The sequence below is a fragment of the Rhinoderma darwinii genome, chromosome 5 (assembly GCF_050947455.1).
Source record: "Rhinoderma darwinii isolate aRhiDar2 chromosome 5, aRhiDar2.hap1, whole genome shotgun sequence".
In the NCBI taxonomy this organism is placed as follows: domain Eukaryota; kingdom Metazoa; phylum Chordata; class Amphibia; order Anura; family Rhinodermatidae; genus Rhinoderma; species Rhinoderma darwinii.
The window spans coordinates 62,376,052-62,520,230 of record NC_134691.1 but is presented as its reverse complement, the minus strand read 5'-3'; the positions used below and the strand labels follow the sequence as shown (position 1 = coordinate 62,520,230).

Here is a 144,179-nt window from a genome sequence, read left to right as displayed (position 1 = left end):
CGGCATGTCAGCGGAAGAGAAAAGTTCCGATGGTGTCGGAGCCACGTGACACTACTAAGTATTAGAAGACATCTACAGCTTTGCATCGGTAAGTATATTATAAAGATAGTTTAATACAGATTTAAACTATTTTGCCAAATAGTTTAACCCCTTAAGGTCCGAGTTATTTTTTGATTTTCATTTTTCACCTCCCGCATTCCAAGAGCCATAACGTCTTTATTTTTCCGTCAATAGAGCGGTGTGAGGGCTTATATTTTGCGGGAGGAATTGTAGTTTCTCTTGGTTGCATTTAAAGTACCATATAATGTACTCGGAAACTGAAAAAAAATTATTTGCGGGCTGAAATTGGGAAAAACTACTCCATTATTTTTTGGGTTCCGTTTTTAAATTTTTCACCGTGTTGTAAAAACAACAACTTAACTTTATTCTGTGGCTCAATACGATTACGGTGATATCAAATTTATATAGATTTTTTTATATTTTACTACTTTAAAAAAACTTTTTGTTAAAAAAATAATAGTTTTGTTTTACCACATTCTTAGAGCTGTAACTTTTTTATTTTTCCCTGCATTGAGCAGTGTGAGGGCTTATTTTTTGCGGGACGAGATGTAGTTAATATTGGCACCATTTGTTGTTACATATGACTTTTTGATCACTTTTTATTACATTTTTTGGGGAGCTAAGGTGACCAAAAAACGGCGATTTTGGCTGCACAGGCAGGGCTTAACAGAGGCAGAGTGAAGGCAGCCCTGGGGGCCTTCATTAGGCCCCTAGGCTGCCATAGCAGCTATCGTCACCCCGCATCTCATTGCGGATGGGGCGATGAGCTGTTGGAGGGGGCTGCCCCTCTCTTTTCAATGCCTCAGATGCTGCGGTCGCGATTGACGGCAGCATTTGAGGGGTTAAACATTCAGGAACAGCGCGATCGCTGCTCCTGGCAGTTAGGCCGGATTTACACGAGCGTGTGCATTTTGCGCGTGCAAAAGGTACTTAACAGCTCCGTCTGTTAAAAGCGTATGATGTGTGGCTGCGTGATTTTCGCGCAGCCGCCATCATTATGACACTCTGTTTGGAAACAGAAAAGCACGTGGTGCTTTTCTGTTTACATTCACACTTTTACTGCTGTTGCACGAATCACGGGCGTCACACGGAAGTACTTCCGTGTGCTTCGCGTGATTTTCACGCACCCATTGACTATAATGGGTGCGTGATGTGCGTACAACGCACAAATATCGGAAATGTCGTGAGCTTTACGCAGTGGACATACGCTGCGTGAAAATCACGGACTGTCTGAACGGCCCCATAGTCTAACATAGGTCCGTGGAAGGCGCATGAAAATCACGCCCGTTGCATGGACGTATATCACGTTAGTCTAAATAAGCCCTTAGTCCTGAGTGTTGGCTGCAAAACATAGCTGACGCCCGCAGCATATGGAGCGCGCTCAGCGGGTGAGCGCGCTCCAAACATTACCCCCGCAGCAGGACGTACCGGTGCGTCCTAGTGCGCTAAGGGGTTAATAAAGGTGGAAAACCAAAAACCCCTTTAATGATGGGCAGATATATAGGGAGATAATTGAATGACATAAGACAGCCCCTTTGAAAAACAAATGCAATACAGGTGACATACGGTCCAAATAAGGATCCATCCTTATTTTATAATTCTCAATAGACTTTTAAGGCCGTTTTCCATCTAAAAACACAGATGAAAGTAGTGCATGCTGCGTTTTTAAAATATGTGCGCATAACCAATGGAGAGACAGGGCATAACAAATTTCCAGGGTTTCAACGAACACTTTTTTAATAGAAGCCAGTTATGCTTAGATGGTAAAGGGTCCCCTAAAAACTATTTGAATTCTGTCCCCGGATATTTTAGACAATGTGGAGGCATAGGTACTGGATTGCATACTTGGTGGGACTGTCCTATAGAGACTCAATTCTGGTTGGAGGTGTTTGACTTTATCAGTAGACTTAGCCACTGTGTTACATAATAAACCATTGACCTCATTATCCAAACATACTAAAAGGCTTATCCAGTATATTCTGTTAGCGGCTAAACTCCTGGCGTATGCTTACGATCCTAATGGACCTGGTTAAAAACAAACTGTTATGGGTTATGGTCAATGACCAACTCACCAGCTTTTTTGTTATGATGTGCTGGGAATAGTAAAAGAAGGACATTCTTTTGCATACACCTGCCTTGATGCCGCTATTTTTTCTGAATGGATTGTGAGTACTGAGGCCCCACAGGGATTGGGGGTGAAGTGGCGTGCACATTTGTTTGGTATAACCATTATATTTTTCCCTCTTGCAGTCTGGTGACTTTTGTAATTGAGGATTTGGCGTGTGCTGTTGATCTTTTTTCACTTTACAACTCATCAGTATATTGACAGACACACAGGGTAGATATATATGGACAGTGATGTCAGGGTCTTTAAACTATGAACTCCTCGGCCAGAGCATCAGAAGCGTTCTGGCCAGGGACTCCAGGAATGGAGGTGCCCCTGATGCTTTTATTAGGATTCAGGCAAAGAATCCTCAGCGTGTGAACATGGCATTAAATGTACCCATTTGTCACCGTTTTGTGGAATAGAAAATGCTTTGTGAAAAAGTTTTGTGCCAAATGTACACACACTGTGCAGCATATATTGATAGTGAGGTGTTATCCAGCCCTGACGGAAACCAGGCGGAACCCAATAAAGTCAATGGGTTCCATTGGGCGCCGCTTGTCTCCATCGTATTTTCGTTGTTCTGCTTCTCTGACAGAGCAAAACAACGGAAACTCGAACGCAGATGTGAACAGGCCCTAAGGCTCTTTTAGGCTGGGTTCACACGTGGCGGAATTTCACTTAAATTCCGCTGCGGACACTCCGCAGCGTTAATCCGCAGCTGAGCCGTTTCTCCATTGCCTTCCACTTCTATTTAGAAGTGTTCGTTTAGACGAGGCGTAAAATTCCGCTGCGGAGCATAGGCTGCGGAGCGGAATTTGGTGTCCGCAGCATGCTCTGTCTGTTGCGGAGCAGTGGCGGACTCATGGCGGAATTTCTCCATTGACTTCAATGGAGATTCTAAATTCCGCAATGAAGTCCGCAGCTGTCATGCACATGTTATGTGTGCTGCGGATGCGTCTTGCTTTTTTGCCATGACATTTCTTCATTCTGGCTGGACCCATGTATTTCTAGGTCTACAGCCAGACTGAGGAAGTCAATGGGGCTCCCGTAATTACAGGAGCGTTGCTAGGAGACGTCAGTAAATAGTCACTGTCCAGGGTGCTGAAAGAGTTAAGCGATCGGCAGTAACTGTTTCTGCACCCTGGACAGTGACTACGATCTCAATATACAGCTACCTGTAAAAAAAATTGAAGTTCATACTTACCGAGAACTCCCTGCTTCTGTCTCCAGTCCGGCCTCCCAGGATGACGTTTCAGTCTAAGTGACGGCTGCAGCCAATCACAGGCCAATAACAGGCTGCAGCGGTCACATGGACTGCCGCGTCATCCAGGGAGGTCGGGCTGGATGCCGAAGGAGGGACGCGTCACCAAGACAACGGCCGGTAAGTATGAATTTCTTTGACTTTCACAAGGGAAAGTGCTGTCCCTTCTCTCTATCCTGCACTGATAGGGAGAAGGGAAGTACTTTTACCGCAGTCCGCAGCAGCTAGTCCGCATCAATTTACTGCACATTTTGTGCAGATCCGCAGCAGAATCTGCAACGCAGATTCTGTGCGGCATTGATGCGGACAGTTGCGGAGGAAATCCGCCACGTGTGGTCATGCCCTTACAGGTTTTTTTGTATTTTATTTCTTTGACAGTTAGGAATGGATTCCCGACAGGGAAGAATAATAAAGCTCCCAAAGGAAATCTTTTTCTTTCTTCACCGCTTTGAAAAACACAGAAAAACACAGTAAAACCGCATGCGTTTTTTTAATGCCGTTTCAACCACACCTGAACCGAAATGTCTGAATATACCCTACAATTTGAGGTGTGAATGTGGTTCTTACTCCCTCATGTCATACTCACAGGACACTGAGGGTATGTTCACACACAGTGTTTTCAGGCGTATTTCGGGGTGTTTACGCCTCGAAAAACTCCTGAAAAAACAGAAGCTGAATACCTACACACATCTGCCTATTGAAATCAATGGGAAAAACAGCATTTAGTTCATACGGGGCATCTTTTTACGCCTTCGTTTAAAAAAACGGAGCGACTTCCGGTTCCGGCGCTGGCGATGCAGGACGCGAGTGACTGAGCTCCCGCTCCCATCCAGCCTGTTTGATCGCAATAGTCGCTTTGGCGACGACAATCAGCGGTGAAGCCACCAGCCCTGCACACGGAAACATACCCGGTGGTGCCTGTATGGACAGGTACCTCCTCAGAAGCGCGCAGAAGCCAGCCATGGAAGATTCAGCCGCGGCCGTGGTAAAGGGAGGTAAGATGGCGGCGCTTCCCGCCACTGCGACCCTGTTATACACACAGGAAGATGAGCTGCAACACCATCAGTCCCAGCTTTTAAGCCCGGCAGAACACATAATGTCCTCTCATCCTGCAGCCATTGATTATGTAGCCCTGGCCCGTGAAGTAGCCAAACAGATAGCGCCAGAACTGCAAAAGGCGCTGGAAAAAACGGTGCAAGATTCCCTAAACCGCGTGCAGGCGGAGCTGGCACAAGTCACTACCAGAGCTGATGAGCTAGAACAGCGTATGACGCTGCTGGAGGATGAAAATGAGCGTCTGCAATCCAAACTGAAAGGGGTGCTGTCTGTTACTACGCAGTTGGGGGACAAGGTGGAGGATCTGGAGAACTGCTCCAGGAGGAGCAACCTGCGACTGGTGGGGCTGAAGGAAGCGGTGATATCTTCTGATTTACAGCGACTATGTGAGAGGACATTGCCAGCAGCTTTAGGTCTTCCCCGTCCCTGCCGGGTGGAGAGGGCGCACAGAGTGGGGCCTGACCCCAGAAACCTCCCAGCAACAGATGACCACAGTTCGCTTCGTCCCAGACAAGTAATCTTTAGGGTATGTGCACACACACTAATTACGTCCGTAATTGACGGACGTATTTCGGCCGCAAGTCCCGGACCGAACACAGTGCAGGGAGCCGGGCTACTAGCATCATAGTTATGTACGATGCTAGGAGTCCCTGCCTCTCTGCAGGACAACTGTCCCGTATTGTAATCATGTTTTCAGTACGGGACAGCAGTTCCACGGAGTAGTAGGGACTCCTAGCATTGTACATAAGTATGATGCTAGGAGCCCGGCTCCCTGCACTGTGGTCGGTCCGGTACTTGCGGCCGAAATACGTCCGTCAATTACGGACGTAATTAGTGTGTGTGCACATACCCTTAAGCTGTTGGATTACAATGACAAGGTGGCACTCATGAAAGCTTTCCGCAGCAGATCGCGTCCTTTAGAAATAATGGGCATGAAAGTGCTACTTTTTGATCATTTCTCTGCGGAGGTTGCAAAACGAAGGCGGGCCTTCAGCAAGATCTGCACCACGCTGTTCCAAGCGAAAATACGCTTTAACCTGCAGTACCCAGCCATCTTACGGGTGTTCCAAGAGAACGGGCGGAACAAGCTTTTCACCACGCCACAGGAAGCGGAGGACGCACTTACAGAGCTTTGCAGGCACAGACCCCAGCAAGAAGAGGAGCGTCACAGTCCAGCATACAGTCCAAATCGCAAGTCAAGAGAAGCCAAACGGAACCGACAAAATATGGAGCGAACCTGGGCAGAAGCTTTAATGCCCACACTAGGAGATCCCGGGGGGGTCGAGCCGGAAATGGAGGGGACTCTCCGAAGCCGCAGAGGCGAACGCGGGACCGCACCCGATCTACGTCTCCTGATTGACGGACGAAGTTCTTTTCAAGTTCTTTTCAGCACCATTTTATTTAAGCTGATGTGTTGATGATTCTGTGGACGCTGTTGACCAATTGCAGATTCCGACCGGCTACAGATAAGTTTGCAGATAATTTGAACGTTTTGAGGGCGATATTTGGCGGTCTTATACGGCACTCTGTACCGGTCAACAGCTGACCTAATGTTATAATGTTACAATGTTGAAATGTATGCATTTTTGATATTTTCCTGCATTCTCGCTACAGGAGATTAGTGAGGGAGTTAGATCAGGTTCTGAGATTTTTCCCTGTGGGCGGGATCGACCGGGAATGATACAATGCCTCCCCTACGCAAGGGATTAGTTATATCTGCCACAGATGGCATACTGGGGGAAGTTGCGGTAGGAGATCTGGGAAAAGGAGGCAGGGAAACCTAGAGGCGAAACAAGATTAATGTGGTTATGTGAGGATATAATCCAAACAGACTCTAGGTTGTTAAACCGACGGTATGAGAATGTATAAATGTGTGCACAGGCGACAAAGGGGTAATGAGGTGGTAAGGGCAGGTGCTGCTTCCTCATTGAAGGAGACATATATGCAGGTCTGGGGGGGAGGGGGAGGGAGGGGCGTGTTTTGACACAACAGAAAAAAGTGAAGTCACTTACACCAGTGGGTATTAAGGGGCTGATAACCCTTGTCGTAGGTGATTTTATGGTGTTGTTAGATAAGGGGCGGATGGCCTTGACATGGAGTTTGGTTCTGGTTTATAAGCCGGGTTTTGGTTATGTTATTAATGTTTATACATGGCTCTTGGAAAAAGGCGGATCTAACTCCCCGACCCTATCACGACTTTTAGGCATTTTAGCTCATCTTATGCATGGCCCAATAACATGAAAATAGTCTCTTGGAACGTTAAAGGGCTGAGATCCCCACAGAAACGGACCAAACTTTTGCGACACATGAAACGATTGCACCCAGATGTGGCTCTATTACAGGAAACTCACCTTACCGAGCCAGAGTTTAAGTATTTGCAAAAATTCTGGGTGGGTCAGGTTTTTGGCTCGTCGGCAAAGGAGGGTAAGGCGGGAGTTACAATTTTGATACATAAAAATTTTGCGTTTACGCTGGTGTCCCAGGAACGGGATGACGAGGGCCGTTGGATCCATCTAGTGATGGAGCATGCAGGGGAAACTATCAGTATTCATAATGTGTATGGCCCAAATACGATTAACACAGGGTTTTTTGGTCATTTGGAAACCCAACTCCAGCAGGATCGCACTAGGTTTTTGATTCTGGGGGGAGACCTTAACACTGTGAGGTCTTCAAGGGAAGATAGGAGCGCAGGGACTAGTTCGCAGAGAAATAGAGATAGGATCTTGCCCGAATTTTTAAGACACACGGCCCTAATAAATGCGTGGAGGAGTCTACACCCAGATGCGCGGGAATATACACATTTCTCCCATGTTCATCAGTCATGGTCGCGTATTGATTACTTGCTAGTTAATGACGCATTATCGCGACGATTACGTGAAGCGGCGATTGAAGATCTAGTTATTTCGGACCATGCCCCGGTTACCATTACCTTGGCCGACACAGTAGCTAGAGGAACGGATTTTATCTGGAGGTTTCCCGCCTTTCTGGCAAAGGATGAGGGCTTTATACAGAAGCTTAAGGGGTGGTGGATGGAATTTGATGGGGATAATGTATCGCATCGTTCGGAACCGTCATTGTATTGGCGTACAGCCAAAGTGGTAATAAGGGGGAAAGTTATGCAATTTATGTCTAATCTTAAACGCAAAACGATCGAAGGATACAAGGCAGCGAGCGACAGATTACGGTGTGCATACACAGCATTTCTACATTCTCCATCACCGCCATTGGGGGAGAAATGGAGGGAAGCCAAGCGACAGTTTGATCAGTGGTTAGACAAAAGAGAGAGTATTTACCGGTCCCAATTTGATGCCGATCTAATGCGTTTCGGCAATAAAGCGGGCAAATTATTAGCGCGATTAGCGAAGGGGAGGTATGCACCGTCACACATTTCAACACTTAACGAATCTAATGGAACTTCTACCTCAGACCCAAAAAAAATCAACACCATATTAAGTAAATACTACCAAGCCCTTTACTCAGAAACACCCATAGATCTTCAAAAAGGGAGGGAATTTTTGGAGCAGGTGAAGCTGCCAGGGCTCACTCAGGAGCAGAACGGTCACTTGAGCGCAGAGATTACATTAGAGGAAGTTCGGAGCGCCATTAAGACTTTATCTAACGGAAAGGCCCCGGGTCCAGATGGATTCACAGGAGAGTTTTTTAAATCTCTGAGAGAAGAAATCAGCCCTACCTTGGTGGCATACTATAATATTTTACTAAGGACGGGTGCTTTACCAGCAGAGGCCAAAGTAGCGCATATAAAGGTGTTACCCAAGAAGGGGAAGAATCCTCTTGACCCGGGGTCGTACCGTCCCATTTCACTGATAGACCAAGATCAGAAATTGCTCACAAAAATGTTGGCCAATCGGCTGGCTATGTATCTACCCACACTGGTGGGAAAATCCCAAGTAGGGTTTGTAAAGGGCAGGGCAGCAGTGACGAATCTACGCAAAGTGTTGACGGTGCTAGAAACAGTCAGGCACGATCCCCAGCCAGGTACCAGGCCGGCACTATTAGCGTTAGACGCAGAGAAAGCCTTTGATAACATACAATGGGAATGGCTGGGGATGGTGCTGGACAAAATGAACGTTCAGGGAGACTTCCGGGTCTTCCTGAAGGGTGTCTACAATAACCCGCAGGCACGTGTTCACTCCTCAGGGTTCCTGTCGGATCCCTTCCAATTACATAAAGGAACACGACAGGGTTGTCCCCTGTCGCCCCTGTTATTCAATCTCGCATTGGAACCTATGGCTAGATTTCTGGAGGAATCGGATATGTTCAGAGGCATTCAAGTAGGGTCTCGGGCAGTGAAGTTAGCCCTGTTTGCTGATGACGTTATACTTTTTATGTCAAATCCTCAAGAACATTTATGGACGGTTTTTCAATTTTTGCAGGAATTTGGGCAATGCTCGGGATATAAAGTCAACCTAGCTAAAAGAGAACTGCTGGAGTTGGGCAGGCCATTGCCTAAGACCTTTTGGCAATCCTTGGGGTCTGGGATATCCCCAGTTGAACATTGCATTACTTATCTGGGTATCAGAATAGGGAGGGTACCGGACACCCTGTATGGCCTAAATTATCCCCCGTTAATTAAAAAAATACAAGCGGAACTCACTAGATGGGGCCAATTGCCGTTGTCCCTCCTGGGAAGGTGCCACCTGATTAAGATGGTTAGCTTCCCCAGATTGCTATATCCCTTTCAAACAATCCCTCTCTTATTGAAGCATGTGGATGTCTCTAAACTGACGGCCTCATTCACTAAATTTATATGGTTAGGAAAAAGGCCTCGCATCGCACTTACCAAGCTCATGATGGGCAAACAAGAAGGGGGTGTGAACTTTCCGAATGTCAGGGGTTATAACGTGGCCTGTCTTTTTCGTCATGTAGTAGATTGGCTTCACGAAACGAGCAATTATTCCAACAGAGATCTGGAGGGGGAGTATGCCTCACCCTGGAACCTGAAAGCTTTGTTACATTGTAGAGTTGCTTCTCTTCCGTGCCGTCTCAAAACCTCCATTGTATTGAGAGATACAGTCCTAGCTTGGAAAGTGGTACGTAAACAGTTTGGGTTACCTCACCTGGTATCGAAATATATGCCGTTGAGAGGACACCCGGAATTTTTACCGGGAGTAGGCAAGGGGGACGGATTTGCCTCATGGGGGATGGTAGGCATTGACAACGCAGGGGATCTTATGCACATAGAGGAAAGGAGGTGGTTAACTGGGGAGGAAATTACCACTAAACTCAGACCCATAGAAGGTAGGGTCAATTTTTTACAAATACTTCAGGTATGAGCATTTTGCACCTCCAGGCTCAGGGATTTGAGTAAGGAAGCTACCTCGCACACTCTAGATGAGGTCATAGGTCCAACAACTGGGCGGGCGACCATTTCAGGGTTGTATAGAGCACTGAGAGATGGTTTTGTTCGTCCGCAATCAAGGGTTAGTTTCAAAATCTGGGAATGGTGGACCCAAGATCCAGGTATAGGAGAGATCATACTGGGGGGTTGGGAGACGGTACGGAAGAGTGTTATAAATGAGAGCTGGAGGGAAACCTTTTTAAGTTGATGCATTCAGCTATATATGGCTTTAATATTCTGCCTTCACAATCCTTTCCTTCCCTGACCGCATTACGTGTTGCCCCAAATGCAATACACCTCTGACGAATTTATGGCATGGAGTGTGGGGGTGCGTACATACGAAACGATTTTGGGGGATGGTACAAAAATATATTGAGGATCATTGGAAAGCGAACTTCCCACTGACGCCTCAAGCGCTACTATTCCATCAGGCTCGGCCGCCAGAGGAAGAGGGTGCTCGAGGAGTGAGATCACCTCCAGCGCTGGTGCACACGATTTTACTGGTAGCCTTGAGATGCCTGCTGAGTAAATGGTTGGAGGCAGACACGCCGGGATTAGAACTGATTGTGTCACGGCTGAAACAGTTAGGGTATGTGCACACACACTAATTACGTCCGTAATTGACGGACGTATTTCGGCTGCAAGTACCGGACCGAACACAGTGCAGGGAGCCGGGCTCCTAGCATCATACTTATGTACAATGCTAGGAGTCCCTGCAGGACAACTGTCCCATACTGTAATCATGTTTTCAGTACGGGACAGTTGTCCTGCAGCGAGGCAGGGACTCCTAGCATCGTACATAAGTATGATGCTAGGAGCCCGGCTCCCTGCACTGTGTTCGGTCCGGTACTTGCGGCCGAAATACGTCCGTCAATTACGGACATAATTAGTGTGTGTGCACATACCCTTATTAGTTCTTGAGAGGGTGGAGGTGGAAAGGCGGAAGGAAACGGGAACCAAGAAGCTATTTGATAAGTGGCAAATATTCATAGAATCGCAATGTACAGCAGCCGAAATAGCGGAAATTGTTAAGCCTTTCCAGCACACAAAGTGGTACTGCACACAGCTCTTGGCAGGCACTTTAGGGGGGTTGCAACTTTGAACTAGTTGGGGGATAAATGATAAGTAGATACTCATTGATGACCTAGGTCGTGTCGGGGTTGGGGGAAGTCATGTTTTCGGTCCATATGAAGATGGACAATGATGCCATGTTCATATGTTTTTGTGTTATGTTGAATTTAATTCAAAGTTAATTCCATGACAGTAGAGTGCTGCGCACTCATGATGTAACTTTTACGTGAAATGTTTGTAAGAAAATGTGAAAATTGACAATAAAAAGGATATTTAAAAAAAAAAAAAAAACGGAGCGTAAAAAGACGATCCGTAAAAATAATTAGGGTATGTGCACACGATGAGAGGTTTTACGTCTGAAAAGACAGACTGTTTTCAGGAGAAAACAGCTGCGTCGTTTCAGACGTAAAAGCTCCTCCTCGTATTATGCGAGGCGTCTGTGACGCTCGTAAATCTTGAGCTGCTCTTCATTGACTTCAATGAAGTACGGCTCAAGTTGCAAAGAAGTGTCCTGCACTTCTTTGCCGAGGCAGTCAATTTATGCGTCGTCGTTTGACAACTGTCAAACGACGACGCGTAAATGACAGGTCGTCTGCACAGTACGTCGGCAAACCCATTCAAATGAATGGGCAGATGTTTGCCGACGTATTGTAGCCCTATTGTAGCCCTATTAGCATGTCACTTCTTGAGGCGTTTTTTGGAGCTGATTTTCCATTGAACACTATGAAAAACGCCTCAAAAAACGCCTCAAAAAACGCCTCAAAAGAAGCTCCAAATTTCATTTTCAGCTTCAAAAATGCCTGAAAATCAGAGGCTCTTTTCTCTGAAATCAGTTCCGTATTTTCAGACGTTTTTTGTTAAGCGTGTGAACATACTCTTTGGGTATGTTCACACGTCTGAGGGTATGTTCACACGAGGGCGTCCGTAACGGCTGAAATTACGGGGATGTTTCAGCCTGAAAACATCCCTGTAATTTCAGCCGTAACGGCATGTGCAGGCGCTTGAACGCCGCGTCAATTACGGACGTAATTGGCGCTGCTATTCATTGGAGTCAATGAATAACGGCTCCATTTACGGCCAAAGAAGTGACAAGTCACTTCTTTGACGCGGGCGTCTATTTACGCGCCGTCATTTGACAGCGGCGCGTAAATTACGCCTCGTGTGAACAGACAAACGTCTGCCCATTGCTTTCAATGGGTAGATGTTTGTCAGCGCTATTGAGGCGCTATTTTCGGACGTAATTCGGGGCAAAAACGCCCGATTTACGTCCGTAAATAGGCCGTGTGAACATACCCTTAGCAAATTACGTCTGAAATTCCGCAGCTATTTTCAGGCGAAAAAAGCTCCTGAATTTCAGACGTTTTTGCAAGTACTCGCGTTTTTCGCGGCATCCATTATGGACGTAATTGGAGCTGTTTTTCAATGGAGTCAATAAAAACGGCTCCAAAAACGGCCAAAGAAGTGACATGCACTTCTTTGACGCGGGCGTCTTTTTATGCGCCGTCTTTTTTAAAATGACTCCACGTCTGAACAGAACATCGTAAACCCATTGCAAGCATTGGGCAGATGTTTGCAGGCGTAATGAAGCCGTCTTTTCAGGCGTAATTCGAGGCGTAAAACGCCCGAATTACGTCTGAAAATAGGCCGTGTGAACATACCCTTATAGGAAGCAGTTTGACAGGGCTGTCTTATGATGTAAAGAGCTTTTGGCAGGTGACTCTAGCTGAACCATCTATAAAAATAATGCACAATATCTTGTCCCATATTCTGATTTCCCAAAATGCTTTCAAGGCTGCCCAGAACAGCGTCCCACCCTCCATTCTTGGTGGTCGTGTAGAATAGTGGCCAGATTAACATCGCATCGCATATCATGGGGCTCCCTTTTTCTATATCTCCTCTCGTCTATTAGGTGATTGACCCCACGCTAAGGCTATGTTTGCACGCTTAACAAAAAACGGCTGTAAAATACAGAGCTGTTTTCAAGGGAAAACAGCCTTTGATTTTCAGCCATTTTTTATGCATCAGACTTTTTTGATGCATTTTTTACGGCCGTTATTGGAGCTGTTTTTCTATTGAGACAATAAAAATGGCTCAAGAAGCGACATGCACTTCTTTTTTACGGGGCTTTTTTTCACGCTGTTTTAACAAACGGCGCGTAATATAATGCCCCGTGGGAACAAAACGCAGTTTTTCCCATTGAAATCAATGAGAAGCTGTTTGGAGGCGTTCAGCCAACGTATTTTTAGCCATTTTTTTTGCCGTTTACGACCCGAAAAACGGCAGAAAATAGGCAGTGTGAACATACCCATACTTGTAACCTGCATGTTTACTTTTCTTTCTTATGATGGTGTCTAGAATCCACACGGTCCAAAATTGGAGACAGTGCGTTATTTCTCTGACGTAGCATTTTAGCATTTAAAAAGACTGAAGCTCTTAGGTCTGATTTTATGGAGTGGTTTGATCTGCCAAAACGCTCCGTCGGAACAGAACACCGTTTTCCCATTGAAATCAATGGGCAGATGTTTGGAGGTGTTCTGCTTCCGATTTTTCGTCTGTTTTTGGGGAGTTTACGGCCCGAAAAACGGTTGAATATAGGCTGTGTGAACATACCCTCAAAGGGCCAGTGCGCGCACATGAAGACAATCATCATCATCAACCACATGATTTCCTGGACTATAAGAAAGCCCCTGCCCTTCTGATCCTTCCATGAGCGTTGTTAGTATATCCCAAGTCTGTCTTGCAAATGGTCCCTTAGTGTTTCCCGTTCCAGTTGTTACCCGTGCCCTGTTACCTGTTCCTGTATCCCGTGCTGTGTTCTTGTTCCTACTAGTTGGAGTCGTGTCTACTGCACCTGCTGTTGTTTGCCATGTCCTGTGTCATCTGCCACGTCCTGTGTCATCTGCCCCATCCAGTGTGATTCGCCATGTCTGGCGCAACCTGCGGCACCTGCTGTCATCCGCCACGTCTGGCGTTACCTGCTGCTTCCACCTCCATCTGTGCCAGAGCTGCGGACACTGTCTGGACTATCCTGGTACCCTTGTGCGGGACTTCATATTGCTGGGGTTCCCTGTTGTTTGGCCAGCTGCGTCCCAGCTACAGCGGTGCGGCCTAGTGGGTCCACATACCCACAAACAGTGACACAGGCGGTTTTTCATGTGTCTTTTACTGAGAAGAGGCTTCTTTCTGGCCACTCTGTCATAGAGCTCATATTGGTGGAGTGCTGCAGTGATGGTTGACCTTCTGGAAGTTTCTCCCATCTGCACACAGGATCTTTGGAGCTCAGCCAGAGTCCTGATTGTTCCAAACTTCTTCCATTTAAGAATTATGGAGGCCATTGTGCTTTTGGGAACTTTCAGTGCAGCAGAAATTATTGTGTACCCTACTCTAGATCTGTGACTCCAGACAATCCTGTCTCTGAGCTCTGCAGGCAGTTCTCTCCACCTCATTGCTTGGTTTTTTGCTCTGATATGCATTGTTAGCTGTCAGACCTTGTATAACTGTGCAATTGCATTGATAAGAATAAGGGTCTTGTATATGTAGAAGAAGAGCACTAGCACTTCTGCACTTTGTGGAGATAACTGTGGGCCTGTTATTTTCTCCATGCGCATTCTCATATTATCGTATAGATACAGTGAGGCACAATTCCAAGTTATTGCCCCTTTTTCCAACATCCAGGACATTTTCATATTTGTTGAAAAAAATGGAGTTTGACTTTCAAGCTGCACTCTGTGTGCCTGATTGAGGCGTCTGCAGAGTACGTTCGGCGTGGACGCCAGGAAATCCCACCGTGAATACGTCTAATGTACAGTATATATGTGGTATGCACAGACATACTTTTCAAGTTATCAGAGTCAAGATAAAGATGGCTACATTCGTATGTACACCTTTGGAATCAACATTATTTATTTTTTAATAAAAATGTGTATCAGTGTGTTTGGTACAACGTTCTAATTAGTTTTTATTCAAAATTATTTGTACTTTTTGAGATACAGCTGCTTTGTATTCTGTATGCAGAGCAACTGTATCTTGCGCTGAGACCTGGATCCGTCAGGTCAGCTGGACTGACGGGTTCAGTGTCAGCGGGTACTAAGTGTCTCTGACAAGCAGTATCCACCTGTTTTTGTTAACATCTAAGTTATAAACTCAGATGTGATCGGTAACAGCTGACACGCAGGACCCTGTCGTGGAAGTCAATGGCTCAAAATATATTAGACTGAAATTTGGATGAGTGTTCCAACAGACACTCACGCCAGGCACTTCATCCAGCATCCTAATCAGAGTTATTTTATACCGATATATATCGAGAGCGGAGAAATAACACACAGACGCTGCTGGTATGCTCAAAAATACTCCTCTGGGGCTATATTTACAAACTCAATTATAATAATATCATTCAAATGGGGTGTAGACTTAAGGTTAACCAATTAGAGGCAATGTGACAATAACTCTTATTCAGCCAATAGCAGACCATAAGAATATTTATTCTCATGGGGGAGTTTGTTGCAATTTTTTGTCTGGGAGTTCAGCCAACCCGCTACAATTGGGCTATGAAGGCCACACGTTTAACACATGGAGATAAGATGTTTCTTTGAATTATATAGAAGGAAAGTTCATTACAAAATGGAGAATACTTATTTTAGTAATTTGGAATCATGCTTGATAATTCATAATGTAATTTCATACAGAGAATATAAGCAAATAAACCATCCTTCACAACCCGATGACACTGAACCCGTCAGTCATGTGGACCTGACAGTACAGTGGTTCCAGTGGTTCTGGTGGCATATGAAAGATGGGATTGTAATCTTTCATATGCAACCAGGATCGCAGTTCTAGTTGTGAAACAACCGGAGATACATAGGACGTGAATTTTAAAATCTACAACAAATCTAGAATACACTTTAAGGCCCCCTGCACATGTAACATATTTGCTGCAGATTTATCGTGCATATTTGCGGAAAGAAAATCTACAAGGTATAGGAGCAAAGTGGATGAGATTTTAAGAATCTCTCCCACACGCTGCTGAAAATTTCCATGCAGAAATTGACCTGCGGTGTGGATTTTTAAAACTCCAGCATGTCAATTTATACTATGGAATGATTGCATATTTGTTGCGGACCTTTCCCATTGTGTTCAATGGGGAAGAGAAATTCTCAAAAAAAATAGCAAGACTTGGGATTTTTTCTGCGGAAAAGCTGCGAATTCGCAGCAAAAATCACAAGCAAGACGTTTCTACTTTAAAAACCAAAAAAAAACTATACTCATTGCTCCTGCCATTCATATAGCGATGCCTCTTCCCTTTTCCGGCTGGTCTCAGTGCTGCTGGCCTCCTGGGTTGACGTTTCATCCCATGTGACTGCTCCAGCCAATCACATACTGCATGGGGACATCAGAGAAAACATCATCCCACAAACGCTGGACCTAGAAGGAGTGCCATTAGTAACCAAGGGGAGGGGCTGCGAATTAAAAAAAATACTGCACCACATGTCAATTTATGCATGGAAATATTCTGCAGCATGTGGATGAGATTTGTTAAATCTTATCCACTTTACTGCTACTGTAATACCCTGCAGATTTTCTTTCTTAACTTTAAACTCCGGCTCAATACGATTACGGCAATACAAAATTTATGCCGGTTTTTGTATATTTTACTACTTTTACAAAGAACAAACTATTCGTTAAAAAAAAAAATGTTTTGTGCCACCACATTCTGAAAGCCATTACTTTTTTATTTTTCCGTTGATTGAACAGTATGGCACTTATTTTTTGAGGGACGAGCTGTCGTTTTTATTGGTACCATTTTTTCACCGTCTTCTTTACGGCGCTCAAAAGTCTTAAATGCAGCGGTCGCTATTGACCGCGGCATTTAAGTGGTTAAATGGCAGGGAACAGTGTGATCGCTGTTCCTAGCCGTTAGAGCATCGTGTCAGCTGTAATACACAGCTGACGTCCACAGCGTATGGAGCGCGGTCAGTGCGTGAGCCCACTTTATACTTGACCCCCTGCAGTAGTTGTGCAGTTACATCCAGATGTGGGAAGAGGTTAACAAATCTTTGCTATTCATAACAGAGCCATGACAGCTATGCTGAATGCGTTTGCATACTGATACGGACGAATTGGGACAGGGTTTCTTTGGGCTTTCTGTATGACTGTGCTATTCCTGTATTAAACAGAGCCTACGGGTCACTTCACACAGTTTGTTGGCGCTGATTTTTATGTGGAAAATGCGGCAGAATCAGCGCCAAAAAATGGCCCATATCTTCTCCCAGTGATTTCAATGGGAGACAGAGGCATTTTATTTCCTGAGCAGTTTTTGGCCATTCTCGAAAAAAAAAAAAAAAAATGGCGGCCTTTGCAGCGTTTTTTCCGTGGTCCTTGCATTAGCTTCAATCACGTAGATGGATTAGTGGAGTTTTATTGTGACTACCACAAACCCTCCACATATGTCCTCTTCCTCCGGTAAGTTGCTTGTCTGTGCGGCTGCGTAGAATTGTGACAATGCCGTCAGTTCAGGAGAAACGCGTTGTATGGGCTCCGGCTGCGCCTGCCACATCTCAGTGATGGAGTTCATCATGTTAAAGTCTTTTTGTTCATATTTACTGGCACTTGCTGGGGAACCCCAACCCTTGTCAATTGTTAAAATAAATACTAATCTGGTGATATCATCTACGTAATATAAAAGTTGTTCTAAGTACATACAATAACAATGTCAGGCCCTTAAACTAAATCAAACACCTTTATATAAGAAAAACTTCTCTGTCCCACTGGACAGGGCACCTAGAAGATGTGTAGTTACAGGGTACATTGTATTTGCACTTGGTGTTACACTTTTCAGCAGGATTTGTACCTTGTTTTGAGCTGATTACCTGGAACATCTCCAACCCACAGAAATATACACAGATTCCACATGTTTATCTGACAAATGTCGCAAACCAATTCTTCTTACTCTAATTTGTATTGCCTGGGAAGGCCTCTCAAGGTCTATTCTCTTCGTGGGAGGCGGGTATGATAAGGTTGGCACCGGTCTGCCAGGACTGTTCTGTAGGCAAATCAAACAGCTCTAACAGAATTTAGCAGCATCAGCTGTAAAAACCTGGGACATACCAATTAGATCTTACCACATCGATCCTTGCAGTCTTGGGGCATATGTGAGGTCACACCATCGATGCAAGTGCCATCAAGAGTGCCTTAGATGCTACCGGTTTACCTTCATTTATCCATCCACATTCTGTTAGAATCTGGTTTTCACACCTTCCGCTCCCAGTTGGACGCTTCCCGTGGAGAACAATCTTTTCATCGAATAATCATTAATTGATCTTAATCAGATAATTCAATTGAAGAAAAACATTAACAAATAACATCTTTACATTAAACGTTCACATTGAAAACAATAACAAAAAAATAAAAAAATAAAAATGTTTTCAAATGGGAATATCCCACTGCCGTACCTTTTATCTCACGCATGCCTCCAATAGTCCAATGCTAAGGCTGGTCTAGAACTTTACATAAAACTTATCCTCAGTATTTAATATTCCCACAACACTTCTTGAATACAGTTATTAAACAAACTAACTTTGGGATAACATCTAGAGAACTACTGATATCTTATTGTACATACACCAGTTCAATACTTGGGATAAAAACGATTCCCCTGTCACTACACACAACTTCTGCAGTGGGGAAGGTACTGGCTGGGCTTCAGGCCACCCTGAGAACAGGTCTACACATACGAGAACCGTTTCATACACTTCTACCTCGGGTAGTTGCATGTTCTGCAGTCGCTGTAACGGGTAATATGGCCGGGCTGCACTTTTCACAGGTACCTTTTCTGTTTAACCTATGTCATGCCGTGCGCACATCATGCAGGCTGCTACAAACCTAGCGGTGTCATTATTGTATCCAGGGACAAGTCAATTTTCTGTTACCTTGCTGCACATACTCTTGTTGTCAGGTCTGTCATGTCTTGCTCTCTCAATTGGCTTACCCGATGATCCAATAAAATTCCTACTACCAATGGGCCCATAATTGTGGGCGATGCCAAAAGCGTACCTAGAGTCAGTGTAAATGTGGCTGTCTTACCTTTTGCCAGGTTACAAGCCTCAGCGAGCACCTCCAGCTCCGCTTTTTGAGATGAACAAGAAGGTGAGAGTGGTTTCTGGATGATTTACCTCGTGCCTCGTATCCTGTCTTGTACATACTGAATATGATCAAGTATCTCTGCATTACAAATTGGCATTGGAAACCCATGTCACTCATAGATAGAACATTTCAAAAGGGTGGAGTTTTATTTTTCCACATTCATCTGATGATCCAGGACACTTGTAAATCCCACCCCACCAAGTCCTGTAAATACCTGATTAATACAAAAACAAACAAATTATGTTACTGAAATCTGGCATAAAATAAACAATGTTCAGCCAATTTTTTTGTTTTTGTTTTGCCTTCTCCCCATCTAAATCTGTAAAGACTCATCTGTGGGTGACGTCACTTCGCCTCCTGTGTAAATTTGCTGGACAGGGATGGTCTCTTACACAATACCTCATATTGGGTGGAGAATACAGCACAGCATACCCAGTGCCATATTTACCTTTCTGGAAAGATCTGGAACCATCTATACAGAAATACCTCAAAATTTAGGTTACTGTCATACACATTTAATTTGGATTACTCATTGGGGTCTCATACACATTTTGTAGACCTCCTAGAACCAAATTCATTCATTCAAAACAAAATAAAACACAAAACAAAACTACCTGATCAGTCCCTTCACCATTCCCTCCTATTTGAACTCTGCTAAAGTAATGTAGCAGGGTTCAAAACTACATATCTCAACATAAAAAGGTCGGGCACTCTATCTGGGGGGCACTAGTTTGGCCCCCTGTAATACGCAATAGCCTGTAACAAAAATTACTTTCTCCTGACAAAAATACATTTTATCTTTAAAATAACTTGCAACCATTTACCTGTAAAACATCTCACATTTTCAAAAATAACATTTAGGCAGCACTATAGCACGTGCCTCATGTGTGAAAACAAAAACAAAACAAATGTAATTAGTTATTCAATAAAAGAGAAAATAATATATCTGGTAATATTAATTACTGCAAACCAATAAACTATATATAAGAATAGGGAACAGTGGGGGTACATATATTTTCAAGACCCCATGTCTCACAATATCTGTATTTTAATTCATTTGAATTAACATCAAAACATTCCAACATTAAATCTTATCACATCATAACACATAAATATGCAACGTAACTTTTATCTTTTTGCAGACAAATCCAGCCGGCTGTAATATTTTTCTCGCTTGGTGTAGTTACGGACAACAGCGCATGCGCAAAGATAAGAAACATTCCTTTACACAGAAAAGAGGAACTGATTTTAACCCTATATACAAAACACTAAGAATTTTATTTTTTTTAGACATTACTGCTGTTAAAAATAAGAACATACAATATAGATCTGCTTTATTGTGGCCACTAGTTTCAAACTTCACACATGTTACATTACACACATGTCTCACACATCACACAGATGTCACATTACACCCGTTCACATTACACTCCCCCGTTCTGTCCCACATTAGTCACTGCAATGTACCTGGGTGCTCCGTTTTCCTCACTCTTCCTATCAAAATTTACACCTGTATTCAAATTGTTCTTTCTCACATCAACTTACTTGTAACCACCTGTAATCACTTACTTTGTCCTTTTAACTTATGCCTTGTCCTGGCCATCCACTCCCTTTCTCAACTTTCCACAAACCATTCTATTTATCACATGCAAACAACCATCTTACTGCTGCCAGCCCCTTCAACAATTTTTTCTTACAGTGTGTTATTTTGCCTTCACATACTTTACAATTAAAGCCCCAGCTCCTTTTGCTCATTCTACTATAATAATGGCCGGGACCTGTGCCCCAAGGCTGTCCCGCATTTTTGTCTCACTTCCTCCTGACCCCATGGTCGGAGAGCAGTAGGGTGATCTCCGGTAAATCCCCCACCTCCAGGCAAACTAGCCACGTTTGCCGACAGATATCTCAGACCAGTCTATCTCCTAGACTGTCTTACCAATACGATATCAAAAGTCGTTCCTCCAGACATTTTAGCAGTAGGATCTCCTTTCCTCTCATCCCTCACTGTATTGAACATCAACAACAGACAAAATGCTGCCAATCAACAATTGCAAGAGCAAATTCTTCAACACAATCGACATTCATGAACCTCCATTGAATCAAACAGGAGTTGGTCACATTCATTTCAAACATCTACAAACCCCTCACTGCCGGGGTATAGCTTTTGGTTCATACAGAAGGGTCCTTACACACAGTATTACAAGATAGCAGTGAGTGCTAAAAGTGTATCAATAATTATTCAAAACTACATTCAAAGTTTTCCCTGTTGCACTGGATTCTCCATTATCAGGACTTAACCATTGAAGCCCTTGTGGTATTACAGGATATTACTTACAAATATCCAACTTTTCTCTCACCTACAAACAGTCAGTACCTCCCAACTATAATCCCAGAGCAAATGGATAACAGAACAACTATTAATCCTCAACGATTTTACACAACTAAATAACAAATAACACACTACAACAGAGCAGCAAGCACAAGTTTTTTTCCTCACTGTCCAGACTACAATCTTTTCATTTTAAAAACTTCACATGTGAGTTACAACTTCTCTCCGCCATGCGCTACGTCACTGTATTGCAAAGGGGGAAGTCTTACAATTTTTTCTGGCTAACAATATAATTGCTGGCAAAAATTCTCTCATGTCTTTCATATCAACAGTTCAAGATCACGTACACACCTGCAATCTTTCATCACACAAAAAGTTTCAACACACCTTTTTGGATCCATCTTTCATACCACTGCTGGACAAAGTGCCACGTCCAGAAGATGTGACGTCATGACAGCTAAATTCCGAGGCTTACGCAATACATGTGTGAATGGTGTAAGAATAAGCTCCTTACCTACCGCAGTATTTTTGTAATTTACAGATGCAAAGCCACACCTCTCTATAGACAGCTATCAGACGAGCAATCTCCCGGGTTTCGGCACCATTACTGTCGTGGAAGTCAATGGCTCAAAATATATTAGACTGAAATTTAGATGAGTGTTCCAATAGAGACTCACGCCAGGAACTTTATCCAGCATCCTAATCAGGATATTTCATACCGATATATATAGAGGAGAAAAAACACACAGACGCTGCTGATATGCTCAAAATACTGCTCTGGAGGTTTATTACCAAACTCAACTATAATAATATCATTCAAATGGGGTGTAAACTTGAGGTTAAACAATCAAAGGCAATGTGACAATAATTCTTATTCAGCCAATTACAGACATACGATACATTCCAGATACATCATTATAATTCTTCACACATCAGGTTTGCAGGTGGCCTTATCTCTCTTGGCAATAATGTTCCTGTAAGATGGGGGAGGCATTCCCACAAGCATATTTGCCACCCTTCCATCTCACTCCCTGTGCCTTCTCTGCAAGCTTCGTATGGAAACCAGGGTCAAAGATAAAACATACGAAATCAACATTATTTGTGTTAAAGGAACAATGACTTTCTTATTCACTACAAAAGAACCAAGATGGTAACTCCAGACAAGATGGCTGCTGCACGAAATTAAATCATTTAAACATTATTATAATCACTTTCACATAATACATATCTTAGTAATTCGGCATCCTGCTTGATAATTCATAATGTAATTTCATACAGAGAATATAAGCAAATAAAGCATCCTTCACAACAGTATATGTTCAAGTGTCCGATGCTCTTTCTTCATACATACAAATAGCCCTAAGTGTAACTGTGGTCAATTCATATGAGGATCAGCCAGAAGAATCATCCATGGAAGAGCTTATTTCCCATGACCCCGCAATGAGATGTTTTCTTGACACTGGAGACTTTTTAAAAACAGGACCTTTTATATACATGATAGCTTCTGTTTTAAACACTTTTAAGACCGACAGCTTTGTACAAGCTTTGATGGACAAGAGAACTGAATTGTGAGAAAGTCTTGTAAACATGTCATCTAGTGTAATGATCACAAACATCATGGCTGTCATTCAAATATTACCAAGTATTAGCCAACTTACAGAAGAGGCCAAAGAAGTGAATACAAAATCTCAAAAGATTGCATTGACAAAGTTAACAGAAGTTAGAGTCACCTTAACCAAATATAGGAAAGGAATCATTGGTTCCATAGAGAGTGAGACGTTAAGCTCTGGTATCTTAGAATCTCTGTCCAATGTTCTGAAAGCCTCATTAATAAACGTGGACAGATTCACAGCTGAAATACCTCTTCCATCTGTGGACGTGCTCAAGAACACTTTATCTGTACTGGAGACGGTGACAGATGCTGTATCATTTGGGAAAGTTCCAGGAGAAACGGAAACTTCCATGGTAACCAATAATTTTAAGATCACAAAAAGAGAAGAAAAATGGGATCTACCTGGCTCACATAGCAAAACAGAGAACACGTTCCCATCTTTTTTTTCAAAAATTACATGATAATGAATCGACTGTACCTGTTGATACTATTGTAACATATGCATTTTATGAATTCAAGGAGGACCCTCTGCCATGGTTAAAAAATGGAAGAGATATTGATACGGTGATAACTGGGTTTTATATGGTAGCTCCAGATGATAAAGGAATGTTAATGAATTTACATCCTACTCAAGTTGATGTTATTATGGAAAGAAAAATTATACCTCCAGTTTTTGATATTTGGGTTTCACAAGATGTTGAGAAAACAACAAGTGGGATATTTTGTTTTGAAGTTGACCAAACATCAGAGGCAGAGTGGTTTGTGCAGTTTTTTTTATATGGAAAATATATTTTTTGATATTCGAATTCAAATTGGGGATAATATCACAAATAACCCTGCTGCATTTTTCCGTAATCCTAAATTAGAAGAGCAAGCAAAAACAAGCGAAGACAAAAACATAAAGACTTGGAATTCCAAAATTATTCGCATTCCATTGGAATCTTTCTCGGATATCTTGCTCATACATAATATTACAATTAAACTGACCACTAGATTTGTTGTTTGGCGCAAAACAAATTGTTGCGTGCATCTATCTTTAATATTGCTTGCTTAGACTATGAAGACATGGGAAATAATTGGAATGAAGGCAACTGTAAAGTAGGTAATTTTTCAAACAATACAGTGATACATTGCATTTGTGAATGTTTGACAAATGCACAAAGACGAAATATTCAATTTCTCAAAAAACACACACATTTCTATCAGCCAGAGTATTCGTTCTGCCTAATCCAATAGATTAAACGAAAGCCACTGTCCGATCTTTGCAGTCAAACTTAGTGACATTGCTTTCTGTTCTTGTAATGTGCGTTACATATCTGGGATTGTCTATGTGGGCAAGGAAAAACAGATATAAGTGACCAGACAATCCTAGATGCAATAATATTACCAGCCAATGATCCAGACCAAGAACATTGTTATATTGTTACTATTTATACTGGCAGTCGCTTAGGATCTGGTACCACATGTAATGTCTATGGCCGCGGACCGTCGTCCTGACTTACCCTCTGACGGCCACAGCCATGGACGAGCGAGTTCCCGGCACCATGACAAAGCGGTCAGCCACTATTACTACAACAAGCACTCGTCTATGCAGTACTCCCAGCAAGGCTCAGTGCCTGAAGAAGGTCGTATTGACCGAAACGTTGCACTCTGCCACTGACATTAAAAACAAAATAAAAAATTACCTTTTTTTCCAATTGGTGTGCTGGATACTTTCTTTCATACTCATCATTTGGGTTGGGCCCCTATCCGTGCAAAACCACTTCCACCCAGTATCTGGTGCTATCTGAACCCACACACATTATGGGTAGAGAGAGAGACCACCATGTAGTCTGTTTAAAATGCCCTGGTCGTCAGTTATTCAGACGAGGAGGGATAGATACATTTGTCTTTACTACTAGATACCCCTTAGGAGACATATCTAAAATCAGAATATGGCATAATAATATTGGGAATTCTCCTGGCTGGTTCCTAAGCAGAGTAAAAATAGAAAAAAATGTATAGTGACCAGGCATGTTTTTTTGTGTGCCAAAGCCGGCTTGACACGGAAAGATATTATGGATTAATACATCGATCATTTTCCACTATAAATACTCAACAGCCACTAGAAAAATCTGAATATTTCTTTATTATATTATCTTGCCGGCTCATAGAAGAACATTTGTGTTTTTCCGTTTTTTTTCACTAATTAGCCAGGAGCTTTCAGCAGATTTTAGAGACTTTTGTGTTATTTTGTGATTCTTATGTGCAGTCTGATAATCAACATCATTTTTTTCAACGCAGCCAAAAGTGAAATCGATGAAGACGAGATCCAGATTATTAGATCTTTTATGGCTGGACTGCAAAGCTCTGTAGTTATGGTTTTCAAAGAGTGGCTGGTGCATAAATTTATAAAAATTTTCATCGCAGACAAATACATCTTTAACCCCTTAAGGACGCAGCCTAGTTTGGGCCTTAAGGCTCAGAGCCCATTTTTCAAATCTGACATATTTCACTTTATGTGGTAATAACGTCGGAATGCTTAAACCTATCCAAGCGATTCTGAGATTGTTTTCTCGTGACACTTTGGGCTTCATGTTCGTGGTAAAATTTGGTCGATATATTCAGTGTTTATTGGTGAAAAATTGCAAAATTTAGAGAAAATTTTGAAAAAATTGCATTTTTCAGAATTTAAATGCATCTGCTTGTAAAACAGACGGTTATACCACCCAAAATAGTTACTAGTTCACATTTCCCATATGTCTACTTTAGATTGGCATCGTTTTTTTAACATTCTTTTATTTTTCTTGGACGTTACAAGGCTTAGAACATAAACAGCAATTTCTCATATTTTTAAGAAAATTTCAAAAGCCTTTTTTTTAAGGTACCTCTTGAGTTCTGAAGTGGCTTTGAGGGGCCTATGTATTAGAAACCCCCATAAAACACCCCATTTTAAAAACTAGACCCCTCAAAGTATTCAAAACAGCATTTAGAAAGTTTTTTAACCCTTCAGGCATTTCACAGGAATTAAAGCAATGTGGAGGTGAAATTTGCAAATTTCATTTTTCTTGCTGAATTTCAATATTATTCCATTTTTTTCTGTAACACAGAAGATTTTACCAGAGAAATACTACTAAATATGTATTGTCCAGATTCTGCAGTTTTTAGAAATGTCCCACATGTGGCTCTAGTGCGCTCGTGGAATAAAACACAAGCCTCAGAAACAAAGGAGCACCTAGTGCATTTTGAGGCCTCTTTTTTATTAGAATATATTTTAGGCAGCATGCCAGGTTTGAAGAGGTGTTGAGGTATGAAAGCAATGGAAACCCACCAGAAGTGACCCCATTTTGGAAACTAGACCCCTCAAGGAATTCATTTATGGTTGTTGTTATCATTTTGACCACACCGTTTTTTCACAGCACCTATTTGAATTGGGCTGTGAAATTAAAAAAATGATATTTTTTCCATTAAGATGTAATTTTTGTTCAAAATTTCTTATTTTCACAAGGAATAAAACACCCCATTTTGTTGCCCAATTTGTCCTTAGTGCGGCAATACCCCATTTGTGGTGATAAACTGCCGTTTGGGCCCATGGGAGGACTCAGAAGGAAAGGAGCGCTATGTGTTTGTTGGAGTCCAGATTTTGCTGGATTGGTTTTCGGGTTCCATGTCGCATTTGCAGAGCCCCAGAGGTATGAAAGCAATGGAAACCCACCAGAAGTGACCCCATTTTGGAAACTAGACCCCTCAAGGAATTCATTTATGGTTGTTGTTATCATTTTGACCACACCGTTTTTTCACAGCACCTATTTGAATTGGGCTGTGAATTAAAAAAATGATATTTTTTTCCATTAAGATGTAATTTTTGTTCAAAATTTCTTATTTTCACAAGGAATAAAACACCCCATTTTGTTGCCCAATTTGTCCTGAGTGCGGCAATACCCCATTTGTGGTGATAAACTGATGTTTGGGCCCATGGCAGGACTCAGAAGGAAAGGACCACCATTTGGCCTACTGGAGCTTTTCTTGTGCTAAGTCATGTAGGCAGAAGCCCCTGAGGTACCAGTACAGTTAAAACCCCCGAGAAGTGACCCCATTTTAAAAACTACACCCCTTAAGACATTCATCTAGTGGTGTAGTGAGCATTTTGACCCCACAGTTATTGTGTAAAAGGTAATGCGCAGCAGATGGTGCAAAGTGAGATTTGCAATTTCCTATGCATATATGCCATTTCAGTGTCTGATATATTGTGCCCAGCATGTGCCACTGGAGACATACACCCCATAAATTGTAATGTGGGTTCTCCCGGGTACGGCAATACCCTACATGTGGCTGTTATTAGCTGACTGGGCACACGACAGGGCTCAGAAGGGAAGGACCACCATTTAGCCTACTGGAGCTTTTCTGGTGCTAAGTCATGTAGGCAGAACCCCTGAGGTACCAGTACAGTTGAAACCCCCGAGAAGTGACCCCATTTTAAAAACTACACCCCTTAAGACATTCATCTAGTGGTGTAGTGAGCATTTTGACCCCACAGTTATTGTGTAAAAGGTAATGCGCAGCAGATGGTGCAAAGTGAGATTTGCAATTTCCTATGCATATATGCCATTTCAGTGTCTGATATATTGTGCCCAGCATGTGCCACTGGAGACATACACCCCATAAATTGTAATGTGGGTTCTCCCGGGTACGGCAATACCCTACATGTGGCTGTTATTAGCTGCCTGGGCACACGACAGGGCTCAGAAGGGAAGGACCACCATTTAGCCTACTGGAGCTTTTCTGGTGCTAAGTCATGTAGGCAGAACCCCTGAGGTACCAGTACAGTTGAAACCCCCGAGAAGTGACCCCATTTTAAAAACTACACCCCTTAAGACATTCATCTAGTGGTGTAGTGAGCATTTTGACCCCACAGTTATTGTGTAAAAGGTAATGCGCAGCAGATGGTGCAAAGTGAGATTTGCAATTTCCTATGCATATATGCCATTTCAGTGTCTGATATATTGTGCCCAGCATGTGCCACTGGAGACATACACCCCATAAATTGTAATGTGGGTTCTCCCGGGTACGGCAATACCCTACATGTGGCTGTTATTAGCTGCCTGGGCACACGACAGGGCTCAGAAGGGAAGGACCACCATTTAGCCTACTGGAGCTTTTCTGGTGCTAAGTCATGTAGGCAGAACCCCTGAGGTACCAGTACAGTTGAAACCCCCGAGAAGTGACCCCATTTTAAAAACTACACCCCTTAAGACATTCATCTAGTGGTGTAGTGAGCATTTTGACCCCACAGTTATTGTGTAAAAGGTAATGCGCAGCAGATGGTGCAAAGTGAGATTTGCAATTTCCTATGCATATATGCCATTTCAGTGTCTGATATATTGTGCCCAGCATGTGCCACTGGAGACATACACCCCATAAATTGTAATGTGGGTTCTCCCGGGTACGGCAATACCCTACATGTGGCTGTTATTAGCTGCCTGGGCACACGACAGGGCTCAGAAGGGAAGGACCACCATTTAGCCTACTGGAGCTTTTCTGGTGCTAAGTCATGTAGGCAGAACCCCTGAGGTACCAGTACAGTTGAAACCCCCGAGAAGTGACCCCATTTTAAAAACTACACCCCTTAAGACATTCATCTAGTGGTGTAGTGAGCATTTTGACCCCACAGTTATTGTGTAAAAGGTAATGCGCAGCAGATGGTGCAAAGTGAGATTTGCAATTTCCTATGCATATATGCCATTTCAGTGTCTGATATATTGTGCCCAGCATGTGCCACTGGAGACATACACCCCATAAATTGTAATGTGGGTTCTCCCGGGTACGGCAATACCCTACATGTGGCTGTTATTAGCTGCCTGGGCACACGACAGGGCTCAGAAGGGAAGGACCACCATTTAGCCTACTGGAGCTTTTCTGGTGCTAAGTCATGTAGGCAGAACCCCTGAGGTACCAGTACAGTTGAAACCCCCGAGAAGTGAACCCATTTTAAAAACTACACCCCTTAAGACATTCATCTAGAGTGTAGTGAGCATTTTGACCCAACAGTTATTGTGTAAAAGGTAATGCGCAGTAGATGGTGCAAAGTGAGATTTGCAATTTCCTATACATATATGCCATTTCAGTGTCCGATATATTGTGCCCAGCATGTGCCACCGGAGACATACACCCCATAAATTGTAATGTGGGTTCTCCCGGGTACGGCAATACCCTACATGTGGCTGTTATTTGCTGCTTGGGCACATGGCAGGGCTCAAAAGGGAAAGATGAGGGGGATAAGCTGTGCGGAGTGCATCAGGGTAAATTAAAAATCAAGGGATGTATGGTAAATTTTAAAACAATCTTTCATACAGAGCCCTGGTTTTTCGGGACACGTGTCGCATTGGTATGTTGTGTCCTTCCTTATCCCCCTCTTATAGCACACTTTGCACCTCTTTTGACTTTTTCCCTTCTTGCCAGTTTGGGGAACTTCTCCTGGAAAGTGTTGCCCTGGTACGATGCGTGTGGCCTCGCTTCCAGAAGTACTGGGTGCCCCTCCTTCCTGGTCGCCAAAAATTAGGTTCTTTATAACCACCTCTTGAAATTCCAGGAAAGTTCCCCTCTGGCCTGCACATCGACGTAGCACGTACGCATTGTACAATGCCATCTGTATGATGTGCACGGCCAGCTTCTTATACCACACCCTCGATTTCCGCGTAGCGCTGTAGGGCTTCAGGACTTGATCTGACAAGTCCACCCCTCCCATGTACCTATTGTAGTCCAGGATGCAATCTGGTTTGGGGGTCTCTGTACTGGTACCTCGTACAGGTACATGGGTACTGGTGTGGCCATGTATTGTTGTCAATACAAGGACATCTCTCTTGTCCTTGTACTTGACACACAATATGTTGCTACTAGAATGTGCCCTGCTCTCACCCCTTCTGAGTGTTTGCCCAAGCAGTGTTTTAGGGAGGCCTCTAAGATTTTTTCTAGCAGTGCCGCATGCCGCAGTCCTTCTGGAAGCGAGGCACTTGAAGAGCGGGACGCTGGTATAAAAATTATCCAGGTAGAGGTGGTAACCCTGGTCCAGCAGTGGGTGCACCAAATCCCACACAATTTTTGCGTTAATTCCCAGTAAGGGGGGGCATTCTGGGGGCTGAATACTGCTGTCCTTCCCTTCATATATCCTGAATTTATATGTATACCCTGATGCACTCTCGCACAGCTTATACAACTTCACGCCATACCTTGCCCTCTTACTTGGCAGGTATTGGCGGAATTGAAGCCTCCCTTTAAAATGTACCAGGGACTCATCAATGGAAATACACTTCTCGGGGGTGTATGCTTGGGCAAACCGGGCACTGAAATGGTCTAATAGGGGTCTCAGTTTATATAAACGGTCAAAACTGGGGTCATCTCGGGGTGGGCACTGCTCATTATCGGCATAATGTAGGAAGCGAAGTATTGCCTCATAACGCATCCTGGACATGGCCATACGGTACATCGGGGTGTGGTATAGGATGTCCGTGCTCCAGTAGGTCCTAATGGATGGCTTTTTTAGAAGCCCCATGTTCAAGAGCAGTCCCCAGAACTTGCCCAACTCTGCTGCGTTTACAGGAGTCCACCTCTGGGATTGGGCATAAAATGAGTTGGGGTTCTTGGTGATATACTGTTGGGCATATAAATTAGTCTGGGTGACCATTAGCTCTATAAAGTTATCAGTGAAGAAGAACTTGAAAAAGTCCATCTCACTGAACCCTGCCGTGTTAAATTTGATGCCTGGGCTGCCCGTGTACTCAGGGATTTGGGGTTCATAATGGTCTGGTGTGGGCGTCCAAATGGGGTCACTTCGCTCAGGGGTATCACTTGTTGTGGGGTCACTTCTCTCAGGGATTTCTACTATGGTGGTGGTCCTGGGGCGTCTCCTAGGGGGTCCCTCCTCTTCATCGCTGGATGAGGAGGTAGACAAATAAAATAGTGTATCGCCATCCGACGAGTCTGTGTCGGAGGCCAGAAATGCATACGCCTCTTCAGCAGTAAATGTCCGTTGGGACATGCTTGTTGTGCGAAGACAAAATTTATATACTGCAAAAAAATAAATCCCTAACTGGGAGCAATAGGATAGCACAACTAGCACAAATGTGTGTTTTGTTTTTAGAGAGCAAGTGGACTTCCCTGACACTAAAGCTAACTAGGGCGAGGGTTCCTAACACTAAACCTAACTAAATTTTATGTGGACTTCCCTAACGCTAAACCTAACTACGGCGACGATTCCCTGACACTAAACCTATCTAGATTATTTCAAGCTTCCCTGACACTAAACCTAACTACGGTGACGGGTGCCTGACACTAAACCTATCTAATTATTCCGAGCTTCCCTGACGCTAAACCTAACTACGGTGATGGATCCCTAACGCTAAGCCTATCTACGGTGACCGATTCCTGACGCTAAATTCCCTGACACTATACCTAACTACGCTTTTTGACGGTTCCCTGACACTAACTAACCCTAATACTAAACTAACCAGTTAAATTTTCAAAATTGGCTAAACTAACTATTTTTTTTGTTTCTTTTTTTTCTTTTTATATTTTTTTTTTTGTTTTATGTTTTATATAGAAAAAAATGAAAAAAAAATCCCCAGGGACCAAGAAATGTGGTCCTGAAGACTGAAAAGTGGTCAGTGATAGGAGATCACTGACCAAAAAACGTGGGTAGAACTCAAAGAGGAAGGGAACAGGAGTGGGTAGTGGATGGGGTGGTGGGAAGCAAAAAAAACGTTGTTTTAGAAACTTTTTTTCACTTTTTTTCACTTCTTTTCTCTCTGACTCTCTGCTCACAACCGATCTCAACGCCTCGCTAACTCCAACAGGGCGTTCAGGGCGGTTGCAGCAGGATGTGAGGTCAGAGAGAGGAAGTGACGAGAATGATCGCTGCTATTGGCTAGTTACTCACTGACTAGCCAATAGCGGCGATCGGCGAGGCGGGACCATAGTAAATGGTCCCGGCCCATTATGCTGTGATAGCATGCTGTCAGAAACAGCAGCTATCACAGCTCAGGAACGCCGGGCTCGAGCACTGCTGTGCTGAATGAGACCGATCGCTGCTATTGGCTAGTTACTCACTGACTAGCCAATAGCGGCGATCGGCGAGGCGGGACCATAGTAAATGGTCCCGTCCCATTATGCCGTGATAGCCTGCTGTCAGAAACAGCAGCTATCACAGCGCATGAACGCGCCGGGCGCGCGCACCGCTGTTCTAACTGCAAGACGTACTATTACGGCATGGAGCGCGAACGATAGAGCTGCCATGACGTAATAGTACGTCAAGGAGCGGGAAGGGGCTAATACTAAACTAACCAGTTAAATTTTCAAAATTGGCTAAACTAACTATTTTTTTTTGTTTCTTTTTTTTCTTTTTATATTTTTTTTTTTGTTTTATGTTTTATATAGAAAAAAATGAAAAAAAAATCCCCAGGGACCAAGAAATGTGGTCCTGAAGACTGAAAAGTGGTCAGTGATAGGAGATCACTGACCAAAAAACGTGGGTAGAACTCAAAGAGGAAGGGAACAGGAGTGGGTAGTGGATGGGGTGGTGGGAAGCAAAAAAAACGTTGTTTTAGAAACTTTTTTTCACTTTTTTTCACTTCTTTTCTCTCTGACTCTCTGCTCACAACCGATCTCAACGCCTCGCTAACTCCAACAGGGCGTTCAGGGCGGTTGCAGCAGGATGTGAGGTCAGAGAGAGGAAGTGACGAGAATGATCGCTGCTATTGGCTAGTTACTCACTGACTAGCCAATAGCGGCGATCGGCGAGGCGGGACCATAGTAAATGGTCCCGGCCCATTATGCTGTGATAGCATGCTGTCAGAAACAGCAGCTATCACAGCTCAGGAACGCCGGGCTCGAGCACTGCTGTGCTGAATGAGACCGATCGCTGCTATTGGCTAGTTACTCACTGACTAGCCAATAGCGGCGATCGGCGAGGCGGGACCATAGTAAATGGTCCCGTCCCATTATGCCGTGATAGCCTGCTGTCAGAAACAGCAGCTATCACAGCGCATGAACGCGCCGGGCGCGCGCACCGCTGTTCTAACTGCAAGACGTACTATTACGGCATGGAGCGCGAACGATAGAGCTGCCATGACGTAATAGTACGTCAAGGAGCGGGAAGGGGCTAATACTAAACTAACCAGTTAAATTTTCAAAATTGGCTAAACTAACTATTTTTTTTTGTTTCTTTTTTTTCTTTTTATATTTTTTTTTTTGTTTTATGTTTTATATAGAAAAAAATGAAAAAAAAATCCCCAGGGACCAAGAAATGTGGTCCTGAAGACTGAAAAGTGGTCAGTGATAGGAGATCACTGACCAAAAAACGTGGGTAGAACTCAAAGAGGAAGGGAACAGGAGTGGGTAGTGGATGGGGTGGTGGGAAGCAAAAAAAACGTTGTTTTAGAAACTTTTTTTCACTTTTTTTCACTTCTTTTCTCTCTGACTCTCTGCTCACAACCGATCTCAACGCCTCGCTAACTCCAACAGGGCGTTCAGGGCGGTTGCAGCAGGATGTGAGGTCAGAGAGAGGAAGTGACGAGAATGATCGCTGCTATTGGCTAGTTACTCACTGACTAGCCAATAGCGGCGATCGGCGAGGCGGGACCATAGTAAATGGTCCCGGCCCATTATGCTGTGATAGCATGCTGTCAGAAACAGCAGCTATCACAGCTCAGGAACGCCGGGCTCGAGCACTGCTGTGCTGAATGAGACCGATCGCTGCTATTGGCTAGTTACTCACTGACTAGCCAATAGCGGCGATCGGCGAGGCGGGACCATAGTAAATGGTCCCGTCCCATTATGCCGTGATAGCCTGCTGTCAGAAACAGCAGCTATCACAGCGCATGAACGCGCCGGGCGCGCGCACCGCTGTTCTAACTGCAAGACGTACTATTACGGCATGGAGCGCGAACGATAGAGCTGCCATGACGTAATAGTACGTCAAGGAGCGGGAAGGGGTTAATAAGTGCATTACCTGACAGAGCAAATCAGGATTTTTCTGGAGATAGAACAAAGGAAAACAGTTCAGTCAACATAGGAATGGAATGTCTCGTCTCCTCCATGGAATGTTTTCCCACTTGGCAACGCATGTCACATAACAACTCTGTGCTTCCTGAAGACATCGCAAATCAAATAGATGTATTAGGGGATAGTGATGCATGTACTGAAACACTCCCTGAGACAGATCAAGAAAACAGTTAAGAAGACAGTTACGTCAGCAGTATTCATCATATTGCATGGTTTATCACATGGGTGTCATTTGTCAATGATGTGGCTGACAGCGTCTGTAACATGTTTCTTCCAAAATGTTTTTGCTCTCCAAACTTCCAAAACTGTATTTTGTAGTTTCATTTCCTGCATTATTCCAAAATATTGCAAAATACAGCCACATAGACGTCTGTCAGAGAATAGTTTACTAGAAATTCTGAGGTATTACAGTTAATAAAAATGTTGCATTTCACATGTTTAGCACTTTGAAACGATTATCAGATAAAAAACAAAACAGAGTAATTCTGAAAAATATTATGAATAAAAGAAATTAGTTTGTCACATTGTGGCCAAAGGTGACCATACACTTTAAAAGGGTATTCCCAGAATCGACAATTATCACCGATCCACCGCATAGGTGATAAATGTTTGATCGCTGGGTGCCTCAGCCCTGGGACCCCCAACAGTTGCACGAACGGGAGAACCAATCCCCCAGATCTTCCTCAATGCTTGACCGAATTGTGGAGGACATTGAATGGAAAGGCGGTCCAACGTGCGCTCTGCGGCTCTATTCAAAGCCAATGTGAATGACGGAGACAGCCGAGTAAAGCCCTTGGCTGCTTTCGTCAGTCCCATAGACAGTGAATGGAGCGAATGATGTACGTAGCGCGACACAGCGATCTTTGGATGTGCGACCTGTATCATGTGTATCCCCAGCCTAATTGACAAAACTGACAGCATGTAAGGATTAAATGATGGGCATAAAAGACCGCTCATGGAGATACAAGCTTTCGGCTGCGTTCACAAGTAGCAGCCACAGCGCAGCTGAATGGAGAATGGCGAGATTTTCGGCAAGTTATTTTTTGGGTTTTAGGATTTTGTATGCGCAATTCAGTGTTCACTCAAAAGTTAAAGATATTTTACTCATGTAAGCTTATTAGGCTGCGGATTGTTGATGGTGGCGTGTGGTTTGGCAGCAAAACAGCAAATTTGTGGTATAACCACATGTGGGCGCTGTTTATTGGTCACATCACCTTGCTGTGGCTGCTATGTGTATACTCAGCCTAAGGAGCTTATCTGAGTGAAATAACTTTAACCATTTAACCATTGAGTGAACACTGAATTGCATAAAATAAATCCTAAAGCCGAAAAAAAACCTTGCTGAAAAACTTGCCAACCCCACTTTCTCAATGGAAGTGATTGTTTGATTTAATTAATCTGCAAAGATATCTCTGTTATCGTTTTAATGGCTATCTTAGCAGACATATAGAATACTTTGCTGTAACTAAATACAAAGTTATCATGAAATTGTGTATCAGTGGCACCCATATACCCGTTTACATCTCCATCAATTGTAATCAAGGCTGCCAAAAATTGAAGTTTTTCCCTCCATTGTCTTAGTCAACTTCAGCACCACTTCCCAAGAGCAAGCCCCAGCATGATCAAAACTGTAGTGCCAGGACCACCTAAACTGGTTTATGTTTTCTCTCTTACTTACGCTTCTAATTAGTATAATTTTATATCCAGATAGCAGGGATTATCTCAGGAACACACACCCTTCTTATATGGAAGCTGGGCCAGCGATTAGCAGATAGATTGGAGTCCAGCTTTAGATAATATCAGCTGTTATCACAGTAGCCATATTTTGCCTCTGCAGTGGCGGCTGATAGGGAAATGTAGTATTACATGCAAGACAATAAAATTAATGAATGACCTTGTAATACATTGACTGGCCAAAGTCTGTTTACTAGAGTGGGATCCGCTCTTTGTAGGCGGCTCTCTGCTGTGACCCATAGAGTGGTTCACATGGGGGACACCCCTCTATGATGTCCATATTTCCTAATGAGAAAACACCTTGTATAATTTACTTATATTTACATTGTGCAAGTACTTTATTATATTCAAAACATTTTTACATGTAACCTTCTGCTAAAAGATCCAATAACATGCTCGGCTAAGCAATTATCTTCCATATTTACTGAAATCCAGATTTTGTCCTGATTTACAAACTTAGAAAGTTTGACTTACATATTCCCCAGACATGCCACAGGGTCTTGTTGCCTACTAGTGAGTTCAGGTCCCAAACAGTTTCATAGCCTGCCTAGGACCCATTAACACCTTAACGACTGGCATACAGTGTTTCTACGTCGGCCATTAGGGGTGGTTCTTTTGAAGCGCCGCTTTTTCACGTCGGCGCTTCAGAAGTTTTCCTGCATCGGGCGGGGTGCTCCTCAAGCCCGGGCTGTTGCTAACAGCCTCGGGCTTCAGGGCATCGATCGCAGACCACTAGCAGTGGTCTTCGATCATGCTTAACCCCTCAGATGCGGCACTCAATAGCGAGTGCCGCATCGGTATGGCTTTAGTGAGAGGGGGCTCCCTCTCTCACCCCACCGGCATCCCAGGTCTGCCTTTAGTAAATACCTGTTAGGCCATGCCAGAGGCATCTTCTAACAGATGCCTGTCAGTTTTACACTGACAGGCATAATACACTGCAATACAGAAGTATTGAAGTGTATTATAAAAGTGATCAAAAGACCGAGTAAAGTCCCCTAGTGAGACTAAAAAAAGTTTAAAAAAAGTTTGAAATAGATAAATAAAAGTCCCAAGTAAAAAAAAAAGTAAAACCCACTTTTTCCCCTTACAAAATAATTTATTATGAAAAAAGTGAAAAGTTACCCATATTTGGTATCTCCGCATCCATAACAACCCCTACTATAATATGATTGCATTATTTAAGCCGCACGGTAAACGCTGTAAAAAATTAAAAAACAATGGCAGAATTGCTGTTTTCTGTTCATCCTGCCTTAAAAAAAAGTGATAAAAAGTGATCACAAAGTCGCATGTACTCCAAATTGTACCAATAAAAACTACAAGCTGACAAAGCCATCATACAACTATGTCAGCAGAAAAATAAAAAAAGTTATGGCTCTTAAAATATGACAACACAAAAACAAATAATTTCGAAAAAAAGTGTTTTTACTATATAAAAGTAGTAAAACATAAAAAAACTATATAAATTTCGTAACGCCGTTATCGTAACGAACCGCTGAATAAAGTTATTATGTTAATCATACCACATGGTAAACGGCGTAAATTTAAGACACAAAAAAAGTGTTGAAATTTCAGGGTTTTTTCCTATTACCCCACCAAAAATGTTAATAAAAGTTAATCAATAAATTATAAGTACCCCAAAATGGTGCTATTGAAAAATAAAAACTTGTCCCACAAAAAACAAGTCCTTATACAGCTATGTCGACGGAAAACGAAAAAAGTTATAGCTCTTTGAATGCGACGATGGAAAAACTTAAAAAATTGTCATTAAGGTTTAAAATATCTTCAGTATTAACCGCCTAATGACCGCCGATACGCCTTTTCACGGCAGTCATTAAAGGGGTTGGCCAGTTTACTATAAAATGCTTTTAAATTGTGTCTTGTGTGAAAATAACATACTTACTAATATAATGTCTTCAACTCTTTGGCCTTCTTCGCATGTCACGCCCCCCTGGTGAAAAAAACGATTTTCCCTGCCGTCACGCCGCCCTCGTCCATGGTAGCGCGCGACATGGAGAGCTAGAAGACTGAGCTTGTCCATGCCCGAACGTCCGGCCTCTCTTCTACTCTTGCCCTGGCTTCCGACTTGTCCAGGAACCGCGCAAGCGCGCTAGACAATCCTCAGACATCATCTGCGCATATCCTCAATTTGAGTTTGTTATGCGCATCAGCTCAGCCTGACAGCTCTCTGAGCCTGCACCATGTAGTCGGGATCTGAAGAGAGTGGGTGATGCGGGACAGAGTTTGGAGCTAGCAAAGGATGTCTGTGAACACAATGCCCATAGCAGGAAAAGCCACTTGTGCACCGGAGTCTGACTCCAGGGCCAGGCGCAGGGTAAGGATGCAGTGGAGTCTGACATAGCAGCTTGGTTGAGAGAAGCTAAATAACAGCAGTTTCCAGATGCCATATTACTATGGACAGTGATGTCAGAGGTAGAGAAGGAGTCCCAGGCAGAGCGCTAGCGGCTCTGCTCCGGGACTCTGTCTCTGTGAAAGAACCTGACATCACTGTCCATACATGGACAGTAATGTCAAAGGGAGAGTAGGAGTCCCAGGCAGAGCGCTACAAGCATCTCTGCTCTGGTACTCCGTCTCTGGGGATGCACCTGACAACACTGTCCATATATGCATAGTGATGTCAGAGGGAGAGAAGGAGTTCCAGGTAGAGTGTTAGCGGCTCTGCTCTGGGACTCCGTTTCTGGAGAAGCCCCTGACATCGCTGGCCATATATGGACAGTGATGTTAGAGGGAGAGAAGGAGTCCCAGCTGAGCGCTACAAGCGGCTCTGCTCCTGGACTCCGTCTCTGGGAAAGCCCCTGACATCACAGGGAGAGAAGGAGTCCCAGGCAGAGCACTATAAGCGGCTCTGCTCCGGGACTCCGTCTCTGGGAAAGCACCTGACATCACTCTCCATATATGGACAGTGATATCAGAGGGAGACAAGGAGTCCAAGGCAGAGCCACAAGTGGCTCTGCTCTGGGACTCCGTCTCTGGGGGCTGTGTGGCACTACCAGGGAGGGGGCTGTGTGGCACTACCTGGGAAGGGGGCTGTGTGGCACTATCTATAGAGGGCACTACATTTATGGGGGTACAAACTGGGGACCTAACTTCTATATGGGGGCATAAACAGGGCCTAACGTCTATATGGGGGCACAAAGTGATGTTTTCTGCCATTTTGCTGCCACCGTGAGTTCCCCCGCAAAGGGGCCTACTAAGTCTGTGTCGCCCAAGGGCCCACATAAACCTGGAGCCGGCTCTGGTGTGAACCCTTTTGGTGTCAGAGTGACCACACAGAAGAGGGATAGGGGGGTGTCAGATATGCTCCCATCTACTACGTTAGCCAAGATTATTAGAAAGGGCCATAGCCATTTGGATTCTTTCAGATTTCAGTGTAGGAATGTAGGAAACTAATGTGGAATTACAGTCCTAATAATCTCAGTGGGAGAATTGGCAAAGATATTTAAATGGCATAGAGTAAAGGTCCTCTTACACAGGCCAATTTTCACCAATGCAATGAGCGCCGATCAAAGAGACAACTGTAACGTATATGGCCACGGACCGTCGTCCTGACTTACCCTCTGACGGCCGCAGCCATTGACGTGTGAGTTCTCGGCGGCATCTCCCTCCTGAGAGACGCCGGCACTCACTTCCTGGTACGGACACTGTCTCCCACAGGGCGCGTACGCCCGCGCGTGCAGGGCCTTGAAGGGCCAGTGCGCGCACAGTTGCAGAAAATCTGCAATTAGCCCAGAATGCTGCTGGACTATAAAAAGGGCTCTGCCCTCTTGATCATTGCCTGAGCGTTGTTGTGTTACCTAAAGTTTGTCATTGCAAATGGTCTCCTAGTGTTTTCCAGTTCCCAGTGTTACCCGTTCCTGTTGCCTGTACCCTGTATCCTGTGCTACTGTGCCGTCAAGAATTGGAGTCGTGTTGTGTCTTTATCGACGCTCGTTTGTTCCAGTCACAAGGAGCTATGTATGGGGATGAGCGCTCGTTTCTCCGATCACTCGTCCCCATACATTATTATCATGTCGGCAGCACAGGTAGATGTGGGGCCGACAATGATAATATTTCAGTTTTTTTAAACGATAAGATCAGCAGATGATTGAGTGTGTGCTCGTTCATCTGTTGATCGTTTCCCTGTTTAGACAGGGCAATTATCGGCAACAAGCATTCTCTGAACGCTTGTTTACCCGATAATTGCCCTGTGTAAAAGGGACCGAGGCAAAAAAATATTTTTAAGCATGTATATTGAAGTGCTGCAAGATCTTCTTTTGAACACTAATACATATATATAAATATATATATATATATATAAGATATAAAAACTACATATATAAATATATATGAGAAATCTAAAAACATATACGTATATATATGTACATATATGAACATACACTACCGTTCAAAAGTTTGGGGTCACCCAGACAATTTTGTGTTTCCATGAAAACTCACACTTATATTTATCAAATGAGTTAGTTGCAAAATGACTAGAAAATATAGTCAAGTCATTGACAAGGTTATAAATAATGATTTTTATTTGAAATAATAATTTTCTCAGACCTTTGGCATTCTAGCTGTTAATTTGCTGAGGTAATCGGGAGAAATTTCACCCCATGCTTCCAGAAGGCCCTCCCACAAGTTGGATTGGCTTGATGGGCACTTCTTGCGTACCATACGGTCAAGCTGCTCCCACAACAGCTCTATGGGGTTGAGATCTGGTGACTGCGCTGGCCACTCCATTACAGATAGAATACCAGCTGCCTGCTTCTTCCCTAAATAGTTCTTGCATAATTTGGAGGTGTGCTTTGGGTCATTGTCCTGTTGTAGGATGAAATTGGCTCCAATCAAGCGCTGTCCACAGGGTATGGCATGGCGTTGCAAAATGGAGTGATAGCCTTCCTTATTCAAAATCCCTTTTACCTTGTACAAATCTCCCACTTTACCAGCACCAAAGCAACCCCAGACCATCACATTACCTCCACCATGCTTGACAGATGGCGTCAGACACTCTTCCAGCATCTTTTCAGTTGTTCTGCGTCTCACAGATGTTCTTCTGTGTGATCCAAACACCTCAAACTTCGATTCATCTGTCCATAACACTTTTTTCCAATCTTCCTCTGTCCAATTTCGGTGTGCTTTTGCCCATATTAATCTTTTCCTTTTATTATCCAGTCTCAGATATGGCTTTTTCTTTGCCACTCTGCCCTGAAGGCCAGCATCCCAGAGTCGCCTCTTCACTGTAGACGTTGACACTGGCGTTTTGCGGGTACTATTTAATGAAGCTGCCAGTTGAGGACCTGTGAGGCGTCTATTTCTCAAACTATAGACTCTAATGTACTTGTCTTGTTGCTCAGTTGTGCAGCGGGGCCTCCCACTTCTCTTTCTACTCTGGTTAGAGCCTGTGTGTGCTGTCCTCTGAAGGAAGTAGTTCACACCGTTATAGGAAATCTTCAGTGTCTTGTAAATTTCTCGCATGGAATAGCCTTAATTTCTAAGAACAAGAATAGACTGTCGAGTTTCACATGAAAGTTCTCTTTTTCTAGCCATTTTGAGAGTTTAATCGAACCCACAAATGTAATGCTCCAGATTCTCAACTAGCTCAAAGGAAGTTCAGTTTTATAGCTCCTCTAAAACAGCAAAACTGTTTACAGCGATGCTAATATAATTGCACAAGGGTTTTCAAGTGTTTTTTAATCATCCATTAGCCTTCTAACACAGTTAGCAAACACAATGTACCATTAGAACACTGGAGTGATGGTTGCTGGAAATGGGCCTCTATACACCTATGTAGATATTGCATTAAAAACCAGACGTTTGCAGCTAGAATAGTCATTTAGCACATTAACAATGTATAGAGTGTATTTCTATATTAATTTAATGTTATCTTCATTGAAAAAAACTGTGCTTTTCTTTCAAAAATAAGGAAATTTCTAAGTGACCCTAAACTTTTGAACGGTAGTGTATATATGAGATACATATACATACATATGAGATATACATACTGTACAGATATATGTCTCTTATATATATTTATATATGATAGTGATAATTTATAATGATTTTTATATTACATATATATGTGTACAGTATGTATATATCTCACATATATATCTATATATGTGAGATATATTTCATGTACATATATACATGAGATATATACATACTGTACAAATAAATCCACTTTGCTTGCATCTGCCTTGAAGTCCTGGTGCCGTCACTGCTTTCTACGCTGTCCTCTATTTATAAAAAAAAGGGGAACTGATTCATCCCCTGGTGACGAGCACATCGCCTGATTTTCTGCTATTGTGGAGTGCTGTGTTTATCTATTGCTGGATTGTATATATATGATCTGAATATATTTATATCTCACATATAGATATATAAGTGATATGTATATACTGTACATATATATCATATATAAAAACTGTACATATAAATATTTGAGAGATATGCATACTGTACATATATATATCTCATATCTGTACATATACAGTATGTATATCTCTCATATATGTACACTTTATACATATATTTATATATGTACAGTTTTTATATATCATATATAGATATGTACAGTATATATATATATATATATATATATATATATATATAAATATCTCACACTATATATCTCACACTATATATCTATATATATATATATCTGTACAGTGTGTATATATCTCATATATATGTACACTATATATCTCACATATATATATATAGATAAATATGTGAGATACATACTGTACATATGTGCATATGCTTCTATGTGTAACTAAGTCTAGGGCTACATGGCAACTTTGGCAGCGTCATCTGTTGCATAGCCAAAGGTTGCATTGTCGAGTTGCTTGCACTGCTATTAATGAAAGCTGATTTGAGACCCGTACATTGCCGCAACTGAAACACGACTGTCGCAAGATATCCAAATCTGCTGGATTTTTTGCGTCTGTGTTATGGCAGTTGCTGCGACTTGTGGCCCCATTAGCTTTTATTATTTGTGATGCTGGTAGTCATGCGATAGGTGTCGTGGGCAATGTCACCATTGTTGTTTAAGTCAATGGCTCAAAATAAATTAGACTGAAATTTAGACGAGTGTTCCAACAGACACTCACGTCAGGAACTTTATCCAGCATCCTAATCAGGAGATTTCATACAGATATATATAGAGAGAGGAGAAATAACACACAGACGTCAAAATACTCCTCTGGGGGTTTATTGCCAAACTCAATTACAATAATATCATTCAAAAGCGGTGTAGGGTTGAGGTTAACCAATCAGAGGCAATGTGACAATAATTCTTATTCAGACAATAAGAATATAAGAATATTTTAAATACATAAATATAATTCTTCATTAAAATGCTGACATCAGGTAACACCTGGAAACAAGCGTACAATGGAGTAGTGTTAACTGTTCTGTCCCATGAGGGAGTTTGTTGCGAATAGTTGCACTTTGTCTGGGCGTTCAGCCAACCCGCTAGCCATGGATGCATGAAGACCCCACGATGAACACATAGAGATAACACATTTCTTTGAGACTTGAGCAGAACTATGTAGAGGAAAGGTCATTAAAATAATGGAGAATAAATATCTTCGTAATTCGGCATCCTGCTTGACACTTGCACACACGAGCGTGATGCAGTGAGTCTTCCCTGCACCTCATAGGCTGCAGGCCTAATGTGGCCTGCAGCTTATAGTATTCATTAGTATCTGCGTACGGAGCGCCCCCTCCGGTGCTAGCAACGCCACCCGACATTAGGGGGCCCATGCCGCCCGGCCCATAAATGTTACGTGCCCCTTGCCCAGTTTGCCCTCACCTAACGCAGGCCCAAGTGCCGTCTGCATTACAAGAAAAGCGCCGAATGGCGGGAAGGGGAACCGATGATTCCCCATGCCTAGCCAGCGCTGTCAATACTATTGAGTTCCATAGTATGTAAGGGCTTTCTGGCCCTGGTCACAGGGGGGTTTCTGGTGTGTGTGTGTGTGTGTGTGTGTGTGTGTGTGTGTGTGTGTATATATATCCAGGGCTGGCCCTAGGATAGATGGCACGCCGTGCGAAATGATCATTCGGCGCCCCATCAAATCATAAAAAAAATGCCCCATAAAAAAGTATAATGCCCCCCACAGTATAATGCCCAATATGGTGCCCCCATAGAGTATAATGCCCCTTTAGTGCCCCCATACAGTATAATAATAATATTTAATAATATTATATATTATTAGCCCTTCAAGGACACAGTATTTTGTCCTCTAATTGTGCCCACACAGTATTATGCCCCCTAAGTGCCACACACCATATATTGCCCCCTGTAGTACCCCTACACAGTAAAATGTCCGCTTAGTGGGCCCCACAAAATATAATGCCCCCCTCCCCTGCTGCCACACCCCCCTTGTTGATAGTGTCCCCCTGTAGATTGTGCCATACAGCGTCCCTGTAGACAGTGCCATAATCCCCCACCTCCCCCTTGTAGATCATGCCACACAGCCCCCCACCTCCCCCTTGTAGACAGTGCCCCCAAACAAAAAGTAAATTGTACTCACCTAGGCCCCGTTCCCACGACGAACTGAGCTGCTCCACGATGGGATCCTTGCATAGGCCGGCGTGATCCAGTAGCCTAGCACAGAGTTTCCCAACCTTTTCTGACTCGAGGCACCCACTGGAAAAATAAAATTTTCTCAGGGCACCCCTACCAAAAATTTTCAGAAAAAGACAGAAAACGGCTAAAAACAAGTAAGACACTTGTAGGGTATGTTCACACAGCGTTTTTTTGTAAGGCAAAAGAACATCTGCCACAAAATTCCTTCAGGAATTTTGAAGCAGATTTTCAATTGACAGCATTGTTTGACCATTTTTTTTTTTTTCATTTTTTTAAGCCGTTGAAGCTAATGCAAAAGACGAAGGCAAAAAAGCTCCAAACGAACGCCGCAGGTATTTTCTGCCTCCTACCTTCAATTGGAGCTCAGGGGTGGAAACCACTTGAAAACTATCAGCTCCCCACTCACAGTAAAATGACCATCAGCCCCCACTCACAGTAAAATGATCATCAGCCCGCCACTCACAGTAAAATGACCATCAGCCCCCCACTCACAGTAAAATGACCATCAGCCCGCCACTTACAGATTCCCCCTATAGATAGTGCCACACAGACCCCTGTAGGTACTGCCACACAGCCCCTTGTAGGTAGTGCCAGCCACACAGCCCCTTGTAGGTAGTGCCACACAGCCCCTTGTAGGTAGTGCCACACAGCCCCCTGTAGATAGTGCCGCACAGCCCCCTGTAGGTAGTGCCACACAGCCCCTTGTAGGTAGTGCCAGACAGCCACTGTAGGTAGTGCCACACAGCCCCTTGTAGGTAGTGCCACACAGCCCCGTTAGGTAGTGCTACACAGCCCCCTTGTAGGTAATGCCACAAAGCCCATAGCCCCCTTGTAGATAGCACCCCCCCTTACTGTAAATAGCGCCACTGTAGCTCCCAGAAGGAGCTTAATCCCCTGTGGCCAGGGATTCTGCTCCTGGAGCGCTCCGCTTGATGTCTCTGTCCATATATGTCTCTGTCCAACTCCTGAAGCGGAATCCCCTGTGACTGAGGATTCCACTCCAGGAGAAGCCCCTATCGTCTGTGTCCATTTATGGACAGGTATGTCACTGGCTTCTCCTGGAGTGGAATCCCCGGTCACAGAGTCAGCAACGCTGTGGACAGGGATTCGCTTCAGGAGATGCCCCTGATGTCTCTGTCCATATATGGACAGAGACATCAAGCGCTCCGTCCAGGAGCGGAATCCCCGGCCACACTGGGATTCCACTCCTTCAGGGAGCTACAGTGGTACTAGTAGATAGCAGAGCAGGAAGATACCTCCCTGCTATAGTGGTGTCGCTACCACTGTAGCAGCCGCAGCGGCTTCTAGCGGCGCCGCCAGCCTGTCCTGATGGGCGGCACAGGCGCACTCATGCCCGGTGTCTCCACTAGCAGCTGCTATGTCTGCTACAGCGGTAGCGATGCCGCTGAGTGAAGAAGCACCCAGGCGGAAAGCCGGCTGCTGAGTCGCCGGCCAGAGCGCCTCTGAAAAAAGCAGGTGAAGGGAGCCAGCGTAGCACCACCTTCCACCTGCTAGAGTGATGCACCCTGTGCAATGGCACAGGTCGCACACCCCTAAGGCCAGCCCTGTATATATCGCAAATGTCACACGAGACGTTACCTGAGAGATACATAAGTCTATTTATGTCTAGCTATGTACATATAAATCTATCTATCCTTCTATCTATATCTATCTAATTATATATATTGTTATCTATTTTTGTGTGCATGTATATATACTAGTCCTCTTGACAATACCCCATAGATTCTCTATGGGGTTTAGGCATGGCGAGATTGCTGGCCAATCAAGCACAGTGTTACTGTGGTTATTAAACTAGGTATTGGTACTTTTGGCAGTGTGGGCTGGTGGCAAGTCCTGCTGGAAAATGAAATCAGCATCTCCATAAAGCTTGTCAGCAGAGAGAAGCATGAAGTGCTCTAAAATTTCCCGGTAGACGGCTGTGTTGACTCTGGATTTGCTATAACACATTATCCCAGGGGATGATAGAAGTGACATGTGAGTGGATGCTGGACCAAGGAGGGTACTTTTTTTATTGGAATATATTTGTCACGTAGGGTTCGTGGACCCTCTGGACTGTACCGCCTTGGCGTTATGGCAGCTGGCCAACAGGGCTCAGGTAACAGTCTATAGTTCGTATAGGGTACCTGTGGCAGATCGGACAGTAGCAAGGCAGGCTCGGATGGGACTAGGCAGCAGGCAGACGTCAGGCATGGTGTAGCAGGACAGGCGTGGTATGCAGCACAGCACAATTACAGCTAAGCACGGCACTTGACCATGATAGAACGGGATACAGGATACAGGAACAGGTACAGGAAACACTGGGATCTAGAAACTAGGAGACCATTTGCATAGACAAACTTTGGGTATGACAACGACACTCAGGCATGGGAGGAAGGGGCTGGGCCCTTCTTATAGTCCAGGGTGCTCTGAGAGCAATCAGATCAATCTCCCACCTGCGTGTGCTTTGTGAAGAAATCTCTGGAGAGAAGGGCGTCGACTGAATGGAAGGAGTTCGTGGACAGCGACCACGGACGTTACAGTATCCCCCTCTTTTTCCCCCTCCTCTTGGGACCAGAACGAGAGAGAAACCTCTTAATGTGGGTAGGAGCATTGAGATTCTCTTCTGGCTCCCAGGACCTCTCTTCTGGACCAAACCCCTTCCAATCTATTAAATAAAAGGTTCTTCCTCTTATTTATTTAATGTCCAGGATCTTCCTAACATTGAAGGTGTCTGAAGGACCGCTGGAGGCAACCGGAGGGCTAGGAGTCTTGGTAAAGTGGTTCAGAACCACCGGCTTCAGGAGGGAGACATGGAAGGAGTTGGGGATCTGCAGAGTAGGAGGCAGCCGAAGCTTGTAGGCGACAGGTTTCATCTCCTTTAGGATCTCGAAGGGTCCGAGGAACCTGGGAGCAAATTTGTATGATGGCACCCTCAGTCGAATATTCCTGGAGGACAGCCAGACCTTCGTGCCTGGGAGAAACTGAAGAGGTTCTCTTCTCCTTGGTACCTGGAAGTAACTGGGGAGGTTCACGTCTTCCAGTGTCTGCCTGTTTCTTCATGCGGTCGACCGCCAGCAGGATGGAGGTTCGAGTCTGCTGCCAGATCTGCAGAAAGTCCCTAAAAGCAGTGTCAGCTGCTGGTACCTCAGACGTATCAGGCACCGGGAGAGGAATTTGTTGGTGTTGGCCATAGACAATAAAGAACGGTGTATTCCTTGTGGACCGCTGGTGTGATTATTGTATGAGAATTCAGCCCATGGGAGCAACTGCACCCAGTCATGATGCTGCTTGGAGATGAAGTGGCGTAGGTAGTTCTCCAAGATCTGATTGATCCTCTCGACCTGACCATTGGACTGAGGATGGTAGGCAGAGTAAAAGTCCAACTTTACACCTAGGATTCCGCAGAGGGCTCTCCAGAACTTCGAGGTGAACTGAACCCCCCGATCAGACATAATATGCTGCGGCAAGCCGTGCAGGCGGAAGATGTGTTGGATGAAAAGCTTGGCCAGTTGAGGAGCAGAAAGAAGACCGGTCAGAGGAACGAAGTGGGCCATCTTCGAAAATCGATCCACCGCCACCCAGACAGTACTGCATCCAGCAGAGAGAGGCAGCTATATGCTGCCAGGCAGCATCGGGCACAGGCAATGCCTGGAGCAGGCCAGCAGGTCTGGAGTGAGCGACCTTGTTAGTTGCACACACTGAGCAGGAAGAAACAAAGTCCATAATGTCCTTGGTCAGTGTGGGCCACCAGAAATGACGGGCAATCAGATCTCGAGTCTTACGGATCCCCGTCTGACTTGCCAGTCTAGAGGAGTGTCCCCAGTGGAGCATTCTCCCTCTGTCAGCCAGGCGCACAAAAGTCCTCCCTGGAGGAATGTCCCCAACTTGCACTGGGTTGACAGAGACAATGCAAGATGGATCAATAATGTTCTATGGAATCTCCATGGTGTCTTCTGTCTCGAAAGACCTGGACAAGGCATCGGCCGTCACATTTTTGCCAGCCGGGCGATAATGAAGCTCAAACTGGAACCTGGTAACGGCACTTGACCAGGATAGCACGGGATACAGGAACAGGTACGGGAAACACTGGGAACTGGAATACACTAGGAGACCATTTGCATAGACAAACTTTGGGTACGACAACAACGCTCAGGCATGGGAGGAAGGGGCTAGGCTCTTCTTATAGCCCAGGATGCTCTGGGAGCAATCAGCTAAATCTCCCACCTGCGTGCGCTTTGTCTTCTTAAGTCTGGACTGAGCTCGCGAGGGCACCCTGGTGGTCACTGTAGAACAGGACGGCCATATGTGCAGACATCTCTGGAGAGAAGGGCATCGACTGGATGGAAGGATTTCGTGGTCAGCAACCACGGACGTTACAATATTGACTGCCACTTGTACAGGAACACCTATATCTGCCCCCTCCCTGTACGTTTGGTAACCCTAGCAGAGCAACAGTCTTGTCCATCCCTCAACATCACATGCAGACCTGTGTAGTTAAATACATTGGGGTAAATTAATTAAAGAGTAACTGCACTTTCATCAAACTTTTGATATGTCATATAGACATAAAAGTTTGGATTGGTGACGTAGCTGACGTAGACGGTCAATGTGAGCCGACTTCAACCTAACAGTGAGCGTCGATATCAGCTGAAGATGCTGAGCGCTTTGTTTCAGCGACGGTCGGGGTCTCAGCATATCCGGACCCCGACCAATCTAAACTTTTATGTCTCTGTGACACATCAACATTTTCATGAAAATGCAGTTAGTCTTTAAGGTATATGCGCCAGAATAATGGGTGGAACTTATCCAAAGCGGTGGGGTATTCTGCGGCCCGACATATTTTTCTATAATTTACATAATTATAGTGCACATCAATGCTAGCTCACAGCTGGCATAGATTTGACATTCTGGCGCATGGATATGGACCGAATTTAACGAAAGGGATGCATTGATTCTAAATAAATTAGGTGCGCATAGTTGCCAACAGTCCCGAATTTGCCGGTACTCTCCCAAATTTACAGAGACAGTCCCGGCAAATTCCTGTCCCAGACTTGTCCCGGCAAATAATATATTCAATTGTATCTGCGTCCTCAGGACACAGATACAATTGAATACTATGGCAGAGCAGGAAACTATCTGCTCCTGGCTCTGCCATTCACTTCTCCTGGAGCAGAATCCCCGGCCAGAGTGTTGCTCTGGTTGGGGATTCGGCTCATTGAGGGAGCCCCTGACGTCACTGTCCATATATGGACAGTAGTCAGCGGCTCCTCCAGGAGTGTAATCCCCGGCCAGAGCATTGCCAACACACTGGCTGTGGATTCGGCTCCTAGGGGGAGCCCCTGATGTCACTGTCCATATATGGACAGTGACGTAAGGGGCTATTCTAAGAGCGAAATCCCCGACCAGAGCGTCGGCAACGCTCTGTCTGGGGATTCTGCTCCCAGGGGGAGCCCCAATGGCGCTATCTACAGGAGGGGGTGTGTGTGGCGCTAACTACAGGGGATGTCTGTGGTGCTATCTACAGGAGATGTGGGTAGCATTATCTATAGGGGGTATGTGGTACTATCTACAGAGGGCACTGTGGTACTAACTACAGAGGGCACTATGGTATTATCTATAGAGAGCACTGTGGTATTATCTATAGAGAGCACTGTGGCATTATATATGGGGGGGTGAAGCACTATCTGCAGAGGGCACTGTGACATTATCTACAGAGGGCACTGTGACAATATCTTCAGAGGGCACTGTTGCATTATCTACAGAAGGGACTGTGCCATATCTACAGTGGTTGTGTGTGTCACTATCTACAGAGGGCACTGCGGCATTATCACGCCTGAACGGACATTGGGTGTGGGGAGATGCTCTTGTACCCTTGGCGGTACTGTTGCCTTGGCAACCGTATGACGCACAGAGGGTATCGTACACGGGTCCAATTAATTTGAGATGCTCAAATTGTGGCTTTTCTACATCAGAAAACTGGCGTAGAACATTTCCCCACAGTGCTGGAATAGATGCATATCTTTCAAACTGCTACCCCCAACCCATGCAACCATGATGACCATTTTAAAAACATAAAAAAATATTTATATAGTGTTATATAGTGTATTCCTACAATGAACAATGGATGACATCACATATATATATATATATATATATATATATATATTGCATTCATTTTATTAATCCTATGTTCCATTGTATACAATGTGAAGTCTACATTTATAACCTAAAGCAAATTCTAAACAGCTGCTCCATTTGCCTGAAACAGAGCCACATGGAAATGCGTGTATGAGTGTACAATAAATTTACTGGTGGCTCCAGGTCCTCGAGAGTGGATAGCTGCACTTGATAACTCTTTTGGCTATTCAAGTCAACAGCTGCTATATACAGCTCAATACAGAGAAGCTATCCTACAAACATCCCGTCACAGCTGCCCACACACAGTGATAGAATATAAATATACTTTATCTTACAATGTTTAAGCCCTTTTTGTTTCCGAGATCCACTGTCCCGTATGTTGTTTTTTTTATCAAAAGAAGAATCAGATCTCAGCACAAGGTAGAGGGTAAATATATCCTAACATATTCTTATTGAATGTTTCCCCTTTACGTTGTGCTAAGATCCGATTCTCCTTGTGATTAAGAATCGCTTAATGGGTAACTAAACTTTTTTTTAAAACTTTTGATATGTCATAGTGACATGTCAGAAGTTTTGATCGGTGGGGTTCTGAGCACTGAGACCCGGTGGGATCGCTGCATGAAGCGGCAGAAGCGCTCGGGTGAGCGACGGGCCGATTAGTTCCTGATCGGCTTTCCTCAGAGCGGTGTACAAGCTCAATAGAAAGTCTATGAGTCTGTACAACGCTCGCTCGGTTATGCGAGGAATGTCGTAGTGCGTGTTCAACATGTGTCCTTGGTGTGGGTCGACAATGTGCGGCATATGTCTAAGGTGTGAGTGGCGAGGGTGGAGGATATATCCTAGGTGTAAGTGGTGTGCGTGCACATGTGCCCTAGTTGTGAGTGGTGCATGTGCGGCATATGTCCTAGGTGTGAGTGAGGGATGTGTTCTAGTTGTAAGTTGTATGCGTGCGCATGTGTCCTAGGTGTGAGTGGTGTGCGTGTGTCCTAGGAGTGTTGTGCATGCGCATGTGTGCTAGGTGTGAGCGGTGTGTGTGCGCATGTGTCCAAGGTGTGAGTGTCACGAATGCAGCATGTGTCCAGCTTGTGGGTTGCATCTGTGCGTCATGTGTAAAGCATGTGAGTGTGTGTGTATATGCTTGAATATAAAATATAAATCATACTATTTAGTTACAGTATGGTGATATTTTAGCATTGTATACTGGTATAATTTGCAATCTTTATACGTCAATTAGGCCATGATCACGCAATCAGGATTTGATTAGGTCTAAGTCCCTGATTCCACACCTAAATCCCTTTCAAACAAATCCACTAATATTCTGCATCCATTACAAGTGAATGGGCTTTTTTATACCCCATTCACATGCAGCGAAAAGAAGTCTGCTTGAATTTGCAAAAAAATCCTCTAGAATAACGAACATGTACATTATTCTCGTGGAAAAGCAGTGGATTCATTGGAGTTGGAGCTATCAGGAACTATTCCTCTTTCATTTACACCTGTTTTAATAAATCTCCCCATGTCTTGTATAGCTGAAAGGTGGTCCCATGTACTCCAGCCAAACACTGGCAGCTGCGTATGGCCTGCGGTGGGCTTGTGTGCTTAAAAATGCCAGGGCTGATTTTAATTCCCAATACGGCCCTGGTCCCTGTTAGGAATATGGAGCATGTTAAAAAGTTCACAAAGACAACACCATGGCTCCATCAATGAGCCTTTTTCAAGTGTCAAATACATATTAAGGCCGGGTTCATACGTAGAATAAAACACTGCGGTTTTTCTGCAATGGATTTATTTGCGGAAAATGTGCAGCATATTACAGTAGCAGCAAAGCGTGAGAACAAATCTCATCCACACGCTGCATAAAAAAACGGCCAAAAAACTTTCATTTATTGACTTGCAGTGCGGTTTTTTAATCCGAGGTATGATCACTTATGTTGCGGAATCACTGCATTTCTTTTGCTGGCTTTCCACATTGAAATCAATGGGGAGGCAAAACCCGAAACACATAGCAGATGTTGCGATTTTTGTGGTGAAAAAGCTGCAATTTTACAGCAAAAATCACAAGCAGGAAATAAAAAAATTCTCCTACTTACCCAGAACTCTCTGCTCCTGCATCCAGCCCGACCGACTTTTCATCCCATGTGACTATTGCAGTTGATCACAGGCTGCAGCAGTCACATGGGATGAAACGTCATCCCACGAGGTCGGGCTGCAGGACATCAGAGGGACGCGTCACCATGAACACAGGTATGAACTTTTTTGCTTTTAGTGCTGTTTTTCGCAGTGGACATTCTGCCCCGAAAAACGATACCACATTTTAGTGCGGCTTTTCGTCTGAATTCTATGCGGCATTCAGGGTGGATACGCTGTGTGCTTTTACGCAGCGTATCCGGCCTGTGTGATAATACCCTGAGGGTTCATTCAGACGTGCGTGTCCGATTTGCGTGCGTAAAAAACGCAGCGTTTTTCCTACATTTCCTGCCCGTGTGCCGTATTGGCATCAGTGTGCTTTACATGAGGCATGCGCTTTCACGTCCGAGCTGGCACTTCATGTTAAAAAATCTGTATTTCTCTGCTTTTCAATGTATTTAATACGTGGAATACGTACAACACGCGGACGTGCGACCGTGTGCTGTCCGTGGTTTTCACACACTCAAAGACTTCAATGTGCGACTAGGTGCATGAAAACGAACCAATACAGGACATGCAGTGAATTTCACGCAACGGACACACGCTGCGTGAAAAACAACGCATATGTGAATGACCCCATTGAATTGCATGGGTCCGTGTGCTGTGAGTGATTTCAATATGCTCGTCTGAATGAGCCCTTAAGGTGTTTTTCTGAGACTCTAAGGGCTCATTCAGATGTGCGTTGAAACACACATCACAAGGACCCATTGATTTCAATAATGCTATTTACATATGCGTTGTTTTTCACACAGTGCGTGTTCGTTGCGTTAAACTTACTGCATGTCCTATATTGGTGCGTTTTCACGCACATAGTTGCCCATTGAAGTCAATGGGTGCGTGAAAACCAAGCACAGCACACGGTCGCACATCCGTGTGCTCTCCGTGTTTCACGCATCAATTACATTGAAGTGCGTGAAAAACATATGCCACACGCACAGCACACTGATGCAAAATCGCAATGCACACGGACAGATTTATGCAAGTTTTTTACGAGCGTAAATCTGTCACGCTCGTGTGAATGTAGCCTGATATTGATGGACTATTCTTAGTATAGGCCATCAGTATTTGATCGGTTAGTTTCCGACTCCCGATACCCTCACCAATTGGCGCGCACATCCTTTTTATTGTTTACCCAGACATAACGCTGTACATATACTTTTGATTGTGCCTGGTATTGTAGCTTAGTCTCAGTCAAAATCTGAAAAGTTCCATTTGGAGGGGTATTTCCTGCGTTACAGATCTATTTTGTATGGATCCCCTCGGTAAGAATATTTTCAAAATACAGCACCCGATTATCACCAAACGACGGTCCATCACTCTGTCACACCCCTTCAGCTAACATTGATCACTAAAGAATGACCGCCAGTTCGTGCAATCAGTGATTAAATCACAGCCATCAACACTACCACACCTGTTCTTATTTTACTACTCTCAACCAGAAATGTTTTGGGTTGTATCACCCCACCAGAGGATTCTCTTGTGGGCCCATTTTCGGCCACAACATCTGGGGTTTTGATTCCTTTATTAGTGATATGACGTGTATGATAGTAGAGTTTACTATGCAAGTCAAATCTACAGAGCAAGCCCTTTAGGGTGCGCTCACACGTTGCATACTTGCATTGTATTTACACGTACACATACCCTGCGGAAAATTTTACAATGTAGTTCTATGAAAAAAATATTCTGCTATTCAAGAACTAGAGAAATCCGTAGAGTTCCGGAGTATTTCTTCCATAGGCATACATTGTAATTTTCCGTAGCGTATTTTCACACTGCGAAAATACAATGCAAGTATGCCTAGCTTACCTTTGGTATAATTTCATCTGATGAGCCAAGTTACACCAATCCGGTATTGCACCTGATATTCAATATGTTTTCTGAAACTTTACAACAGTATGATTTTTTTTTTTACTTGTATCACAAAATCAATGTACAGTTTTATAATTTTACATTCAAAACAATGCACTAAAATTCATCTCAATTTGTATTTTTCTTTTAAAAAAAATAAAAAAAAAAAAAAAAAGCAGTTAAACGATTGGCAATTACATTTGAGGCACGAAGGTCGATTCAATAACACTGGAATAGGTCAGCCTTTTAATTAAAACTCAATTTATATTCTAATCAACATGATAGTGACCTACAGATCATAAAATGTGCTCTGCAATCTCCATGAACTAGAAGAACACAAACAGAATTTTAGCAATAAAATGTGACCATGTGCCTACTCGCTTTTCCAGAAGACAGCTTGCGAGTTAAGTTTTTACAAATACGGGTCATTATATCTCTATTCAGAGTTGAGGCCTGGAGGTCATTTCCTGTGCATCCCGACTGACTACACTCGTGTGTATGATGTCCCGCCAGTGCGATGCTTGGTCTATTATTCAGCACGCAGTCTCAGCTACTGTGCCGTATGACCTACAAATATAATTGATCATAAGCCCCATCTAATTGAAAACAAAAGATGATGGATATAACATGTGACGTGAAAGACGCCTCGTCCATTATTGCGGTTTACACAAAGAATCTTCTAATCTCCCATGTGTGCCCAGCTCTACAGGACATGTCCTTTATACTCTGATAATGTTGCCCACCACACTTTTCTATCTGGAAACCTTGATGACCAATTTGCGCATTAAAAAGCGTTCACAGAGGAAGCTGCTGAATCTCTTGGTCTCCTTACCTATTACGGCGGTAATATTACAGATGCATATATGCTTGAGGAGTACAGTTTATGTATTTTTAATAGGCTGTTAGATAATCTGATGGTTTTGTAGAATGAAGAGGAAAAGAATTAGCGTTATTCATCTAATAAAATACAGTGTGCTGCAACACCTTCTCACAATCTGCACCAGGTTATAGAATGCAGTATCTTCGCATGATGAATATACTAGATAGACAGAGTGAAAAAGACAGCAACGACATACTTGAACCACGGTTGACTAAACATGATAAACACTATTTCATAATAAAATCACTGTAGCGCACATATTCATCATTACAATTACTGTAGTCCATTAGAGCCGTGGTTAACAAGTCCCGTGTTCTTGTCCCATTTACATTTTTTGACCCTGTAATGGATGGAGAGAGAATATATTAGTGGTATGGCCTATATCATCAATAAGCCCTAATAAGTTATTGGTGAATCAACTGTGATTGGTTTTAATGTCAGCTACAAATGGGGTTTTCTTCTGCTGAACCTTTGAGGCTCTGTTGTATTAGGGGTCCATTATAGACAGAACCTTGTTCGGACCTCAGGATCCTTTGGTGCACTTGGTGGCCAGTCCAACCCTGTGCTTAAGGCCTAATGCACCCCACTGTGGTTTTTTGTCCATGTGCTTTCCGCAGTTTTGCAGATAGCACACAGACCTATTCATTTATATGGCCCCATGCACACGACCGTGATGTACACGGATCCGTTGTGGGGGGCGATTCTGGGCCGCAAAAACTCAGGACATGTCATTTTACTGACCGTATTTGCAGATCATGTGACCTACTCAGCCTTCCTTTTTTTGCAGATATGTGAATACTGATGACACATGGATGCATGACCGAAGGTTTTTTGCAGACAAATGGACCACAAATACAGGCAACGGATCCGTAGCCATGTGCACGGCTGTGATTTTCGGGTTGGCCGGCCACGGAGTGTCAACCGCGACCCACCCGCAAATCGCAGGCTGTGCATATGGCCGCGGCCATTATTTTCAATTAGTCCGGACCACAGAACACGGCCGTAATAAGGCTTGCCTGTTCTTTCTGTGGTCCGGGCTCCGGGGCCATGCACGGACTGTGGAAACCACGGTCGTGTGCATGGCCCCATAGGAATGAATGAGGCCACAATTCTCCTGTGTATTTTCGGGGGAATTGCGGCCGCAAAAGCACGTTCGTGTGCATGGGGCCTGACTCTAATATTTCTGTATCTCCAAGCTCAGCTAATGGTGGTCTCATTGAAATTGCAAGTGTATATGTATTATAGTAAATAGTCTAATGTAAATAGAAGGAAGTTCCATCAACAAAACTCGTGGATCTGAAAAAATCCAAACTAAACTAAAGCGGCTTAATAAATACCACAACCCTTTTATGCTAGCGGTTAGTGGAGGTCTAGGCTCAAACCCCGCCAATACTTACATTTAGATATATCTCCAATAATTTATCAAAAGATAAAAGAGAACATCTTAGCCCGACCCACAGCATCCATAAATTGTAACATTTTTCTGGGGGGCTTGCAATTACATTTGTATTTCTCAGAGTTCATCACTAGGTCATTCAATACATTTTAATCCAACAAAAAGTCTTCTTGACAAGATGGGTCAGGGTGGTGTTTGTACACTGACTGGTCTCACCTCTATCAATAATGGATTGTATTGAATTGTAATTCGTGTGACACATTTATTGCTATACAGAAATATATCTACTTGAGTTAAGATACAATGTACTTATAGCTATACACTCCTTTTGCCGCTATGCTACAATTCTGTATTTGTTGCGGTGAGAATACTTTCTAAAATCTTGATCTCATACAAAAAGTTTTTCTCTTGCCCTGAGCAAAATTAGTCCCTGGTGTAACGGAGCATAAAAGAGATTTTCTAAGCTACAGAGTTGAAAGACAATACACAAATGAGAGATGCGCGAGAATAAAAACAAAGAGTAAGGTTAGTAGGGTCACACTGAAGCGGTTACCTATAGATTGTTATATAATCAGAGCTGTGGGAAGATTTCAAGCTGTAACACAGGTCAGTCAATGTTAGTTATTATGAGGGTAGCCTTACATTAAAGTAGAACTAACAAAATCTTTGGATCAAAGACACTTTATTGCAGGGGGGGGCATGGCTTGGACGTGGGGCTGGCTGGAGGTGTTTTACTGGGGCTCCCGTCCCTAGCATGCTATCCTGAGTAATCCTGCTCTATACGTGGTCCCAGCGCTCCTCCAGGTGATTTGCTACCAGGTGTGGTGATTTGCTACCAGCGGAGGTCAGTGCTCCTTTTCAGACGCATATTTGGGCCCTTGCTCCTCTTTTGCAATTGCGGCCTACTGGCCGGTCTAAAGCTGCGGACTGGAGTAACAGATGGTGGCTGGAAGTTGGAGAGGCCGCGCGCCCGGCTGTGTACTCTCCTGTGTACTCCTGGGTCTACGGGGAGGGCTCCCCTCTGCTCCTACTGAGGAGTGACGACCTCCTGAGGGGATAACCTGTATTCTGCGGCTTGGAGTTTTGGACCTTGTCTGGAATGGATCCCCAGCCTGGATTTGTTGTGGTGGACGGACGCAGGCTACTTACGTCCGCACCGGAACCACAATGGACCCCCTGTCCCACAGTTTGGGCCTTGTGTGTAGCCCCTTGTGATTTGCCCTAACGCCTGCCTGGGGCTTGTAGCTGCGACACAGGGGATGCTCTGAAGGGGAATTCCTGTGGACGCGACCACCATTGTAGTGTGGTGAGTGACTTTAGCAAACTTGTTGCCACTGATACTTGGATGTTTTATGGCCTCCATGCTATCTCCTCTTATACTGCTAAGATGCAATCTGGATATAAGAAGATGCATGGAGGATCTTCTCCCTTCCCTATTCCTATAATTCTATAAAGTGTGTCTGGTTGTGCACCGATCTGAGGTGATTCTCCGTCCTTACATTGTCCTGCAACTCGGTGTACTCCTAAAATGGCCCCCTCCAAACAGTCCAAAATTATGGACAAGATGGATAAATCCACTGGTCCTATATCTGGACCCCATGCCGCGTGGCCTTCTGAGGCCTCCACCTCTCCTTCCACTTCTGTCGACTCTCCTCCTAAACCGTACATGTTGGATTTGCGGAAGGCAGAATCACAGAATCTCGTACGGTTCTAACCGAGAAAATGTATGCCCTTCAGACAGATTTTGGTCTTCTCAGAGCTGACATACACACACTACGCGAAAAACCTACTTAGTCTGAGAGGCGTATTTCCGATCTGGAAGATGTCGTGACTCCTTTGAGATCAAGGGTCGACACTCTAGAAATGCAACAGTCCACATGGTGGGCGAAATTAGATGATATGGAGAACCGTTTGCGAAGATGCAACATCTGCTTCATCGGCCTCCCTGAAGGTGTGGAAAGGCCTGATCCTGCTGCATTTTTGGAAAATTGGCTCAAGTCATTGTTTGGGGATACTGCCTTTTCTGCTATGTTCTGTGTAGAACATGCGCATCGTATCCCGACTAGAGCTCCTCCACCTGGAGAACCGCCTCGCACGTTCATTGGAAAGTTTCTAAATTTCAAGGACAGAGATAAGGAACTAGCAAGGAAACAAGAGCCTTTGAAACATACTAATCAGGATGTGAGAGTCTTTCCAGATTACTCATTGGAGGAACAAAAACAGAGGTAGCGATTTATGGAGGCGAAGAAATGCCTTAGGGAGAAACAAACTCAGATTGGTGCACAACGGTCCTGCAATATTCCTGGACAAGCCGAAAGAGGTCTTTGCCTGGTTGGTAAGTTATGGACTCTAGCTTCTATACTCCTTGATGGAGCACTCGATTTCCCTCGCCAATGATCTCTGGTGTGATGTGTGCTGAGAGATATGCCGAAATATCGATATGCATCAGATACTGTTTGGCTCCTATCGCTCCATATCTTCCTATGCTGTGAGGACCTATAATGACAGACTGTTTTCTGCCATGGTTCATGCTCTACACTTTACGCTTCGGGTGAAGATTTGGCGTTTTCTCGCTGATATCTTCAATGATGACGGATGTCAGGTTGCCTACCAGAACTTAGATATGTTGCCGTAATACTCCTGTCTTCCAAGCTGTAGCTCTGCCGAGTCTATTGATCTTATGTGAAAATTCTTGCTACATTCTAGGGAAAGGGGGCTGCCCCCCTTTACTAACCATTTCAACATACTTTGTAGTTTAGTTTCTGTTTTTTTGCTACTTGCTGCAATTGGGAATGAAACCTGTCTCAAGTTCTGGGGGATGGGTAGCATGGGTTTGGGTTGGGTTTAATTGTTTTTGCCTTTCATACTTGTCTGCTTGTATATATGTCCTTTCATTCCATATGTGGACTGGTGATCTGATAAATGGGAGTGTTGGTGTTGGAGATTTCCACAGGAGATGCAATTAAAATATTCAACCCCAGTGTCTTGCGACTCTCCGGATTTATATAGCCCTTACTATTTCTCATGGAGACGCTATGCCATCTTAAAATTATCTCCTGGAATGTGAGAGGTTTGAATGACAAATTCAGACAGCCTCTAGTAATTTATTTCCTTTCTATGTACAATCCGCAAATTGTTATGTTACAAGAGATTAATTTACTCGGTTCCAGGTTGCGAGCCCTTATACGGCCCTGGGACAGGAATGGTTATCACGCCTCCTACTCCAGTTACTCCTCTGGGGTCTCGTTACTGGTCCGCAAATCTCTACAATGTGATGTTGCAAATGTAAGAACAGATCCAAGGGGGAGATTCATTATGCTACTCTGTCAAATCCATTTCACATCCTTTATTATAGTGAATGTATATAATCCTCCTTCGGCCACTGTGCAACTACTCACTGATATAATAATGTTGGTAACGGAGTTTGGTCCTGCTCCCCTTCTGATTCTGGGGGTTTTATTCTCTTGCTGTTCTCTGCCTTAGGCAAATTTGGGTGAGTACCGGGTTCTGGTTCCCATTTAGCTAATTGTGCTGTCATTTACGGGAAATTTGGCGGGCTCGTTACCCTGACTCTGTAGCTTATTCATGCTACTCACCAGCCTGTAGATCATTCTCCCAAATTGACTTGGCGTTTGGTAATGCTGTATCCTTGACATATGTAGCAGATATGCAGTGCCTCCCTCAAGAAATCTCAGACCACTCTCCCCTCATGGTTACTCTGGGGTTCCCTGAAATTTCAAAGCGCAAGATCTGCAATCCAGAGTCTTCCCTGGCTCTCTTGCGCCGAGATTGCAACTACATTGGAAAAATAAATTTTAGGGTGCTGGAGAACTAATTTGGGTTCAGCAGATAGCAATCTGGTATGGGATGCCTTCCAGGCGTATATTAGAGGGGTAGTTATATGGGCTAAATCCTCATATAGGAGGTGGCTAGCTCAGCAGCGTACGGTTTTAGAAGCTGAGTTGGTTGTGGCAGAGGAAGAGTTTATCAGGACTAGGGAAACTTCAGCCTTTACTACCTTCTCAGCAAAACAACGAGAATATAATCTTTTAGTAACTTAACTTACTAAGAAAAAAAATGTTGTATTGTTAGCACAGAGTTTTTGAACATGGAGACAAGAATGATCTTTTGATGGCTTACCTGGCTAGAGAGGACACTACCCCAAATTCTATTTTGGAAATAACTTCCTGCACTGGGATGTCTGTTGGTGACCCCTTGGCCATTAATGAAGTCTTTGCTAAATTTGACTCTGACTTATACTCATCTAAAGTTTCCACTACCCCTTCTGATCTAGAGATATATCTAGATAATATTGTGTTCCCTACCCTGGATAGAGAGGATGTTAGTATTCTCGAAGCCAATCTAACTATAAAGGAAATTACAAAGGCTATTAGCTCCTTTCCGAACCGAAAAACCCCTGGTCTGGATGGCATGCCCATAGAGTGGTAAAAAGCACAAGTTGACTTAATTGCCCATCATTTGCTTAACCTTTTCAATCCTTTGATAGGGGCCATACCCTCTCCCCCTCTATGAGAGAGGCTCTTGTAGTATTCATCCCAAGCCCAGTAAAGATCCTAAAGAATGTGACTCCTGCCAGCCTATTTTGCTCTTTAACTGTGACATTAAAATAATAGCTAAGATTTTGGTGGTGTCTGCAAAAAACTAATTTCTCATATTATACATCCGGACCAATCTGACTTTATGCCCAGGAAAGCCACTGATGTGAACCTTCGAAGGCTCTTTACTAACATGTCCCCTGCTGTGGGTTCGGGAGGGTCCAGAATTGTTGCCGCTTTATATCTCGAAAAGGCATTTGACTCCATAGAGTGGTCTTACTTGTGGTCTGTACTTGGTAAATTTGGGTTTGGGCCCAGATTAATCTGATGGATACAGCTATTATACTCCCAACCTCTAGCCAGTATTAAAACCGATTGTCACATCTTCCCCTCATTCACACTAGCCCGAAGGACTAGACAGGGTTGCCCACTCTCGCCTTCCCTCTTTGCATTGGCCAATGAGCCTCATGCGTTAGCTATAAGGGCTTCTCCTGACATTAAAGGCTTTGAGATGTGTGGAAGGGAGGAGCGTTTCTCGCTCTATGCTGACGATACGCTTGTATTCCTTAAGGCTATGTTCACACGGAGTATTTTGGGGGAGGAATATCTGCCTCAAAATTCCATTTGGAACTTTGAGGCAGATTTTCCTCTCCCTGCACGTCGATTTTCGCTGCGTTTTTCGCCCGCGGCCATTGAGCGCCGCGGGCATAAAACAGCGCGAAATACGCTTTCTCTGCCTCGCATTGAAGTCAATGGGAGGTCAGAGGCGGAAGCGCCCGAAGATAGGGCATGTCGCTTCTTTTTCCCGCGAGGCAGTCTTACTGCTCGCGGGAAAAAGACGCCGACGCCTCCCATTGAAATCAATGGGAGGCGTTCTCGGGCCGTTTTTGCCGAGTTTTGCGACGCGGTTTCATCCCCGGAGAATTTTTAGATATCTGCAGAAGAAATTATGGGAAAATAATAACAGCCAGCCAAACTATTACCCCTACATCAAATGATTGCGGTTTCTATATTTACTACGGGGTGAAAGAAAAAGAAATATAACAACTTCTGACAAGGTATCCATGTGTGTTATGCAACAAAATTGATAAAATTATACTTTAACCCCTTAGTGACCAGCCTATTTTAGGCTGTAATGACCAATTTTTGACGTTTTTCCATAGTCTCAATGAAAGAGCTATAACTTTTTTTATTTTTTCGTCTACATAGCTGTATAAGGTCTTGTTTTTTGCGGGGCAAGTTGTATTTTTTTAATAGCACCATTTTGGGGTACATATAAGTTATTGATTAACTTTTTTAGGGGGGTAATGGAAAAGAACCTGACATTTTGCCACGCTTTTTAGAACCTGACATTTTGCCACGCTTTTTTGTGTCTTAGATTTACGCCGTTTACTGTGTGGTATAAATAACATAATAGCTTTATTCAGGGGGTCGTTACGATGATACCATATTTATATAGTTTTTTTTGTTTTACTACTTTTACACAGTAAAAACACTTTTTTTTCAAAATTATTTGTTCTTGTGGGACGAATTCTAGTTTTTATTGGTGCCATTTTGGAGTTCATGCGACTTTTTTTTTTTTTTTTTTCTTTATCAAGATTTTTATTTTGAAATTTTTTTTAACAGCATATAAAACATTGTACACCATTGCCCAAAAATTTGCACGCAGTACAAAATACAAATTTTCACAGTATATGAACAGTATATGAAATGCATGAACATCAATGGGAGGTAACCTCCCAGCCATCTAAAGAAAGTATGAATCAAAATACGGTGGTACTAACTGTACCATGTTCACATAAAGATAGTGCAATAAACATGGTTCATGCGACTTTTTGATCACTTTTTATCAAATTTTTTTGAAGGGAGGATGAACAGAAAACAGCAAATCTAGCAGTGTTTTTTTTTTTTTTTTTTTACGGCGTTCACTATGCGGGTTAAATAACATAATAGCTTTATAGGTGTGGTCGTTACTGAGGTGGCGGTACCAAATATGTGTAATGTTCTAAATTATTTATTTTTTTCATAATAAAGCATTTTGTAAGAGAAAAACATTTTTTTTTACTTGGGATTTTTATTTATTTATAATTAACTTTATTAAACGTTTCGATAACTTTATTTTTAGTCCCCCTAGGGGACTTTACTATGCGATCATTATAATATACTGTATTGCAGTGTATTATTGTCTGTCAGTGTAAAACTGACAGGCACCTGTTAGGCCATGCCACTGGCATGGCCTAGCAGGCATCCACTACAGGCAGACCTGGGGGCATTTGTTAGGCCCCCGGCTGCCATAGAAGCCATTAACACCCTGTCTTTAGACCGCCCGACACCCGCTTTAGCCACCACAGGACACCCATGACGGACTTTTGTCACAGCGTAGTGAAAAGTCAGCGCTCTGTCATAAGTACCCTTAACTGCCGCCGTGAAAATACGTTTTGGAGGTCGTTAAGGGGTTAATGCTAATATATTAACTTACGATTATTATTAGGACACTCCACCAGTTGTGACATCATTAACATTTATCAATTCTGAAATTTAATGAAGTGGTGTATAGTGATGTCATCATGAAATCACTATTTGTAATTTCACCTTCATAGGTAGTAAATGTTGCCAGTGTCACCCATTTAGTAATTTGGAGTATTGAATCTATTCTGCAGTTGATAAGAAAATCTGAATGGCACTGATTATGATAGCATTTATTCTGATTAAATCATTTAAGTCACTAGTTGTATGTTCACTCAGGGCAGATATGCTGCGTAAAAGCACACAGCCTATCCGCCCTGGTCGCCGCAGGGAATTCCGGCTAAAAAACCATACCAAGTTGTGTTGCAGTTTTCCGTCTGGAATGTCCGCTGTGGAAATCCTACACTGAAAAGAAAAAAAAGGATACTTACCATGGCGTTTTTGCGGTGGAATCGCTGCTTTTCTGCCAGAAAAACAACGCAACATCTGCTATTTGTTGCAAGTTGTACCTCCCTATTGAATTCAATGGGGAAAATCTGCAACAAAAAAGCGGCAATTACGTAAATACAATTGGTATGCTGCGGATTAATAAATCGCACCGCAGGTCAATTTCTGAGCGTTTTTGTTCCGCTCAGCATTTACACAACTTGTGGATGAGATTTGTTCAAATTTCATCCACTTTGCTGCTACCTTATTATGCTGCAGATTTTCCGCAACTGCATCCGTTGCGAAAAAAAACTGCAGTATTTACGCTACGTGTGAACTTGGCCTTTAAATAAGAGTATATTAAAGTAAATGTCCTAGAATCAAAAATGATCCGCTATCCACAGAATTGGTGATAATTTTCTGATCGCTGGGGGCCCTATTACAGGAATCCCCAGCGATCACAAGAATGGGGTCCCGACCCAACGGATCCTCCTTACTGCACCCCCTGAAGTGAGGAGGAGCTTAAATGGAGTAGCATTCAAGTATGCGCTCGCCGCTTCACTCAACGTCTATGAGAAAGATGAAAACAGCCCACCACTCTATTCGGCTGTTTCCATCATTCCATAAACTTTGAATGGTGCGGCAGCACGCTTGCCCGACCACCACGCCATTCAATGTCCTCCTGCAAATGATCTGTGGGGGTCCCAATGGTGGATAGGTGATGATTTTTATTTTGGTACAACCCCTTTAAGAAGTTACTGCATAAGCAATCCACTAATATACACAGACATAATAAACATGAACTTGACATTATGTATCATTGTAATAAGTCCCCATGTGTGGTAAAAGGGTATGTCTCATCTCAACAACCTCTTTCTATTACGGCATATGGAGGACAGAGGGGAGGTCCCCCACTCCATAAGTCAGAGTGGGGAGCTGCTCACAAGCAGCAGCTCTCTCGTGGACCTGGTCCATCCACATATTACATGCACAGCACTCAACCCCCACCAGAAAAATCAGCTGTTTACTGGGGTCTTGCAAATTGGACCTGCAACAGCGGCTGTCATATTAAAGGGGTTCTGTGATGAGACAACCCCTTTAAACTTCTGTCTGCTTGTGATTCTGAAATGTTTGACCCATAAGGTGATAATGCAGACATGTTAGATAAAATATATGACAATACAACAACCTAGTACAAAATGAATATTAACACCTAAACACTGAACTATCAAAAACGTTTGCATTGTTTCTTTTCTATAGTTATATTCCATCAAGTATATATGGCAGCCATATAAAAGACTCACTGTCCTTAGGACTGGCTGTAGCCACTTATACATGATCAACATTGAGAACAATCAGCGACACATTTCCTGATGAAGTTCACATCAGTACAACGTAATTATTCTCAGAGAAACATTCCTACTAATGAGGACTTTATTGGATGAATGTCTCAAGGGAATTCTAAGCCAATTCTCAAGAAATATGCAAAACCTCCAATTACAGTGCATATATTAACATACTTTACTAGTTACAGCATTCAAAATGTATTGCAACCAGTGGCGGATTAAGTAGACCATGGGCCCTGGGCTGTTCCACAAGCTTGGGCCCCCTTGTCCACCACCGCTCTGCCACGTCATGTCTATATTAAACACCACCTTTCTGTGTGAGCATTGACAAATGAGTGCTACGATTCCCCTTGTCAAAGGGCTGTGTCCCTACACACTGACAGTCTCCAACCATCGCTGACAGTATCACACTGTGTAGGGACACATCCTCCTGACAAGGGGAATGGTAACACGCATTTGTCTATTAGTCCTGGGTACACAAAGACTTTATGTGGAATACAAGGATTTCCGATAACAGACATGTCAGGAGAGGTGACAGATCTATAAATGCAATGACTCACAGGTGATGTCTTCACTAATGGGTCGTTCTCTTTTCTTCTCCATCTGACACAGGCCGTTATGGCGACTTCTCCTGATGACTGCAGAGTTTCCTGATGAGAAATCTTTTCCCCTTGATTCTGTAGCCATTTACAGCGTCTATAGCAACATAAAAATTCAGAAATAAACACCATAAATTGTCTTATACCCCAGACCCCTAAGCAAATTAAGACCCAGGCCCATACATTAACTCAAACCAATAAATTCAGTCCCCAAGAGGTAACTAAACTTTTAAAAAACATTTGGCGTGTCATAGTGAGAGTGATGTGTCAGAAGTAGGGATGCACGGTGCATCGAAACTTCGATACTGTTTCGATACTGTGCATCCCTAAACGGTTCGATACCGCTATTTCCTGTATTTCGATACTGAGCTGCGCAGCCGCACAGCTCAGTATAGTAATACATGAATGTATGGGAGCGCGGCTGCGGCTGTGTAATTCAGCCACAGCCCCGCTCCTGAGTCATGATAAGTTTGCGGGGTCAGGATGATGCGATGCGGCCGGCGCTGCACTAATGAGAGGCGGCACTGGAGACAGAACATGGCGGGCGCACTACAAAACACCCCCATGTTCTGGCCTCAGTGCCTGAACTGCCGCTCATTAGTGCAGCGCCGGCCGCACCTCCTCATGCTGACCGCGCGCGCACTTCCTGTCAGGAGCGGGGCAATGGTTGTATTACACAGCCGCAGCCCTGCTCTATAACGGCGGAGATCAGAGAAACCGCTCATCTCCGCCGCTATTCTCCTGAATGCTGCGATCAAAGCTGACTGCAGCATTCAGGGGAAAATGAGCAGGGGGGATGCCCCTGGATCGCGTCACAGGAAATTCCTGTGACGCGATCGAGGGCCATACCATATATGGGCAGACAGCTCAGGGTCTATTGACGGACCCCAGGGCTGTCTTACCATATTTCTTGTTGTTAGGACATACCCAAGTATGTCCTAACAACTGCCTGTGTGCTATCCGTACACAGGCTAATGTACTGGCATATATCTGATATATGTCTGTGCTATCCGTCCACAGGCTAATGTACTGGGATATATCTGATATATGTCAGTACATTAAAGTTTAAAAATAAAGTAAAAACAAAGTATTGCTAAATTAAAAAAAAAAATACACATTCACCTTTTTTACAATAAACATTAAAATAAGTCTCAATACATAAAATATTCATACATTCAGTAATGGCGCGCACAACAATTTTTTTGCATCATTTATGATGTGTGCGCTGTAAAAAAATGAAATAAACACGGCTTTCTATCACTTATTAATGTGAGGTGCGAGGTGCGATGAATTTAACCTCCATGTTCCTCACATTAATAGTAATTAACCCCATCATGTACCTCGCACATTAACCCATTATGACTGAGAAACATGATGGGATTAATTACTATTAATGTGAGGCGCGTTCAAAATTCATCACACGTCGCGCCTCACATCAGAAAACGGAAGATTTTTTTTTTTATTACTGTTGGCAAAAGTATCGAAATTGGTATCGAAATCGCAATACTAAACGAAGTATCGGTATCGAAGTCCAAATTCTGGTATCGTGACATCCCTAGTCAGAAGTTTTGATTGATGGGGGTCCCAGCATTGAGACCACCACCGATCACTAAAACAAAGCAGCAGGAGTGCCCGGGTGAGCGCTGTTCCACTTAATTTCTGACTGTCTTTTCTCGGCGCGGTGTACGGACTCATAGACTTTCTGTTGTGCCCATAGACCGCATGCTCGGCTATCACAGGAAAGACGATCAGAAACAAAGTGGCTCCTCACTCACCTGAGCGCTTCTGCCACTTTGTTTCAGCGATTGGTGGGGTCTCAGTGCCCGGACCCCCACCGATTAGAACATTTGACATGTCACTATGACATGTAATTTTTTTTAAAAAGTTTCGTTAGTTACCCTTTAAAGGAACAGTGTCACCCCAAAAATTTTTTTAATATGTTAAAGATGTTAGTGCTTTATTAAAAACGTTTGGATTTATTTGTGTGTTTGTGTGTTACTTTTTCTTATTTTTACACTTTTTCTTCCCTATGGGGGCTGCCATTTTTTTTTCCATTTCTGTATGTGTCGATTAACGACACATACAGACATGGAATACGGCAGCTCCAGTCCCATAGGGACTGCGAACGGGGCCTGTTCCATCCACTATCGTGTACGCCGCTGTGTGGGAACGGCGCATGCGCCGCTCCCACACAGTTCAATTTGAAATGCGCGCCGTCCGGCGCCATTTTCCTGTGGACCGGAAGTCGCGGCCGGGCAGTAAGATTACTACTTCCGGTCGCGGCTTCCGGACTTGTGCACTTGGAGCGGCGGTAGCAGACTGACCGGAGGGAGCGGCGGTGACTGGAGCAGGTAAGTGATTTCTATGTATGTGCGTGTTTACTACTGTATGTAAACCTACTACACTGTGTGTTAGCTCAAAAAATGGCGACACACAGTGTAGGAGGTTAGACCGTTCAAACCCCTCGTTTCTCCCGGCACTAGCCAGGATAAAGGAGGGGGGGATTCTGAGAGCTCACTAGAGCAAGGGATTTTTACCCAATTTTGCAGCATAAAGCAATGTGGTTGCTTTACCACATGCAATGCTGCAATTTTGGGAATTGCTCCATCTAGTGACCAGCAATGGGAAATATTATAAATTGAATCCAATTTATAATATTTAGTGACTCGTGGAAAAAAAATAAAAAATTAGAACAATGTTTAATCACCTACGCACTAATTGTTTAACTAAAAAAAAAAAAACATGTTTTGCTGGCAACACATTCCCTTTAAGCAGTCAGACACCCCTCCCCAGTGCATCTGACTGACTGCTGAGTGCCCTATGGGAGGGTCTAAGTGTCTGACACTTAGGGCGGATTTACACGAGCGTGTGCGTTTTGCGCACGCAAAAAATGCGGCGTTTTGCGCGCGCAAAAGGCACTTAACAGCTCCGCGTGTCATCACCATATGATGCGCGGCTGCGTGCCTTTCGCGCAGCCGCCATCATTATGACACTCTGTATGTTTGTAGCACCTGGTGCTTTTCTGTTTGCAATCATAGTTATACTGCTGTTGAGCAAATCACGCACGGGTGCCTCCGTGTGCTGCGCGTGATTTTCACGCACCCATTGACTTCAATGGGTGTGTGATGCGCAAAAAACGCAGAAATATAGGACATGTCGTCAGTTTTACGCAGCGGACTCACGCTGCGCAAAAATCACTGACAGTCTGCACTGCCCCATATACTTGCATAGGTCCGTGCGACGCACGTGAAAAGCACGCGCGTTGCACGGACGTATTACACGTTCGTGTAAATCTGCCCTTATGGCTCTTGGGGGGGGAAGGAGTTATTCCCCTATAGAACCCTGAACAGTCAATCAAACGCTCTGCCCCCCCCCTGCAGTATAATAACTACTGAGGGCTCCATGGGGGAGATTATACTGCAGGGGGCGGGTTCTGAGCATCTGACTTACTGCAGAGGGCTCTATGGGTGGGAAATTATTTTGCACACAAAAAATGTGAGATTAAACACCCTATATACAATTCACACTAACACCACACACTATATATTCAAACCACACACACTATATAGACTTACATTATAGACACTATAAACACAGCACACTATATACACAGCACACACTATATACACAGCACACACTATATACACAGCACACACTATATACACAGCACACACTATATACACAGCACACACTATATACACAGCACACACTATATACACAGCACACACTATATACACAGCACACACTATATACACAGCACACACTATATAGACTTACATTATGACACACACACACACACATAAACACACACTACATAGACTTACATTATAGACACTATATACACAGCACACACTATATAGACTTACATTAACTAACACACACACACACGCACACGCACGCACGCGCACGCACACACACTTACTTACTTACCAGTCTCTTCCTCTGCGGTGCTGGTCTCTGGCAGCCTCCAGGACCTTAATCATGTGACTGTGACGTCACCACAGGTCCTTCACCCTCTAGTTTCAGAGTTGCCGTTATCAGGCAGCTGCTGGAGGTTTAGACAGGAGGGACAGTGTACAGCTACACAGAGGAGCAGACTGTCAGGGAGACTCCAGCACCTGCCCATCACAATCTCTGACAGTCTGCTCTCTACAGCTGATGTGCTGTGCCCCTGTTCCCTGGACTCCCCCTGCACATTCCCCCGCCTCTTCATCAACACGTGGGACCGATGATCACTAGAATGCGGCCGGCAGCAGCAGCCCTGGAGAGTTTTGTTTCACTTGTGTGCGGTGTGGTGTGGGAAGCTATGGGCCCCCTGCAAGCCTTGGGCCCCGGGCGACCGCCCGAAACGCCCATATGGGGATCCGCCACTGATTGCAACAATCATAGCACATATTACTAATGCTAAGGAAAAATCCATTAATAAAAACAGTGAAAACTTAAAGCCCTTCTGCTTCAGTCCACGAAAATAGGTGTAATTTTTATTGTAACAGTAGATGTGGCCGCTCCAACAAATAATCACCTTGTAACGTCTATGGCCACGGCCCGTCGTTCTAACTTACCCCTCGACGGCCGTGGCCATGGACATCTGACTTGTGTGCAGCGTCGTCCTCCTGTGAGAGGCCGGCACTCACTTGCGGATACTGAGACTGTCTCCGGAGAGCGCGCGCTCCCGAACGTGCACGGTCTTAAAGGGCCAGTGCGCGCATATTGCAGGAAGTGAGCAATCTAGCCCAGGATGCTCTGGGCTATAAAAGGGGCTCTGCCCTCTTGTTCCTTGCCAGAGCGTTGTTTGTTTCCCGAAGTTTGTCGTGCTAATGGTCTCCTAGTATCTTCCAGTTTCCCAGTGTACCCTGTTCCTGTATCCTGTCTCCGTGCTATCCTGTTCTAGTGCCGTGCTGAACTGTTGCCGTATTCTGCTGTGCCACACCTGACGTCTACCCGCTGCCTGGTCCCAGACGTATCTGCCTTGCTACTGTCTACGTTGCCTCAGGTATCCTCTTTGATTTATTGACTCTTGTACTTAACCGGTTTGGCCAGCTGCCATCCCGCTACGCGGTATGGCCCAGTGGGTCTACAAACCGCATCAGGACAGTACACTCTGGCCATGGACTCCGCTGGTCAATTCAAAGGAATGTCACCTTACCAAGCCATGCAGGCGGACCTGCTGGATCTCCGAGCTAGACAAGACCAACTTCTTGTGGCAGTGGACTCTATGGCACAGCAGCTAGGGGCGCTAGTTGCTTCTCTTCCTGCCTCTATGCAAACTCCTCAGGTCGACCCTCCTGATACACCTCCTGGCAGTTCCGGCCGGGATCCTCAGTTCTCGCTGCCATTGCCCATCTATGGAGACACCAGTATGTGTCGGGGGTTTCTGAACCAATGCTTCATTCATTTTACCCTGCACACCCGAGCATTTCCGTCGGACGGAACCAAGATCGCATTCATCATGTCCGTATTTGCCGGCAAGGCCGTGGCATGTGCGAACCTTACCTGGGAACGTCAAGGACCCGAGACCCAAGACTTCCAGGGGTTTGTGCGGTTATTCCGGACTGTTTTCGAGGAGCCAGGGCGAGTCTCGTTGGCAGTCATTGCTATCTTCAACCTTCGCCAAGAGGACACCTCTGTGGGAGAATATACCATCCAGTTCCAGACCCTGGCAGGAGAGCTATCCTGGAACAATGAGGCCTTGGTGGCATCCGTTTGGCATGGTCTGTCGTCCGAGACCAAGGACAAACTGGCTGCTCGAGATCTGCCACCTGCCTTGGACAACTTGATTCTGCTTGCCACTCGGGTGGACATAAGGCTGAAGGAGAGAACTCATGAAGTTTGTCAGGAGCGACGGCGTCCTAGACTGGCGCCCAACTTCCAGCGACCCCTCTTGCCTGCTTCTATTGCTTTGCCCGAGGTTACGATGCAAGTGGACCGGCTAAAATTATTGGTCCAGGAGAAACAGCGCAGGCGCACCTCTGGCCTCGCTGGCCATGTCGTGCATCTGTGACCTCAGAAGCCAAAAAACCCCAGCACCTAGGTTTGGTTGGAGAGACAACCCTGGGCGTCACTGCATTTAATCGAGAACTCTCTTCTAAACTATTCATTCCCGTAACCATCATTGCTGGCGAGAGGTCCCATCTGGTCTCTGCATACCTGGACTCTGGCTCTGCAGCCAACTTCATCTGCCAAGACCTTCTGGATATTCTCCAGTTGCCTACAGTCTAGCTATAAAGGCCGTTGATCATTGCCTCGGTGGATGGACTGCCATTGCCTGACCCAGTTGTGTCTGTGACCAAGCCGTTGAGACTCCAAGTGGGATCTCTTCATGCTGAGCTCATCTCCCTGTTTGTCCTGTCCAATGCCGTCAACCCTGTGCTGCTGGGTTTGCCTTGGCTCCGTCTGCATGCCCCTGCTCTAGATTGGAACTCTGGAGAGGTTCTTCAGTGGGGCCCGAAGTGTCTTGACTGCTGTCTGGGTCATATCAAGCCACTACAGCCTTCTCCGCTTCAGTCATTGGCAGGGTTGCCTTCTTGTTTCTCCATGTTCTCCGATGTCTTCAATAAAAAGGAGCCTGAGACCTTGCCGCCACACCGGGCTTACGATTGTCCGATCGGCCTGATTCCTGAGTCGTCTCCTCCTCGCAGTAGAGTGTACCCTCTCTCCTTGCCATAGACCCAGTCTATGTCGGCCTACATTAAGGAGAATCTGGAGAGGGGCTTCATTCGTAAATCCTCATTCCCGGCCGGAGCGGGGTTCTTTTTGTCAAAAAGAAAGATGGATCGCAACGACCTTGCATTGACTACCGAGGCCTGAATCAGATCACAGTGAAGGACAGGTACCCTCTGCCTTTGATTTCTGAACAATTTGACCGCATACGGGGGGGCAAGTTTTTTTTCTAAACTGGACCTGCGGGGGGCCTACAGTCTGATCCGGATTAGTCGAGGTGATGAGTGGAAGGCTGCTTTTAATACTCGTGATGAGCACTACGAATATCTAGTTATGCCCTTCGGCCTGTGTAACAACCCCGCAGTGTTTCAAGAATTTGTCAATGATATTTTTCGTGATCTCCTTAATGTTTGTGCTGTGGTGTATCTCAATGACATTTTGATTTTTTCCCCAGATCCAGTAACTCATCAAACTCATGTCGGCCAGGTGTTGCTTTGTCTAAGGGAGAATCGTCTTAATGCCAAGCTAGAGAAGTGTGTGTTTGAGAAGAAGTCTCTATCCTTCCTGGGTTATATCATCTCCGATCAGGGCCTCAAGATGGACCCTCAGAAGGTAAAGGCTGTACTGGAGTGGCCACACCCCCAAGGCTTAAGGGCCATACAACGCTTCCTGGGATTCGCCAACTTCTACCGGCTGTAGAACCCAGTAGATCCCCAACTTCTCATCTTTGACTGCTCCTATCTCTACCCTCACTAAAAAGGGTATGAATGCCAAACTGTGGACTCCGGAGGCAGAAGCCGCATTTCAATCCTTAAAGAAAGCCTTCACGCCAGCCTCTATTCTGCACCACCCTGATGTATCCCTACAGTTTTCATTAGAGGTAGAGGCTTCCTCTGTTGGTGCTGGTGTACTATGGTTCCAAAGAGGTTCGAAAGGCAAGGCTGTGGTATGTGGCTTCTATTCCAAGCTATTTTCTTAGAGCGCATACTCGATTGGGGATCGGGAGTAACTGGCCATCAAGCTGGCTTTGCAGGAGTGGAGACATCTACTAGAGGGCGCAGTTCATCCTATCCTGGTCTTCACGGATCACAAGAACTTGACCTACCTACAGACGGCCCAGCGGTTGAATCCTCGTCAAGCCAGGTGGTCGTTGGTCTTTGCTCGGTTCCGGTTCGAACTCCACTACCGACTTGCCGACAAGAATGTGAGGGCCGACGCCTTGTCTAGGTCTTTTGAAACTGAGGACACTGTGGAGTCCCCACATAGTATTATTGATCCGTCCTGCATTTTATCTGTGAACCCCCTGCAAGTTAGAGACATTCCTCCGGGAAGGACTTTTGTGCGTCTGGCAGACAGATGAAGAATTCTTCGCTGGGGTCACAGTTCTAAGCTAGCCGGGCACGCGTGCTCGTAAGACCCAAGATCTAATCGTCCATCAGTTCTGGTGGCCCACGCTACCCAAAGACATTATGGACTTTGTCTCCTCATGCACGGTATGCGCAGCAAATAAAGTTGCTCACTCCAGACCTGCTGGCCTGCTGCAACCACTGACTGTGCCCGTTGCTCCCTGGCAGCATGTCGCAATTGACTTTGTCAAGGACCTTCCTCCTTCTGCGGGTTGCAGTGTGAGCTGGATGGTGGTGGATGGATTCTCTAAGATGGCTCATTTTGTTCCCTTGACTGGTCTGCCGTCTGCTACGCAATTGGCTGACCTCTTCATTCAACACATCTTCTGTCTGCACGGCTTGCCCCTACATATTGTCTCGGACCGAGGGGTCCAGTTCACCTCTGAGTTTTGGAGAGCACGCTGCGGTCTCCTCGCTGTAAAATTGGACTTCTCTTCGTTCTATCATCCCCAGTCCAATGGGCAAGTCGAGAGGGTTAACCAGATCATGGAGAACTATCTGTGTCACTTTGTTTCCAGGCGGCATGCTGCTGCTCCCGTGGGCATAGTTCTCTTATAATAACCACACTAGTGAGTCTACCACTTCCAGTCCGTTCTTCGTCATCTATGGCCAACATCCTCGTATACCTCTTCCTGTCTCTACAATGTCCCAGGTGCCTGCAGCTGACTCATCCTTCAGGGACTTTCCACAGATATGGCAAAAAACCCGATCTTCTATCCTGCTGGTGGTGGACCGCATGAAGAGAAAGGCAGATACAAGAAGACGGGCTCCCCCGCAGTTTCTTCCAGGGACTAAAATGTGGTTGTCTTCAAGGAATATCCGGCTGAGGGTGCCGTCGTGAAAATTTGCCCCTAGGTTCCTCGGACCCTTTGAAATCCTACTACAGATCAACCCGATATATTACAAGCTGCAGCTGCCTCCTATCCTCAAAATGCCTAACTCCTTCCATGCATCTTTGCTGAAGCCCGTGGTCCTGAACCGCTACTCCAGGACTCCTAGTTCCGCAGTGGTCCCTGACGGCTCGTTTGGGATTTTTGAAGTAAGGGAGATTCTGGCCACCAAGAATGTGGGAGGAAGGACATTTTATTTAGTGGATTGGAGGGGGTTCGGCCCAGAAGAGAGGTCTTGGGAGCCAGAGGAGAACATCGATGCTCCTGTCCTCAAGAGGAAGTTTCTCTCCCGCTCTGGGCCCAAGAAGAGGGGGCGTAAGAGGGGGGGGATACTGTAACGTCTACGGCCATGGCCCGTCGTTGTGACTTACCCATCGACGGCCGTGGCCATGGACATCTGACTTGTGTGCAGCATCGTCCTCCTGTGAGGCGCTGGCACTCACTTCCGGATACTGAGACGGTCTCGGTCTTAAAGGGACGTGCACGGTCTTAAAGGGCAAGTGCGGGCATATTGCAGGAAGTCTGCAATCTAGCCCAGGATGCTCTAGGCTATAAAAGTGGCTCTGCCCTCTTGTTCCTTGCCAGAGCGTTGTTTGTTTCCCGAAGTTTGTCGTGCTAATGGTCTCCTAGTGTCTTCCAGTTTCCCAGTGTACCCTGTTCCTGTATCCGGTTTCCGTGCTATCCTGTTCTAGTGCCGTGCTGAGCTGTTGCCGTATTCTGCTGCGCCACACCTGACGTCTACCCTCCGCCTGGTCCCAGACGTGTCTGCCTTGCTACTGTCTACATTGCCTCAGGTATCCTCTTTGAACTATTGACTCTTGTACTTTACCTGTTTGGCCAGCTGCCATCCCTCTACGCGGTACGGCTCAGTGCGTCCACACCCCGCATCGTGACACACCCTAAGCAATGTAATACAGATAACGAATATTATATCTTTCCATAAAGGCCTCCTGACTATCACAACATCCCGTGGCAAAGTTCCATATTTTCACTGCTCTGATAGTAGTCTGTGGCAGGACACGTCCCGGTCCAAGTTGTGTGGCTGGCAATAGGAGATATTACAGATGTCTGTGCAAGTTATATATTCATAAATTGTCATGTACGTCTGGGCATTGGCAAAATGTTATGTGGCCCAGGATCGTAATATATGCTAATAAAAGGTATTCCGAGCCCCAACAAAATAAATAAAGTTATTATGCGCCTTATCAAAGGTCCCACATCCAGGACCCACATCCCACCAGTAATGCCGATAAGTATATGTATGTGTGGGCTTCACAGCTGTATATTTTGCATCACGTGTACACTATATCTAGATTACATAAATTTGAACTGCAGACTGCAGATTTATGTCCAAAGTATTATGGGGCCCCTGGTGCTCTCTTACTGTTAGACTGTCCTTAAGTTAAGGAATATTGGTCCCAAGTAGTTCAATTTCCTTGCTATAAAATTCGAACGCCAGTTAAGTCTAAGATTTGAAAGAATATCTATAAACATATATGTATCCAAATAAAAAAATAACTTATAGCACACAATTTGCACCATACAAAATTGCAATTCTTTATTTGAAATAGAATAAAAACAAGTTGGCCATCAAGACCTAAATATTGACACAATTAAAAATTTATAATAATGTGGTGGTAGTTAGGAGACCACAGTACATACAGTTAAGAATCACTGTAGGAGTAAAGCATGGTACAACAGTATACACTTCAAAGGAAGAAAAATATATACACTCAGTAAATCACTGAATATCAGTGCACTTCCACAAGAAACAAAAATAGAGGCCCCAGACCAGGGCCCTGGATCAAATATCAACGAGTGTGCTGCATACTGTGCCTGATGAGCGTTTCGCCGTCAGCTTTTTCAAGGGGTAATGAATGGTGTGGAGACGTGTTCTTAAATAGGTGGAATATGGGGAGGAATTTTTAACGACACATCCAATCACAATGTTTATGTGGGGTATGATGTTTGCTAGGATAATGCATTAAGGCGCATATATTACACACCTGTTCATTAATCCCATGGAGCCTATCAATGGCGGACCCTACAGCCCTTACCACCCCATCCTGGCATACGGAAGATGCAGACTGCGCATGTCAATATCCCTACGCACTGCCGAGAGGGAGAGGCCAGGTCGGCGCATGCGCCATACACAGGCATCCAAAGGTGGCCATACTGGTAAGGGGCAAAGTGCCAGGAATGCAAGTATGTACGTCTGCCTGTGACGGTCGCACCACCCACGATCGCCCCACGACACCCCGCCAGAATTACGGACGCTGCATAGACATGCGAGCCCGCACCGGCGTAAATTGCCTTGGCAAAAGAGGCCAAAATACCCCTTAAAAAAAGCTGACATACCGAAAAAGCTTAATCCATATTAAAGTGCATAGTGTTATATATGTATATAGCTGTACATCAATACAACAAAGCCGACATAAAAAAAAAAAAGAACTTTTTGGATAAAAAAAAAACATAAAGACAACAAAAAAGGAATATGTATATCATTATAATGTATTCAAAGCACACGAAGCCCTTTTTTTTACAAGAATTCAGTGGCGCCGCTCCGACAGAACCGGTCAGTAAAAGACAAGTCAGCTCCAATCCTACGGCCAAAAACATAATAGAGTAAACAATCACCCAAAATAAAACTAATAACCTAGTACAGAAAAGGTCAATAGACCCACGCAATCCACTGTATATGCCTCAGAATCGCCCAACTACTTCAACTCACAATTAAAACATTTATACCACAGGAATCTACCATTTTTGAAACTATGCAAAGGAAATTTTTTCATGAGCTTGAATGGAGAACTGGTCCTTAGTTTAGGTATCCATTTACACTCTGTGCATTCTAATTTTCTAAAACTATCGCCACCCCAAGATCCAATGATGATTTTATATACTCTCAGATCCTGCCATCTGTTGTTGTGATGTTCCCGGAAGTGCCTAGGAATAGGTTTGAGTTTATTAGTTTTGTCCCAATCACCGCAGTCTATTGTTCCAGCCTTTTTTATATCTCTCACATGTTCCTGAATTCTTATTGTCCTTTCCCTCGTGATCATCCCTACATACGAGAGACCGCAGGGACACGTAGCCAAATACAACACTTGTAGTGCTACAGTTAATGAAATGGATGGTGGTGTATGCCTGTATGTGAGAAGCGATATGAAGGTGAGTGTGAATGAGACTTTAGAGGGTGAAGATTGTGAGGAGGTTGAAACCTTGTGGATGGAATTACAAAGGGAGGTAAACAATGAAAAAATTACTTTTGGTGTAATCTATAGACCCCCCAATATAACTGAAGAGATAGAATGTCAAATATATAAACAGATGGAGCGGGCTGCACAGGCGGGTACTGTTGTGCTAATGGGAGATTTTAATTACCGGGATATTAATTGGTGTCATGGTTCGGCTTCAACTGCAAAGGGGAGACATTTCCTCAACCTGTTGCAGGAAAATTTTATGGGCCAGTTTGTGGAAGACCCGACTAGAGGTGAAGCTCTGTTGGGTTTGGTCATTTCTAATAATACAGAGCTTGTTGGGAATGTCAATGTTCGTGAAAACCTCGGTAACAGTGATCATAATATAGTTATATTTTACCTATACTGTAAAAGACAAACACAGGCTGGGAGGGCAAAAACACTTAATTTTAAGGCCAATTTCCCCAGGATGAGGGCTGCAATTCAGGATATAGACTGGGAAGAACTAATGTTAAATAATGGGACAAATGATAAATGGGAGATTTTCAAATCTACTTTGGGTAATTATAGTGCAAAATTTATTCCTACAGGTAACTAGTATAAACGACTAAAATTAAACCCCACATGGCTTACACCTTCTGTAAAAAGGGCAATACGTGACAAAAAAAGGGCATTTAAAAAATACAAATCTGAAGGTACAGCTGTAGCCTTTGTAAAATATAAAGAGCTTAATAAAATCTGTAAAAAGATAATAAAATCAGCAAAAATACAAAATGAAAGGCAGGTGGCCAAGGATAGTAAAACAAATCCTAAAAAATTCTTCAAGCGTATAAATGCAAAAAAGCCAAGGTCTGAACATGTAGGCCCCTTAGATAGTGGTAATGGGGAGTTGGTCACAGGGGATCAAGACAAGCAAGAGTTACTAAATGGGTTCTTCCGTTCTGTATATACAACAGAAGAAGGAGCAGCTGATGTAGCCGCTGCCAGTGCTGTTAATATATCAGTTGATATACTGAATTGGATGAATGTAGATATGGTGCAAGCTAAATTAAATAAATGTACACAAGGCCCCAGGACCAGATGGGTTACACCCTAGAGTTCTTAAGGAGCTTAGTTCAGTTATTTCTGTCCCCCTCTTCATAATATTTAGAGAGTCTCTCATGACTGGTATAGTGCCAAGGGACTGGCGCAGGGCAAATGTGGTGCCTATTTTCAAAAAGGGCTCTAGGTCTTCGCCGGCTAATTATAGACCAGTAAGCTTAACATCAATTGTGGGGAAAATGTTTGAGGGGCTATTGAGGGACTATATACAGAATTATGTGACAATAAATAGTATTATAAGTGACAGCCAGCACGATTTTACAAAGGACAGAAGCTGTCAAACCAACCTGATTTGTTTTTATGAAAAGGTAAGCAGAAGCCTAGACAGAGGGGCCGCTGTGGATATAGTGTTTTTGGACTTTGCAAAGGCATTTGACACTGTCCCCCATAGACGTCTAATGGGTAAATTAAGGACTATAGGTTTAGAAAGTATAGTTTGTAATTGGATTGAGAATTGGCTCAAGGACCGTATCCAGAGAGTTGTGGTCAATGATTCCTACTCTGAATCGTCCCCAGTTATAAGTGGCATACCCCAGGGTTCAGTGCTGGGACCCCTATTATTCAACTTATTTATTAATGATATAGAGGATGGGATTAATAGTACAATTTCTATTTTTGCAGATGACACCAAGCTATGCAATATAGTTCAGACTATGGAAGATGTTTGTGAATTGCAGGCAGATTTAAACAAACTAAGTGTTTGGGCGTCCACTTGGCAAATTAAGTTTAATGTAGATAAATGTAAAGTTATGTACCTGGGTACGAACAACCTGCATGCATCATATGTCCTAGGGGGAGCTACACTGGGGGAGTCACTTGTTGAGAAGGATCTGGGTGTACTTGTAAATCATAAACTAAATAACAGCATGCAGTGTCAATCAGCTGCTTCCAAGGCCAGCAAAATATTGTCGTGTATCAAAAGAGGCATGGACTCGCGGGACAGGGATGTAATATTACCACTTTACAAAGCATTAGTGAGGCCTCATCTAGAATATGCAGTCCAGTTCTGGGCTCCAGTTCATAGAAAGGATGCCCTGGAGTTGGAAAAAATACAAAGAAGAGCAACGAAGCTAATAAGGGGCATGGAGAATCTAAGTTATGAGGAAAGATTAAAAGAACTAAACCTATTTAGCCTTGAGAAAAGACGACTAAGGGGGGACATGATTAACTTATATAAATATATGAATGGCACGTACAAAAAATATGGCGAAATGCTGTTCCATGTAAACCCCCTCAAAAAACAAGGGGGCACTCCCTCCGTCTGGAAAAAGAAAGGTTCAACCTGCAGAGGCGACAGGCCTTCTTTACTGTGAGAACGGTGAATTTATGGAATAGCCTACCGCAGGAGCTGTTCACAGCAGGGACAGTAAATGGCTTTAAAAAAGGCTTAGATAATTTCCTAGAACAAAAAAATATTAGCTCCTATGTGTAGAAATTTTTTACTTCCCCTTTCCCATCCCTTGGTTGAACTTGATGGACATGTGTCTTTTTTCAACCGTACAAACTATGTAACTATGTAACCCCTTAAAGGGAACCTGTCACCAGCATTTCACCTATTGAACTTTACTTATCCCTCACTGGCCGCTGCTATAAATCGTTCATTGCCGTTATCCCCTCTCCTAAATTCCTCCTCCAACTGTAAATAATGGTCTGCAAACATTTTGCGCCTTTTATCATAATAATCCGGTGTCCCTTTGTGTGCACACACCAGAAGAGGACATCAATGCACAAGCATGGGATTTTGTGTGCTGGGGGAAGGCGAGGAGCTGCCAATCAAAACTAAGGAGGCGGGGTAAACTCGGAAAGACCTGAGGAATGAAGATATGACTCTTTTCAAACGAAGATTTGACTCTTTTCAAATGAAGATCTGACTCTTTTATGCTCATTAGCATACGGTGTGGGACCACTAAAAAGCTGAATACTAAAGATACAGAGACGACTAAGAAGACAATTATAGGTTATACAGAAGTGATTTTTCACCTACTACCACCTGGTATTGCTGGTTTAATAGGTGAAATGCGGGTGACAGGTTCCCTTTAAGGACACAGACAATTTTTTAAAATCTGACACGTATAATTTTGGAATGCTTTTACCTATCAAAGTGATTCTGAGCATGTTTTCTCGTGACACATTGTACTTTATGTTGGTGGTAAAATTTGGTCGATATATTCAGTGTTTATTTGTGAAAAACACCAAAACACTGAGAAAATTTGAGAGAGAGAGAGAGCGAGAGAGAGAAAACAGAAAACAGCGGCACTCACAAATCGAAGTTGTATGGGTGTCCAGCAAGTCGTCTTGATCCAAGGACTAAACAATGTAGAAAAGTAGAAAAATCTTGCAGCACTCCAATGTGTGAATAAAATGGTGGTTTTATTCAGTCAATAAAATAGCGAGGTTTCTCTCCAACAATAGGACCTTTATCATGCCTTTTTATATATATATATATATATATATATATATATATATATATATATATATGTATATATATATATAAAAAGTCTACACACCCCTGTTAAAATGCCAGGTTTTTGTCATGTTGCAAAATCAGTCCAAGATGTGACCCATAATCTGTACAATTCCATTGAAAAGCAAACGGAAATCATTTAGAGGGGAAAAATAAAAATAACAAAACTTCAATAATGTGGTTGCATAAGTGTGAACGTTATGTGATAATTGGGGATGTGGTTGTGTTCAGAATTAGCCAATCACATTTAAACTCATGTTAAATAGTAGTCAGAACACAGCTGCCATTATTTAAAGTGATTCTGAGTAAACCTGTATAAAGTTAAAGTATAAAGTTCAGCTGTTCTATTAGGGTTTTCCTGACATTTTCTTTGTTGCATGTGACAGCAAAAGCCATGGTCCTTAAAGAGGGATCTGACTGTTGGAAGGCATCAGTGGGGAGAAGGGTACCAAAGAATTTCCAAGGCATTAGATATACCATGGAACACAGTGAAGACGATCATCAAGAAGTGGCACATTTGGCACAACAGTGACATTACCAAGAACTGGACATCCCTCAAAAATTGATGAAAAGACAAGACAAAAATCGGTCCGGGAGGCTACCAAGAGGCCTACAGCAACATTAAAGGAGCTGCAGGACTTTCTGGCAGGTACTGGTTGTGTAATGCATGTGACAACAATCTCCCGTATTCTTTATATGTCTGGATTGTGGTGTGGGGTGGCAAAGAAACAAAGAAAAACATCCAAGCCCGGCTATGTTTTGCAAAGACCTACATCAAGTCTGCCAAAAGCATGTGGGAAAATGTGTTATGGTCTGATGAGACCAAGGTTGAGATTGTAAGCTCTTGCGAGCAGGTTCCTCACTCCTCTGGTTTGAATTGTAAATTAAGTTTGTCACTATGTAATGTCTGATATTGTTTGTTTCATGTTCCCTCTAAATTGTAAAGTGCTGCGTAAATGTTGGCGCTATATAAATAAAGATTATTATTATTATTATTAAGGTTGAAGTTTTTGGCCATAATTCCAAAAGGTATGTTTGTTGCAAAGTCAACACTGCACATCACCAAAAGAACACCATACCCATAGTGAAGCATGGTGGAGGCAGCGTTATGTAGCACGGTGGAGGCAGCATTATGCTTTGGGGCTGTTTTTCTGCAGTTGGAACTGGGGTTTTAGTCAAGGTCGAGGGAATTATGAACAGTTCCAAATATCAGACAATATTGGCACAAAACCGGCAGGCCCTGTGCTAAAAAAATGAAGAGGAATTTCACTTTTCAGATTGAAACGACTCAAAGAATACCTCCAAATAGACAAAAGAATGGCTTCACCAGAAGATCAAAGTTTTGGAATAGCCAGAGCCCAGACCTGAATCTGATTGAAAATCTGTGGGTTGACCTGAAGAGGGTCGTACACAGGAGATGCCCTCGCAGTCTGACAGATCTGGAGCGCTTTTGCAAGGAAGAGTTGGCAGCAATTGCCAAGTCAAGATATGCCATGCTGATTTTGTAACATGACAAAAACCTGGAATTTTAACAGGGGTGTGTAGACTTTTTATATCCACTATATTTTAAGTTTAATTTTGAATTAATAATTTCTCCTATGAAAATATCCCCCTATATATTCCTTTCCGTTGATGGTACTTGATAGAACTGGGACTTTTTGTCGGAATGTACTACGTATCCTATCCGAAAAACTGTTTTTTTACGGCATAGGATAGTGATTGTTGTAGTAGTAGGTTAATCTCATTGAGGGGAACTAGGCATTTCTCTATATATTTTTTCATATTTACATTTGGTGGTACATATTATATGACCACTATATTTGGTCTCCTCCTTACATATTTGTTCATTAATAAAAATTATATTGGGATCTACTTTGATTCATTTCTATCTGATCCTGATTATCTACTAATATAAAATATGTTACGTCTTGGCATAAATCCCCAAGGGCGTAGCTAGGGGGGGGGGCAGGCGGGGCATGTGCCCGGGCGCAACCAGGTGGTAGGGAAGGGGGGGGTGCCGAAGAGCAGCTGATCGCTGCTGACAGGCGCCCCGTATGTCGGACACCTGCAGCAGCATTAGGAAGAGCCAGGAAATAACGGCGTTCTGACTGAGGTCTGTGACGGCCAGGGAGTGGACCAGTCCAGTCACCTGACTTGTCACTTGACCTCACATCAGTGACATGAGGTCAGATGAGACTCAGGTCAGGGGACAGGTCCACTCCCGTGCTGCAGCCTTCCAGCTCTGCTGTTACACTTGCCGAGAAGCAGAAGATGTGTGGGTGTCTCTGTCTGTCTGTGTCTCTGCATGTGTTTGTCTCTTACATCTACTACATTATCTGTACTCAGAGAATTATCACTGTTATCTGTGGTGTTACATAGGACTGCAGGCAACAGCTACATTATCTGTACTCAGCGAGTTATAACTGTGTTATCTGTGGTGTTACATAGGACTGCAGGTAACGTCTAATACATTATCTGTAATCAGAGTTATCACTGTGTTATCTGTGGTGTTACATAGGACTGCAGGCAACAGCTACATTATCTGTACTCAGAGAGTTATCACTGTGTTATCTGTGGTGTTACATAGGACTGCAGGCAACACTACAACATTATCTGTAATCAGAGAGTTATCACTGTGTTATCTGTGGTGTTACATAGGACTGCATGCAACAGCTACTATATTATCTGTAATCAGAGAGTTATCACTGTGTTATCTGTGGTGTTACATAGGACTGCATGCAACAGCTACTATATTATCTGTAATCAGAGAGTTATCACTGTGTTATCTGTGGTGTTACATAGGACTGCATGCAACAGCTACTATATTATCTGTAATCAGACAGTTATCACTGTGTTATCTGTGGTGTTACATAGGACTGCAGATAACATCTACTACATTATCTGTACTCAGAGAATTATCACTGTGTTATCTGTGGTGTTACATAGGACTGCAGGTAACACTACTATCTGTACTCAGAGAGTTATCACTGTGTTATCTGTGGTGTTACATAGGACTGCAGGTAACATATACTACATTATCTGTGCTGTGTACATATGTGCCTGTGTGGGTATATATGGGTCTGTTTGTGAATGTGAGCTTGTATATATGTGCCTTTTATGTATTTGTATATGTTCTTGTCTGTGTACTTATCTGCCGGTGTGTGTGCGTATATGTGTCTGTACGTCTATATATTCACCTGTATGTATATATTCCAGATGTGTGTATGTATATTTGCCTGAATGTCTAAATATCTGTCTTTATGTATGTACAGTATATATGTTCCAGCGTGTCCATATATGTGGTTAATTTTTGGTTTGTGTAGGGGGCGGCAATACAGAGTCCCGCACAGGGCGCCATCCAAGCTAAGGCCGGCCCTGGCTGTCACCAACCCTAGTCATAAGAAACTCTGTCGCTGCCTGCGCCGAATGACCTCCTCGGCTTCTCCGGTAAGTCACACCAGGCAGAGCGGAGAGTTGTAGCGGTAGGCTACCGCTCACCAGTCTGTTCACAGTGTGGCGCTAAGTACAAGGGGGGGGGTGTGGCGCTATTTAAATGGGGGGAAATGTGGCACTATTTACAAGGGGGGGGAATGTGGCACTATTTACAAGGGGGGGGGGTGTGGCGCTATTTATAAAGGGGCAGCGGGCTGTGTGTGGCACTATCTACAAGGGGGGCTGTGTGGCGCTATCTACAGTGGGGGCTCTGTGTGGCGCTATCTACAGGGGGCTGTGTGTGGCCTCTTTAATTTATTTTCTTTTAATTCATTTTCATGTTAATTACATTATAGAACTATATCGCTTGTAAATGTAAAAATTTCGCTTGTAAATGTAAAAATTATTTTCTTTTAATTCATTTTCATGTTAATTACATTATAGAACTATATCGCTTGTAAATGTAAAAATGCTTCTATACTCGAGTTACATTAAAAAAATTGTGAAAAAAAATTACACCTCATTGATTGGTAGGGAAAGAAAACATGGCGAGGGGGAAGGAGATGTCGGGAAATAAATTGGGGGGGGGGCGCCAATCTGAATCTTTGCCCCGGGTGCAGGAAAACCTAGCTACGCCTCTGTAAATCCCTATTATGATCTAGATTTAGGGTGTACCAAGATGGTGATTATTTTTAATATAAGGATTTAGGTGTCCCAAGATGGCAGCCGATCTATATGGAATCCATTCCATTGGTATTGATTTACTTGTCATTGAAGGGATTTGATAGTGGCTGTGCTCTTATCTAAGATGGCCCCCGCTGTATTCTGGAATACAATTGCGCATGTCAGGACGCACACAGGCGCTAGATTAGACCTAGTTTGACTAGTGGACATGTGCAGTAGACAGTATAGGACGCGGACAGCTTTCCCAGTGATGGTGAAGTAACTATGTATGTTTTATACACCTGATAATATGATATTCACGATTGTTTATGCATGTGTTGTTAATCCTATTGATTGACCTTATTGACACAATATAATTATGATACTGTATGTATACTTCACTTTTTTTATATTTATTTACATATGTTTGTATATTTCCATATGATCACATTGGAGTTGACTCTATATGAGATTTTGTACTCTTTTTCTATTACTTTTTATATGAAATGTCCTTAATGAGATCTGTAATTATGAAACATACATATATTTTCTCACTTTATTACACTGTTATGCTTGAGAAAGGCTCATACTGAGCTGAAACGTTGCATGTGGAAGAAACATGATCACTATTTGGTTGAACTTGATGGACATGTGTCTTTTTTCAGCCGTACTAACTATGTAACTATTTCACTTATTTGGTTCTGCTGCCTCATTCTCTACTTTTCTCTACATTGAAGGGTCATCGGACTGTGACCCAAGAGGCGTGCACCCACCTAATCTATTTGTTCCGCTGCTGCTGATTTTTGCTTTATCTAAGTTATGAACTTTGATGTGATGCATAACAGGTGGATCCTGCCTGTTAGACACACACAGGAGCCACTGACACTGAATCCGTCAGTCCCGCAGAGATGACGGGTTTAGGATTCAGCAGCTGTATCTCAAAAAGTAAAAAATAATAAAAAAAATAATAATAATAATTTGAAAGTTGCACCAAACACACTTATTAAAAAACAAAACAAAACAAAAAAACACTTTCGAAGGTGTACATAGCCTTAGTGTTTGGATATCATGCATTATGCACAAATACATCATATCCCCCTTAAGGTGAATTCACACAAAGGTATTCAATAAAATTACTGGGCTCACCCCCCACTCCACCTTACAATTAGGTCTTGGCCTCTCCTTAAAAGCAAACATTTTTACACTTTACCAGACCCCTACTGCCAGACTGAAAAATAATGGTGTCCCCATCAGGCCCATTTACAATACACAATGACATATGCCTGGGTTGCCCATCGTCCCTTCTTTTGAATGTACTGTAATGGAACGCTTTTAATTTTCTAATCTGGCCAATTCAGACGTCCGGTGTATCATCGTCGAAAATCAAGAATATAAGAACTCCACTGAACACCAAAGGGGTTCATGTCAATAACCACGTAGTATAGCTCAGTGTTCTGGGCATCATTGGGGTTCCCAGTACAAGGTCACTTACCAATGTTACGTTCTGAAATATCAAATATCTCTATCATATATCATGACAGGAAAGTCAATGTTCCATAATAATAGCATCAATACCGTAAAACAACATCTGTTGTGGTCTGGTGCCCTCTGCTGGTAGAATATCGTAAAAATTGTAAGGCTCTGTTCACATCTTCCCCATGATTTCCATTTATCACGAAAGTTAAAATGGGTTCTGGCAAAGGTTTCGATTGTTTTGACAGTAAAAATAGCGCTGCATCAAAAGTGACTAAACGCCTCACCGTAATGCAGATGTAAACAGAGCCTAAATTTGTCTATACACCTCATATAGTACTGTACAAAATTCTTATATAAATCTTGAATGGATTATAGGTATAAATTAGGCCTCAAACATTAACTGTGATAAATATGAAGCACTTCTGCCACTTTGAGAAATCTGTCCCATTGCCATCAATATTTTAAAGTGGCAAAATCTGGGGGACAGATTTATATGTCAAAACAACTCACCATTGTCTAATCTCATCACATTTGGACACACATTTGGGCTGAAATTTATTTTATTTTTATCCATCTAAAAAGTTGATTTATATTAAATAGACACTAACTTTTTAAACAACTTATGCCAATCTAATATTATACCTGACATAAATCAACTCTGTAACTGTCCGTCATCCCCCATAACCTTTGCTCTCATAATGGAGCCTCCGGCCGCTGCTATTAGGGCAAATGCGGATATCCAGGTGGGCCGTGTTCCTCATAAAATCGTCTGTATGCAGAAGACGTACTACCTGCAATTACTGACCCCTTAATCTCACTTGATGAGGTCGGCATTTTACTTAAAGAGGCTCTGTCACCACATTATAAGTGCCCTATCTTGTACATGATGTGATCGGTGCTGTAAGGCCGGATTTACACAAGCGTGTGCGTTTTGCGCAAAAGGCACTTAATAGCTCCGTGTGTCATCACCATATGATGCGTGGCTGCGTGATTTTCGCGCAGCCGCCATCATTATGACAATGTTTATATGTTTGTAAACAGAAAAGCACGTGGTGCTTTTCTGTTTTCATTCATACTTTTTACGGCTGTTGCGCGAATCACGCGCGTCACACAGAAGTGCTTCCGTGTGCTGCGCGTGATTTTCACGCACCCATTGACTTCAATGGGTGCGTGATGCGCGCACAACGCATAAATATAGGACATGTCGTGCGTTTCACGCAGCGGACACACGCTGCATGAAAATCACGGACTGTCTGCACGGCCCCATAGACTTACATAGGTCCGTGAGACGTGCGTGAAAAGCACTCGCGTTGCACGGACGTATTACACGTTCGTGTAAATCCGCCCTAATGTAGATTACAGCAGTATTTTTTATTTAGAAAATCTATCATTTGTGACGGAGTTATGACCTATATTAGCTTTATGCTAATGAGTTTCTCAATGGACAACTGGGCGTGTTTTACTTTTTGGCCAAGTGGACGTTGTACAGAGGAGTGTATGACGCTGACCAATCAGTCACCAATCAGCTTCAAACACTTCTCCCCATTCATTTACACTGCACATAGGGATATAGCTATATCTCTATGTGCATCCACATACACACACATTAACGTTACTCAAGTGTCCTGACAATGAATATACATTACCTCCAGCCAGGACGTGATGTGTATTCAGAATCCTGACACTTCGCTAATACAATCCCGACACTACAGCACAGGAAGCGTAATCTCGCGAGATTACGCTGTAAACTGTAATTTCAAACGAGATTACGCTTGCTGTGCTGTAGTGTCGGGATTGTATTAGCGAAGTGTCAGGATTCTGAATACACATCACGTCCTGGCTGGAGGTAATGTATATTCATTGTCAGGACACTGCAGTAACGTTATAGTGTGTTATGTGGCTGCACATAGCGATATCGCTATGTGCTGTGTAAATGAATTGAGAGAAGTGTATGACGCTGATTGGTCACTGATTGGTCAGCGTCATGCACTCCTCTGTACAACGCCCACTTGGCCAAAAAGTAAAACACACCCAGTTGTCCATTGAAAAACTCATTAGCATAAAGCTAATATAGGTCATAACTCCGTCAAAAATGATCGTTTTCTCGAAATAAAAAACACTGCTGTAATCTACATTACAGCGCTGATCACATCATGTACAAGATAGGCCACTTATAATGTGGTGACAGAGTCTCTTTAAGGATTCGGAGAGGTCTCGTATTATAGTGTCAATCAGTCTACATCTCAGGTTTTGAGCATGGGTATTGACCTCACTACGCAGACACTTCTGCAGACCCGCTTTCCGTATGTGTGGACTTGAGATAATATCCACTATCTGGGTATTCATTTTACTTTCCCGGGCTCTTTGTTATTCTCCGTGAATTACTCTCCTCTCGAGAATTTCTGGAATGCTTGATAAATTTGCAGGCTCTATAGTGTCTTGGGCTCAAAGATAGCGATTATTAAAATGTTGATAATGCCAGTAATCCTCTATGTTTTCCGTATGGTGACTATTCCCTTACCCCCCTAATTTCTTCCTAAATTACAGAAAATCTTATTGTCCTTTATCTGGAGTGGGAAGAGACCCAGGGTTCGTATTTCCACCATGGTTAGATCGTGGCAAGCTGGCGGGATGGGGGTCCCTGATCTATATAAATATTACATGTCTGTTGTTCTAGATCAAATTAGATACTGGTGGCCCTCATCCTGTGATAAGAAATGGGTGTGGATTGCACAATGTGCCCTGGGCAGGCCCCTTATCTCGGCCCTGAAGCTTACTCCTCTTGCTTGTTTCCCGTTGGTACCTTTACTAAGCTTAAAAACCTCTTTGGCTGCTTGGAAGTACTTCATACCTCAATCTCCCGTTAATGAGTGTGTGAACTTGGGAGATCTTCCCCTCAGGTTTTTGTATTTTTATATAGACAATATCAATGTTGACTCCTGGGAAGCAGCAGGTATTGGGAGCATTCGTTCTGTCAGAACTCACACTTGCGCTCCTTTGCGGATATATCCTCCACATATAATATCCCATGCTCTGACTTTTTCACATTTTTATGTATTAGGCATTCGCTGTCATATTTAGATATCTCCAGTCCAATGCTAGACCGACAGGCTTTGTTATTTTTCAATAATAAACTCCCCAAAGCTAAAGGTTTTTCCCTTTTCTACACGTTATTCACTGCTTACGTCTCTGCTATTAAACCTTCATATATGGTCAAATGGGAATCCGAAATTACAGGAGTTTTCCCACGAGAGACTCTGGGACCCGCACCTATCTCCAGAACGGGTACCCCTAAACCCCTTTCAGCTGCTCTGTGTGGTGCTACGCTGTTTCTGTAACTGCAATTCACTACTATGGAAGTTACGGAAACAGCTTAGCTCAGCGAGTTATGCTGTTTCCGTAACTCATCCATGTATTGCAGTGTATTGTACCAGCGATCTAATGATCGCTGGTTGAAGTCCCCTAGGGGAACTAATAAATGGTGTAAGAAAAAAAAGTTAGATACATTTTCAGGAGTGTAAATTTTTTTTAAAGGTTACCAAAAAAAAAAACTTTTTCCCCAAGCACAATGAAAACATAATTTAAAAAAATGGTATCGCTAAGTCCGTAAAAGTCCGCAACTATTACAATATAGCATTATTTGACTCACACAGTGAACAGCATAAAAAAAAAAAAAGAATTGTTGACTTTTGGTCACCATAGCGCTAAAAAGAATGAAACTAAGCCCTCACACCGCTCAAACGATGGAAAAATATAGGTTATGGCTCTCAGAATGTGATGAAACTGAACAAAAATTTTTTTTAACCAATAGTTTTTTATTAGTAAAAGAAGTAAAGTATGAATTTTTTTCCTATTTTCTGTTGTCTAAAACCTGGGTGCGTCTTATAGTCTGAAAAATACGGTACTGATGCCGAGCAGCGTCAGGGCGTTGTATGTGACGCAGGAATCAGGACGTTAAACGCTGCGTCGCATATAAGGCCCTGACGCTGCTCGGCATCAGGACCTTGTAGGAGCTGCGTCTTACTGCGTACCCCATGCCCACAACAGTATTTTCCATCAGTAATTACGGACCCATTCATTTCTATTGGCCACAGACACCTTTTAGTATTTTTACTGATGGGTGTCCGTGCTGAAAAACTCATAGAACCTGTCCTATTCTTGTCAGTAGAAGTTTATGAGAGCTTCCGTAAATACGGACGGCTACTGATGTGCATCTGTATACCGTCCATATTTACGGAAGCATTGCCAGACATGTTGATGACATAGTCCCTGCGCAGACCAGCGTAATGACATAATTGCATCACACTGGCCTACTCAAGGGCCTGTGGTGGGCTGTGTGGCGCTATCTACTAGGGGGGCTGTGTGACGCTACTAGGGGGGCTGTGTGACGCTACTAGGGGGGCTGTGTGATGCTACTAGGGGGGCTGTGTGGCGCTATCTACTAGGGGGGCTGTGTGACGCTACTAGGGGGGCTGTGTGACGCTACTAGGGGGGCTGTGTGGCGCTATCTACTAGGGGGGCTGTGTGACGCTACTAGGGGGGCTGTGTGGTGCTATCTACTAGGGGGGCTGTGTGGCGTTATCTACTGGGGGGCTGTGTGACGCTACTAGGGGGGCTGTGTGGCGCTATCTACTAGGGGGGTTGTGTGGCGCTATTTACTGGGGGGTTGTGTGGCGCTATCTACTAGGGGGGCTGTGTGGCGTTATCTACTGGGGGGCTGTGTGGCGCTATTTACTAAGGTGGACTGTGTGTCCAGCTGATGGACCGTCACCCCCCTAATATACTTATAATGACATGTCTGCCCATTTAAAGAGCCAAACCATGTAACGTGTGCATGACAACACCTGTCATCCACTGTAACACAGAACAGCATCAGCTGCAGCATAAGACCCCGGGTCCTTGAGATGTCTGTAAGACCGGGCGTCATGATGACACCACGACCAACCACGACCACACACAGAACTTACTGCTGTCTATAGAGCAAGAAGCTACACTTCCACTTCTATACTTCCAGCGATGTCTCAACCTCCACCCTTTTGCATCAGAGACTACACTTCCCGGCATGCTTCACAGCTGTTGAGCTTCCGTTTCCGGTGTGGGCTGGGAACTCTGGGATTTGTAGTCTAACCTTAGTTTAGTTGCTCCTTACCACTAAGCATGGCGTCCGCCAAGGGCATAGATGTGGTGCTGAAGTCAGTGAAGAGAATCAGTGTCCGCATGTGCCCGTTCCAGCCCAGCGTGCAGTCCACCAGGTGAGATTTATCATCCAGTAAATTGTTCGCAAGTTCAACGCCGGCTACTGCCGCATCCTCCTTCCTGCAGCAGCCGGCGTGGGACTCCCCAGAGCAGGAGGGATATTTAGTGTCACTCATAGCGCTACACATATATGGACTGTGGCGTTAGGAGGGGCGGCATGAGTGGCGCTGTCTGCAGGGGGGGCATGAGTGGCGCTGTCTGCAGGGGGGCATGAGTGGCGCTGTCTGCAGGGGGCGGCATGAGTGGCGCTGTCTGCAGGGGGCGGCATGAGTGGCGCTGTCTGCAGGGGGGGGCGGCATGAGTGGCGCTGTCTGCAGGGGGGGGGGCGGCATGAGTGGCGCTGTCTGCAGGGGGGGGCGGCATGAGTGGCGCTGTCTGCAGGGGGGGGCGGCATGAGTGGCGCTGTCTGCAGGGCGGGGCATGAGTGGCGCTGTCTGCAGGGGGGGCATGAGTGGCGGTGTCTGCAGGGGAGGCATGAGTTGGGCTGTCTGCAGGAGCCATGAGTGGCACTATCTACAGAGGGCACTGTGGCGCTATCTACAGAGGACACTGGCATCCTCTAAGGGCACTGTGGCGCTATGTGCGGAGGGCACTGTGGCGCTATCTACACATGAAATTTGTTTTTAGAACACACAGTTAAAAACGGGTCACAATTGGCCGTCAAGAATGGAAATGGGGAAACGTTTTTTAACGGCTGACACCCGAACCTTGTTGTGTGAATAGAAACAGCAATCTCTGCGTTGTGTGAGGTCCCGGGTGGGATTGGGTAGCTGTAAAGGTGCTGAACGCTAGCTACTCCCTTTAGTTATGGCGAGTGTTTGGCGTCTTTGCAGGTTCACAAGGTTCTTCGAAGATCTGATCTGTGGTGAGTGGACAGCAGCGGTCTTCTGGGCTCTCCCTCTCGTTGCTGCACTGAATATGACATACGTGACGTTACAATTTGTGTGTTGGGCTTCAGTGTAGGGCCGGAGCAGAGAAGGAGAGCCCTGACATTACAGCATCATGTCTGAAGTTTTGTGAAATTACATGGTACACAACATGTATCTAATCTATAATGTATCCAATCTATCACGAACTATGCACCACTCTGATAAAATTGGACCATTTCAGACCCTAGACTACCTTTTTGGTGGACCATTGTGGTAAAAACTCATGACAACTAATGGTTTCATAGTGAAAATGTCTGATGGCAACTGATACATTTTAGCATCAGTTATAATCATTTGAGAGACAAGAACAACTGATATATGTGAACGCACCTTATAGAGGCTCTGTCACCACATTGTAAGTGGCCTATCTTCTACATAATGTGATCGGTGCTGTAATGTAGATTACAGCAGTGTTTTTTATTTAGAAAAACTATCAATTTTGACGGAGTTATGACCTATTTTAGATTTATGCTAATTACTTTCTTAATGCCCAATTGGGCGTGTTTTTACTTTTAGACCAAGTGGGCGTTGTAAAGAGGAGTGTATGACGCTGACCAATCAGTGACAAATCAGCGTCATGCACTTCTCTCCATTCATTTATTCAGCACATAGTAATCTTGCTAGATCATGACGTGCAGTCACTCACACATTAACGTTACTGAAGTGTCTTGAGAGTGAATAGACATCGCTTCCAGCCAGGACGTGATGTCTATTCAGAATCCTGACACTTCGGTAACGTTTGTGTGGGACTTACAGCACAGCAAGCGAGATCACGCTGTAAGTGACAGCTTACAGCGTGATCTCGCGAGATTACTCTTGCTGTGCTGTAAATTCCACACAACTGTTATTGAAGTGTCTGGATTGTGAATAGACATCACGTCCTGGCTGGAGGTGATGTCTATTCACTCTCAAGACACTTCAGTAACGTTAATGTGTGAGTGACTGCACATCATGATCTAGCTAGATCACTATGTGCTGAATAAATGAATGGAGAGAAGTGTATGATGCTGATTGGTCAGCGTCATACACTCTTTACAACGCCCACTTGGTCAAAAAGTAAAAATACGCCCAGTTGGGCATTAAGAAACTCATTAGCATAAATCTAAAATAGGTCGTAACTCTGTCAAAATTGATCGTTTTTCTAAATAAAAAAACGCTGTAATCTACATTACAGCGCCGATCACATTATGTAGAAGATAGGGCACTTAAAACGTGGTGACAGAGTCTCTGGGTTCACACCTGTGTTGAGCCGTTCCATTCTGCTCCGTCAGAGAATCACAACAAGGGAATAACGGGCCGTTGAAAAACGCCTGTTGCCGATGGAACCCATTGACTTTAATAGGTTCCGTTGGCTTTCCGTGTCTGTGATTTTACAGGACACAATAGCGCAGCATGCTGCGCTATTCTCTCTGGTAAACTTCGTGGAAAAACCCTGCGGGATCTGCCATGGAGCCTCCGACGCAGATGTGAACATAGCCTTACTTTTTTGTTGTTGCCTGGTAGTCTTTGAGAGAGATCTATCGAAACTACTGCAAAGGAAAAGTGGGAGAGTTTATCTCACAGTCCCAAGGTTCCTGGCATAATGCATTATAGTCATGGTAGATGGGGGGGGTTATATCACAAAGGCAACACTAAAGCAGGACCATCGTTTCACACCACGGGTAAATTTTTTGGAGAATGGTTGTGCATCTAATTCATGGGTGGAGCCCGTCGGAGCCACTGCCCCATTCACATCACATGTTTTGGCGTACGTCATGCTGGGTAATGCTCACAACGTATACGTTAAGACATTCGCTACAGCTAATGTTTAACAGTGACCTATAGACTAATGGGGTAAGTTCACACAGTGCACAGCGTATCCGCGCTGGCGGCCGCAGGGAGTTCTGGCCGAAAAACCGCACCAAATTGTGGTGCAGTATTTCGGCAGAAATATCCGCTGCGTAAAACAGAAAAGAAAAAAAAACGCCCATCCTGACAACCTTCAGCCCGGCCTTCTAGGAGGATGTTTCATCCCATGTGACTGCTGCTGGCTGTGACTGGCTGCAGCGATCACATGGGATGAAACATCACTCCAGGAGACCGGCTTGGACAAAGAAGCACAGAATTCTGGGTAAGTATAAGATTTTATTTTTGTTCTGTGTTGCGATTTTTGGCGCAGCATTGCAGCTTTTCTGTCGCAAAATCGCAACATCTGCTATTTGTTGCGGGTTTTACCTCCCCCATTGAATTCAATGGGGAAAACCTGCAACAAAAAAGCAGCGATTACGCAAATAAAATTGACATGGTGCAGATTAAAAGACGCACCACAGGTCAATTTCTGAGCGTTTTTTTTCCCCGCTTATCATTTACGCAGAGCGTGGATGAGATTTGTTCAAATCTAATCTACTCTGCTGCTACTGTATTATGCTGCAGATTTTCTTCAGTGAAATCCGTTGCAGAAAATCTGCAGTATTTACGCTACGTGTAAACCCGGCCTTATAGGATATGTTAATTGTATGTGTCATGAACTCTCACGACCTTTTTCATGACCTCTACTTTTAAACGGATACCATTAAGCCAATGTTAGGCATCTGTCACCCACAGGCTATTATGGCATCCGTTTAACATTGACATGATGAAGAGCCCATAACGTATGTGTTTAACAGATGCCTGTGACGTGTATGCCATACATGTTAAAGAAAAGTATACTTTTTTTATTGCGGTATCCTGTTAACCCGTTAGTGACCGCCAATACGCCTTTTAACGGCAGCCACTAACGGGCTTTATTCTGATGCATATGCCTTTTTACGGCACTGCATCAGGATAAAGTAAACAAGCAGGGAGCTGTCAAATCTCCCTGCTCTCGGCTGCTAGAGGCAGCTGAGGGCTGGGAGCGTCCCTGCTCTGCCGGGTGAGATCGATACTAATATCGATCTAATAAAGGCCCCCAGGTCTGCCTGGAGCGAATGCCTGCTAGATCGTGCCAAAGGCATGACCTAGCAGATGCCTGTCCGTTTTAAACGGACAGGCAGTAATACACTGCAATACAAAAGTATTGCAGTGTATTATAATAGCGATCGGAGAAATGCATATTATAGTCCCCTAATGGGACTAGTAAAAAAGTAAAAAAAAAGTTTAATAAAGTTAATTTTAAAAAAAATTTGAAAAAAATGAAAAACCCAGCTTTTCCCCTTACAAAATGCTTTACTATTAAAAAAATCAAGTAAAAAAGTTACACATATTTGGTATCGCCGCGTCCGTAACGACCCCGACTATAAAGCTATGACATTATTTAACCCGCACGGTGAACGCCGTAAAAAAATTAATAACAAACTATGGAAAAATTGCTGTTTTCTGTGAATACTGACTTTAAAAAAATGTGATAAAAAGTGATCAAAAAGTCGCATCTACTCCAAAATGCTACCAATAAAAACTACAAGTCTTTCCCCGCAAAAAAAAGGCCTCATACAACCGCATCGGCGAAAAAATAAAAACGTTACGGCTCTTCAAATATGGAGACACAAAAACAAATAATTTTGAAGAAAAAGCGTTTTTACTGTGTAAAAGTAGTAAAACATACAAAAACTATACAAATTTGTTATCGTTGCAATCATAACAACCCGCTGAATAAAGCTATTGTGTTATTTATATCACACAGTAAACGGCGTAGATTTAAGACGCGAAAAAGAGTGGCGAAATTTCAGGTTTTTTTCTATTCCCCCCCCCCCACCCAAAAAAAAGTTAATAAAAGTTAATCAATAAATAAGATGTACCTCAAAATGGTGCTATTAAAAAGTACAGCTTGTCCCGCAAAAAACAAGACCTTATACAGCTATGTCGACGCAAAAATAAAAAGGTTATAGCTCTTGTAATGCGACGATGGAAAAACTTAAAAAATGGCTTGGTCATTAAGGTTTAAAATAGGCTGGTCATTAAGGGGTTAAACAAAAGGTATACCAGCCCGACCGAGGCCAAAAGGAAAGTCTTTTGGCCTCCGTTAGGGCGGATTTACACGAGCATGTGCGTCTTGCGCGCGCAAAAAACGCGGCGTTTTGCGTGCGCAAAAGGCACTTAATAGCTCCGTGTGTCATGTTCATATGATGCGCGGCTGTGTGCTTTTCACGCAGCCGCCATCATGAATGACAATCCGTTTGGATGTTTGTAAACAGAAAAGCACGTGGTGCTTTTCTGTTTACATTCATTTTTTTACTGCTGTTGCGCGAATAACACGCATCCCACGGAAGTGCTTCCGTGTGGTGCGCGGGATTTTCACGCACCCATTGACTTCAATGGGTGCGTGATGCGCGGAAAACGCCGAAATATAGAACATGTCGTGGGTTTTACGCAGCGGACTCACGCTGCGCAAAACTCACGGGTAGTCTGCACGGCCCCATAGACTTGCATAGGTCCGTGCGACCCGCGTGAAAACCACGCGGGTTGCACAGACGCAAATCACGTTCGTGTAAATTCGCCCTTAGGGTAATAGATCCCTTTGGTCACATTTAGCATTTACAACTGGCGTTTTCCTGACGTACACACGCCAAACATAGGGCAAAAATGTGATGTGAAAGGGGCCTTAGCAGCTCTCTGCTCCAGCTGCTAAGGGGAATCCTAAGCAGGGGACCTGCATTTATGACGTCCATGTATCCTACTCGGGTATATGGATAGGGTGTTAAGGTCCTTTTAGATGGCGCAATATTGGCAGTGAAATCGAGCGCCAATCGACACTGGTTAGCTCTATTTACAAGGAGTAATGTATGGGGGATGAACGATCATTCCACAATCCTCTGTCCATGCTTTTGCATTATGTCGACACCAGATCTTGTTTACACGCAGATGTGCCGCCGACTAGCGACAATTTTTTTTTGGCCACATACAAGATCCCATCAGCCAATGAAAAAGCGTTTGCTTGTTCGTAGGGTGATCATTGCCCTGTTTACACAGGACAATGATTGAGAACGAGTTGTCAAATGAATGTCCATTAGCCAGTGTAAAAGGCTATTAGTGAGACAACCTATTTAAGGCTCTGTTCACATCTGCGTTGGGGTCCCGTTCTAACGTAGTCGACTACGCTATTGCTTCTGGCAAAACGACGGATCCCGTGCACAAAAGAGACAAACAGAAGCAACGGGCACCGGCTCCGTCACCATTGAAATCAATGGTGATGGAAACCTCTGGTTTCCGGTGTCCATTTGTGTCTGCTCAGGGTCCCGTTCTGACTGAAACCTCTGATGGAACATCAGAACGGGACCCCAACGCAAATGTGAACAAAGCCTAAGATATCCTAGTGAGCTTGTTCTTTTCATCTGTGGGGAACCCCAAGTGATGTATGTCTCATCAAATCCATACACCATAAATATATTTGCTGGGAAGTCCTCTTTAATTACATATAAATGCAAATGTTATAGGTACTTGTAGGTTTTTACAATTTTGAAGTGATTCGTTCATATATATGGGACGTGATCAGCATTAGGATAGACGTGCCCCTCACCTATGTAAGGTGCAATACCCAAAAAGCAATAAAATAGCATAAAAAATTCAGTTTATATAGCACCGTTTATTTTTACTTTACTATATGATCTTATAAAATATTAAAAATAGAATAAGCGCATGTTTAGCCTAAACAAAATCCAGTGGCAACGTAAAGCTGACAGATCAGAGCCATGGGGGCATGTGATTAGCGCCTTAGGCCAAATGAAAATCCACAACAGAACCTCATTCACACGCTGCAGGAAGAAGTTCATGAGGTCACGCTGCTGATTTTCATAAACACGTCATGTTTTTCTTCTTGCGAATTGCTTTGGCCGGGTTCACACAGAGTTTTTTGCAGGAGGAAAATCTGCCTCAAAATTCCGTTTGGAATTTTGAGGCAGATTTTACTCTGCCGGCATGACGATTTTCGCAGCGTTTTTCGCCCGTGGACATTGAGCACCGAGGGCATAAAACGCTGCAAAATACGCTTTCTCTGCTTCCCGTTGATGTCAATTGGAAGTCAGCGGCGTAAACGCCCAAAGATGGGGCATGTCCCTTTTTCCCGCAAGACTGTTTTTCCGCTCGCGGGAAGAAAACTCCTCCCATTGAAATCACTGGAAGGCATTTTCGGACGTTTTTTGGCACGTTTTTCCAGCTGTGTGAACTGGCCCTTTATGGGTTTTTTTCTTAACGGATTTCAGGTCATTGCCCCAGCAGAAATCTCTACTGCGTAGGAACGTGGCCCTCCAGAGCTGCATCTAGTATTCATGTCATATGTTTTTTCTGGATACACAAATAATATATTTTTAGGGTTGTGGGGAACTGTCTTACAGACCTATGAGCAGCCTTTAGTGAAATTGACCTTGATTTTATGTGTGGGTCTCTGTGGCATGGATGATGTGTTCTTGTATGTTTATATTTACATGTTTCTTTTATTTTCAGAGAGTTTTTGGAAGCGATTTACTCGAAAAAAATCCGCACCACCAATACAAATTGTGAAATAAATGTCGATGTGAGGCATGACAATTCGGAGCCAATAGTAGATATTCTGTTTGGTAAGTTGCACAACCTAAAGAAAAATTGCCGAGCAAAACTCAAACTGGTACAGTGGCGCTCCCTTTGTATTTACCTGATCCAAGGCTGTGACCGGACCTGGCGCCACTTCTCAGCAGTACTGCGGGCATATCGTATGGGAGAAAGTCATGCACTGCTCGCTCATGCTCTCTATGGTGCGGAACATTCATTTTGTCTTCTAAAAAGACTCCCTAGTTTTATTTTTTTTCTTCTGGAGGGGATTGAAAAATTAAAGGGTGTAAGGCTCAGTTTACATCTGCGTCAGAGGCTCCGTTATCTTCTTTGTAGATCGGGTCAAAAAGGCCGGAAGAAATAGTGCAACATGTTGCACTGTTTCTGCTAGTAAAACGACAGAGGCCCCCATGACCGATATCCCCGATGGAACCCATTAAAGGTCAATAGGGGAGATTTCTTAAGACTTGCGTTTCATTTGACGGCCTTAAAATAAATATTGCTTGAGTAAGATGCGCCTAATTTATTAATGTAACCCGTTGGTGACCGCTAATACGCCTTTTCACGTCCGTCACTAACCGGCTTTATTCTGATGCATAAGCGTTTTTACGGCACTGCATCAGGATAAATAAACAGTCAAATCTCGCTGCTCTCAGCTGCCAGAGGCAGCTGGGGGCGTCCCTGCTCTGCCGGGTGAGATCGATATTAGTATCGATCTCACCCGTTTAACCCTTCAGATGCGGCGCTCAATAGCGTGCACCGCATCTGAGTGGTTTTGGAGAGAGGGAGGGAGCTCCCTCTCATCCCACTGACACCCGGCGATAAGATCGCCGAGTGTCTGTGTCTCCGATGGCAGCCGGGGGGCCTAATAAAGGCCCCCAGGTCTGCCTGTAGTGAATGCCTGCTAGATCATTCCGGAGGCATGTCCTAGCAGATGCCTGTCCATTTTAAACGGACAGGCAGTAATACACTGCAATACAAAAGTATTGTAGTGTATTATAATATCCATCGGATGATCGCATATTAAAGTCCCCTAGTGGGACTAGTAAAAAAAGTTTAAAAAAAAATTTAATAGAGTTAATAAAAAATAAAAAAATGAAAAACCCACTTTTTCCCCTTACAAACTGCTTTACTATTAAAAAACCAAAATAAAGTAAAAAAGTTACACATATTTGGTATCGCCGCGTCCGTAATGACCCCGACTATAAATCTATTATATTATTTAACCTGCACGGTGAATGCCGTAAAAAAAATAAAATAAAATAAAACACTATGGAAAAATTGCTGTTTTCTGTGAATCCTGAATTAAAAAAATGATAAAAAGTGATGAAAAAGTCGCATCTACTCCAAAATGGTACCAATAAAAACGACAAGTCGTCCCGCAAAAAAAAAGCCCTCATACAACCGCATCGGCGAAAAATAAAAAAGCTATGGCTCTTCAAATATGTAGAGACAAAAACAAATAATTTTGAGAAAAAAAACGTTTTTCCTGTGTAAAACATACAAAATCTATAGAAATTTGGTATCATTGCAATCGTAACAACCCGCTGAATAAAGTTAGTGTTATTTATACCACACAGTAAACGGCGTAGATTTAGGACGCGAAAAAGAGTGGCGAAATTTCAGGTTTTTTTCTACCCCCCCCCCCCCCCCAAAAAGAGTTAATAAAAGTTAATCAATAAATAATATGTCCCCCAAAATGGTGCTATTAAAAAGTACAGCTTGTCCCGCAAAAAACAAGACCTTATACAGCTATGTCGACGCAAAAATAAAAAAGTTATAGCTCTTGGAATGCGACGATGGAAAAACGTAAAAAATAACCTGGTCATTAAGGTCTAAAATAGGCTGGTCATTAAGGGGTTAAGCTAGGTGAATTTCCGTCTGTCCATGCTTCTGAAAGGGAAATCTACACCAGCAACGAGCTAGTGTACATTTCTGCTGTAAATTATAGTACATCTGTCTGGACATGGCGGACCATTCCCACTTTTGCCAAGGCCCACTCATTTTTCAGATTAGTGGAGGAAGCTTGATGCGTTTCTAATTTTTCTATGCTAGAAGACTGGAGTAGAAAAGTTGATGAATTCCCTCCAGTGGGTTCCGTCAGACGCCATTAGCGTCTGTCATGCAATGGATTTGACTCTTCCGTGTTTTGTTTTTGTTCTTTTGTTACTATGATGGAACAAATGAATGGAAAAATATTTTCTGTAAAGTTGAAGCTCTGCCATTAGGAGCCGTATGGATTAAATAATCAATCTAAGGCCCCATGCACACAAATGTGCTTTTTCGGCCGCAATTCCCCCTAAAATCCATGGGAGAATTGCGGCCCCATTCCTTCCTATTGGGCCATGCACACGACTGGACATAGGCTCATAGTAAATATGTGACACTCCACCCCCGGTCGACCCGAAAATCATGGCCGTGCACATGGCTACGGTCGAGTGCATGAGGCCTAAATCTATTGGAAAAATCTGTAACCCTTGAAAGTCTTTACTTACTGAGGTTTTCTTCTGTCTGCAGGTGATGGTGAACGGCTGGTGTTTAAATCCGAAAATGTCACATCAAAGGAGATGTTAATGAAACTGAGCTCTATGTGCGGTTCTAAAGAGACACAGGCCAAAGACAGCGCAAAGAAATAAACTGGAGCGCCTCGTCTGTCCTCAGGATGTGAAGGAACAAGCTAGAAAAAGGGACCGTTCATTTTATCTATTTCATGACCGGCTTCTTTCATAAGACTCAATCCAGCTCCGAGGACTCCATCTAAAAGATATGCTTTACCTGTAAATTGTAATTGCTTCATTAAAAAAAAGACAAGAAATATATAAAAATTTAAAATAAGGTGGATGTGTCGATTGTGGCAGCCAGGCGGTTTCCTGCCTGCAGTTCTCTGCACAGCGGGGGCAGCGCTATTTTAGAGCTTCGTTCTCAGGATCAGAGGGGGTCCCGGCAGTCTGACCACCACCTATTGCAAAGTAATGTATGTCCTAGCAATGTGACATCACTTGGATAGAAACAATACACTGGTCAGTTTATGCGTATACAGTTTAAGGTTTTTAGTGGACTTAGTCTATTCACATTTGCGTCAGGGTTTCCATTGTTTTGCTCTGTCATAGAAGCATAACGAAAATGCCAGAGCCATCGTATGGCGGACACCAATGGCGTCCGACAAAACTCATTGACTTTGTTCTATCGTGTTTCCGACATGGTGTCTGTCGTTTCACTGCATGCTGCGCTGTTTTGCCTGGTAAAAATGACGGAATCTACAACGAAGGCCCCTCCAATGCAGATGTGAACACGACCTACGTTTTTAAAATGTTTTGTCCAGGAGATAACAGGGTTAAGTAACATCAGCACGAGGAATTATGAGATCTTGGTGATCACACTGTTTTGCATATTTACATCTATACAATGTGTTTATGGATGAGCTGCATACAAAGAAGTCTAAAAGATCGACAGTTGTTCAGTTTTTATACAAAGAAATTAACGTATGAGTTTGCGTGCCATGTACAACATGCAGGACGGAGCCAATTTAACATGTTCAGTCAAAGGACTACTTCAAAGTATCCTAATACACACGTAAAAGGGTGAGAGGGCAACGAAATCCGGTTTCTCCACATCATGGAAAGTCGATCCGTTTGTTCTTTTTTACATCCGATAGGACTATCCTGCAGCTCCTTATTATATAGAACTAAAGTTCTATGTGTCTCGCTAAGGTCCGGTTCGGGTTCCGTTTATCGGTTCTGTTCAACCTTTCCGTCAGAGGAGCCGATGAACGGAAACTATCGCATTGATTTCAATGGTGATGCTTGTGTTTAATTTTGTTTCTGGGTTTTCACGGAAACAATAGCGTAGTCAACAGCGCTATTGTTTCCGTGAAAAAAAATCTGAAATGGGAGCATCACCATTGAAATCAATGGTAATGCAAATAGAAGCGAATTTTCTGTTTGGCATTCCAATCATCTGTTCCTCTGATGGAAAGGTTGAATGAAACTGGTGAACGGAACCCGAACGCCGATGTGAACAGATCCTAGGGGATGTGTGCGTGAGGCCTGCGTACCAGTACTAGGATGAGGCTGTGCCAAACCTAACACTGTAAACTAGGTCTGAACAACTTCCCTGCTGATATTGGGATTACATGAAGTAAATATATGAGACGTCTATAGAAAGTGTTAAGTAAACATTCGCCACTACTCCGATAAGAAAAATGGTGAGTGTCCTATATGCACTTTATAAAGTGACTGAGGGTGAGTACAATTGGTTCTCACAAAGTTTCTATACAGAACTAAATATAGCTAAATTATCAAGGGATTTTTAGTTTGTCCAGGGCTCGCAGCCAAGATGTAAGAACTTTCCCACAATCTGTAATAGCCAAAGCCCGGCTACATCCACAAGGATTGTTTTACACAAGGAATTAATTTCATAACCATATTGTGTCTAGATTAGTTTTTCCTAAAATAGATTTAATAAAATTGTATTCATGTAAAACATAAACCAGAAAATACAAGGCACTAGGTTCAAATAATTGTCGTCGTGAATATTAAAATGAGCAGGGTGCTGAAATTGCGGCATTTACTGTATTGTACTATCTCAGTCCAGAGATGCGCCACACCACGACTACGGAATTAAAATTGTGAGACGAAAAAAAAGGGCATATTTACTGCTGTGTCTAGAAAGTATTGAAAAATATGCCAAATCTTGGTGTATTTTGATGCTTGCGCCTCCCAAGACACTTTTTAAGTGTTCCTAAAAAGGGGGAGTGGCCTAAAATGCGCTAATATTTGCTAAAAAAAAACCTGCCACAAAAGGTACAAAACAAGCCAAATCAAAAGTGGTATTAGAAAAGTATCAACATGTGGCAAAATTATCATGCAGCATGCACCAGTGATAAATTTGGCGCATTTTGTACCTACGTGGTCTAAATTTATGCTGTCTAAGGCCCCATCCACACGACCGTAGAATTTCTCCGCTATTGATCACAGACACCTTCCCGTATATTTGCCGGAAGGTGTCTGGCCCGTAGAAAGCCTCCGCAAAAGATAGGACATGTCCTATCCTTTTACGGACCGTGCTCCCATACTTTGAATGGGATAACAGGCCGAAAATGCGGGTGGCTGACCGCGGCCACTAGTGGCCGGCCGTGCCTATAATCGCGGACTGTGATTACGGGCACGGTCGTGGGCATGGGGCCTAACTATTTGCATTAGTAAATGTGGGCCAGTAGTTTATCCCATTAACCTCAATGGGGAGAAACAGCAGCAAAACTGTGATTGATATAAAACATACCAGAGCATCAGCGCTGGCGCGGCAGGGGATTATCAGGTGTGTAATATTTGTTTTTTTATTGTAATGTAAAGGCTTGTCTTACGTTTCCTGTAACACTATTTGATGACCCCTGAGCCTTTTAGGATAATGTTCTGTGGATCCCGTTACATCACTGACATTTTTATATGCTACCTGTATTCTGACGTAGTCAATCCAATAAAAAAATCACATCAATTTTCATTTGTTCGTTATATTTATATGTTGCTCTCTTTTTTTCATCTAATATGTCATTAATTTTTTTAATTGTTTTATTCTTCTTTCTCTCAACTTAATTTTACTTCACGCCTTCACTAAATAAATTCATAAAGTTTTTTTCTATTTTTATGCTACCCTTAGGTTGCATGTTACCTGTCTGAAACCACTTGTGATGTCACAACAGCTTACCTCACAGAAACATATTTGGTATATAACAGGAGCTTACCTGACTTAAACCCACTTGTGATAACACAGTAGCTTACCTGACGGAAAAAATTGTGACATCACAGCAGTTACCTGGTGGAAATATAGTTGTAATGTCACAGCAGCATATCTGACTAATAATTACTTGTGATGTCATAGTAGTATTCCTGACTAAAACTCACTTGTAATGTTACAGTAGCTTACCTGACTGAAACCCTTGTGATGTCACAGCAGCTTACCTGACTGAAACCCTTGTGATGTCACAGCAGCTAACCTGTATGAAACAGTATTTGTGTACGTGTGTACATCTGTATTAAGTTTGCTATTGATATGTGTCTGTACTGAATATGTATGTGTGCTCATATGTAGTAAGTGTGCGTATATGTGTAAGTAGCAACTATTTGTGTATATATGATTGTACATAGCCAGGGTTCATTTTTGTTCCCAGTTCGGCCCAGGGTGAAGTTGTCATTTTTCTTTAAGAATCGTATTGCTTAAATTTTTATTAAAATTTAATTTTAATGGATTTTTTCCAGACCTTTGTGTGAGCTAAATAACTATTAGGGTATGTTCACACGGCAACGCCAATTACGTCTGAAATTACGGAGCTGTTTTCAGGCGAAAACAGCTCCTGAATTTCAGACGTTTTTGGAAGTGCGCGTGTTTTTTGCGGCGTCCATTACGGATGTAATTGGAGCTGTTTTTCAATGGAATCAATGAAAAACGGCTCCAATTACGTCCCAAGAAGTGACATGCACTTCTTTGAGGCAGCCGTCTTGTGACAGCGGTGCTTAAAAAAAAAGCCAGTCTGCACAGAACACCGTAAGACCCATTGAATTCAATGGGCAGGTGTTTGCCGACGGTTTGGAGCCGTTTTTTCGGGCGTAATTCCAGGCGTAAAACACCTGAATTATGTCCGTAATAGGGCGTGTGAACATACCCTTAGCGTCTAGTCTCTTTTTTTTTTTTTTTCTGCATTTGCAAAATGATTTCAATTTATTTACTGTACCGACTCTGCAACGTTTCTGTTCCGCTTATCCCAGTGCAACTGTATAAAACAATATAATGTCCATATGGCATCATAACACGAATGAAGGGCTAACCGAGCAGCCGGGATTGGCCCTGCGGTCATGTAAGATGACGTGTTCATGTGTTTGTCAATTTGAATCCGTACAGGATCTTCATACCAACACTGCAACAACCCTGTGACTTCAAGCGTTCATATCTTAGCACACATTATTCTTCAGGGTATGTTCACATGTAGTGGATACACTGCAAATTTTCAGGCCCAATTTGCGGACGGAAAATACAGTAGTAGCAAAGCAGATGAGATTTTAACAAACCTCATGCACACGCTGCATAAAATTTCCGCTCGGACTTCCGGGGGTGGGGCATCATGGATGGCCGCTTTTAGACTGAGCTCCGTCACAGTCTGCTGGAATCCAAGGTGCATCGACGCCATCACGCCCGCTAAGCAGTCGTCAGCACCTTTACTATAACCACTGGGGCTGACTATCCTAGGGGAGCTCTCCATTTTGATCTCCCCGGAGACCTGGGCGGTGTGACGCCGGAACACTGTGAACGGCACCTGCCGCCATTTTGATGATCGCTGCTGATGACACCGGGGCCTGCAATTTTGAGGCGACCATCGACCTCCAGGTGAGTGGGAATCCCCACTCTATCCCACAGGACACACAACTATACCGGCCGATGAACGTCTTTCCCACTGCCTTCTGCCGCCATCTTGGTGGTCCCCGCTGGCTGACAACATCGCCTGGGCATGCACTACTGAGTTGAACACTGGCCTCCAGGTGAGTGGGACAACCTACTCCATCCCCCGGACCACACAAACACACAGGCCGGAGGACACCATTTCCCCGCCTCCCTCTGCCGCCGTCTTAAATTCCCACTCTGGGACAGTGCATGCGGACGGACCGAAGGGGAACCTCTTGTACTCCATATCTGAGGATATCCACCAGCTCTGACATATCAGAGAAGATAATACAGGGGTGCCCTGACACACAGACAAACCTTGATTATGTGCCCTTGACATCTTGTGCCTAAGCAGTATTACCCCGATACAAATCTGCACTGCATGAGCCTGCATCTCTGCCTAAGGGCCCACTCACACTAGCGTGAATAACCATTTTACTTCAATGGGGCTGTTCACACATGCGCGAGAGTCCGCTGCTTGAAACTCACTTCATGTCCTATATTGGAGCGTTTTCACGCACCTACGTGCCCATTGAAGTCAATGGGTGCGCGAAAACCACGCACCGCACACGGACGCACATCCGCGTGTGGTGCGTGATTTGCGCATCAATTCGTTTGAAAAAATATGTGCTTTCAGAGTGTGTTAAAAACACATGCCACTTACAAAGCACACTGATGCATTACGCAACACACACGGACCAGATTCACGTGCGTTTTTTATGCGCGTGAATCTAATACGCTCGTGTGAATGTAGCCTGACCCTCTCGATCTATATCACCCCTCTGAGGATACCAGTGGGACGCTGTTAAACGTACATTTGTCAATGCTCGCACAGAAAGGTGGTGTTCACGTTGGGCCCACTAGAGCAGCGGTGGGGAAGGTGGGCCCAAGTTTGTGGAACAGCCCAGGGCCTGTGGCAGGGGCGTAGCTAAAGGCTGATGGGCCCTGGTGCAAGAATTCAACTTGGGCCCCCCTACCCCTCCCCAAGCAGACCCTGCTAGCGCCTATACGCAGTCGCCTTGCCCAACGGCAGGACCAAAATCTTATTAGGGGAATACATTATAATAATAATAATAATAATAATAATAATAATAATAATAGGGATGACATCTCATAGTAGTAAATAATATATTTTTTTTATTGAAAAATAAAAACATCTGAAGATAAAAATATAGAGGCCCGGATACTGGGAGGACACACTGTGGCAGACCTATAAGCCCCCACAGAGTATAATACCCCACATAGCTGCCCCCACACAGTATAATGTCCCTCATAGCTGCCCCCACACAGTATAATGCCAGCCATAGCTGCCCCCACACAGTATAATGCCAGCCATAGCTGCCTCCACACAGTATAATGCCAGCCATAGCTACCTCCACACAGTATAATACCAGCCATAGCTGCCTCCACACAGTATAATACCAGCCATAGCTACCTCCACACAGTATAATGCCAGCCATAGCTGCCTCCACACAGTATAATACCAGCCATAGCTACCTCCACACAGTATAATGCCAGCCATAGCTGCCCCCACACAGTATAATACCAGCCATAGCTACCTCCACACAGTATAATGCCAGCCATAGCTGCCCCCACACAGTATAATACCAGCCATAGCTGCCTCCACACAGTATAATACCAGCCATAGCTGCCTCCACACAGTATAATGCCAGCCATAGCTGCCTCCACACAGTATAATGCCAGCCATAGCTGCCTCCACACAGTATAATACCAGCCATAGCTACCTCCACACAGTATAATGCCAGCCATAGCTGCCCCCACACAGTATAATACCAGCCATAGCTACCTCCACACAGTATAATGCCAGCCATAGCTGCCCCCACACAGTATAATACCAGCCATAGCTGCCTCCACACAGTATAATACCAGCCATAGCTACCTCCACACAGTATAATGCCAGCCATAGCTGCCCCCACACAGTATAATACCAGCCATAGCTGCCTCCACACAGTATAATACCAGCCATAGCTGCCTCCACACAGTATAATGCCAGCGATAGCTGCCTCCACACAGTATAATGCCAGCCATAGCTGCCCCCACAGAGTATAATGCCAGCCATAGCTGCCACCACAGAGTATAATGCCAGCCATAGCTGCCCCCACACACAGTATAATGCCAGTCATAGCTGCCTCCACACAGTATAATGCCAGCCATAGCTGCCCCACACAGTATAATGCCAGCCATAGCTGCCCCCACACAGTATAATGCCAGCCATAGCTACCCCCACACAGTATAATGCTCCCCCATAGCTGCCCCCACAGTATAATGCACTCCCATAGCAGACAGCCCCCTGTATATTGCTCCTCCACAGTATAATTCACCTCCATAGCGCCCACACAGTATAATGCACCCCCATAGCAGACAGCCCCCCTGTATAATGCACCCCCACAGTATAATGCACCTCCATAGCTGCCCCCACAGTATAAGGCACCCCCATAGCAGACAGCCCCCCTGTATAATGCACCTCCATAGCTCCCCCCACAGTATAATGCACCCCCATAGCAGACAGCCCCCTGTATAATGCTCCCCCATAGCAGACAGCCCCCCTCCCATACCCAATATAATGCCCCATATGTGCCGAATAGAAAACTACTTACCTAGCCCCGTTCCCCCGATGGGTGGAGATCTTTCTCATCCACTGTGCTGTGAGTGACTCTGTGCAGCCAGGCGTGATGACGTCACTACATCGCGCCTGGCTGCAGCGTTCATGGCTCACGGCACAGTGAATTCTGGAGCAAGGGGCCGTCAGCTCCTTGCTCCAGCATTGAATTCAATTGTATCTGTGTCCTGACGACACAGATACAGTTGGAACAGGAACCTCGTTTAGTGGCTCATGACCCCCCGGATGTCTTCACACGACGCCCCCAGGGAGTCGCGACCCAGAGTTTGTAATATATTGTATTGTGCTGTCCTCTCTCCACCACAAACATAGACAGCACGATACAATACATTACATTACACTACACATCACATTACATTAAATTACACTACACTACCGGCCCCCTCACCAGGTCTTGTTGTTTTCTGAGGAGTCGGATGATCGGCTCCAACTTCCAGTGCATCCAGGCTCTCTTCCTCTGTCCACACCACGCTGCGTTCTCTTCCTGAATGCCTGGAACGCCCCTCACGTGATGTCACATGGTACACTGAGTGTACCATGTGATCGTGACGTCACGTGAGGGCCCTGCCTAATGTTGGAGTCACCGCAAGTAAAAGTTTAAAAAATCTATTCTACAGTTGGCGCCGGTTGGCAACAGGGGCCCGTGGGCCCCCCAGGCTTAGGGGCCCGGTCGCAACTGCGACCGCTGCAATCCCTATAGCTACGCCACTGGCCTATGGTCTACTTAATCCGCCACTGAGAACTCTGTTCCTAATGCCTCAATGATTATGACAAATATAGAGAAAGGAAGGGGGGGAGGAGTCCTCCAGCTCACCTGACACTGTGGATTGTGTCGCTGCAGCGCCCGGGTCCTCGTGTCGGCACAGGATCTGAAGCAGGTAAGGAAGGAGAAATGTGGACCAGCGCTGCGTGAGGTTTAAAATGGAAGCGGGTTTCCAAGTTTAATGTTTCTTAGTTAAAAGAGGTAGTCCAGAGAGAGTTAGTCCTGGTGTGTGGGTAAGCGGGCAGTGATATCCTCGGAGCCTACGCGTTTCGGATGCTTCTGCGTCCTTAGTCTTGGCTGTAATGTCTAATTTGAAAAGAGCGCGCTGTCATCTTTATATCCTGGTTTCCTGCGGTACAGCTGATTATTGAGTGCGTTCCACTGTTGTTAACTGGTTGGAACGCAAACCGGAAATAGGGATGGTTTCTACTCGTGTCGATATCTACATCTTTAGTTGCTTCAGGGGTTGACTGCTGCATAAGTATATAGAACGGAATTATTGATTATGTATACTAGACCTGAGTAAGATGTGTTTTATATTTCAGGTGATGTTGTTACGTGGAATGTGGGAGAGATCGACGGAACAGAGACATCTCTTCCGACTGTCTCATAACTCAGATTCAACTGCATAGTAGCAAATAGAATATTCGTAAGTATTTTGAGTTTGGGAAAATGTTAGTCTGGAAAAAATTGAATTGATTATTTATAAGTATTAGGATTATTCCATTCGTTTGTAAACTAAAAAATATTTAGTGACTATGGATTAGTAACTAATGCTCATTGTTATGAGTGGGCAGAAATAATGTATTGTGCAGAACTAGGATATAAGGGTGATATTCCCGATAATCTCGTGGCGCTCGATTGTGAATATTGAGGATGCGAAAATAAGAGAGGAGAAGGTGGGGATAGGACAACAACTGGAACAAAAAATTGGTGTAATTAAAACATGAATAGTATTAATGAGTGACGAAAAGTGGTTTAAAATATATGAACGGTGATGTATATGACAAAAAGCACATGTTATGCATATACAGACCGTAGATATACGAGGGAGGGGGGGTCTTGGAGAGACGAGATATTAGCTCTTTAAATTAATAAATTGCTTTTTTGTATATTATACTTTAGATTGATTGTGTTCTTGGTCTATATAGAGATGGAGAGATACCGAAAAAAGAGGAGAGATAAAGAGGTGATATTGTGTCATTTATTCGGTTATTTAATATTGGAACATTAAATCTCTTCTGAGGTTGAGGCCGTCTGGATATCTAGTTCTGAGTCTGTATATCCAGAATGCCTCCCTGAGGTGGGTTTTATGTTTGATGTCGCCTCCTCTTTTAGGGGGATGAATTTTTTCGATAGCATAGCAACGTAGATTTTTGGTGTTGCGATTATGTTGTACAATGAAATGTTTTGATGCATTGGAGATATTAGTGATGTTGGTGTTTCTCACGTAACTAAGATGTTCTAAAATTCTTGTTTTTAGTTTTCTATTCGTACATCCCACATATTTTAAATGACATTCTATACATTCAATGATATAAACGACTGATTCGCTGTTGCAGTTGATATAGTTTTGAATACTGAATGTATCTGTTTGTGTGGAATTGCTGAATGTTTTTGTGGGATGAGCAAAGGAACAGGTCTTGCAGGGATGCTGTCCGCATTTATAAAAACCTTTGGTTTCTAACCATGTTGTTTTGATGTTTTCGTTAGGTGTGAATAGTGACGGAGATAACACAGTGCCTAGAGAGGGTGCCTTTCTTGCCACGACTCTACAGCCTTCGGCCAAGATGGAGCGAAGATCATCATCTTCTTGGAGGATTGGTAAGTTGTTGGTGATTATCTTTTTGATTTGCATGAATTGGTTACTTTGTTGTAGGATTAAAGTGGGTTGGTTACCACTAGAAGGTATTGTGGAGTCTTTTTTGGTGTGTTTGTTATTGTATGCAAGTAGGTCGGTTCTAGGTATTTTGGTCATGATGTCACTTGCTCTGTCAAGTGACCATGTGGGATAGCCTCTTGCTCTGAGTCTAGTCTTGATCGAATTTTGTTCGATTTCGAACTGGCTGTGGGAGGTGCAATTTCGTTTGGCACGGTGTAGCTCGCCCACTGGTATGGCCTTGATGGTCTGCATTGAATGGTTACTTCTTGCATGAAGGATGTTGTTTGAGGAGGTAGGTTTTCGATAAGTTTGAGTAGATATTATGTGCCCTTCCGTGCCTTGTAGTTCTAAGTCCAAGAATGTGATGTTGGTGGTATCGTAATGATAAGTGAACTTGAGATTGCAGTTATTTTGGTTGAGGGTTTCTACAAAAGCAGGGATGATGTCAGTATCCCCTTTCCAGATGAGTAATATATCATCTATATACCTTCCGTACCATTCAATGCAGTGGCCGTATGTATTGTCAGTAGAGAAAATATGAGACTGTTCCCACCAGGACATGACTAGGTTGGCTATCGAAGGAGAGAACTTGGCTCCCATGGAGACGCCCTTGAGTTGAAGATAATATTTTGTGTCAAATTGGAAGTAATTGTTGGTCATCAAAAACATGAGTACATCTAAGATGAACATTTGGAAGTTTTTGTCATATACGCTGTGTTTGGTGAGATAGTACTCAAGGGCGGCATAGGCTACGTGATGAGGAATAGATGTGTATAAGGACACAACATCACATGTGAGCCATGTGAAATTTTTTTCCCATCTTTTATCACATAGTGAGTTGAGGACGTTCTTGGTGTCTTTGAGGAAACCAGGAGCTGTTTGTGCTAATGGTTGCAGCAGTGTATCCAGCCACTCTGATAATTTTTCCAATATTGACCCGATGCCTGAGACAATGGGTCTCATCGGTGGAGGAAAAATCTGTTTATGGATCTTTGGAAGTGCGTGGATGATTGGAGTAATGGGTTTATCGACAAGAATAAAATCGGCTTGTTTTTTAGTTATAAAACCTCCTAGTTGACCATCGTTAAGAAGTCTGTTCATGTGATTTTTAATACTGTCAACTGGGTTCTTCTCCAATACTTTGTAAGTTGTTTTGTCCGATAGCATGTTGATGATGGATTGTTTATAGTCGTTCTTGTTCATTACAGTGACACTGCCTCCTTTGTCCGCCATTTTTATGACTATGTCTTTATTGTCGTGTAGAGACTTGACCGCTTGTTTATGTAAAGTCGACATGTTGGTTATTGGGTATTGGAGTTTAAGGCTGTCCGCCAGGGTTTGTAATTCTTTTTCTATGACCGTTTGGAAACGGTCCATAGAGTCTGATCGTGAACTTGTGGGGTAGAACTTGGGGTTAGATGTTAAAAAGTTCGTGGCTGTAGTCACTGTTTGATTATGAGTCTCCGTGCGTAAATGGTCCAGGCACGCTAAAGTGGTGAGTTCTTGGAAGGAGAATTTGTCAAGACTAGACACTGGGTGTGCTGGATGGACGTCCTCTTCAATCGGAATGGTGAGAGAAGGTGATGATGGAGCATTGTCCGGAACGGTATTGTCCTGCGTGAGAAAATGCTTTTTCACGGTCAGGTTTCGGATAAATTTATTAATGTCCAATAATGTGTTGAATAATTTGAAATTGTTTTTGGGGGCGAAATTTAGACCCAGAGATAAAACTTCAATTTGTTCCTTGGTTAGAGGAAAGGAGGATAAGTTGGTTACATTCATTTCTAATACTGTTGAAATTTCCGTGGGCGGAGGCAACGGTTGTAATCCAGATTTGTTCGATTTGTGCTTCCTGCCCCCCCTCCTGCCTCGTTTTTTGACTGATGGCTTGGGTTTTCTGTTCTAAACGTGGAGTGTGGACGAGTTCTTATATTATCATCTTCTGACAAACAGTCAGCAGAGTCCGGCTCTGTAGAACTGAAGCTCACTCTGTTTGGTAGATCTCTGTATTGACTGCGATATTGGTTTCGTTTTTTGAGGATAGGTCTAGGTCTTGTTTGTTTTCTAGTTCGTTGGCTCCAATTGTAGATTTCATTATGGGTATAATCTCTTGTATCCCGCTGGAACTTGCTCTTTTTTGTTTCAGCAATAGAGTGGTCCAATTTGTCAATGGCAGTGGAAGTTCGGATTTGGAGGGAAGAAAAAGATGGTGTGTTAGAGAACACTTCAAGCGATTTTCTGGTATCAGCGATGTTGATGTCTAATTCTGACAATTTTAGCTCTTCCTGTTTAGTAATTAGTTTCATCAGGCTGATAGAGCATGTGGAGAGGGTCTCATTCCATTCTTTCAGGAAATCTTCAGTATAGATGAAGGTTGGTGTTTTCCTGAGGCGTAAACCTCTAGGTATCATATCTTTAGCGATGTAGTTCTTTAAGGTTGTAAGATCCCACCATATCTTGGCCTGTTGTGCGAGGTATTTTTCTAAGGTGTGAAACAATTCTTCTATTTCTTGGTGATTTTCAATATGGTTGCCATGGTTGCCAAAAACTTTTTCGGCTAATTCAGAGCGAGTAGAGAAAGCCCCAGCGGGCATATTGCTTGTTTGGTGTGTCATGTTATGACCAAGAATGCTCTCCAGGACAAGAAGGTAAAGGATATAGTGGATTTAAAAGCAATGTAAATCACAGGTAGGAAAAACCAGCGTATTCGTTTTCAATAATTTGTATGAAATTTTTTGTTGGTTGTTAGACTCTTGTATTATTGAAGAATTGTATATTTATCACGCCTGGATGCACACATATGAATGAACTCTCCGGTGTTCTAAGTTAGAACATACAGGAATATACGTATAGGGAGCTCGTAGGAAGAAGCCGATATTGCTGACAAATATAGAGAAAGGAAGGGGGGGAGGAGTCCTCCAGCTCACCTGACACTGTGGATTGTGTCGCTGCAGCGCCCGGGTCCTCGTGTCGGCACACGATCTGAAGCAGGTAAGGAAGGAGAAATGTGGACCAGCGCTGCGTGAGGTTTAAAATGGAAGCGGGTTTCCAAGTTTAATGTTTCTTAGTTAAAAGAGGTAGTCCAGAGAGAGTTAGTCCTGGTGTGTGGGTAAGCGGGCAGTGATATCCTCGGAGCCTACGCGTTTCGGATGCTTCTGCGTCCTTAGTCTTGGCTGTAATGTCTAATTTGAAAAGAGCGCGCTGTCATCTTTATATCCTGGTTTCCTGCGGTACAGCTGATTATTGAGTGCGTTCCACTGTTGTTAACTGGTTGGAACGCAAACCGGAAATAGGGATGGTTTCTACTCGTGTCGATATCTACATCTTTAGTTGCTTCAGGGGTTGACTGCTGCATAAGTATATAGAACGGAATTATTGATTATGTATACTAGACCTGAGTAAGATGTGTTTTATATTTCAGGTGATGTTGTTACGTGGAATGTGGGAGAGATCGACGGAACAGAGACATCTCTTCCGACTGTCTCATAACTCAGATTCAACTGCATAGTAGCAAATAGAATATTCGTAAGTATTTTGAGTTTGGGAAAATGTTAGTCTGGAAAAAATTGAATTGATTATTTATAAGTATTAGGATTATTCCATTCGTTTGTAAACTAAAAAATATTTAGTGACTATGGATTAGTAACTAATGCTCATTGTTATGAGTGGGCAGAAATAATGTATTGTGCAGAACTAGGATATAAGGGTGATATTCCCGATAATCTCGTGGCGCTCGATTGTGAATATTGAGGATGCGAAAATAAGAGAGGAGAAGGTGGGGATAGGACAACAACTGGAACAAAAAATTGGTGTAATTAAAACATGAATAGTATTAATGAGTGACGAAAAGTGGTTTAAAAGATATGAACGGTGATGTATATGACAAAAACTTAGAAAACAAACAAGACCTAGACCTATCCTCAAAAAACGAAACCAATATCGCAGTCAATACAGAGATCTACCAAACAGAGTGAGCTTCAGTTCTACAGAGCCGGACTCTGCTGACTGTTTGTCAGAAGATGATAATATAAGAACTCGTCCACACTCCACGTTTAGAACAGAAAACCCAAGCCATCAGTCAAAAAACGAGGCAGGAGGGGGGGCAGGAAGCACAAATCGAACAAATCTGGATTACAACCGTTGCCTCCGCCCACGGAAATTTCAACAGTATTAGAAATGAATGTAACCAACTTATCCTCCTTTCCTCTAACCAAGGAACAAATTGAAGTTTTATCTCTGGGTCTAAATTTCGCCCCCAAAAACAATTTCAAATTATTCAACACATTATTGGACATTAATAAATTTATCCGAAACCTGACCGTGAAAAAGCATTTTCTCACGCAGGACAATACCGTTCCGGACAATGCTCCATCATCACCTTCTCTCACCATTCCGATTGAAGAGGACGTCCATCCAGCACACCCAGTGTCTAGTCTTGACAAATTCTCCTTCCAAGAACTCACCACTTTAGCGTGCCTGGACCATTTACGCACGGAGACTCATAATCAAACAGTGACTACAGCCACGAACTTTTTAACATCTAACCCCAAGTTCTACCCCACAAGTTCACGATCAGACTCTATGGACCGTTTCCAAACGGTCATAGAAAAAGAATTACAAACCCTGGCGGACAGCCTTAAACTCCAATACCCAATAACCAACATGTCGACTTTACATAAACAAGCGGTCAAGTCTCTACACGACAATAAAGACATAGTCATAAAAATGGCGGACAAAGGAGGCAGTGTCACTGTAATGAACAAGAACGACTATAAACAATCCATCATCAACATGCTATCGGACAAAACAACTTACAAAGTATTGGAGAAGAACCCAGTTGACAGTATTAAAAATCACATGAACAGACTTCTTAACGATGGTCAACTAGGAGGTTTTATAACTAAAAAACAAGCCGATTTTATTCTTGTCGATAAACCCATTACTCCAATCATCCACGCACTTCCAAAGATCCATAAACAGATTTTTCCTCCACCGATGAGACCCATTGTCTCAGGCATCGGGTCAATATTGGAAAAATTATCAGAGTGGCTGGATACACTGCTGCAACCATTAGCACAAACAGCTCCTGGTTTCCTCAAAGACACCAAGAACGTCCTCAACTCACTATGTGATAAAAGATGGGAAAAAAATTTCACATGGCTCACATGTGATGTTGTGTCCTTATACACATCTATTCCTCATCACGTAGCCTATGCCGCCCTTGAGTACTATCTCACCAAACACAGCGTATATGACAAAAACTTCCAAATGTTCATCTTAGATGTACTCATGTTTTTGATGACCAACAATTACTTCCAATTTGACACAAAATATTATCTTCAACTCAAGGGCGTCTCCATGGGAGCCAAGTTCTCTCCTTCGATAGCCAACCTAGTCATGTCCTGGTGGGAACAGTCTCATATTTTCTCTACTGACAATACATACGGCCACTGCATTGAATGGTACGGAAGGTATATAGATGATATATTACTCATCTGGAAAGGGGATACTGACATCATCCCTGCTTTTGTAGAAACCCTCAACCAAAATAACTGCAATCTCAAGTTCACTTATCATTACGATACCACCAACATCACATTCTTGGACTTAGAACTACAAGGCACGGAAGGGCACATAATATCTACTCAAACTTATCGAAAACCTACCTCCTCAAACAACATCCTTCATGCAAGAAGTAACCATTCAATGCAGACCATCAAGGCCATACCAGTGGGCGAGCTACACCATGCCAAACGAAATTGCACCTCCCACAGCCAGTTCGAAATCGAACAAAATTCGATCAAGACTAGACTCAGAGCAAGAGGCTATCCCACATGGTCACTTGACAGAGCAAGTGACATCATGACCAAAATACCTAGAACCGACCTACTTGCATACAATAACAAACACACCAAAAAAGACTCCACAATACCTTCTAGTGGTAACCAACCCACTTTAATCCTACAACAAAGTAACCAATTCATGCAAATCAAAAAGATAATCACCAACAACTTACCAATCCTCCAAGAAGATGATGATCTTCGCTCCATCTTGGCCGAAGGCTGTAGAGTCGTGGCAAGAAAGGCACCCTCTCTAGGCACTGTGTTATCTCCGTCACTATTCACACCTAACGAAAACATCAAAACAACATGGTTAGAAACCAAAGGTTTTTATAAATGCGGACAGCATCCCTGCAAGACCTGTTCCTTTGCTCATCCCACAAAAACATTCAGCAATTCCACACAAACAGATACATTCAGTATTCAAAACTATATCAACTGCAACAGCGAATCAGTCGTTTATATCATTGAATGTATAGAATGTCATTTAAAATATGTGGGATGTACGAATAGAAAACTAAAAACAAGAATTTTAGAACATCTTAGTTACGTGAGAAACACCAACATCACTAATATCTCCAATGCATCAAAACATTTCATTGTACAACATAATCGCAACACCAAAAATCTACGTTGCTATGCTATCGAAAAAATTCATCCCCCTAAAAGAGGAGGCGACATCAAACATAAAACCCACCTCAGGGAGGCATTCTGGATATACAGACTCAGAACTAGATATCCAGACGGCCTCAACCTCAGAAGAGATTTAATGTTCCAATATTAAATAACCGAATAAATGACACAATATCACCTCTTTATCTCTCCTCTTTTTTCGGTATCTCTCCATCTCTATATAGACCAAGAACACAATCAATCTAAAGTATAATATACAAAAAAGCAATTTATTAATTTAAAGAGCTAATATCTCGTCTCTCCAAGACCCCCCCTCCCTCGTATATCTACGGTCTGTATATGCATAACATGTGCTTTTTGTCATATACATCACCGTTCATATCTTTTAAACCACTTTTCGTCACTCATTAATACTATTCATGTTTTAATTACACCAATTTTTTGTTCCAGTTGTTGTCCTATCCCCACCTTCTCCTCTCTTATTTTCGCATCCTCAATATTCACAATCGAGCGCCACGAGATTATCGGGAATATCACCCTTATATCCTAGTTCTGCACAATACATTATTTCTGCCCACTCATAACAATGAGCATTAGTTACTAATCCATAGTCACTAAATATTTTTTAGTTTACAAACGAATGGAATAATCCTAATACTTATAAATAATCAATTCAATTTTTTCCAGACTAACATTTTCCCAAACTCAAAATACTTACGAATATTCTATTTGCTACTATGCAGTTGAATCTGAGTTATGAGACAGTCGGAAGAGATGTCTCTGTTCCGTCGATCTCTCCCACATTCCACGTAACAACATCACCTGAAATATAAAACACATCTTACTCAGGTCTAGTATACATAATCAATAATTCCGTTCTATATACTTATGCAGCAGTCAACCCCTGAAGCAACTAAAGATGTAGATATCGACACGAGTAGAAACCATCCCTATTTCCGGTTTGCGTTCCAACCAGTTAACAACAGTGGAACGCACTCAATAATCAGCTGTACCGCAGGAAACCAGGATATAAAGATGACAGCGCGCTCTTTTCAAATTAGACATTACAGCCAAGACTAAGGACGCAGAAGCATCCGAAACGCGTAGGCTCCGAGGATATCACTGCCCGCTTACCCACACACCAGGACTAACTCTCTCTGGACTACCTCTTTTAACTAAGAAACATTAAACTTGGAAACCCGCTTCCATTTTAAACCTCACGCAGCGCTGGTCCACATTTCTCCTTCCTTACCTGCTTCAGATCGTGTGCCGACACGAGGACCCGGGCGCTGCAGCGACACAATCCACAGTGTCAGGTGAGCTGGAGGACTCCTCCCCCCCTTCCTTTCTCTATATTTGTCAGCAATATCGGCTTCTTCCTACGAGCTCCCTATACGTATATTCCTGTATGTTCTAACTTAGAACACCGGAGAGTTCATTCATATGTGTGCATCCAGGCGTGATAAATATACAATTCTTCAATAATACAAGAGTCTAACAACCAACAAAAAATTTCATACAAATTATTGAAAACGAATACGCTGGTTTTTCCTACCTGTGATTTACATTGCTTTTAAATCCACTATATCCTTTACCTTCTTGTCCTGGAGAGCATTCTTGGTCATAACATGACACACCAAACAAGCAATATGCCCGCTGGGGCTTTCTCTACTCGCTCTGAATTAGCCGAAAAAGTTTTTGGCAACCATGGCAACCATATTGAAAATCACCAAGAAATAGAAGAATTGTTTCACACCTTAGAAAAATACCTCGCACAACAGGCCAAGATATGGTGGGATCTTACAACCTTAAAGAACTACATCGCTAAAGATATGATACCTAGAGGTTTACGCCTCAGGAAAACACCAACCTTCATCTATACTGAAGATTTCCTGAAAGAATGGAATGAGACCCTCTCCACATGCTCTATCAGCCTGATGAAACTAATTACTAAACAGGAAGAGCTAAAATTGTCAGAATTAGACATCAACATCGCTGATACCAGAAAATCGCTTGAAGTGTTCTCTAACACACCATCTTTTTCTTCCCTCCAAATCCGAACTTCCACTGCCATTGACAAATTGGACCACTCTATTGCTGAAACAAAAAAGAGCAAGTTCCAGCGGGATACAAGAGATTATACCCATAATGAAATCTACAATTGGAGCCAACGAACGAGAAAACAAACAAGACCTAGACCTATCCTCAAAAAACGAAACCAATATCGCAGTCAATACAGAGATCTACCAAACAGAGTGAGCTTCAGTTCTACAGAGCCGGACTCTGCTGACTGTTTGTCAGAAGATGATAATATAAGAACTCGTCCACACTCCACGTTTAGAACAGAAAACCCAAGCCATCAGTCAAAAAACGAGGCAGGAGGGGGGGCAGGAAGCACAAATCGAACAAATCTGGATTACAACCGTTGCCTCCGCCCACGGAAATTTCAACAGTATTAGAAATGAATGTAACCAACTTATCCTCCTTTCCTCTAACCAAGGAACAAATTGAAGTTTTATCTCTGGGTCTAAATTTCGCCCCCAAAAACAATTTCAAATTATTCAACACATTATTGGACATTAATAAATTTATCCGAAACCTGACCGTGAAAAAGCATTTTCTCACGCAGGACAATACCGTTCCGGACAATGCTCCATCATCACCTTCTCTCACCATTCCGATTGAAGAGGACGTCCATCCAGCACACCCAGTGTCTAGTCTTGACAAATTCTCCTTCCAAGAACTCACCACTTTAGCGTGCCTGGACCATTTACGCACGGAGACTCATAATCAAACAGTGACTACAGCCACGAACTTTTTAACATCTAACCCCAAGTTCTACCCCACAAGTTCACGATCAGACTCTATGGACCGTTTCCAAACGGTCATAGAAAAAGAATTACAAACCCTGGCGGACAGCCTTAAACTCCAATACCCAATAACCAACATGTCGACTTTACATAAACAAGCGGTCAAGTCTCTACACGACAATAAAGACATAGTCATAAAAATGGCGGACAAAGGAGGCAGTGTCACTGTAATGAACAAGAACGACTATAAACAATCCATCATCAACATGCTATCGGACAAAACAACTTACAAAGTATTGGAGAAGAACCCAGTTGACAGTATTAAAAATCACATGAACAGACTTCTTAACGATGGTCAACTAGGAGGTTTTATAACTAAAAAACAAGCCGATTTTATTCTTGTCGATAAACCCATTACTCCAATCATCCACGCACTTCCAAAGATCCATAAACAGATTTTTCCTCCACCGATGAGACCCATTGTCTCAGGCATCGGGTCAATATTGGAAAAATTATCAGAGTGGCTGGATACACTGCTGCAACCATTAGCACAAACAGCTCCTGGTTTCCTCAAAGACACCAAGAACGTCCTCAACTCACTATGTGATAAAAGATGGGAAAAAAATTTCACATGGCTCACATGTGATGTTGTGTCCTTATACACATCTATTCCTCATCACGTAGCCTATGCCGCCCTTGAGTACTATCTCACCAAACACAGCGTATATGACAAAAACTTCCAAATGTTCATCTTAGATGTACTCATGTTTTTGATGACCAACAATTACTTCCAATTTGACACAAAATATTATCTTCAACTCAAGGGCGTCTCCATGGGAGCCAAGTTCTCTCCTTCGATAGCCAACCTAGTCATGTCCTGGTGGGAACAGTCTCATATTTTCTCTACTGACAATACATACGGCCACTGCATTGAATGGTACGGAAGGTATATAGATGATATATTACTCATCTGGAAAGGGGATACTGACATCATCCCTGCTTTTGTAGAAACCCTCAACCAAAATAACTGCAATCTCAAGTTCACTTATCATTACGATACCACCAACATCACATTCTTGGACTTAGAACTACAAGGCACGGAAGGGCACATAATATCTACTCAAACTTATCGAAAACCTACCTCCTCAAACAACATCCTTCATGCAAGAAGTAACCATTCAATGCAGACCATCAAGGCCATACCAGTGGGCGAGCTACACCGTGCCAAACGAAATTGCACCTCCCACAGCCAGTTCGAAATCGAACAAAATTCGATCAAGACTAGACTCAGAGCAAGAGGCTATCCCACATGGTCACTTGACAGAGCAAGTGACATCATGACCAAAATACCTAGAACCGACCTACTTGCATACAATAACAAACACACCAAAAAAGACTCCACAATACCTTCTAGTGGTAACCAACCCACTTTAATCCTACAACAAAGTAACCAATTCATGCAAATCAAAAAGATAATCACCAACAACTTACCAATCCTCCAAGAAGATGATGATCTTCGCTCCATCTTGGCCGAAGGCTGTAGAGTCGTGGCAAGAAAGGCACCCTCTCTAGGCACTGTGTTATCTCCGTCACTATTCACACCTAACGAAAACATCAAAACAACATGGTTAGAAACCAAAGGTTTTTATAAATGCGGACAGCATCCCTGCAAGACCTGTTCCTTTGCTCATCCCACAAAAACATTCAGCAATTCCACACAAACAGATACATTCAGTATTCAAAACTATATCAACTGCAACAGCGAATCAGTCGTTTATATCATTGAATGTATAGAATGTCATTTAAAATATGTGGGATGTACGAATAGAAAACTAAAAACAAGAATTTTAGAACATCTTAGTTACGTGAGAAACACCAACATCACTAATATCTCCAATGCATCAAAACATTTCATTGTACAACATAATCGCAACACCAAAAATCTACGTTGCTATGCTATCGAAAAAATTCATCCCCCTAAAAGAGGAGGCGACATCAAACATAAAACCCACCTCAGGGAGGCATTCTGGATATACAGACTCAGAACTAGATATCCAGACGGCCTCAACCTCAGAAGAGATTTAATGTTCCAATATTAAATAACCGAATAAATGACACAATATCACCTCTTTATCTCTCCTCTTTTTTCGGTATCTCTCCATCTCTATATAGACCAAGAACACAATCAATCTAAAGTATAATATACAAAAAAGCAATTTATTAATTTAAAGAGCTAATATCTCGTCTCTCCAAGACCCCCCCTCCCTCGTATATCTACGGTCTGTATATGCATAACATGTGCTTTTTGTCATATACATCACCGTTCATATCTTTTAAACCACTTTTCGTCACTCATTAATACTATTCATGTTTTAATTACACCAATTTTTTGTTCCAGTTGTTGTCCTATCCCCACCTTCTCCTCTCTTATTTTCGCATCCTCAATATTCACAATCGAGCGCCACGAGATTATCGGGAATATCACCCTTATATCCTAGTTCTGCACAATACATTATTTCTGCCCACTCATAACAATGAGCATTAGTTACTAATCCATAGTCACTAAATATTTTTTAGTTTACAAACGAATGGAATAATCCTAATACTTATAAATAATCAATTCAATTTTTTCCAGACTAACATTTTCCCAAACTCAAAATACTTACGAATATTCTATTTGCTACTATGCAGTTGAATCTGAGTTATGAGACAGTCGGAAGAGATGTCTCTGTTCCGTCGATCTCTCCCACATTCCACGTAACAACATCACCTGAAATATAAAACACATCTTACTCAGGTCTAGTATACATAATCAATAATTCCGTTCTATATACTTATGCAGCAGTCAACCCCTGAAGCAACTAAAGATGTAGATATCGACACGAGTAGAAACCATCCCTATTTCCGGTTTGCGTTCCAACCAGTTAACAACAGTGGAACGCACTCAATAATCAGCTGTACCGCAGGAAACCAGGATATAAAGATGACAGCGCGCTCTTTTCAAATTAGACATTACAGCCAAGACTAAGGACGCAGAAGCATCCGAAACGCGTAGGCTCCGAGGATATCACTGCCCGCTTACCCACACACCAGGACTAACTCTCTCTGGACTACCTCTTTTAACTAAGAAACATTAAACTTGGAAACCCGCTTCCATTTTAAACCTCACGCAGCGCTGGTCCACATTTCTCCTTCCTTACCTCAATGATTATGTATGCTGGGTTTGCAAGAAAAAGGAGTCTCCACGGGCGCTGCTGCACTTCAGTTAACACATCAATACATGAGTAATAATAAGTATGTGCGAGAGGAAATATTATAAAGATTTATTAATATAATGAGGCTACGCGTTTCAATGCCGCACTGGTATCTTCATCAGGCCATGATGGCCATGATGGCCTGATGAAGATACCAGTGCGGCATTGAAACGCGTAGCCTCATTATACAGGGTGGGCCATTTATATGGATACACCCAAATAAAATGGGATTGGTTGGTGATATTAACTTCCTGTTTGTGGCACATTAGTATATGGGAGGGGGGAAACTTTTCAAGCTGGGTGTTGACCATGTCGGCCATTTTGAAGTCGGACATTTTGTATCCAACTTTAGTTTTTTCAATGGGAAGAGGGTCATGTGACACATAAAACTTATCGAGAATTTCACAAGAAAAACAATGGTGTGCTTGGTTTTAGCGTTACTTTATTCTTTCATGAGTTATTTACAAGTTTCTGACCACTTATAAAATGTGTTCAAAGTGCTGCCCATTGTGTTGGATTGTCAATGCAACCCTCTTCTCCCACTCTTCACACACTGATAGCAACACCGCAGAAGAAATGCTAGCACAGGCTTCCAGTATCCGTAGTTTCAGTTGCTGCACATCTCGTATCTTCACAGCATAGACAATTGCCTTCAGATGACCCCAAAGAGACTCCTTTTTCTTGCAAACCCAGCATACCTCTTGCGGTTTTTTCTTTCGAAACACCGGCTTTGAGTCCTGGCAGCAGCAGCACTTACATTTCGCATTGCCTATTATCATCTTACACCAGGTTAGTAGCATTTGCATTTATATACTACTTCTTGTCTGGGTAATCTGCACTATGTGGCGCCGTGTTTTCTGTTTTTCCATATCTGCTCAATGATTATGTGAAACATCACTGGATTGCTTCCCCATTATAACCCTCTGTCTACACCTGCAGCGCCCCTCTGGCGCACTCCCTTCCCCACAAAGTTTGGGGATGGTGTCATGGACAAATACCTAACAAAATCTACGAAAGGGAGATCCACTCGCACTCAGATTTCTTTCCTTCTCTTCCAATCCTTTCAATATGCAAAAATCTAAAAGCAGCACTAAGGGGGACAAATTGGCTCCCAATTCTTCGTCTGCCAAAGCCTCTTCGTCACAATCACAGTTTTCACCGGAATTACTGACGGGCGGGGATATTACGCCACCAAGACTATCTCCACAATATAGTCCACAACACAGCGCTGATATGGATAACCAACAGGCCACCCTGGTAGCTCAAGAGGTCTCCAAAATATTACTGCCACTTTTTGACAAAAGACTTGAGATGCTGCACACTTCCATTAATGCAGCTTTGGTACAAATTACATCGCAGTCCCAAAAGATTGCTGAGTTGGAAACAAGGTTTGTAACATCAGACACATCGTTGTCCACTTTGGAGTAAACTGTACGTCAAACCCAAGCCTCTAATCAAGATCTGAGAGATAAGCTGGATTACCTGGAGAACAGGGATAGACGTAACAATCTACGGCATTCCAGAGAGGGTGACGGGTGAACAACTGATGGATTGCCTTTGTAAAGACCTCCCTTGTGCTCTGAACATCGAGCTTGGCGGTGACCCACTCATGATAGAAAGGGAACAGGGATTGAGCCCTCCTAGAACTAGACGAAATGCGGGAGATCACAGACCTCGCCCAGTGATTGCCAAATACTTCCATTGGGCTATAAAGGAGAAAGTTCTGAGAACTTACAGACGACAGAGGGACTTACTTATCAATGACTCTAACATCCTAATTTTCCAGGACAACTCGGCGGTGGCTGCTCAAAAACGCAAAACTTTTGCCCCAGTCTGCCGTTTACTATATGAAAGGAACACTCGGTTCAAACTTCTGTTCCCAGCCAAACTGAAGGTGCAGGAAGGTGACCACACACTCATGTTTGAGGACCCTGCTCAGGCCAGGAGGAGACTTTGTCTGGAGGAAAACGGTGCAGAGTGAATCACATCTCTGGAAGGGGGATGCTCACCTATTTGGCATATGGATATGTGCTCACTAATTTAATAGTTTGAAATTGTTACTTGCAGTTTTTCTCTCTCTTTGATGACGAATATGTTGTTACCCAAGCTTGGGTTCGCCATCAACACTGTTTACATGTTTGTTTTGTGTTTAACATGCTTGCTTGTGCTATGTTTCTTTTTCTTGCAGATGACTAAAAGCGTGACTCTCGCCACTACACACACCATTGGGACTAGGCTGTGCGTGCAGCTTGATGGGATCGTGCAGTACAGCGACTGGGTATTTCGTAACTTGATTAGGATCTTCCTTCGAGACACGGGATGAGTACCCCTCATGCACACCTTCCTGACACATATCATAACTCTCCCTTTATCTGATTCCTTTCCTGGAATGTGGATGGCTTAAACACACCCTTGAAGAGGAAAAAGGTGCTCAATCACCTCAAACGACTCTCCCCTGACATTCTCTTTTTACAGGAGACTCAATGAAGGTCGGGCACACAGAGCAAATTGATGGCCCCCTGGTTTTCTGACTCTCTTTAGAAAGGGCCTACAGTACACACTGAAATACTCAATAAGTGACCCCCAGGGTAGATACCTTATTTTACATGTAACTATAGCCGATATCCCTTATCTGTTGGTCAATATCTATGCTCCAAATCATGACCAACAGGTGTTTTACCCAGAAGTTCTCCAACTAATACTGGGTCTCCCTAAACATAACCTAATTATTTGGGCAGTTTTAACTTGGTACAATGTCCCACCCTGGATAGGTCCCCCTCCACCCCTAAATCCTAGGCTGCCACCTCCTCTCTTGCTTTTTTCATGGACTCGCTCAACGTATGTGATCTCTGGAGAGTATTGGATGAGGGAGCACTTGAATACACCTGTCACTCGGTTGCCCACAATTCTTTCTCACGCATAGATTACTTTCTGATCTTTGTTCGACTCTCACTCTTCCTCCCAGATACGGATATATAGCCATCTTTATCTTTACTCTGATAACTTGCTGCAGCGTGATATCACACAACAAAAGCCATTGAAAAGTCATTGAAAAAGTCAAGATAAAGGATCTTGCCAGTTTGTATTTAATGCTTTAAAAGTCAAGATAAAGACGGCTACATCTGTATGCCCCACCACCATATCTAACCATGCCCCGATCACTATGTCATTATCACTCTATCATTCCTTACCAAAGACTAGAATATGACGATTTCCCGTTTACTTGGCAGAATCTGAGGAATTCCAAAAATATCTCCGCCTGCATTGGGGTAACTACTTGGATGAGAACTCCTATAGATGACGCACCGGGATTGTGGGCAGCGTCCAAGGCAGTGATGATAGGGCATATTATAGGATATCTGTCATGTAAGCGGAAAATACGGAAAACCCGCTTTGATGCCTTGTATAAGGATCTACTGGTAGCCCAACGAACTTACATAAACGATTCCACCCTATTTAATCAACAGACTTACCACACCGCTAAACATCTGTTAGATGCCGTTATTCATTCTGAATCACATTGGCTGGTTAAATCCATGGATAATAAATTTTATAGATGGGGTAATACAACCGGTAAACTACTTGCGACCCTCACAAAACAGAGACACCCCTATAAACCTATTTGGTCCTTACACAATCCCCTTACAGGTGCCGTTTCTACTGACCCCTCTGAAATTGCAAGAATTTTTACTGATTATTACGAAGATCTTTATAGAGCAGCCCCAGCCTCTCCCCCAGATATTAACTCCTTTCTGGACATAGTTAATTTGCCCTCCCTTTTGGCAAAACAACAGTCTCTATTGAACTCAGGAGGAAGGAGGAGGAAGAGGAAGGAAGAAGTGAGACAATCTATCTCGACGGCCTCCAATGGGAAAACTCTGGGTCCAGACAGATTTTCTGCGGAATATTATAAAATGCTGGCACCCTAGATTATCCCTGTTCTGACCAACTTATACAATGCAGCATTTTTGCACTCCATGCCCATTGACCACTTCACAGAATCACGCACAGTGCTCTTGCCTAAACCGAACAAGGATCTCTCCCTGACTCAATCAAACTGTTCTATCTCGTTGCTTAACCATGACTATAAGCTTTTGGTCAGAATATTGGCGGAAAGGCTGCAATGCTTCCTTCCTGATCGTCTATCTGATACTCAGACTGGTTTTACACGAGGTAGGACAAGTATAAAAAATATCAGATCTGCAATTGCTGCTACTGTCTTGGCACAGGACCCAGCACAATCGGTGACCATGTTAATGAGCCTTGACGCTGAGAAAGCGTTTGACTTGGTGGCAATTTTTACCCAATTCATCTAGTCCCTTCGTTATGGCACAGCGACCTGTGTGGCGGTCAGTGGGTACAATTCTCCCCCTATCGATATTTTTAGGGGTACTAAGCAGGGGTGCCTCCTCTCCCCCTTTTATTTAAACTTTCTATAGACCCCTGTCTATGCCAGATTTCCAAGACCTCGACTTTCCAGGGTCTTATTATGCGGGACTTAGAACTAAAAGTAGCCGCTTTTGCGGATGATATCCTGTTTGTCGTCTCGGACCGTAGACGGGCATTATCTCCCCTCCTCGAAGAACTAGACCGGGAGGGCCGACTGTTGGGATATTCTCTTAAAGGAACAGTGTCATCACAATTTTTTTTTTAATATGTTAAAGATGTTAGTGCTTTATTAAAAACGTTTATATTTATTTGTGTGTTTGTGTTTTACTTTTTCTTATTTTTACACTTTTTCTTCCCTATGGGGGCTGCCATTTTTTTTTCCATTTCTGTATGTGTCGATTAACGACACATACAGACATGGAATACGGCAGCCACAGTCCCATAGGGACTGCGAACGGGGCCCGTTCCATCCACTAACATGTACGCCGTCTGTGTGGGAACTGCGCATGCGCCGCTCCCACACAGTCCAATTTGAAATGCGCGCCGTCCGGCGCCATTTTCCTGTGGACCGGAAGTCGCGGCCGGACAGTAAGATTACTACTTCCGGTCGCGGCTTCCGGACTTGTGCACTTGGACCAGCGGCAGCAGACGGAGCGGACGGGCCGGAGGGAGCCGCGGCGGCAGGAGCAGGTAAGAGATTTCTATGTATGTTCGTGTTTGTGTACGTTTACTACTGTATGTAAACCTACTACACTGTGTGTTAGCTCAAAAAATGGCGACACACAGTGTAGGAGGTTAGACCGTTCAAACCCCTCGTTTATCCCGGCACTAGCCAGGATAAAGGAGGGGGGGGGATGCTGAGAGCTCACTAGAGCGAGGGCTTTTTACCCAATTTTGCAATGCTGCAATTTTGGGAATAGCTCCATCTAGTGACCAGCAATGGGAAATATTATAAATTAGAATTAATTTATAATATTTCCTGACTCGTGAAAAAAAATAAAAAAATTTGAACAATGTTTAATCACCTACACACTAAATGTTTAATTAAAAAAAAAACAAACATGTTTTTCTGGCAACACATTCCCTTTAATGTGGATAAAATGGAAAAGTTACTACTGAAAGAGCCCTCTAAACCCTGATGGGCATTTACTTTTCCGTTCCACTGGAACGTTCATGCAATTAAATACCTAGGAGTCCTGATCTCCAGATACCCTGCTAAACTTTACAGAATTAATATCTCACACTATATCGAAGAACTAGAAAAGACTCTCTACTTGGCAACACTTCACTCTTTCATACTTGGAGAGGGCCACTCTTCATAAAACGGCAGAGTTCCCTCGTCTTCTCTGTATCTTCCACACCCTTCCAAAAAAATGTATTACCTACCTCTATAGAGCCTTCGTGTGGGGGGTGGAGGAGATCCCGCATAGCCTACCAGATTTTACAACTACCTAGAGCCAATGGGGGCATTAATTTCCCCAACATTAGACACTATAACCTGGCGGCTTTGTTCCGCTATGTCGCTGACTGGCTTCGGAACACCTCTAACTACAGCTCTATTTATCTGGATTCCGGATATTTTTCTGGACGTGCTTTGTCGGGTCTCCTGCACCTCCCATATGAGGGTTTATCTATTGATACGAGAGACAATCTCCTAGTTTTTAACACCTGGTGTGGCAGAAAATTAGGCGTTATCTCCAGCTTTCTCCTCTAATGTCTCTCCATTTACCATTAATCTGTAATCCCTACTTTCAGGAAGGTAACCCACGGACAATCTTCTGTAGATGGCACACATTAGGAATCACCTCCCTAAAACAGCTCGTACATCTAGAGGACCGCTGGATTCTTTCGTTTTCAGAACTCCGTTCTAAATACCCCGATCTCACCATTGACCATTTTAGATATCTCCAAGTCGAAAGCTATATAAAAAAGGTTTTAATGCAACTACCAGACCTGGAGTGGAATCCTTATTTGCTCCTAAAATTCTCTAGTCAAAACTCCCCAAATATCTAGAAATTAGCAATTCCTTCACGTTCCCCTTGACTACTCTCAAACCCAGACTCCTCTAACTAAATGGCAGAATGACGATCGGACCTTAACCCACACTACCATACTAGCGGCTTTAGAACAGGCACACAAATTTCTTCCATCGGCTGGCTTACTGGAAATGCGACTTAAAATTGCTCACAGGTCTTACTTGACCCTGCTTGTGGGTCATAGAATTGGTATCTATGATACCTCACGCTGCTTTAAATGCCATACGCCTAATGCCAACCTGTATCATTGTTTATGGTCATTCCCTCTCATTCGTACATTTTGGTCCCGCATACGCGCATTCACTACAACTCACCTCATAACCTTTGTTCCTGATACGGTATTGTGGGCGGTGTTTGGGTATATGGACCCGGAGATTCAGAAATGTTCCCCCGGAGCACACAAATGATTGCATTACGTGGCAGGGGTGAAAGCCATATTACAAACCTGGTTTGCCGATCAGGCCCCACCCTTCAAATTATTCCTGGACAAATTGTCCTATCTGCTAAAAATGGACTGGGTAGAAGCCTCTCTCCATAAGGACTTACAGGTCCAACAATTTTTTGATACATGGGAAACTCATTTCATTGCTTCCACAAAACATTCAGTTGCAAATAAAGAATTGCTTTGAATCAACTGTCTGGTTCCAAGAACAGGTGCTACTGGGGAATACACCCTTGTAAGATGTGGCAGGATACTGGTGTTTTTTTGGTGTGGGTGAGAGCCAAGTATACTTTCCATTTCTTTCTCATCCTCTCTTGTCCCTGTCTACATGTGATGGGCCCCGTTTCGACGGGGGTGGTGATGTGGGGTGGGCTGGTTCCTGCGGGCATCTCCATCCCCGCATATGTTCTTTATAATTCATTGGGGTAGGGGAGGTCGTTTATCATATAAAATGTGAGTGTTTCATCTACATTGTTTCTTTCACAAGCACAGTGAGCTAAAAATGAAAGTTATCTTGTTCTCTTTTATCCTCCCCCTCTTCCCCTCCCCCTCTACTTGCATTGCTTAACCGGATTGGTCAATTACTTGATACTATCCTATTTCTTACTAGACATTTACATGAGCTTTGATTGTATCCACTGTAATATATTGTTCCCCCTCCCTTCTTCCCTTCTGTTTTCCCGACAAACACAAATGTGTGACATGTCAGAAGTTTGTATTGGTGGGGGTCCGAGCACTGAGACCCCCACCAATCGCTAGAACGAAGCAGCTGAAGAGCTCGTGTGAGCGCTCAGCCGCTTCGTGTCTGTTCGGCTTTTTCCGGAAATAAATATATCGGTGTACAGCCTCAATACAAAGTCTATGAGCCCGTACTCTGATACATCGGCTTTCCGGAAAAAAAAAACAGACACGAAACGGCTGAGCGCTCACACGAGCGCTTCAGCTGCTTTGTTCTAGGGATTGGCGGGGGTCTCAGTGCTCGGACCTCCACCAATCCAAACTTCTGACATGTCACTATGACATGTCAGAAGTTTGTCAAAGTTTAGCTACACTTCAAAAAAAAAATTCCAAACAAAAATTTACCTGCAGTGTGGTGTTAAAAATCTGCAGCATATCAATTTATGCTGAAGATTTTTACCGCAGATTTGATTTCTTTCATTGGCAGGGGTGAACTGCGCAACAAATTCTGCAGCAAAATCTGCATGTTATCCGCAGACGTACCCTTAGGGTATGTTCACACGGCCTATTTACGGACGTAAGTCGGGCGTTTTTGCCCCGAATTACGTCTGAAAATAGCGCCTCAATAGCGCTGACAAACATCTGCCCATTGAAAGCAATGGGCAGACGTTTGTCTGTTCACACGAGGCGTATATTACGCGCCGCTGTCAAATGACGGCGCGTAATAAAGACGCCCGCGTAGAAGAAGTGACCTGTCACTTCTTTGGCCGTAATTGGAGCCGCTATTCATTGACTCCAATGAATAGCAGCGCTAATTACGGCCGTAATTGACGCGGCGTTCAAGCGCCTGCACATGCCGGTACGGCTGAAATTACGGGGATGTTTTCAGGCTGAAACATCCCCGTAATTTCAGCCGTTACGGACCCCCGCCGTGTGAACATACCCTTATTCTACAAAAGGGGGAAGTTTTATATACATTTCTTTTGTGTCTCTTTTAATTGTAAGGGCAAGCCAAGAAAGTCCTCTAGTCTCTTGTCCCCCATCACCACTGACAACATGACACTGCCTGTATTTAGTATATATTTTTGTGTTTATTCACCGAATATTATAAAGTGACTGAAGGTAAAGACAATGGATTCTCACAACTTTAATAGACTAAATACATCCCAAATATCCAGGGATTTTTTTGTGTTTTCAGTTTTTACAGCCAAGATTTGATTTTCCTACAATCCAACCTAGACATTCTGGCAATCCCCCATTATTTTTTTAATAATAAAAAAAATAATGAAATACAGGACTATTTTATCTAGAACTATTGCACATAAAATAGATTTCTTCATACTTCTATCTAATGTTTTCTTATATTTAAAGGAGTTGGTGACACAGCAGCCAAGGTGGAGTATGGAGCAGCTTCACAGAATGAGCTAGCTCCATTCTCAGCGGATGTCGGCTGTATGTAACAGACGACACCTTAATGCAACGTCCGGGATCCAAGATAACACCAATCCCAGCCGTTTAACCACTTAGAAGCCGTGGTCAATAGCCACCACAGAATCTAAGCTGTTAGAAAGGGGGCGGCTCCCTCTGTCAGCCCATCGTTCCTCCGTGACACTATTGTGGGGTGATGACGGTTGTCATGGTAGCCTGAGGACCCAACGAAAGTCTGCCATCTTTCTGATCCTATTAAAAGTAAAAAAAATACTTTTTCCAATTTTTCCCCTAAAGTAATTTAAAAAAAGCAAACATATTTGGTATATCCGGGTCCTTAACCCCTTCACGCAAAATCACGTAACTGTACGTCATGAGTGTTAAGGGGAAGTATGGAGCAAGCTCACGGGCTTTGATTCCGCCCGTTTAATACCTTAAATGCAGCGATCAATCGCGACCGCGGCATTTAAAGTGTTAGAACCAGGGGGCGCCCCCTCAAACACGTGATCGCGCCCCCACGCGGCACGATCGGCCGGTTACAACGGTTGTTATAGCAGCCTGGGGGCTGAACAAAAGCCCCCAGGTCTGCCATCTTTGTACTCCTTTGAAGCTCTGCCTCCGGCAGGGCTTCAAAGGAGACTGTCAGAATCACGATATTCTGCAATACATTAGTATTGCAGTATAGCATGCAAGCTATCCAACGACCGCTGCTTCAAGTCCCCTAGGGGGACTAATAAAAAAAAGTAAAAAACAGTTAAATAAAGATTTTTGTTATGTTCCAAAAACAATAAAGTATTAAAAGTTAAAAAAAAACCCTTTTCACATTTTCCCCCTAAATCAATGTTAAAAAAAATAAAAGTTAACATAACTGGTATTGCCGCGTCCGTAAAAGTCCAAACTATCACAATATAGCATTGTTTAACCCGCTCGGTGAATGCTGAAAAAAAATATATATAAAACACGCAAAAAAAATTAAAATAGAAAATGATCAAAAAGTTGCATATACCCCAAAATCATATCAGTGAAAACTACAGTTCTCCCCGCAAAACTTAAGCCCTCACATCGTTAAATTGATGGAAAAATAAAAAAGTTATGGCTCTCAGAATAAGGCGACACAAAAGTTTTTTTATTTCTTTTTTTTAAAAGTGGTAAAACATAAAACAAAACCTGTAGAATAAGGTGAATATGTAGTTTTTACCGCTTGATGGACGCCGTAAAAACAAAACCTCCAAAATATGACGTAATCGCTGTTTTTTGCCAATTTCACCCCACAAATAATGTTTTTTTCAGTTTCCCAGTAGATTATGCAGTACAATAAATGGTGCCATGAAAAACAACAACTTGTCCTGGAAAAAACAAGCCCTCATATGGTGATATAGACGGAAAAATAGAAAAATTATAGCTTTTGAAAAGTGGGGAGAAAACAAAAGTGAAAATTTGAAAAAAGGCTGCGTCCTGAAGGTGTTAAAAGTCTAAAGTAGTACAATATCACGTTATTCAAACCGCCAGATGAATGGCGTAGGAAACAATGGCAGTAATGCTGTTTTTTGGTCACCACGCTCCACAAAAAAAATGGAATAAAAAGTAATCAAAAGGTCCTAAGTACCCCAAAAGAGTAACAATAAAAACGACAGCCTGACGCACAAACAACAAGTCCCCACACCGCTCCATCAACGGAAAAATGTAAAGTTATGGCTCTCAGAATATGGTGACACAAAATAATTTTTGCCATAGTTTTAATTGTATTGACCCGCAGATTAACGTTAACATGTCGCTTTTACCGCATAGTGAACGCCGTAACAACAAAACCCAAACAACAATGGAGGGATCAAAGTTTTTTTTCCAGTTCCACTGCACAAATAATAATTTTTTAGTTTCCCAATAGATTATATGGTGCTTTAATTGATTACTTAAAAACGACAACTTGTTCCACAAAAAAACAAGCCCTTATACGGGAAAATAAAAAGAAAGGCGGGGAGGAAAAAACTAAAATCAAAAATCAAAAAATGGCTGCAGCGACAAGGGGTTAATTCAGCCCTCTTATTCTTGATGAACTTAATAAAACATTGCAATTGCGCTAAAGTCCCTACATGCACCACCCCTCAATGTTCAGGACACCCATACATTGCAGGAGGCTTTCTCTGCTGCAGCCATGTCAGGGAGAAGGGGGCAATGTATGGACTTAAAGGGGTTGTCCACCTTCTGACAACTGATGACCTATCCTAGGTCATCAGTATATCATCGGTGCGGGTCAGATACCCAGACCCCGCACCGATAAGCCGCTCCGGTGGCCTGCGGGCACCGGATGTTATGGCACATAATGCTATGTACGGAGCCGGAAACAGTTGGCTCCGTACATAGCATAGCGGCCGTGCTGCAGAACTGCAGGTCCGCTCCAACGGCTTCCTGAATGTGCGTCCGGTGCACAGAGGCACCGGACCAGCTGATCTGTGCCAGGCCCGGGTGTCAGACCCCCACAGATCATGTACTGATGACCTATCCGGTGGATAGGTCATTCGTTGGAAAACCCCTTTAAGTGCCTCTGCAATGTTTACATGCAGCAGAGCTCAGTTCAGTGGGCACCATAGGGAGGGAAGTGGATCATTTTTTTAACAAACATTATATTAAAGAGCCCTCTTATTCTTCAAGAATAAAAGGGCTAAATTAAAAAAAACAATATATTTAGTGATTACAATTGATTTTACAGTGATTTCTCCGTAGTGCTGTTTTGGGTTGGCGACCTGCAGGTGTCACTGTTGATGCAGATGTCAATGTGTGCGCTCTGGTTGTAGGCAGAATGATATAATTGAAAATGAGCATATCATAGAGAATAGTACAAAAAAAAGTGAATTTTGACTTTCGTTTTATTTTTCCTTTAACATTTATGTAAAATTAATTACCAAATAAAACAAATACTACTGCTGGGTGTTAATGGGAATGATCATTTATAACAGATACTGAGATCAGATACTGACACAACATTATGTAATAAGAGGTGATAATGTAACAGATTCTACAGCTGTACTTGCTAAACTTGTACAGATCTCTGTGTTTATTGGGCATGTTCAGACGTGGCGAAATTTTTTGTTCTCCCTTTTATTGAATTTCTTAATATACAAGAGTTTAAAATACTGCTCTCTCATACCAGTGCAGTAGACAATGGCTTCTCAAACTTTTTCAACTCGGGCCTCACCAGTCAATTGATGCTGGGGCCTCAATAATGGTGGACCCTGACGCTAGAACACTCAGATCAACTAAATTTGCCTCCTGAATGCCATACAACATTAAAATAAGCACAAAACAACTATGTTGTTGAAAATTTATGATTCCATTTTTAAAAAGGTGACTAATACAGAATAGCCAAATGTGCTTAAGGTTCAGTAGATTCGTAAAGAGATCCCAAAAGAATTGATTGTAGACATGTTACCTATAAAATTAGAACTGAAGTCAGGAAAGCAAGTACAGTTATGTGAAAATAGCAAAGTAAATGAGAAATATAGAAAAATAGGCAGCTGTAAGAGCAGGGATAGCAGCACAGAGGAGAACAGAAAATAGAGATCTGAAGGTGAGAGAAGGGCTGGACAGGGAAGTAAATGAAACGAAAGAGGCCTACAGATGCTGTACCTACCTGGCTGTGCTTGTAATGACTGTTCAGTGAAAGTGGTTACTTTTTATCAAGTTAATGTGTAACTATACTTTCAAAAAATGTTTGGCATGTCATAGTGACATGTCAGAAGTTTTGATCGGTGGGGGTTTGAGCACTGAGATCCATACCGATCACTAAAAGGAAGCAGCAGAAGCGCTTGGGTGAGCTCTATGCCTCTCCATTTCCGATTGACTTTCCTCGGAAAGCTGAGCGACCGGTGTATGTGCTCATAGACTTTCTACCATTGTTCAGATCATACTGGAAGCTGCTAACCTGACTTTGCAAATTATCTCTGTACTGAAATGTATTTGTACTGAGCTTGGTCCTGGTGCTGTATATGTATGAGCTTGGTTATGGTGTTGTATATATGTACTGAGCTTGGTTCTGGTGTTGTATATATGTAATAAGCTTGGTTCTGGTGTAGAGCAAATGGCATTGTTGCAATTCATTGTATGTTTAATCAGAACCTGTCTGGTAGTTTTAACCCCTTGAACCGTCACCATGTGGTAATACATGACCTGACAATATTTCCAAACATTCCCCTGTATGTTTGTTTCTGATGCAGCAAAATCTTTAAAATCAACTTTTAAAATAGTGCGCGCTATATGCTAATTACTATATAAAGGGTCATGGGTCGGTGCCGCTATCCTGTAGAGTCACACAGTCCTAACTGCAAACCCACCTTTCCATGCTTGGTTGACATCCCCCTTGGCTGTTATACATCACTACCAGTCTCCTCCAACTTTCTTTGATGCACCATTGCCTTGTACTCCATGGACACTCACTGTTCAGCGAGTTGTACTCTGCCCGGCTTCATCACTGCACCGCGCATGCCAGGGGAGTACAAGGCAAAGGAGAATGCTGGTAGTAATGTAGAACAGTCAGGGGGATGCCAATCAAGATCTGGGGGGCGCCATTTCAATTTTCACCTCAGGCGGCAGAAAAGCTAGAATTGGCCCTGGGGGGGGCGGCACCACTGAAACCAGCTGCCGTCACCCCCTCATGCACTAATTGTACCTGCCTTACAATGAAACTGATTGGCAGGGCAGAAAGACTTGCCCCGCCAATCAGCGCCTTTCAACGATGCTAGCGGCGCGATGACGTCATCGCACTGCTTCTGTTGTTGAAAGGCGATGCTTGACGGGGCAAGTCATTCTGCCCTGCCAATCAGCGTTCAGCCCGAGCAGACCTGCTCAGAAAAGAGCAGGCCTGCATTGACATAGGATGACGTGGGAACGGGATCGAGATGAGTATGTAAAGTTGTGTTTTTTTTGGTCTTTTTTTTCCACTTAAAAGTGTGAGCGGCATTATCTATGGGGTGGAGAGGTATATGTGGGGCACTATATACAGGGGAGCTATATGTGAGCCACAATCTACAGGAGAGGCTATATGTGAGGCACTATCTACAGGGAGGGGCCATATGTGGGACACCATATACAGGGGGGCTATATGTTGGGCACCATCTACAGGGGGGCTATATGTGGGGCACTATATACAAAAAAATCCTCTAGAATAACGAGCATGTACATTATTCTCGTGGAAAAGCAGTGGATTCGTTGGAGTTGGGGCTATCAAGAACTATTCCTCTTTTCATTTACACTTGTTTTAATAAATCTCCCCATGTCTTGTATAAATGAAAGGTGGTCCCATGTACTACAGCCCAACACTGGTGGCTGTGTATGGCCTGTGGTGGGCCTGTGTGCTTAAAAATGCCAGGACTGATTTATAGTCCCAGTCCGGCCCTGGAGGGTGCAGTCGTACAAATTTGCTCCCAGGTTCCTCGGGCCCTTCGAGATCCTGCAGCAGATCAACCCTGTCGCCTACAAGATTCGGCTGCCTCCTACCCTCAAGATCCCCAACTCCTTCCATGTTTCTCTCCTGAAACCAGTGGTTCTGAACCGCTTTACCAAGACTCCTAGCCCTGCGGTTGCCTCCAGCAGCCCTTCAGACACCTTCGAGGTGAAAGAGATCTTGGACACCAAGAGAGTAAGAGGAAAGACTTCTTATTTGGTGGATTGGAGGGGGTTTGGTCCTGAAGAGAGGTCCTGGGAGCCAGAGGAGAACCTCAATGCTCCTACTCTTCTGGAGAAGTTTCTCTCTCGCTCTGGTCCCAAGAAGAGGGGGCGTAAGAGGGGGGATACTGTCATGTCCGTGGCTGCGGGTCATCAGAGTCACTCTCCACCTGACGGCCGAAGCCATGGGTCGGCGAGCACTGGCCCCAGTCTCCTCCTCAGGAGACACCAGCGCTCACTACCACTCATCTCGACCGGATCCCGTAGGGTGCACGCGCACGCTCGTGCCCACTCTTAAAGGGGCAGCACATGCACCGTACTTTAATGAAGTATCAACCCATGAGTGCCCTGGACTATAACAGCCCCTTGCTTCGATGCCTGAGCGTTGTTGTCGTACCCTATGTTTGTCTATGCAATGGTCTCCTAGTGTGTTCCTGTTCCTGTTCCTGATCCTGTATCCCATGCTATCCTGGTCGAGTGCCGTGCTGAGCCAAAGTCGTGCTGTGCTGTATACCACGCCTGTCCTGCTTCACCACGCCTGACGTCTACCTGCTGCCTAGTCCCAGCCTAGCCTGCCTTGCTACTGTCCGAGCTGCCTCAGGTACCCTATACGAACTATAGACTTTAACCAGCGCCCTTTTGGCCAGCTGCCATACCGCCAAGGCAGTACGGCCCAGTGGGTCCACAAACCCAACGTGACACCAATGCCCCACTATAAATAAAACAGCGAGTCCACAGAATATTTGGTTCTATATATTTTCTTCTTTTAAACAGGCCATATTTTTTGCCAGTCATTGAAGCAGCTGCATCTGTGTCCCCAACATTTGTTCCATTCCAACTTCTCACTTTGAAAAAAGTCACAAACTACTTGTAATAGAACTTCTCCTGATGTCCGTCTCATGACTTCTTTACAAAACGGTATGGCCTTGTCCACACGTAACGGAATTGCTGCAGAAAATTTCTGCAGCAATTCCGTTGCAAGTAGCAGACTTTTCGCTGCGGAAAAAACGCACCGTTTCCTGCGCTTTTTACTGCAGAAAATGGTGGGTATTTTGCTGCATTATTCACAATGTTAGGAGATGGTGACATCTCCTTTGAAAAACGCAGCAATTCAGACCACTATCCGCAACAGGAATTGACATGCTGCAGTTCGAAAAATACGCACCGCATGTCAATTTCTGGTCGGAATTTTTACGCAAAGTGTGGATGAGATTTGTTAAATCTCACCCACTTTGCTGCTACTGTATTTTGCTGCTACTGTATTCTGCTGCATATTTTCAGTCCGCTATTCCGAATACACCCCTATAGCTACACCCCAGCTGCGATGTTTGTTAACTGCAAATAAGTTCTAACATGTTTTATCTTCCTAGTAAAATTTGTTAATTGTTAAAACAGAGGGTAAGAAAAAAAAGAATCAGGTCATGATTTAGAAAAAAAATAAATGTGTTTTTGCCGCAATGCACAGTTTACACCAAAGAACACATTTTACCCGCGACGTGAGAACCAAGGCTAAAAAAGCTGGATTTTCAAAGTAGTTAACTCCAAAGCTTATCATATAGTAGTATCAGGAAACAAAGGCTTGCCAGTTCATAGCTGGCATCCTAAACAGGCTTTGAAGGAAGTTCCCATGGGTGAAGTCACTCATACCACGTGTAATTACTCTGATATTTATTCATGAGTTGTGGAATATATCATTTGGAATACACATGGCGATCACAACTTCTCAAGTTTCTGGAATACACAGGAAAGGGATGACTCACAAGATCCCAGATTAGGAAACAAGACAATTTTTTGGTAGAAGTGGAAATAATAATATTAATCTCTTATAATGATAACATTTACAAATGTAGCAATTCTGAAGAACTTCTTAACCCCTTAATACCAAAGGTATTTTAAACCTTAATGAAAACATTCAAAGAGCTATAACTTTTTTAGTTTTCCGTTGACGTAGCTGTATAAGTTCTTGTTTCTTGCGGGACAAGTTGTATTTTTTTAATAGCACCATTTTGGGGTACTTCTAATTTATTGATTAACTTTTCTTAACTTTTTTGGTGGGGGAATAGGAAAAAACATTTCGCCACTTTTTTGTGTCTAAATTTACGTAGCTTACCGCGTGGTATAAATGACATAATAACTTTATTCAGCGGGTCGTTACAATTGCGGCGATACCAAATTTATATTGTTTTTAATTTATTATTTATATATGTTTTACGACTTTTACACAGTAAAAACACTTTTTCTTTCTAAATTATTTGTTTTTGTGTCGCCATATTTTAAGAGCCATAACATAAGAACGTGGCACGCCAAGTCAGCCCTCATGCAACGCTTTTATATGCTGATTTTAAAAGTTTGTTTTCTTATGGTTACATCAGATAGAGCCAGAGACATCTGTAGAACTACTGAGCCCAGCATTCATTGACATCTGCTACACCAGTAAGGCCAGATTCGGACGAACGTGAGCGTTTAGCGCGCGCACAAAACGCTGCGTTTTGCGCGCGTGGCAGCAGCGTGTCAGCTCCGTGTGCCCTGTTCATATGGATGCACGGCTGCGTGCTTTTAGCGCAGCCGCCATCTTTATGACACTCCGTTTGGATATTTGTAAACAGAAAAGCACGTGGTGCTTTTCTGTTTACATTCATTCTTTTACTGCTGTTGCGCGAATAACGCTTGTCCCACGGAAGTGCTTCTGTGGGGCATGCGTGATTTTCACGCACCCATTGACTTCAATGGGCGAGTGATGCACGAAAAACGCCGAAATATAGAACATGTCGCGAGTTTTACGCAGTGGACTAACGCTGCGCAAAAAACACGGACTGTCTGCACTGCCCCATAGACTTGTATTGGTCTGCGCGAGCCGCGTGCAAATCACGTTCGTGTGAATCCAGCCTAATACTGCATCTTTACCTTTCCTCAAGACGTTTAGGAGAAGGATACTATCAGGACTATTGGACTGACTTTGTGGATTCATTAGGTCGCTTTGAGCGTTTATTTTAGTTTATGTATGATCAAAAGAGTTCTTTAGGAGAAACTCTGAACTTAGCTAGCTCCGACCTTTTTTTAAAGTGGGTGTAACACAACGAGATATATATATATATATATATATATATATATATAAAAAAATATATATATATAAAAATGTGTATATATATATATATATATATATATATACACACACTACCGTTCAAAAGTTTGGGGTTACCCAGACAATTTTGTGTTTTCCATGAAAACTCATACTTATATTTATCAAATGAGTTGCAAAATGACTAGAAAATATAGTCAAGACATTGACAAGGTTAGAAATAATGATTTTTATTTCAAATAATAATTTTCTCCTTCAAACTTTGCTTTCGTCAAAGAATGCTCCATTTGCAGCAATTACAGCATTGCAGACCTTTGGCATTCTAGCTGTTAATTTGCCGAGGTAATCGGGAGAAATTTCACCCCATGCTTCCAGAAGCCCCTCCCACAAGTTGGATTGGCTTGATGGGCACTTCTTGCGTACCATACGGTCAAGCTGCTCCCACAACAGCTCTATGGGGTTAAGATCTGGTGACTGCGCTGGCCACTCCATTACAGATAGAATACCAGCTGCCTGCTTCTTCCCTAAATAGTTCTTGCATAATTTGGAGGTGTGCTTTGTGTCATTGTCCTGTTATAGGATGAAATTGGCTCCAATCAAGCGCTGTCCACAGGGTATGGCATGGCATTGCAAAATGGAGTGATAGCCTTCCTTATTCAAAATCCCTTTTACCTTGTACAAATCTCCCACTTTACCAGCACCAAAGCAACCCCAGACCATCACATTACCTCTACCATGCTTGACAGATGGCGTCAGGCACTCTTCCAGCATCTTTTCAGTTGTTCTGCGTCTCACAAATGTTCTTCTGTGTGATCCAAACACCTCAAACTTCGATTCGTCTGTCCATAACACTTTTTTCCAATCTTCCTCTGTCCAATGTCTGTGTGCTTTTGCCCATATTAATCTTTTCCTTTTATTAGCCAGTCTCAGATATGGCTTTTTCTTTGCCACTCCACCCTGATGGCCAGCATCCCGGAGTCGCCTCTTCAATGTAGACGTTGACACTGGCGTTTTGCGGGTACTATTTAATGAAGCTGCCAGTTGAGTCTATTTCTCAAACT

General features: G+C 43.5%; 1 protein-coding gene and 1 long non-coding RNA gene across 2 annotated transcripts; one reads left to right on the top strand and one right to left on the bottom strand.

Annotated features, from left to right (window-relative positions):
* Nucleotides 1-54,712: 54,712 nt before the first annotated feature.
* LOC142651411 (uncharacterized) lies at nt 54,713-92,571 on the bottom strand. The gene is made up of 4 exons (XR_012847617.1): nt 92,460-92,571; nt 66,162-66,297; nt 64,261-64,365; nt 54,713-55,751 (listed from the first exon to the last, which is right to left on the bottom strand). It is a non-coding gene; the product is annotated as an uncharacterized LOC142651411 (long non-coding RNA).
* An 18-nt stretch (nt 92,572-92,589) lies between these two features.
* On the top strand, nt 92,590-105,647 carry MRPL53 (mitochondrial ribosomal protein L53). Its single transcript, XM_075826081.1, has 3 exons — nt 92,590-92,744; nt 100,071-100,183; nt 102,672-105,647. Exons 1-3 carry the CDS (start codon nt 92,650-92,652, stop codon nt 102,788-102,790), a joined length of 327 nt encoding a protein of 108 aa, XP_075682196.1. The 5' UTR covers nt 92,590-92,649; the 3' UTR covers nt 102,791-105,647.
* Nucleotides 105,648-144,179: the final 38,532 nt, after the last annotated feature.

Excerpts from the sequence above, each read along its gene's own strand:
- MRPL53 (XM_075826081.1), top strand. The coding sequence starts at position 92,650 with ATGGCGTCCGCCAAGGGCATAGATGTGGTGCTGAAGTCAGTGAAGAGA. Across the intron at positions 92,745-100,070 it reads CCCAGCGTGCAGTCCACCAG|AGAGTTTTTGGAAGCGATTT; the intron begins GTGAGATTTATC and ends TTTTATTTTCAG. Across the intron at positions 100,184-102,671 it reads AATAGTAGATATTCTGTTTG|GTGATGGTGAACGGCTGGTG; the intron begins GTAAGTTGCACA and ends TTCTGTCTGCAG.